At 40.0% G+C, this 144179-nt stretch overlaps 2 protein-coding genes across 15 annotated transcripts; one reads left to right on the top strand and one right to left on the bottom strand.

Moving 5' to 3' along the window:
- Window positions 1–16751: 16751 nt before the first annotated feature.
- CMPK1 (cytidine/uridine monophosphate kinase 1) lies at window positions 16752–55604 on the bottom strand. 2 transcript variants are annotated; one of them, XR_015254680.1, is made up of 7 exons: window positions 55331–55604; window positions 28918–29064; window positions 23159–23311; window positions 21585–21661; window positions 21244–21340; window positions 20390–20506; window positions 16752–17353 (listed from the first exon to the last, which is right to left on the bottom strand). XR_015254680.1 is itself a non-coding variant. In XM_086716912.1 (6 exons), the coding sequence occupies exons 1-6, from the start codon at window positions 55499–55501 to the stop codon at window positions 20465–20467; spliced, it is 687 nt and encodes a 228-aa protein (XP_086573038.1). In that variant the 5' UTR covers window positions 55502–55604; the 3' UTR covers window positions 19408–20464. The 2 variants fall into 2 exon arrangements, 1 of the variants encoding a protein (XP_086573038.1); XM_086716912.1 differs by lacking the exon at window positions 16752–17353 and having other exon boundaries at window positions 19408–20506.
- Window positions 55605–68915: 13311 nt separating this feature from the next.
- Window positions 68916–138401, top strand: STIL (STIL centriolar assembly protein). Of its 13 annotated transcripts, none has more exons than XM_086716903.1 (19): window positions 68918–69097; window positions 70841–70929; window positions 71683–71769; window positions 76291–76398; window positions 78752–78864; window positions 79182–79369; window positions 80952–81199; window positions 84483–84566; window positions 85870–85956; window positions 89734–89884; window positions 94656–94765; window positions 99014–99128; window positions 101110–102048; window positions 107596–107761; window positions 110887–111118; window positions 113542–113613; window positions 125442–125652; window positions 127371–127621; window positions 136900–138401. In XM_086716903.1, the coding sequence occupies exons 3-19, from the start codon at window positions 71726–71728 to the stop codon at window positions 137684–137686; spliced, it is 3906 nt and encodes a 1301-aa protein (XP_086573029.1). In that variant the 5' UTR covers window positions 68918–69097; window positions 70841–70929; window positions 71683–71725; the 3' UTR covers window positions 137687–138401. The 13 variants fall into 13 exon arrangements, with proteins under 13 accessions (XP_086573036.1, XP_086573034.1, XP_086573029.1 ...); XM_086716904.1 differs by lacking the exons at window positions 68918–69097; window positions 70841–70929 and adding exons at window positions 69312–69413; window positions 69504–69633; XM_086716908.1 differs by lacking the exon at window positions 70841–70929 and having other exon boundaries at window positions 68917–69097; window positions 99014–99116.
- Window positions 138402–144179: the final 5778 nt, after the last annotated feature.

Here is a 144179-nt window from a genome sequence, read left to right as displayed (position 1 = left end):
ACAAACGGCTCTCCAGATGTCCGTAGCCTGGCCCCGCTGGGCCACAGTCAGATTACCCTCGTCACAGCTGCCCCTTTCTTTCCAGCATCGAGTCCTGTGGGTGACGGTGTTCCTGATGTCTGCCTCTGCCATTGGGCTATAAGTTTCACGAGGGGAGGGGCTTTCTCTTTGTCACCGCTCTATCCCCATTTGTTACTCACTCAACAAGAATCTATTGAGCACCATTCTGTGACAGCCATTGTACTAGGTGTTTGGGATTCAATAGTGAAAAAAAAAGATAAAATTCCCTGTCTTTTGGAACTTCCCTCCAAGCATAGACAATCAGCAAATCTTATAGTGTATTACGTCTTAGAAGGTATTAAGCACGATGGACAGAAATAAAATAGCGGGGGTAATAGAAAGAGTAGGGGTGCAATTTTATGCAGGGAGGGGAGGAAGGGCCTGGAAGGAGGTAAGGACAGAGCCCTTTGAATATATGAGGGAAGGGCATTCCGGACAGTGGGAACAGCAAGTTACCAAAGTGCTGAGATGCGGTCGGGTGGGGTCCCTGGCATTTTCCAGGAACAACAGCAAGGCTGGAGCAAAGTGGCCAAGGGCAGGGCATGAGAGCAGTGCAGATACCATAAAGTCTTCCCCTTCCCTTTGAGTTGGGAAGCCACTGGAGATTGACAGACAAGTCAGTTGATCTGACTTAGGTTTTAAAAGGACAACTGTGGGGGCGCCTGGGTGGCTCAGTCGATTAAGCATCTGACTCTTGATTACATCTCAGGTCATGATCTTGTGGTTTGTGAGTTCAGGCCCTACATTGGGCTCTTTGCTGACAGTGGGGAGCCTGCCTGGGATTCTCTCTCTCTCTCTTGCCCTCCCTCTAAAAATAAATAAATAAACATTAAAAAATATATTTAAAAGGACCACTCTGGCTACCTTGGTAAGAACTGATAGTTTCAAGGCCCCTCAGGGATCAAATAGGTATTTTTGATTGAGCAGAGAGTGAGAAGGAAGAAAGAAAGAATTGCTATCAAAGGAAGAAGCTGGAGAGGCAAACCCAGAGGACGCTTCTAACCTTGACGCTCAGTGCTTCTGAGCCCAGTTATAAAAACGTGAAAGGGAACAAATATCCACTTAGCAGAGTGTGAACCTTCCTTCTGGCAGGATATCTTAGTAAATGTCCCAGGAGGTCATAAGAATGCCTTGTCACGGGAGATATGCAAGTCGGGCCCGGTGGCCTCAGGAGAACTAGAAGCTGTGGCTTTCATGGGTGAGGGACAGCCTATGTGTCCCTCGGCTCCTGTCCTCTAGCTCTAGCTGCAAGTGGGTGCAGCAAGGGTCCTGTCTCCTCCTCCAGGACCTTCATCTGACCCTCGGGGCTGTCGAGCCTTCCGGGTACATGTGGTTCCTGCCTTGGGTGGTACAAGTGACAGCTGAGGCTGCAGGAGACACTGGCAGCAGAGCGTTTGGAGTGATGTTTGGCTGGGACCAGGAGGCTGTCCAGAGTGGCAGGCTCTCTATGGGCAGAGTCCTGGATTCCCAGCGAGCTGAGGCCAAGGCAGGCCAGGAATTCCTTGCCTTAATTTTTGCCTCTAATTCCTCCCAGAAATGAGGCGTGTCAGTCTTTAAATTCTCGGGTTTTTATGAGGCGATTATGGTGATTACTATAAATCTCCCGTGTGTTGTTTTCAAAGGGGCAATTAAGTGGAGGAACCAGGCACCATTTTCGTTTCTCATTAAGTGATTAGGGTTTGTTTGGCAAATCCCAACATCTGTGGCCAGAGCCAGGCTCTGCTGAGCTTGGCTTGGGCAGCGCGTTAGCCTCCACACACGTGAAGCATCCAACACTTCCCTTCTGGCCTGGCTTCTCCTAGTCGGAAGGAGTTGGAGGGAAACCTTGCAGTGTATAGATGAGGAAACTGAGGCACAGAATGGGGAACCAACCCACCAATCCTGCACCACTAGCAAGCAGTAGAGCCAGGTTCTGCCTTCCAGAGTAAAACTCTAGCCATTACACCAGGCTTTCCATCTGAAGAAAGCGTTTTTTTTTAAAATTTTTTTTTCAACGTTTATTTATTTTTGGGACAGAGAGAGACAGAGCATGAACGGGGGAGGGGCAGAGAGAGAGGGAGACACAGAATCGGAAACAGGCTCCAGGCTCTGAGCCATCAGCCCAGAGCCCGACGCGGGGCTCGAACTCACAGACCGAGAGATCGTGACCTGGCTGAAGTCAGACGCTTAACCGACTGCGCCATCCAGGCGCCCCAAGAAAGCATTTTTAGTAAACCTGTTCCCACTGGCAGCTTTGCTTCTAGGAGGAGCAGTGAAGGCTCCTTCTTTAGCACGGGCTCACTTTTTCCACCTGACTCTTCTTTCTCTTTGAACAACCACCAGTGTCAACAAGTATGGCAGACACTGTTGGTGTCCACCCAACAGTCATTCCCAGCCTCCTTTTCCTTCACCTACCTCCCACTAACAAGGCTTTGCAAAACCTCTCTAGTGGTTAGGAGAGACTACATGACCCAGTTCTGGCTGATGGGATAAGTGGGGGATTTTGCTGGGGGACTTCTGGTAGATTTCCTTACGCCTTCAAGTCACTTAAGAAGAATGCCTTTGCTCCATACTTACTCCCTCACTTCTGCTTTTAGCTGTGGGTGTTTGTAGCAATGTTTGGAGCTGAGGCAACTATCTTTTAACTTGAGGCAACAAACTAGAAGAAGAGAACTAACTGCTCCAGTCATCTACTGCTGCATAACAAATCACCCCAAAATTCAGTATCTTAAAGGATCAATCCATTATTATCTTTCACCATTTTATATGTTGACTGGACTCAACTAGATGGCTCTTACTTGAGGTCTCTTATGTGGTTGCAGTCTGATAGAGATGGGGGTTGGATGTCCTGGTGGCTCACTCACATAGCTGGCAGTTGATGCTGGATGTCCAGTGGGAGCTTAGCTAGGGCTGTTGACCAGGACACCTGCACAGAGATTCTCCATGTGGCTTGGGTGTCCCACACCATGGCTGTTGGTTTCTTTTTTAAAAAATTTTTAATGTTGGGGCGCCTGGGTGGCGCAGTCGGTTAAGCGTCCGACTTCAGCCAGGTCACGATCTCGCGGTCCGTGAGTTCGAGCCCCGCGTCGGGCTCTGGGCTGATGGCTCAGAGCCTGGAGCCTGTTTCTGATTCTGTGTCTCCCTCTCTCTCTGCCCCTCCCCCGTTCATGCTCTGTCTCTCTCTGTCCCAAAAAAATAAATAAACGTTAAAAAAAAAAAATTTTAATGTTTATTATTTTTGAAAAAGAGAGAGAGAGCACGAGCATGAGTAGGGGAAGGGCAGGGAGAGAGGAAGACACAGAATCCAAAGCAGGCTCCAGGCTCTGAGCTGTCAGCACAGAGCCCAACATGGGGTTCAAACTCACAGACCACGAGATCATGACTTGAGCTGATGTCAATGCTTAACTGACTGAGCCACCCAGGCGCCCCAGGCTGCTTGCTGGTTTCTGAGGGCAAGTGTTCAAGCACTAATCATTTTAAGAGGCTCAGACAGATGCTGCAAGGCTTATGATGTAACCTTGAAAGTTCAAAATGTTATTTCCACCATGTTCTATTGGTTAAGCAAATTTTTTAAAATAATTTTTTTAATGTTTATTCATTTTTGAGAGACAGAGCATGAGCTGGGGAGGGGCAGAGAGAGAGGGAGACACAGAATCCGAAGTGGGCTCCAGGCTCTGAGCTGTCAGCACAGAGCCCGATGCAGGGCTCGAACCCATGAACTGTGGGATCATGACCTGAGCCAAATTTGGATGCTCAACCAACTGAGCCACCCAGGTGCCCCAGGTTAAGCGCATTATTAAGGCCAGCTTAGATTCAAGGGAGAAGAGAACTAGACTCTATCTCTAGGTGAGCGAATGACAAGGTGACATTGCAGAAAAGCAGGCAGTATGGGAGATACTGCTCTGTCCATCTTTGGAAAATGCAGTCTACCATCCCCACACCCTGAAGACCATGATGTGGTTAGCTGGAAAGAGTTATGGTACTTGTTACCTATAAGCCACTGTGCCAGCCCAGTACCGTTTCTGTACTTCCCAAGTAAACAAATAATGTCCTAAAAGTTTAAGCCATCGTGAGCTGGATTTTCTGTCCAAATGTGGAGCAGGAGGCAAACATGACCAGGGAAGACTTCCTAAGAGAAGATGGACTTAAACTGGATATTTTAAGACCATCTCAAGTTCTTACTCTTTGGCATCAGATACTCCTGGGTTTGAGTTCTATTTCTGCAATTACTACTAGCTGTGTGAGTCTGACCAAGTTAACCTCTCCGAGCTTCAACTTCCTCATCTGTAAAATAGGAATAATAACATTTGCCTCTAAGGCCATTCTGAGAACTCAATGATATGATACATAGTAAGAGCTTAGCATGAGACCACAGAATAAGTGGTCTTTAATCATGACTACTTTATCAAATTATTCATTGAGAGGCAGAAAAGTAACCCACTTGGTTTTGTGTGGTTCCGAATGTTGTTGCTGAGACCGCTGAGGGGGAAGTATCAGGAAAGCATTTTCTGGCGGACATGGCTGCCTCTGGCTGTGACCCTTCCATGTCTGGGGGCAAAAGCAGAGCTGCGGGGCCCTGTGAGGGAGACCGAGGAGGGGCTCCTGGCCTGGGAGAAGCTGGACTGTCCTGTGCAGCTCAGTGATGGGGAAGAGGTGGCAGTGGTCTGTAATTTGGGAGCTGGTGAGAGGACACTAGCTGGGATCCCCAAACAATTGCTTACAGCGGTCTGTGAGGCCCCAAACATTTCTCTATGGAAGTCTGAGGTTGGGACAGGGAACAGTCCTCTGCAGGTAGGGTGACCAGTTTTAACTAGTTTGTCCAGGACTTTCTGGTTTTAGCACTGGACCTTTCACATCCTGAGAGGCCCTTCAGTACAGGGCAAACCAGGATGGCTGGTGGGATCCTGTTTGCAGGGAATCATCTAGGTGGAAGCTTCTGGGACTCAGGGAGTCCTGTGTCCCAGTATAAGGGATAACATCCTGGCTAAATAGTCTGTCCCATGGAGACCCAGGGTGCAGAGCCACCTCCAGGCAACCAGCCTTATAGGTCAGGGACAGCAATGGCCCTCAGGACCACAAAGTGCACTTCCAGGTCTGGAGACAGAGGATGTAGTGTGGAGTAGCAGCAACCTCTCTGCAGCCACAGTCAGCCTGTCTCAGCCCTTTGGGACATTCACACTTGTGCTGTCATCACCAGGGAGAAATATGAGATCATTTTAGGGGCTCAAGACCTATAAAAACCGTGCTTATGCCTGAGATATAGCTTTCCCAAACCAAGTTCTAGAACTGAAATACCACCATTCACTCTTCATTTGTTAGGTGAGAACCAATAAGAACTATGTTCCCAGAAGCTCTCACCTGACATGCACACTCAGAGTAAAGAGGTTTACAGTCCTTCCCGGTGGAGGAAAGAGCCTGGAAAGGTGAAGAAGAGGTGTCTGAAGCTTGGAGATGAAGGAGCGAGCACAGGAGTCCTCAAACACACCTCGAGGACCTCACAATTGGGCCAGTGTGGTAATAAGATAATCCCATAAAATAACGTTGTACCCATAAAATAAGACCTTGGGCTGACATGTCACTGGGGATGTTAAATTGATGGCTTGTTTTATTCCCCTTTCTCTTGAGAGCCTTCTAAAATGATTGTTAAGAAATAAAAAGGATATAAACCCACAACAATAAAAATAATGGGTGAGGCATCATCAGTAGGGGAGATACTCAACAAATGTCAGGACAACAGAAAGCAGATGGAAGGGTGGTAACTAATGCAGTAGGACAGAGAAAGCCTTGGCACAGAGCATGCAGAGAAGATACAGCCACGGAAAGAGGCAGCACCAGCCTCTTGGCAGCCACAGCAAAACACAGAGCTTAAATCAGCAGATTAAATGAAAATCTGTACACTGGACAGTGCCTCCTCACACCTGGGCACAGACCACCAAGAGGTCAGGGTCTACTCTCCAAGTGGGAGTGGGCAGTTTCTGGAGAAATCTAATGTCCCCAGACGAAGGACCCTCACGTTCTGGGATTGGGGTGGGAGTGGGGGGAGGAAGTGCTCTGCTGTAGTGACTGACTGACTGGCTGCCTAGTCAACGAAGACACGCCAGCTAATCAGCAAGCTTTTCAGTTCTTCATTCTTAAATATGAATGGACAGCCAAAGATTACCACACATTTGAGGAAAACCTCCAAACTGAGCACAAGAGAAACAAATAAAATGACCTCAGAGGAAATGGAAATAATGCAAGGAACAGAGAACTAAAAAAAAAGTTTACACTCTATTAAGATCCTCACATAGATTCAAGGACATGTTGTACCCATAAAATAAAAACTGGATGGTATGAAGGAAAAAGAACCAAAGAGAACTTTTGAAAAAAATATATTTATGTATATGTTAATTATATAAATAACTTATATAATATCATGTAAATTAAGTTATATATGTAATTTTTATATAATATAAATATATATAATGGGAATAGACAAAGGACATTTTTCAGAGAGTGAAACAAAAAGATGAGGAGGTAGAAAATATGAGAGAATGGGGAGCCTGGCTGGCTCAGTCAGAGGAGCATGGGACTCTCGATCTTGGGGTTGTGAGTTCAAGCCCCACACTGGATATAGAGATTACTAAGAAAAATAAATGAACCTTAAAAAAAAGAAGAAAATATGAGAGAAAATATAAGCAACATAAAGGATCAATCCAAGAAGTTAAAAATCCAACAAATGGGGAATTTTAGCACAGATACAAATGGAGAAGAGGAATCATTTAAAAGTTACATAAGATGGAAAAAGATATTTGCAAATGACATATCAGACAAAGGGCTGGTATCCAAAATCTATAAAGAACTCACCAAACTCCACACCCGAAAAATAAATAATCCAGTGAAGAAACAGAAGTCACTAATGGATACTTTTTCAAAGAAGATACTCAGATGGCCAACAGGCACATGAAAAGATGCTCAACATCACTCCCCAGCAGGGAAATACAAATCAAAACCACACTGAGATACCACCTCATGCTAGTCAGAGTGGCCAAAATGAAAAATCAGGAGACTATAGGTGCTGGAGAGGATGTGGAGAAACGGGAACCCTCTTGCACTGTTGGTGGGAATGCAAACTGGTGCAGCCACTCTGGAAAACAGTGTGGAGGTTCCTCAAAAAATTAAAAATAGATCTACCCTATGACCCAGCAATAGCACTGCTGGGAATTTACCCAAGGGATACAGGAGTGCTGATACATAGGGGCGCTTGTACCCCAATGTTTATAGCAGCACTTTCAACAATCGCCAAATTATGGAAAGGGCCTAAATGTCCATCAACTGATGAATGGATAAAGAAATCGTGAAATGGGTATTGAGGAGGGCACCTTTTGGGATGACCACTGGGTGTTGTATGGAAACCAATTTGACAATAAATTTCATATATTGAAAAAAATTGTGGTTTATATACACAATGGAATACTACTTGGCAATGAGAAAGAATGAAATATGGCCTTTTGTAGCAACATGGGGAGTGTTATGCTAAGTGAGATAAGTCATACAGAGAAAGACAGATACCATATGTTTTCACTCTTATGTGGATCCTAAGAAACTTAACAGAAGACCATGGGGGAGGGGAAGGGAAAAAGAGTTAGAGAGGGAGGGAGGCAAACCATAAGAGACTCTTAAAAACTGAGAATAAACTGAGGGTTGATGGGGTTGGGGAGAGGGAAAAGTGGGTGATGGGCATTGAGGAGGGCACCTGTTGGGATGAGCACTGGGTGTTGTATGGAAACCAATTTGACAACAAATTTCATATTAAAAAGCAAAAATAAATAAAAGTTACATAAGAAAATGTCCCATAAACAAAAGTCATAAAGTCTCCACATTAAAAGAGCTCAATATGTGCCCCCAAAATGAAGGACAAAGTGACCCACACTCAAGTCCGTTATCCTGACATTTTTTAACAACAGGGATGAGAGAGATCTAAGAGCTTTCAGAGGGGAGCAAAATGAAAATAAAGAAAAAAAAGGTCACAAAGGAACGATAATCAGAATGACCTCAGAATTCTCAGCGGCAACATGGGATGCTAGCAGTCAATGGAGAAATGCTTCCAAATGCTGGGAGAACAGAGTTTTCAATCTAGAGCTCTAGCTAGGCTGAACCGTCCATTATTGGGCTGTAATAAATACATATAGAGACATATATGGAGTCAGAACATTTATGTCCTATGTACCCTTAGGTGATTACTTGGAGGGTTTTCTCCACACATGGAAATAAACCATGAAAGAAGACTGAGCTCCAGAAAAGACTGGCCTCGTGCAGAAAGCTAGGAAAGGAAGTGAGACTGATGGATGTCCAACAGGTTTGGACACTCGCAGACCAGACTGGAGTGCGAGAATAGGGGGCCCTGAAAGGTCTCCGGGGAGAAAAAGAGACTGGGGAAACATGAGGGAAAGATAAAGGCCATTAGGAAAAGAGGAAAAGAAAAAGTGGTGTAAGAAATAAAATGCAACCTGGTAACCACCGGGTCTGCAGTGAATGTGATACTAACACAGCTACACGAAAGACAGTGTCTTAGCTTCGCAGTTTGGGATGCATCTATAAACAAAGCATGAAAGCCTTGATTGCCCAGCTGGCGACAGAAGAGGAAATCAGAGATGTGAAGCATGTCAAAGATTCCATCTGCCTTTGTTGTCTGGAAAATGGAAGGGGCGAGTGGAAGGGACCTGAGGCTTGCCTCTAGTGCCAGGAGCGCCCCATGACCAATAGTCAGCAAGGAAACAGGCACCTCAATCTTACAACCGCAAGGAACTGGATTCTGCCAACAGTGAGTATAAGCTTGGACGTAGATTCTTTCCTGAGCCTCCAGATGAGAGGCCTGCCCAGCTGGTTTCTTGATCTCAGCTTTGTGATACTGTGAGCAGAGAACCCAGACTTCTGAGCAACTGTGAGGGAACAGGGGAGCGTTGCTTCAAATTGCCAAGTTTGTGATGATTTGTTACGGAGTCATAGAGAACTAATCTACCTGGGATGTCTGCCCCCAAACACTTATTTTGTTACAAGAGCTGTTTTGGGTTGAGTGGTTAAACTCTCAGACTGCAGACAGGCTGACCTGGCTTAGAATTTTTCCTCTCTGAGGACTAGCAGTCACAAACACAGTAAACATTCAACAAACAGAACCGTAACCATTGTTCTTATTCACTCTGTCTCTGTTCGGCTCTCACCCCCTCTGTAAATGTTCCCTGACTCCCCGCCTCGCTCCTCTGGAAAGTTCACCCCACCCTCCCCTGCACTTTGTACTTGCTGCACTACTGCAGGTCTCATGCTGTGCTGGTCAAATGCCCTTCCCAGACTATTAGTTTCTGGAAGGGCAGAAATCCTGTCTGTTCAGAACCTGCCACAGCCCGTCATGAAGGCGGAGCTCTGGGAATGTTTGTGGAGAAGGAACGTAGAGACACTTTCGAGAAGTGTGAACTACCCAGTGAGGACAACTGTTCAGGTTGGGGTGAGTAATCTGTTACTAGGGTAGCCACCTGTCAGGGATGCTGAAAGAGATAAACTTCAGGACATATTGGGTCTTTCTACCCTAGCTTATGTTTTGAAGCCAGTATTTGTTTCATAGAACCACAAGGGGTGGGGGGGTGGGGGCTGCGAGAGGCAGGTGCTGAGAGTGGAAGACCTCTTCAGCCAGGGCAGATGGGGAAGTTGAGTTGGGCATTAATTCGTTCAATTATTTTACCATGCACTGTTAACTTTTGGCAGTCCTGCACTGGGAGATGCTATCTCACACCTTGAAAAAGAGATGAGATTTTGACAATTGCTTCTGGGGGAGAAGCTTTTGGTAGAGGCCACATTATGATTAAGACCTGACAGATCCAGGGGCGCCAGGGTGGCTCAGTTGGTTGAGCGTCCGACTTCAGCTCAGGTCATGATCTCACAGCTTTTGGTTTCGAGCCCCGCATCGGGCTCTGTGCTGACAGCTCAGAGCCTGGAGCCTGCTTCGGATTCTGTGTCTTCCTCTCTCTCTGCCCCTAACCCACTCGCGTTCTGTCTCTGTCTCTCTCAAAAATAAGTAAACATTAAAAAAAAAAAAGACCTGACAGATCCAGCCCCCAAGGAGCAATCTCAGGACTGAGAAGGGGGCTCTGAAGTATGGTGTGTGTTCAGCTAGGAGGAAGCAGAGGAGGGGTTGTGGCTGTTTCAGTGGTTTGGAAGAGGGAAAAGGTGAGAATGAGTACAGTGGATCCTAGAAGGTTGGGGCTGGAGGCAAGGAGCCTCCCAGCTGTGTGTGCAGGGAGGCGGAACAGGAAGGTGCAGGTTTGTGGGTACAGAAACAATTGACGGGTTGGCAGGAGCGGAAGGTGGATGCACGATGGCTGACGGGTGCCCCTCGGTGGCCACACTGAATAACTACACCTGATACCACCCAGACACAGCCAGTGCCCAACTGACTGACTTACTTCAGGGCTAGAAGGGCCCACTGACCTACAAAAGAGGACCACACGCTGCAATAAAAACGGTTTGCGTGAATGCATCTGTACTCGGGGCAGTGCGTCTGTGTGCCTGTGTTGGGTAGGAGCGTCCCTGATATGAATTTAGGCATGCTTATTCGTGTATGTGTCTGAGTACGTGTATCAGTGCAAGTGATCGGGCATATGTGCAGGTTGTGTGTGCATGTGTGTACGTGTTAGTATGCAAGCCCTGTGAGCACTGGAGCCAGGATGTGCATCTGTATGTTTGTATGTATGTGTATCTGTTGGTAAGACTGCTTGTGTCTGAGTGGATGTGTGTTAATGTAACTTTTGGGGCCTTGGCTTTCTTTTCTGTTACACATTGAAATAGTTAAGCTCCATAATCTTATTGTTTGTTTAAAGTTTGCTCTTGGATGCAGGCCTGTTCCAGAATAACTAGCAGATGCGAAAAGCATCCATTATGTATTTTTGCAATTAGCCGAAAACCCAGAAACTTTTCTTAAATAACAGACACAATTCTGTGGGTTGCTTATTGCTAGGAGCCGCCTCCTCTCCCCGGCTCAGGCAGGCCGGCCCTGGGCCCAGCCCTAACCCAGGCCAAGCCAGGGAGGGTTTGCAAACTGTCCCTAGTGAGATGGGAAAACCATTAAGGGTTCAGAATAGAACTCAAGGGACAGCTTACAGCAAGGAGGAGAAAGAGTAGAAAAAGAGGAGGGGTTGAGGAGTAGAGCAGCCTCCAAAATCTGAGAGGACTTTGTCAAATTTCCCCGTCCGGCCTAGCAGTTACCCAGCATTCTCGTCTGGACTCAGCTAAACAGACACAGGGTAAGCCCGCATTCTTCTACCCACCTTTATGGTTTGTCCATTACATTTCCCTGCCTTGTCTTTGCATGCCCCTATCTCCTATCGTTTGGCACATGGACCCCCACCCTGTCCAGCCACCCATCCTGGCTGTTATGCTTTTGCTAGCGCGGTTTCTCTCCCAGAATATGCTGTTCCTCTCCCCTGAGGCAAAGCAGGCACCTCCTGACCACCAGCAGCATTACCATCAGCAAACTTTGCTGAATACCTATCGCAGGCATGGCGGAGGGCACCCAGGAAGTAGAAACAGAAGCTTAAGGAAATTTCTCAATATTTGGGTTCCTATGGGAAGGCACAGACTCCCATGATGTTCCTTAGCCTTTCCTCCCTGCCCGTATGGACAGGGAGCTGTTCTGCATCCCGAGTTTCAGGAGGGCCCAAAGAATGTGGCTGGGGTTCCAGATGGACCTCAGACTTAGATAGCTACAACTTGAACAGGATGTGACCATGGAACCTAAGGGCTGGAAGATTCTAAAACATCCTGCTGGTTACACACTTCCAGTGATGGGGAACTCATGTCCTAAATTATCCCAATTCAGTGCTGGGTGGCTCTAACTTTACAAGGTCTTCTTTAGGGGCGCCCGGGTGGCTCAGGCGGTTAAGCTTCTGACTCTTGATTTTGGTTCAGGTCTTGATCTCAGTCCTAAGATCGAGCCCCTAGTTGGGCTCAGCACTGGGCATGGAGCCTAAGACTGCCCCTCTGCCCCTCGTGTGGCAACTTCAGTTGCTTCAGTTGCTTCCAGGGCCCTAGCTCTGCCCTCAAACCCATCTCCCCTCAGAAGTCTGGACAGTGACAGCAGCCCCAGGGCTCTCCTCACCTTTTATGACAATGGCAGTTGTGAAGTGAGCTGAAAGCCACCCTATGTCAAATTAGTACCCATCTGACAACTTCTTTAGAGAGAGAACATTTGTGATCTTCTCCTAGTCCTTCTACCCCTCCCCTCCTCAACCCAGGAACTTCAGGGATGGTAGACTAGGGAACTGTCTGATTTGTGAGCTCTCAACCAGGGTTATCAATTTGTCATTTATCCAGCACTAAGTACCTCCTCTATGTTAGGCACTGTGGACATAAAGACCAAGAAGCTGGTCCCTTGTCCACAAAGATGCAAGGCTAGGAGTTTCCAATATCAGCTCTGGTTCCTATTTAGTACACTGGTTCTCAAAATATCACTATCACCTGGAATTTTATAAGAAATGCAAATTTGTGGACCCCACCCCATATCTACTACCCCTAGACTGGGTTTAATAAGCCCTTCAAATGATTCTGATACACTTGAAAGTTTCAGAATCATTGGTTTAGATTCACCTGGGGCGTCTTTAAAATGAAATTAGAATTTCTGGGAGTGATGCCTGAGACATTGGTTTAAAAACATGGTTTATGTTTTTTTAATTTTATTTTTGAGATAGAGAATGAGCGAGCATGAGTGGGGGTGGGGCAGAGAGAGAGGGAGACACAGAATCCAAAGCAGGCTCCAGGCTTCATGGTGTCAGCAGAGTCCCACGCGGGGCTCGAACCCACAGAACCGTGAGATCATGACCTAAGCTGAAGTCGGACGCTTAACCAACTGAGCCACCCAGGTGCCCCTAAAAAAAAAAAAAAATGGTTTAAAGGACATTCAACAAATGTTTGGCACACTGAATGAAATCCTATTAAATAGAAGTGACTCTCAAGCATCACAAGTTATAACTTTGCCTTTCCAGGTTTTTGTTAGGAATGACGGTGGATTAAAGCATGTTGGTGTTAAGGAATGAGGGCTGGGAAAAAGGGGACCTGGGTTCTAGGCTTAGTTCTGCTACTATCTGGAGGGCTTTGAGGAAGACACATCTTTCAATATTCAAGAGAATGTATTAAGAATACCTTAAGAATAATGTGTAGGGGGTGCCTGAGTGGCCCAGTTGGTTAAGTGTCTGACTCTTCATTTTGGTTCAGGTCATGATTTCAGGGTTCATGAGATGAAGCCCCATGTCGGGTTCCATGCTGCTTGGGGTTCTCTTGCTCTCTGCCCTTCCCCCACTCATGCCTGCACTCTCAAAATAAACGTTAAAAAAATTAAAATGTATTAAGAATTGACTCTGTGCCAGGTCACTAAGAGAATACAGAAATACAGCTAAAGACCTCTAAAATCTCTTTCCCAAAGACACCATGCATCAAGAACTACAATGCATTACCCACTGAGGAGAAAGTAGGTGGAAACCTCATTCTGTTCTTTCCCAATCCAGTAAATGTCAGTGAAAGTGCTGAGGAGACACCGTAGTCTTACAAGGCTTCGAGTAGAAATTTATACTAAAGAGTTTCAGATCAGGAACAGGAACTGGAAACTATCAAGTCTTCATAAAGCAAAAAATTTTCTAAGTCATAACACAGTAACATGACAATGGAGGTATAATAAGTCAAAAATCTTTCAACTAGATTGAATTATGAGTGGGTGGGTGAGATTTTCGCCAAAACTATTATTTTCTGGCCCTAGTCTCTCCTGGTTTTCCTATCAAGACAGCCAATCACATGGTCTTCTCTGAGCTGTGAGCTACAAGTAGAGGGAGGCTGATGAGGTGAAAGATTCATCTCCCCTCCTATCCCCTGTACTCCATGGTTATCCGATTCCAGGCTCTGGGAGAGATGAAAACAGAATCCTAAGGAAACTGCAGGTGGACCCAGTTAGGATCCAAAGTTCAGTGATGCAACTGGCAGCTATAGCGAGTCAAAAATAACTTTTTCATTTTGCTTTTTCAAGAAGTATTTACTGGGTGCCTACTATGTGCAGACACTAGGAAACAGAGATGAAAACGTATTTTTGCTCTCCTGACACAATCTAGCAGGGGAGTCGCCAATAAGTAAACAAAGTAACTTCACAAATTGCAGATACGTGCAATAGTGAAAACAAATGAGGGGCGCCTGGGTGGCTCAGTCAGATAAGCATCTGACTCTTGATTTCAGCTCAGGTCAAGATCTCATGGTTTGTGACTTTGAGCCCCGCATCTGGCTTTGGGCTGACAGTGCAGAGACTGCTTGGGATTCTTTCTCTCTCCCCCTTTCTACCCCTCCCCTGCTCTCAAAATAAACTTAAAAAAATATATAAAATAAACGAGGGTGGGGTGCCTGGGTGGCTCAGTTGGTTAAGCATCTGACTTCAGCTAAGATCATCTCACAGTTCATGAATTCAAGCCCTGCATCAGGGTCTGTGCTAACAGCTCAGAGCCTGGAGCCTGCTTTGGATTCTGTGTCTCCCTCTCTCTCTGCCCCTCCCCTGCTCCCGCTCTCTCAAAAATAAACAAACATTAAAATAAACAACAGTAACGGGGTAGTGATGAGGAAGCATGATGGCATATTAGTGGTTACACTTCAAAATCAGGCTTTATTACAAGTAGGCAACATGGGCTACTGGAAGACAGGAGGCAGATCTGGTAAGACCCAAAGGTCTGGGGTCCAATTCCAGACTCACAACTATCTAGCTGTAAGTATTGTTGGGCAATTGACTTGGGCTCCTTCAGCTTCAGTTTAATCATTCACAAAACAGGAAAACCGTCATCCCACCCTGAATGGTTGGGAAAACAAGATGAGAACAGAGGTAAAAGTGTGCTTGCATTAAAGCACTATACAAAAACACAATACAGTTAAGAAACTGCTAGATTTGAGCTTAACTTGTGAGCCTGTTGAAGGCAGGGACTACGTATTACTGCTTGTGGTATCCTTAATAAATGTGTCTCAAACATATTTTGAATGAATGGTCAGCCAACGTTTTTTAAAATATTTACTTATTTTTGAGAGACAGACAGTGTGTGAACAGTGGAGGGACAAAGAGAGAGGGAGACACAGAACCCAAAGTAGGCTCCAGGCTATGTGCTGTCAGCGCAGAGTCTGATGCAGGGCTTGAACCCATGAACCATGAGATCACGACCTGAGCCAAAGTTGGACAGTTACTGACAGAGCCACCCAGGCGTCCTGCCACCAAACTCTTTGTAATGTCACCATTTTAGTGCTCATCATCTCCTGGTCTGATGACAGACACACTGCCTAATTAAGGAAGATGTAGATTTCCTGTAACAAATTCTCTGATCTCAATCCTAAAAGCTAGTATCTCTGCCAGGTAGCTTGCTAACACAACCAGTTAGCTCAATTAAGATGGCAGATCCATGAATGTGATTGCAGACTGTAATAATGCCTCCTGTATCAATCTAGTTATTATTTCAGCAATTGGCCAGTCTGAGTATTGTCATATGAAACAACGATTTAGCTGACTATAAATACTTAAAGTCATATACACAAGCTAAACTCACAAATATCCATAAAACTACTGAAACCATAAGTTAAGGATAAATGAAGATAGATAGTATCAAGGGAGTCTCATTCTTGAAGCCCATTTTCATCAACAAAATAATCCTGGAGAGTAGTGGGAATGTGGTCTATGATCATGAAGACTGGACAGATTAAGAAATGGTGTTTGGTAGGAGTGATTATGGGTAGAGTAAGTCTCCTACAAGGACCATCATGGCCAAAGAACTGGAATGAACCAACTCCTGCTTCTCTACACAAACGGTTTTACTCTCCCTGCCCTCATCCCATCCCATCCATCCCCTCCATTTCTGACTCTTCCATTAGCACAACAGCAGCAGCCTCAAGTCCAGTAGTGCACCTACCTTCTCTCAAGAGCACTTAGCCAGACCTAAGCAGGAAAGGCCCTAGGCAGAGGAATGGTCTCTGCTCAATCATGTTTGATACTGGATGTGACAAGGACATTCTGACACAGTCCTTGACATCAGGGGGATTTTGATGTAGCTGTTTTAAACTGGTCATTTTGATGTGATTATTTTGACCCAACATGAAAGTTGACCATTAAACTTTAGCATTTCTCCCTCAAATAATGTAAATGACGTGTCTATGGTGGTCTAAACCACCACCCCAATCCAGGACAGGATAATGGTAGTGCCTATTGTGCTCTACCTGGTAATTAAAAGGAAAAAAAGGTTTCCATTTTGACAAGGCTATTTTGATGCAGCCTTGTCACAATCATACTCTGGCCAAATTCTGGCAGCTGGTTTGGAACCACTTGTGAGAATGCTTCTCTGTAAAACTAAGGACCAACCAACCTGGGGTGAGCCATGCACAACAGCTTTATGCTTTTAAGTACTAACTGCTGAGCTGATTCAATATCTTCTCCCTCTGGTTCTGGAAGCCTTTGGAGCCAGGTGGTCATAAGAGGGCCAGTTCTACCCCAAGTCCTCAGAGGGCCGCAAGCATTTACAAACTGGCAAGGAATCTCAGCCAATTCAGGGGGTTTCTTGGAAGTCCATCTCGAGTCCACTGTATCAGTTTTCCCCCTTAATTTCAGAGAAGCAGTTACCAAGAATATACTTCTTCTAGGAAGCCTTCTAAAGGGTAGAATACAAATATTCCCAAAGCTCACATACATGTTTTTTGAATTTTATTTTCTCTTTTTAGATGTGGTTACTCAACCAAATGAGAATGCATCTGCTATTTATGCAAAATGCTGCTTAACTGCTCAACTGCTCGATTCTACAGTGTAGAAGACAATTTTCAAAGTTTGTCTGGATTATCTACATCAGGGCTGGGATGAGGTAACCCACCTCTACAGATGCTTTTCCTTTGGTTGGTTAGGGCATTGAAGGCCAGTGTTAAGAAGGTAACACTTTGTGCGTTACTTCAAAATGTATCATAAATAAAAAACAACTTTCTGTGGCTGAAAGAACCTCACTTAGAGAAATGTTGATTTATTACCGTCATCTCTCCCTGAATAGGCCAAAATAATTAAGCCCTCTTCTCTTATGGCTAGGTCTTAGGAGGACAAAATCATGAAAGAGCCTTTTTGAAGAAGATGGACTCCAGAAAACCAGGTTCTGCTCTGATGAGCAGGGACAGCAGGGATCTCACAAAAATCTGAGCCCTGGTGATGGCCTGGAGGTGGCAGGGCTGACAAAGGGTATACAGCGTGATAGCCAGAAATTCAACTTCGTCCTTTAGCTGTCCCAAGGACAGGAAAGCTGGTGACCTGCGGAGCACAAATGAGGCCCAGAATTAACACCACAGTCACAATAACCACACCTATTCAACGGAAAGCAAACCTGGATCCAACAGAATACTTAAACTGGGGTCAGGGGTGAGGAAATAAAGGGATAGGTGATTAGGACCATTTTTACCTTTTTCCTTGGTACACAACAAATGAGCTTACTTTCTTCATTAAAAGAAAAATGCTTAGGATTAAGGAGTGCTTAATTTAGTTGAAACATGCGGGCAGGCTAGGGAGAAGTGAAATAAGCTATATAATAATGATCATTACCCATCAAAAGACATGTGAAGGTCTACCCACATCAGGGTGTTAGTTTCAGATAGAAAACTCTTGGAAGGCAGAGTATGTGTTTGTAGCACCTACAGCTTGTGCAATTATTATGAGTTTGAAGAAGGACCAAACCTCCAGGGGAAAAAAAAAGCTGACCTACTCGGGCCAATACTTTCAGTCACTATTATCTCCAGAGTGTCAGGCAACTACTTAATTACATGACAAAGACACAAGCCCCCCAAGGCATCTTGAGACATAGCCTGATGCCAATTTCCCCCTCAAAGAGACAAGCAATTGCTGCTGTAGGTAGGTAATGAAATAGGCTATACTTGTGCCTCGATCCAGATTACTTCTTGAAGGAATGGGATAAAGTCATGCTTTCTATTTAATTCAAGATGTGCAAACATAATACAGAGCAGAAAATTCTCCTGGATCCTGAACTCTGCTTTTGCTGTAAACCCACATGTTAAATACAGGATATTTCTCAGTCTTCAATATGCTTGAGAGAATGGAAATCTGAAACAGCAAACGCCATAGCACAAAATTTATTAGAATTATTTACCAAGTAATTTCATATACATCCAACATCAGGAAATGTCAGTTAATTTAAAAAAAAAAGAAAGAAAGAAAAGCAAAAAAAAAGCAAAGCTTCCACTAAGGTCTTTCAAAACAGTGAAAACCTCCTTGGTGACTTTAACAAACGGAATGACTAAACTAATGAAGTCCGATGTATCTCAGTCAAATCCTAAACACAATATTGCCAACATGTTTTTCTACTCAAAAGCAAACTAGCAAAGGCTCATAATTTCGTAATTACGATGTTTCTTGATTTGTGTTCTCAAATGCCACAAAAGGCTGTGTGATGAAAGGAAGCAAAGTGCCTCGTCTCAGCAGTCTTCTTAAAAACCTCACGTTTGCTTCCCAAAATCAGTATAAACATTTAGATTCCCCCATCTGATGAATTTCTTCACTTATTTGAGCAGGAATGCTCTCAAAACCTTATAGTCTTTACTCTTGCTTCATACTGCAGCTTTTTGATTAAACCACCAGCAAAATCCCTCTGTTATCTGCTGAACTAAATCACCAGACAAGAATTTGTTATAGTCTCTTCCAGGAAACCAAGATAATCTCAATACAAATTTTGGTGGCTAATATGATCCATCCCTTATATTTTGTTTCCTAATGGCAAGTATGTTGAAAAATATATCATTAATAAGTGAATTTCATAACACACAGAAATAAATGAACCTATTATACTGTAAGAACATCCACAAGTTGTCCTCACTATTCCCAATGACTTTATACTTCTAATTCTTCTTTTTCTTTTTTAAGTAAACTCTACGCCCAATGTGGGGCTTGAACTCAAACCATGAGATCAAAAATCACATACTTTACACCACTGAGTCAGCCAGGCGCTCCTATTCCCAATGACTTTAAATATAAAATCTAATTAAACAAAAACAAAATTCCTTACCCTATTTAACCCTGTATACCAAACAGTATAAGGGCTAAAAATGAGAAACATTTTAATAAATCTCACATTAAGAACCTTGGAAATAACTCTTCATTAGTAATGGCAGAAAAAGATAAGAAAGGGGAACACAAATTTCTCAGAGATTTTTTAAAGGAAGAATGGATTTAAGGGAAAATTCCTTTGGACTCAATAGCCTTTTTAAAATGGCCTTTTTAAAATTCTGTACCTTTCAATGCTTCAACATGATGCCAAAAAAGAATTTACTAAATAAAAGTAGCCAGGAAGGAAATCAAACATTTATAAGATATATTTATTATTTTTCTGACCAAAGTGCAATGATTTTTAAATGTCCTTAAATAACTGAAAAAAAAAGTATTCAAGAAAATAAACACAAATGGGAAATTTAACCATTAGATTTTTTTTACTTCATACCAACCCTACATTTAATCTAGAAAACAAATAAAAACAAAAAACAAAAAACTCTGAATGAAAGGTTATTAAAATGCTAACCAAATCATTTTACCATAAACCCAGTACATGCATTTCAAGGTTCCCCTGCTAGGAATTTTGTTAAGATCCGTTTAATCATTAATAATAATAACACTATATAATGGAGCACAGGAACACATGTCATTTGATGTGATCCTGCCCCTTACCCTCAGATTTATGTCAGAATAAAGCTGACAATTCTCCCAGGCTCTGAACCCCCAGCGACCCCATCCCAATCCCTGGAAGCAAAGAAGATGCCTTGTCATACAACTTTGTATAAGTTGTAATAAAACAAAGCCTTAAGTTTTCTTATCTTTCTGTAGGAAATGGTCACTTATTTGATAAATACTAAAACACTTCTAGGAATTCATTTTATGAGTTTGTTTACCAAACACATTTTGCAAGAACTGACTACACAAAAAGTTCCTTTGGAATTTGGTCCACAAATTCGCTTAACAGGTTGGAAATGTAAAACCTACAAGAAAACAAAGAAGTGGGGAATCCCTTATCTTAACATGTTGTAATTACTAAAGGGATATACACACAGACTACAGAGTTTTGCTCACAGAAGGCACAAACTATAAAAGGGATATGCTTTTTGAGGAAAAACAAAGAACTAGCTGATATCCTTCTTTGTTTTGTGAGCACCATAGCTAAGATGAAGTTAGACCCGAATTCACTGTCTACTCCTGTAACCAGAAAAATTGAAGATAAAAAATTTAATTTGTCTTACTACATACTTTCCAGCCATTCATTGAGATGTAATTATGAAAGATTAAAATTGCCTTAAAAAGGGGTTGTAATAGCAGCTATCAAAGCAATATTCAAGCATGATTTCAAGGATGCTTTCAGGTTTAGAGTTAGCCTTCTTTGTCAAAAATCTTCACAACTTCATCAAAAACCTGTAAAGGACAAAGAGCAGTAATTTAAAAAGGAAGTATTATTAAAATACTATATGGCTAAGTTCCTGTTTAGAAGTCCATTTTTTTTATTAATTTTCAAGATGTATCATTTAAAAAAATACATTAATTCCTTGGTTTCATCTATTTTCCTTTGGACCTCTCCCCAGCTCGTGCTTTGTCTGTCTGTCTCTCTCTCTCTCTCAAAAATAAAAAAACATTTAAAAAATAAAAAATAAAGATAGAGAGACACTAGAAAAGAGCTGCTGGGCACTGAGGGCTTGCACAGCAGTTTAGAGATCAGGATTTTTACAGAGTGGGAGGGAAGGGCTGGGCGCGGAAGCCCTGCGCCCCTGGGGCTCTGTGCTCTGTGACGAAGAGATGGAAGCTGCCTGGGGCCCTTGCTCTAGAAGACTCGCCATTCACTTAGAGATTTTAAAAGATGAATGTGGTCCAAATCACAGTTCTCAAAATGCCAATTTTCCAGTGCTTGAGAAAAGAGGTTTGGAATTAATAAACCACCCACTTCTTATGAAGAACAAGTCTGAAGTTGTAAAATCTATTTTAGACTCTATTCAAAAAAGGAGAAAAAAAAAATCTCATTTTTCACTAAGTCTCCCAGGTCTTGAAAAGCAAACAAACTAATCTGTCTTCTTCTTTTTCTCCTGCCTACCTACCCCTTGTCCCCCAAATCACATTTTTACTGGACTTTTCTTTTAAGGCAAGCTAGGGATACTCACTTCATCAACAGACTTAGAGGCATCTATTTTCTTGACTTTCCCCATTTCTTCATATAAGTCAATAATTGGCTTTGTTGACTGAAGATAGGTCTGAATTCTGCAAAAGCAGCACATATTGCAAGGTTCTAAGTATCCACCCGCTCTCCCCCACGTTATGGAACAGCTCAGAGCACAACCCAGACCCAACCCAACCGACTCCCTTACCATCTCCTTAGACCACACACTTTACATATTTAAGCATGCCAGTTTCTTTTTCTGGACCAAAATGAGGCAGGTATTTAATCTGTGACTCAAGTTCCAAAATGAGCCCAAGGTGGTGATGTGTAAAGTCTGCAAAGTACCTCTTTTCCAAGCTCTCTCTGTTGTCATCACTTCTACCACTACTCTTTCCCCTCTCAAGACACCGTTCAATACAGATCTAGAAAGAGAAATAAATAGTACAAAAAAAAAAAAAAGATGTGAATTTCACATTTGCCATTCTTTTAACCTGAATGAGAACAAAGTTTGAAGAGATCACAAAATAACCCTACATTAAAACAAATTTGTCTAATTCATTAATCAACATGCAAAGTCCTTTTAAATTTAAACATGTGGTTCAATTTATATAAACTAGGTTAAATAAGCACAGAGCATAATAAGAATTCATTCATGACTCAGTTTTTCCTGTGTACTTTTTTTTAAACCGCAATAAAAAGAAGATCTGTATGTGTATGCTTCCATCCAGGATATATTATTAACTTATTAGGTATGAATTACATGCCTCAAACTTTGTTCCATTTTGCTTACTTTTTGATAATTCCATAAATATCCAAATATTTAAGAGTCAACATATTTGCATTTGAATAAAGTATCCCTTGTTAATCGTGAATAAACATTCCTTAGTTATAAAGCTGTGGTAACATTCTAAAGTCAACTTTGAAGAATAAGTGAAAACATATTTTTGGGGGTTGGAAAAAGAGAGTTACATTTTAAAACAACTCAAAGGCTGCAGCAAGCCTCTCCACCAGAGGCACATTTGCAATTCAGCCCAAGAATAGCCAACTTCCTTCAAGGCAGTTCTTTAGATTCTTATTCTTCCAGGCTGTTGGCATTAATTTAATGAAGTTCTACTGCAGCTGTCAAACAGTCAGGCCTTTTAATTAAATGACTCTGAGAAATTTGGTTATTCAAAGGTATGTCTGGGTATGTTATTAGAAGTGCCAGAAAGAAAAAGAACGCTTTCCTGCTTTTTGCAAGATCATTTCAGTCTTAGAAGGCAAATCAAGCTATCTTGTATGTTTCTTTAAAAATAGTAAGTTTTGGGGCGCCTGGGTGGCGCAGTCGGTTGGGCGTCCGACTTCAGCCAGGTCACGATCTCACGGTCCGTGAGTTCGAGCCCCACATCAGGCTCTGGGCTGATGGCTCGGAGCCTGGAGCCTGTTTCCGATTCTGTGTCTCCTTCTCTCTCTGCCCCTCCCCCGTTCATGCTCTGTCTCTCTCTGTCCCAAAAATAAATAAAAACGTTGGAAAAAAAAAAATTAAAAAAATAAATAAATAAATAAAAATAGTAAGTTTTCCCAACTTCCGAAAAATGTTGCCCTAACGTCCTAAGGCAAGATACTCTCTGATAAGAGTGCATACCTACAAGGTAACACTGCAGTTTCATTACCTAACATTATTGTACAAGTCAATTCTTAAAACAAACACAGTACTGCTATTTTGAAAATAAAGCAAATTTTAGGTCCACAAGGTTGCTGATGCCAAATAGTTTCTAATAGTCCAACAGCAATACGGTGCTGTTCCATCCAACCAATTTACCAGTTCAAAGCAATACTGCTGCTGACATAAAATATAAGTAAAAAATCACTTTGTTTTTCTCTAATAGTTGACCATCAGTTGGTTAAACCCCATGTGGGCAGATGAAGGTCTTCATTACCTCATTATTACAGTCAAAAAACAGAACAAAAGACACTTCTGCCTTCCCATCCATGGTCTTATTCCAACCTTGAAGGTTGTCTTGATTTCTTGGAAACCCATCAATCAAGAATTTATTCTTCTGAGCATTGGCAGCCATTGTCTGATCCATTTCCTAAAAGAAAAGGAAGATTTAGGTTCAATATAACATTAACAAAATACAACTTCTTTTTTTTTTTTTTAATTTTTTTTTTTTCAACATTTATTTATTTTTGGGACACAGAGAGACAGAGCATGAATGGGGGAGGGGCAGAGAGAGAGGGAGACACAGAATCGGAAGCAGGCTCCAGGCTCTGAGCCATCAGCCCAGAGCCTGACGCGGGGCTCGAACTCACGGACCGCGAGATCGTGACCCGGCTGAAGTCGGACGCTTAACCGACTGCGCCACCCAGGCGCCCCAGCAAAATACAACTTCTTAAGGAAGGGGGGGGATATATGAGTGTTTGCTTTGTTATTATTATTCTTCAAATCATGAGTAGAGTGGAGGGTGCATGAGGAAAAAAAACAACAACAAGACTTAAAGGAGATGATCAGGCAGGGCCCCTGGGTGGCTCAGTCGGTGAAGCGTCCGACTTTGGCTCCAGTCATAATCTGGCAGTTCATGAGTTTGAGCCCTGCATTGGGCTCTGTGCTGACAGCTCGGATTCTGTGTCTCCCTCACTCTCTGCCCCTTCCCCACTTGCATTCTTTCTCTCAAAAATAAATAAACATTAAAAAAATTTTGGAAGGGGGGGTGGCGCCTGGGTGGCTCCGTCAGTTAAGCATCCGACTTCAGCTCAGGTCATGATCTCACAGCTTGTGGGTTCGAGCCCCACGTCGGGCTCTGTGCTGACAGCTCAGAGCCTGGAGTGTGCTTTGCATTCTGTGCCTCCCTCTCTCTCTGACCTTCCCCCACTCACGCTGTCTCTCTCTCTCTCAAAAATAAATGAAGTGTTAAAAAAATTTTTCTTTAATTTTTTTAGGTTATAAATTAAAATTTAAAAAAAAAAAAGAAAAAAAAAAGATGATCCAGTGTAGTAACACAGTCACCTCAAGTTGGTGGAGTTATGGTATATACCCCTTCCCCATTTATACATATTAATAGACATACACACAGTTTCTTTTTTGTGCAGTTTCTGAATTTTCTACAGTAAGCATATATTACTTTCACATATAGATTCACAAAGTTATAAACAGCAAAAAGAAAATAGGCATTAACCAGTATCTTTGCTTAGCCACCAGAGACCCTATTCCTTCCTCTCCCCTCTCCCAAGTCATTTTTGCTGTGCTAAGAAGAATGCTACTTCTTCAGGTATTAAGACTCTCTGCAATAATTCAAGTCCAATTGCAAAAAATCCTTGGACAAATATAAAGAGACTGCCAGCATTAATTATTAGTATAAAGTTAATAGTTTTTTCAACTAAAGCTAATTGAGCTACCCAAAACACAGGTAGCAGAGGAAAGAACAGACTCAAGAAAGATAGCAAGAGCAGCACGTTTCGCCATCCTGTGCCAGTGTGAATTTGGGCACAATGTGACAATATGTGACAGGAGATGCAGATCTCTAGTCTCCAAATCCTCACCACTGCCAGCCCCCATTGGGTACACACTGACACATGACTTTGACCAACTCCAGAGCAGCCTCTATTCCAGACACCAACATCTAGTCTCCTCAGTGCTCAAACTGTTTCCTAGTTCTTCAAAAAGAGCAAGGGCTGTCAGGCCCCCTAATTCCTTTCTTTGTCTGAGGGTTGGCTTTGTCCCATCATCTAGCTTTTCCAATATTCTCCAATAATACAAAACTATCACAGAATGTTTTTGGGCCCCTGCTATAGCATTTCTACCCCAATTATGGTAGCGGAAGATACCTGAAGAGGTGCATCAATATTCCACCATCACATACATTTACTCAAGGCCTATAACCAGGGAACATGAAGAGCAAAGTCATGGCTCCTGGGGGCTCATAGTTCAGCAGGTAACAAATATGTGTAAGTAAATGTGCTAAGTCCTATGATGAGGTATGAAAGGATGCTATGATAAAACAAAGAAATTAAGCACAAACTACCTGGGAAACTGCTAGAGAGAGCTTTACCAGGGAGGTGGCCATGGAGTCCTAAATAATGCAGTGGCAAGCAGACAGGGATCAAGGTACTCCAAAGAGTGTAAACTGGATAGATAAAGGCTCAGAAATGAGAAAGCATAACAGCTTTGATGAATCTGAAGTAAGCTGAGACAGTTGAATATTAGGACACATGTAGAGAGTAGTGGGAGATAGGACTAGAAAGTAGGTAGGGGCAAGATTAATGAAGAACTTATTATGTCACACTAAGGAACTGGTTTTTATCCTGGAAGCAACAGAGGACCACTAAGGAATTTTAAGCAGAAGAATATGCTTACATCACCTTCTGGAAAAAAATCACCTTGACTGTACCATGAAGGACGAGCTCGAAGGGGACAAGCATGGATTAAAGGCAAAAGACTCATGAGGAGGCTCCAATAATGGTCCAGGTAAGAAAAAGAGGATCTGAACTAAGGTGACAGTAGTAATAGAGAAAACAGACTAAGTCAAAGAGGGTTAAGAGGAAGATAATCGGGGTGCCTGGATGGCTCAGTCAGTTAAGCATCTGACTCTTGGTTTCGGCTCAAGTCATGATTACGGTTCATGAGTTCAAGCCCCGCATCAGGCCCTGCGCTGACGGTGCAGCATGGAGCCTGTTTGGGATTCTGTATCTCCCTATCTCAGCTCCTTCACCACTTGCACTCTCTCTTGCTCTCTCAAAATAAATAAATAAACTTAAAAAAAGGAAAGTCACTGGAAGATCTGCTCACTGAATGGATTTGGGAAAGTGAAGAAGAGGTGGAAAATACAGGATGGCCCCAGGTTTCTGGCTTGGGCAGCTGCACAGATGGCAGAACCATTGACCAGGACAAGAAATAAAAGGTGATCACATTCTAGAGGTTATGCTGATAACGCTGAGATACTTGTCAAATATTCAGATGGATGTCTAGTAGTCAGAAATATAGGTCTGGAGTTCAGAAAAAAAAGATGTGTGCCAGCGCTGTAGGTTTTAGCATTTATTAGCACAGTGAAAGCCTTGGGCATGGCTAAAACCATCCATCACGAAATATATAAAAGGAGAGGAGAACCAAGGATAAAACCCTGAGAAGCATCATGGTTTAGAAACTTGCAGAAGATGAGCTATCAAAGGAAACATAAGAAACAACAGCCACTGAAGTAGGAAAGAATAAAAAAAATGGTATCACAGAGAACAAAGAAGGTTTGAGAAGATATGAATAGAGTTAACTGCTATGAGAAAAACGACGACAAATATCCCCTAGATTTGATAAGGAAGAACATTGGTAACAACAGCAAGAATCGTTTCAATGAAGATGGAAACAGTACCTGACTCCAAAGGGTTGAAGAGTAGGAAGTAAAAAAGTGAAAAATGCATGGCACAAAAACAGACACATAGACCAATGGAATAGAATAGAAACCCCAGAACTAGACCCACAAACGTATGGCCAACTCATCTTTGACAAAGCAGGAAAGAACATCCAATGGAAAAAAGACAGTCTCTTTAACAAATGGTGCTGGGAGAACTGGACAGCAACATGCAGAAGGTTGAAACTAGACCACTTTCTCACACCATTCACAAAAATAAACTCAAAATGGATAAAGGACCTGAATGTGAGACAGGAAACCATCAAAACCTTAGAGGAGAAAGCAGGAAAAGACCTCTCTGACCTCAGCCGTAGCAATCTCTTACTCGACACATCCCCAAAGGCAAGGGAATTAAAAGCAAAAGTGAATTCCTGGGACCTTATGAAGATAAAAAGCTTCTGCACAGCAAAGGAAACAACCAACAAAACTAAAAGGCAACCAACGGAATGGGAAAAGATATTTGCAAATGACATATCGGACAAAGGGCTAGTATCCAAAATCTATAAAGAGCTCACCAAACTCCACACCCGAAAAGCAAATAACCCAGTGAAGAAATGGGCAGAAAACATGAATAGACACTTCTCTAAAGAAGACATCCGGATGGCCAACAGGCACATGAAAAGATGTTCAGCGTCGCTCCTTATCAGGGAAATACAAATCAAAACCACACTCAGGTATCACCTCACGCCAGTCAGAGTGGCCAAAATGAACAAATCAGGAGACTATAGATGCTGGAGAGGATGTGGAGAAACGGGAACCCTCTTGCACTGTTGGTGGGAATGCAAATTGGTGCAGCCGCTCTGGAAAGCAGTGTGGAGGTTCCTCAGAAAATTAAAAATAGACCTACCCTATGACCCAGCAATAGCACTGCTAGGAATTTATCCAAGGGACACAGGAGTACTGATGCATAGGGGCACTTGTACCCCAATGTTCATAGCAGCACTCTCAACAATAGCCAAATTATGGAAAGAGCCTAAATGTCCATCAACTGATGAATGGATAAAGAAATTGTGGTTTATATACACAATGGAATACTACGTGGCAATGAGAAAAAATGAAATATGGCCTTTTGTAGCAACGTGGATGAACTGGAGAGTGTGATGCTAAGTGAAATAAGCCATACAGAGAAAGACAGATACCATATGGTTTCACTCTTATGTGGATCCTGAGAAAATTAACAGGAACCCATGGGGGAGGGGAAGGGAAAAAAAAAAAAAAAAAGAGGTTAGAGTGGGAGAGAGCCAAAGCATAAGAGACTGTTGAGAACTGAGAACAAACTAAGGGTTGATGGGGGGTGGGAGGGAGGAGACGGTGGGTGATGGGTATTGAGGAGGGCACCTTTTGGGATGAGCACTGGGTGTTGTATGGAAACCAATTTGACAATAAATTTCATATATAAAAAAAAAAAAAAAAAAGGTGAAAAATGCAGACCACTTTTTCACAGTGCTTAGTGATAAAGTGGAGAAAAAGGCATTAAATCCAGAGAATAGGGGAGGATACACTCTGGAGTGGAAGCAGGTTACTCCCATCTCTGAAACAAAAGGTAAGAATGTGTGTAAATGAGCCACTACTCCTCATCCTCAAGGTTCTGTGGTTCTGTCCTGGTGCTCAGATATCTCTTTTCCATTGGGCTTCAACTATTTCTTACTGTTCTCACTCTTGCATTTCTCCTTCACTATTTCTTATATATGAAAAAACCTGTTAATAAATAGTCTTAGAAATCTATAGTGGAGAGTTACCATGTAAATCCAAGATCTCTGTTTTTAAGATGGGACATATTATAATTCCATAGCTATTAATCTTGGCATTTCACACCGAAGATGGTGACACATTGACCAGAAAAGGAAACATCGAAATTGAGAGACGGGCAACAATGAGAGGGTCATGGGAAGCAGGAAAAAAAGGAAGGGGGAGAATGAAGGAAGGAAGAAAGAAGGCTTACAAGAAAACAGAAAAGGGAAAGGACGTGGGGAAGGAAGAAGAGGAGGGGAAGGAAAAAAGGAAGAAGACAGAAATGGAAGTGAGACAATTTCTGCACATTGGGGAAGGATCAAGTACACACATACGGATGTTAAGTTCAGCTGTAGCTGATCCTAGTTCTAGGCAGAGAATGCTTGCTACTGTCCAATTTCTTCCCAGGTGAAAAGTAGAATTTCTAGTTCTGCCATTCTCAAACACCGTGACCACCTACCACAAGCAAGAAACTTAGTACTCTCATTTTTTTTTCATTACTCAAAGGAAAGGTAGATTTACTTTCTCATTTCCTTGCTGGTTTGAACTGGTTGGCATTCACTCCTTACCCTCTTTAACAAACTGATGGTTATCTCAACTGGCACAATCTTTCCATCTTTAATGTACTTTTCAATGAGTTCACCATACTGTGAATCTGGGTTCTTCCTTTCATCACGAAGGAGTTCTCCTGCAGAAAGGTGTGTGTAGCCATATTTCTGAAAGGAACAACACAAAGGGAAAAAAATTAGAATATATTCAACCCAATGATAGGACTATCAATTTTTTTCCTTCATGTTAATTTCTATGTTCTAATTTTTCTACAATAAATAAGCTTTGCTTGTACATTAAACAAATAATTGTTAAAAATTTAAAGAGATTTCATACAATCAAATTTGCTTAAAAAATACTCTTAACCTGGTAGGGCACGGTGGCTACAATGTTCACACACCACAAAATCATCCAGGAATTTGTGTAACTATTCAAGGCATTAACATTTCATTATAATCCCTCACAAAACACAAAGTTTAAATGTCATTAATAATGTTCAAAAATGCATAACAAAAACCTATACAATTCAAGGCAAAAAAAAAATAAAAATAAAAAATCCTACCAGTGTTGGCTGTATCCACCTTCTACAAAGTCTCTACTTCCGTTCCTTAAACTCAACACACCTAAACTGAACTCATCAGCATTTACACTAACCCCATTCTTCTGGTCTGTTCCCTTTCTCAGTAAATAGCAGAAGTCCTACCTCCTACACAAAATTAGCTTCGAGAGTGGTCACATTAATCAAATAGAGCCTTCTCTACCTATCACTGTATCACTGTCTCTCTACCTAGACCAGTACCTTCCTTACCTTTCTTCAAAGTCCACTGCCTCTTCCTCCTCTAGTTGCAACTAGAGGTCTCATCTGTAAATTGGGAATACACATAGCTATTTTATAAGTTATGGCTAAATAAGATAATGTATATACATTGCCTACCAAAAAGCCTGCACATAGCAGGGGATAAAAGTCACCAATTACTTCATTGCTATTATGAAGATACTTATCTTAAATAAGCTAGAAGCATTTTTTCTATTATATATACACCATTTTATATGTGTGTACACAAACACCCACACATGCATATGTACTCATTTTGATGTTTGTTTTTTTTTTTAATTTTTTTTTTCAACGTTTATTTATTTTTGGGACAGAGAGAGACAGAGCATGAACGGGGGAGGGGCAGAGAGAGAGGGAGACACAGAATCGGAAACAGGCTCCAGGCTCTGAGCCATCAGCCCAGAGCCTGACGCGGGGCTCGAACTCACGGACCGCGAGATCGTGACCTGGCTGAAGTCGGACGCTTAACCGACTGCGCCACCCAGGCGCCCCATTGATGGTTTTTATAGAAAGACCAATCAAGAGGCTTAACTGAGGTAATAGCTATGAATAGCCAACGAAAAGTCAGTAGTATAATTATGACTGTGACGATCATTATTATGTAGGACTTACAAATGATGCACTGGGTGCAGGGTACAAGGTAGTAGTTGAATTAAGTCATATAAAATGCTACAGTATTGTGGGCGCCTGGGCGGTTCAGTCAGTTAAGTGTCCGACTCTTGGTTTCGGCTCAGGTCAGGTCATGACCTCGCAGTTCATGAGTTCAAGCCCCGCATCAGGCTTCAGGCTCTGCCCTAACAGCACGGAGACTGCCTGGGATTCTCTCTCTGCCCCTCCTCTGCTCTATCTCTCAAAATAAATAAACAAAAAAACCAAAAAACAACAACAAAAAAGGTACAGTATTGCTCTGCCGTTTCCCCATGACTGGAATGAGAAAACAATGCTGATCTAAGAGACCATTCTGAATAATGAAAAGCTTCTTCCTCTACATGAACATATACATTCCCTTTTATTAAGTCAAAAGAACTATAGAATCTTTTTTTTTTTTTAGTTTTTATTTATTTATTTTGAGAGAGAGAGAGACCATGTGAGTGGAAGGAGGGGCAGGGAGAGGAGGAGAGAGAGAATCCCAAGCAGGCTCCACAGTCAGCGCAGAGCCCAACACGGAGCTCCATCCCACAAACCCATGAGATCATAACCTGAGCAGAAATCAAGAGTCAGACGCTTACTGGGCCACCCAGGTACCCCTAAAATCTATTTTTACAACATTTTTACTCTCAAATATCAGGGCATTCAGAACTATATTCAATTTTTGGTTACAAAAATCATCTCTCCCCAAATTCTTAAGACTCCCTAAATGAGACTTTATCTCATGCATACTTAAGTGTGCAATAAACGTTTAAGATCTTAAATTTATCTTTAATTCCAACATTAAGATTTGAGGAAGCCTACAATCCCACCTCCTACTTTTAAAGTACAATGTTTTGGGGCGCCTAGGTGGCTCAGTCGGTTAAGGTCTGACTTCAGCTCAGGTCATGATCTCGCTGGGTTTGTGAGTTCGAGCCCCGTGTCGGGCTCGGTGCTAACACCTCAGAGCCTGGAGCCTCCTTCAGATTCTGTGTCTCCTCCTCTCTCTGCCCCTCCCATGCTCATGCTCTGTCTCTATCTCTCAATAATAAATAAACGCTAAAAAAATAAAAAATAAATAAAGTACAATGTTTCAATTGCACTCATAAAAACTCTCTCAATTACCCAGGTTATGGTGAGTCTTCTTTTTTTGGATTACAGAAGCCTTACATTCTTTACCCCTTTTCTATTTCCAAACATTGTTGGCTAAACTTATTCTTGCCGAACTAGTTCTAAGCTAGCAGTAAGGTAGTCAGCAAAGGAAAACAAACTCTAAATAGTTTATTTGCTGACTAAAATTGGGCATAAAGTTGGAGGAGAATAAACAAAACCGCAGTGTCACTCATGTCTCTTAGTCATACAGTCCCTACCATTAGAATAATCAAAAGTGTATTTAGTTGTTATAATAGGGCTTAAAGAAAAAAAACCCCTCCCATCGTTTACAGAAAATGGAAATACAAAATGTTTAATTATTTAAACTGTTATTTTAAAATTATTTCCACACACCATTTTTAAATGCCTACTTTGATCACCAAGCATAAGCAAACTTCTGAAAATGGGTGTTGTAGAAAAGGCCTTATAAAAAAAATGAGGCGTGACCCACTTTCCCACTCACTATTACAATTTTCAAAAAGCAGTTTGCAACTAGTGTCCATAAAATTTTATAGCAGTCCCATTTCCTACAGTTTACTTTGTTTTCTGCTTGGAAGTCTATGCTTGCTGGATGTTCTCATCTGGTCTAGAGATTATAGCATATGGTAATATTGAATAAATGCAGAGACAAACAGTACTAAACAATGGCAAATGCTTAGTGAAACACAAACCACACAGATCGCTCTGTAGAGATTGCCTCTGCTGCATGAACAACATACATTTAGAAGCCCAGCTAGCAATTTAGAAATTAGTATATACAGTGTTTATTTCCTGACACTGGAGCACTCAAATTTGTAAGCTCTATATTGCATTAAAGTAGGTTTTGGCATATCACTTTTTTAAAAGAGAAACTAGTTGTAAACTGAAGTATACAAATGATATTTTTAAAAAAAAATCACACACAGTTGGTCAAAAACAGAGAAAACAACCTTATCTGCAAAGTCTAAGGAAACAAGGAATTTAAATTAGAACGATGTCAAATCTATACATGTGTCTTCCTACTGTTCATTCACATTCCATCTTTAAAAATCCTCTATTTACCACTTTTTTATACTATATTTTTCTTAAGGATTTTGCTGAAGCTTTCCTCTTACCACAGAGTTTCTACAACAAAAAGCAACTATCACTTACACACTAGCTATTATGGTATTTTAATAACAGCTAGACTTTAAAGAGCATGTTTTTAAAGCATTCTGTTGTCATTAAGTAGTCACTGATGCCAATTCTGAGGAAAGCAAGAATGGCTTTTTCTCAGGCTTAACCAAAACTCTTTCACATTCTCTGAATTTCCTAGCAATTAAAACCTAGTGGGTCACTAACTGCAGTCTTAAGAACAACATTCAAAACCACAGCAGGTTATAAATACTATAAACTACAATAAATACAATTACAAGCTACTATTCAACTAAAAATAGTCTTCTAGTGACAAATATATAAACTCAATTCATTTAGAGTAACGGTCTAAATTTTTTACTTTCATTTTCTCCTTTAAGAAACTGAAAACTCAATAAATTTTTATAAACCATATACTAAGACTTGGAAGGAGAGGGAAAAAAGCACCATGTTCTCAATAAGGACAGAATGGCACTCTGTGTAATTATAACTAGGTGAAGGTTGACAATTTATGCTATCAAATCTCCAATCAACTTGATGGACTTCTCTCCCTTCTTAGCAATCATCTTTCCTTCTTTCTAAATTTAGGTAATGTGGTGTTATGTGAACAAAGACAACGATAAAAACAATAAAAAACAAAACCACAACAAAAAAAAGAGTTCAAGGTAAAAATGATGCATAAATGGCAAGTCCTTGGAAGCAAGAAGAGATCCAGATGCCAGACACCTCCTCCTGTTAGTGTGGCAATTAGAAAGTACCACAGACTGTGACTGAGCCTCACAAGAGAGGGAACATAGCAGATACATTAGCTACAAATATACATATACAGATATATACATATATGTATATATATACATATACATATGCGTATATATACATATACATATATATATCTTTTTAATTTTTTTAAATATTTTTAATTTTTTTTAATATTTATTTTTGAGAAACAGAGTGAGACAAAGCGTGAGCAGGGGAGGGGCAGAGAGAAGGAGACACAGAATCTGAAGCAGGCTCCAGGCTCCAAGCAAGCGGTCAGCACTGTGAGATCATGACCTGAGTCGAAGTCGGACGCTCAACGGACTGAGCCACCCAGGTGCTCTGCTACAAATATATTTTTAATGCAACTGTGTGAGTTAAAATTACTGGGTATCCTTTAAATAGTGGATGCATCTTTAAAGCATTTAAGACTACGTTTACTTTGCATTCCGTATAAGATTAGTGACCCTTAAAATCTAAATTTTGGTTCTGTACTGTCAATAATGTACCTTCAGCAGCACACCCAGAAATGCTGCAAGGACTATCCCAAGCCATCCAGACTCACTAGTCTGGTGCCTGCTGCAAACAATAGCTTTAGAGCCTACAGCCTCCCAGCAACACTTTATGTAAGGCTCTCATTTATTTCAAAGGCATTTCCAATAGAACTTTTTCCAATTACTCTAAATGAGATGTCTGATAAGGACCTTCCAAGAACAGAATCTGCCAGTCTTGGGGAACTTACTTTACTTGGAATGTAAAAACTGCTGCACAGTGCCCAGATGCTTAAAACTGGTCAAACGTTTAAGGTTCCTTCCAGTTTTACCTATAGAGGGTTAGAGAAAGGGTCTTTCCTATAATCACCATTAAAGAAAGGTTAGCATTAAAAGAAAGGAAAAAAAACAACTGTTCAGTGCAAGAAACGCTGAGCGTAATAGTTGATTTAAATTGCTAGTAGATTTCCAATCTCATTTTTAGTCTGCCCTTGCTGTATTTCCAAATGCATGAATTGCACTTCACCATGCCTATTTAATTGCAAATCTACATATTAACTATAAACTACAGAAATTATAAACTGAGCTAAATCTTTTCTTAAACAAAAAGCTTTAGCAGACAGATTTTTTTAAATTTTTTTTTTTCAACGTTTTATTTATTTTTGGGACAGAGAGAGACAGAGCATGAACGGGGGAGGAGCAGAGAGAGAGGGAGACACAGAATCGGAAACAGGCTCCAGGCTCTGAGCCATCAGCCCAGAGCCCGACGCGGGGCTCAAACTCACGGACCGTGAGATCGCGACCTGGCTGAAGTCGGACGCTTAACCGACTGCGCCACCCAGGCGCCCCATAGCAGACAGATTTTAAATTAACATGAAGCATACTTCTTTTTCTAATTAAAGAGTGATATTTTAAAAGCTTATACCCTGAAAAGAGGGATATAATCCATTCAACTGCACACAATTACAACACTATTCATTTTCCTCAATGTTTTGCTCTTCCTAGAAGACAACCTTAATTCAGGCAATACTTGGAACTTAATTTAAATCCATAAATATTTATTGAGTGCCTATGAAGTGCCAGGCAATGTGCTGATTTCAGGGGAAGTAAATAGGATGCAATAGTGACTTGTACATTAAAGTGACTTGAGCTGTATGATTAACTAATAAGACAATTCTACATCTTGCATAGCTTTCCCTAAGGAATTCAGTCTTTACCAGCACTGTCTGCTGGGGGAAGAAGTTGATTCTTCAGAGGCAGTGCAAGAAGACAGAACAATAAACAAAACTCAGAGCAAAGGTGAGTTAGAAGCCACCCAATACTGTTTCCCCATTTCTGTAAGCCTGCATATTCCTCTAACAGTTTCCAAAAATCCTCAGATAACTGAGGATTTGGGTACCTGATTTATATACCAAATGGTCCCTATAGCAACTGTGAATTGGAATTTTCACACTCCAATTTCATTCCAGTTGGTCATTTACAGTATTTTTCTTTTAATTCATCTCATTCATTCTGAATCAATCTGTCTTCCCTACATTAGAAGGGCATGGAAAATGGTCAAAGATGAAGACCAGGCCCAGAAACCTCATGGGATTCCAGGAGCTCAGGGGCAGTAATTTGAAAACTTCCAACATTAATGGATAGGTACAGATGTCTTGTTAATCTTAGAAAACACTCTCTGGGGGCGCCTGGGTGGCTCAGTCGGTTGAGCGTCCGACTTCGGCCCAGGTCATGATCTCACAGTTCGTGAGTTCGAGCCCCGCATCAGGCTCTGGGCTGACAGCTTAGAGCCTGGAGCCCACTTCGGATTCTGTGTCTCCCTCTGTCTGCCCCTCCGCTGCTTGCACTCTGTCTCCCACATTGTCTCAAAAATAAACCTTAAGAAGAAAAATTTAAAAAAAAAAGAAAATACTCTCTGATCTTATTAACTGAATGATCAATTCTTATAGTCACTGTAGAGCCTACAAGCTACACACTCATATCACTAAAACCCAAATATTGTTGCAGGTGGCCTAAGAGCCTAGAGTTCAGTTAATTCATTTCCTGTGAGAACACTTGGAGGACATAAATGAAACCACTTACATGAAGCCCTTGCCTCTCTATTTCACCTTAGGAAAGAGAGTTTTTAAAATATTAAGCAGGCCTAATTGTATTTCTTATTTTTAAAAAATAAATAACATTAAAATCAGAATATCATTTACCTGGGGAATACCAAAAGTAATAAAGCCACCCTAAGAGATACTTGAGAATGCAATTTGTAAAAAGACTCAAAATAACCACAACATTTTGGGGCGCCTGAGTGCTCAGATGGTTAAGCGTCCAACTTCAGCTCAGGTCATGATCTCATGGCTCATGAGTTTGAGCCCCACATTGGGCTCTGTGCTGACAGCTCAGAGCCTGGAGCCTGCTTCAGATTCTGTGTCTCCCTCTCTCTCTCTCTCTGCCCCTCCCCGGCTGACACTCTGTGTCTCTCTCTCTCAAAAATAAATAAAAAACATTATGGGGCACCTGAGTGGCTCAGTCGGTTAAGCATCTGACTTCAGCTCAGGTCATGATCTTGCAATTTGAGAGTTCGAACCCTGCATCGGGTTCTGTGTTGACAGCTCAGAGCCTAGAGCCAGCTCCAGATTCTGTGCCTCCCTCTCTCTCTGCTCCTCTCCACCTTGCACTCTGTCTCTCACTCTCTCAAAAGTAAATAAACATTAAAAAATTAAAAATAAATAAATAAATAACATTAAAAAAAGTTTTTAAATAACCACATTTTAATAGCTCAGGTTCTCCTTAAGGGCTAGAATTTATCTGGATTTACGAATCAACTTGAGTAAAATGTGCAAAGGATAACAAACTCTGAATTCAATAATATATGCAAACATAGCATTTGAGCATCTGCAAAATTACCATACTAATGGCAAAATGCAGCTACAGAAATACAGAATCCAGCAACAACCACAAGAAAAGAACCTTGCATGAAGTCACGTACTCAGAACACCGAACTGAAAGTTAAGGGATCAAGTCTTAAAATTAAACACTCACAACCCTGTGTGACACTGGAAAATTTATGTAACCTTAGAGCTCAGTTTCTTCATCTGTAAAACAGAATTATTATTTATATTACCAGAAATAATACCTACACTACACTATCAGCTGCAGCATAGTATCATTAGCTATTATAACTAGAGGTGTCTCCTAAAGAACATACTCCTAAAAACATTGCTAGATTCAAGACCTACTATGAGAGCGCAAACTCCCAGATCCCATTCCAGTTATTCCAAAGTCCACAATAATCAGTGGCTACCCTAACAAATTACATACCAACAAAGGAAAATACTACCAAACTGGCTCAACAGCATACGAAATGTACACAGGAAAGGAACAAAAGCAATAATAATAACTAAGTATAGAACAAGTATAGTATGATAAATGACAGTCCAATCCACTATGCAAATAGCCTCAAATACAGAGTCTCCAACAAATGGTAACAGTGATATATTTGAGTACATTTAAAAATTTATGAGAACCAACAAGAATTTATCTTGCTTACTATCTTCTTATAAACAAACAGATCAATTTCAAACCCACTAGCAATGACTAATTCGAAAATACACATTTTAAAAAAGATCCTATTCAAAACAGCAATAGAAACATAAATTTAGGATTAAGCCTACAACTAATGTGTAAAAATTATATAAAGAAATTAGAAACCCTTGAAACTATTATTATCAAAAGATGGTATGGGGCGCTGCCTCGCTGGCTCAGCCAGAAGCAAAGAGCATGTGACCCTTGATCTTGGGGTTGTGAGTTTGAGCCTCATGTTGGGCAAAAAACTGACTTAAAAAAATAAATCTTTTTAATAAATAAATAAACAAACAAGGCATTCTTTGCTTCTGTGTTCCTGAACAAAAAGATGCAATACTGTATTTTAAAATTCCACAAATTAATCTATGAATTTATTGCAACCTCAATCAAAATTCAACTGGAATTGATTTTTTAATGAAACCTAATGAACGGATTCTCAAGTTTATCAGAGTAAATGTGAGAAGAGAATGGCCAAAACTGAAAATAATTTTAACAACTACAAGTGGGACTTGTCCCACCACGTGGCATAAAATATTATAAAACTACAGTAATTAAAACAGTATACTAGTATAAAAATAGGCAAACAGAACAATGAAAGTGAACAGTCCAGGAACAGAGCCAAGTAAGTGTAAATGGGTATTCAATAAATGACAGACTTAGCATCTAAAATTCAAGGAGCGGGGGCGCCTGGCTGGCTCAGTTGGTACAGTATGCAACTCTTGATCTTGGGGCTGTGAGTTTGAGCCCCATATTGGCATAGAGTAAAACTCAACACAGAAAAGAACTATTTAATAAATGATACTTGTGCAACTAGGTACCCTGGGAAAAAATTAAATTAGATACCCACATCATACCATATGCAAAATTAAAACAACACAAGCAAAAAAACTCTATGACACTACTGGAGGAAAATAATCCTGAGATAGAAAAAGGCATTCTAAAACAAGAACCAAGTCAGTTAAGGTTTATGTTTGACAACATAAATAATAAACACTTAATGAACAAAGAAAGATATCATAAATATAATCAAATAACAGGCTAGAGCATGGAAGAAAATGTTTTCACCATACAAAGGTGACAAGGTAATATACACTGTACATAAAGAGATCATACTCAGGCACCTGCGTAGCTCAGTCAGTTAAGCATCTGAATCTTGATTTAGGCTCAGGTCATGATCTCATGGATTGTGAGATTGAGCCCCAAGTCAGGGTGTCCTGACAGCGTGGAGCCTGCTTGGGATTCTCTCTCTCCCTCTCTTTCTCTGCCCCTCCCTAACTCGCGCACATGCACACATGTGTCTCTCTCAAAATAAATAAATAAACTTTAAAAAATCACACTAACAAATAAAGAAAAAAATACAGGAATGGGCAAAGGATAAGAATAAACAATTCACAGAAAAGAAGAAAAGAACAGATGTTCAACCTCACTGGTAATCACGAAAATTTAAATTAAAACAATGTGATTCATTTTCCACCCATCAGATTGGTTAAAATAAAAAGGCTGTTATATCTGGCTTTTGCAAGAATGGAGGTGGGGGTGGGGAGGAACCATACTTTGCAGAAGTGTAAACTAGTTCAGCCTTTTTTGAGAGCAATTTAGCAGAATCTATCAAAATTTAAGTCTGCATACCCTCTGGTCCATTTCTAGGAGTTGTGCTACTGAAATAGTTGTACATGTACACAAAGACATTACATAAATGAATGTTCACATAAGCATCATCTGTAAACAGAAAATCAAAATGTTTACCAATATATGAATATACCACTAAATATACCACTGTATATATTATGAATGAAGTAGAGCTATCTATAAGTTCTGATATGGAAAGCTATCCAAGATACACTGTTAGGGAAAAAAATGCAAGTCAAAAACAATAGGCAATGTGTGTGCACGTATGTGCACATGCATTGTATCTGTGTATAGATACATCAAAAAAGGAAAAGAAAGGCACACACAAAAAAATTGATGTGATTACATAATCTGAGGTTAAGGAGAACTTTCACTTTTACTTTACGTACTTTCAAATGTTTGACTCTTTTATAATGTACATATATATGTATAAACTTTTTAAAGTTTTAATTTAATATATATATACATATGCTTTTACATAAAGCATATATACTAACCACCCATTTCTAAATGGCAAATATCACAAAGAAAAATTCATAACTTAAATGTTTATTAATATAAAATCCTAACAAAACAGCAAAATGAAATTCAAAGTAGCCTCACATCAAAGATAAAAATCCCTATGTTAAAAAAAAAAAATCTAATTTCAAGAAAAAAGAGAAACAGGACTTGTGCAATCAAAAACTTACTTAAAATTTAAAACTAAATCATTGTAGAGAATAGCAAAAATCAATTCAACTGTTTGAACAAAAATTTCCCTGGAAAGGGACCCATTTCTTAAACAAAGGAGAAACAAAAGTATAATATAGCAACACAAAAACGTACTGCATGGGCATGAAGTCAAGAGTTATAGGAGACAGAAAACAGTCCAGTTTTATAGCCTAGAAACAGATGGAAATTTAGAGACAACACTCAGTTAAGAATCCAAAAAGCACATCAGCAAAGGTTTAAAAGGAAACGTTTTAATGAAGCCCTACTCTAGACACTAGGGTTCAAAACTATAAGCAAGTTGTTCTGGGAAGGACACCTTCATGGCAAAGACAACATACTCACACTACTTCTAGTCTCCAGGGCACTTTCAGACTGTTACTGTGCCAAGCAATATCTCTCAATTGATTCCTTATACATAATTAATCTTGCTTAGACAACAAAGAACCATCTTCATTTTGATATACCAATCTGTGTTAATAGAAGAAAGTGCAAGCAAAACCACTATTAGGCTTGAAAAGGTAGTGCATGTTTTTAAAACTCGAGGGTATAAAGTTCAGTTTATTACATTTTGCTCAATATTAAATTAAAGTCAGCAAAACAAATGAATAAACAAAGCAAAAGAAGAATCTGATCTCCAGATACAGAAAATAAACTGATGACTGCCAGAGGGAAGGAGGATGGGCAAAATGGGTGAAGGGAAGTAGGAGACACAGGCTTCCAGTTATGGAACAAATAAGTTATGAGGATAAAAGATAAAGCATAGGGAACATAGTCAATAATATTGTAATAGCACTGAATAGTGACAGATGGTGGCTATACTTGTGGTGAGCATAGCATAACCTATAGATGCTGAATCACTATGCTGGACACCTGAAACTAATGTAACATCATTGTGCACCAACAATCAATCAATTAATCAATAAAAGTCAGTCTAAGAATATACTTTTTTTAGTTTATTTATTTTAAGACAAAGAGAGGGTGCACGTGCACAGGCGGGAGAGGGGCAGACAGAGAGAGAGAGAGAATCCCAAGCAGGCTCCGCACTATCAGTGCTCAAACTCAAGAACCCTGAGATCATGACATGAGCCGAAATCAAGAGTCAGACACTTAACCGACTGAGCCACCCAGGCACCCCTAAGAATACACATTTTTTATGGCATAGCCATCAAATCTTAGCCCAGCCTGGAATTTAATGCTGGCCACAGACACCTGTATCCATTTTATAATATAGAGCAGAATATAAAAGACCCTCCGTTCTTGATCAGAGACTAACTTCTTCATAGAAGGGGAACAGTAGTAAGCCTATGGGAAATTTTATGGCAAATTTTCTTTCCTGCCATCACTATACAACAGGAAGAAAGCTGGAAACCATTCTATAGAATGAGCAACTTCTCTCACCCACCCCACTAGTCTGACTTAACTTGGACACAATCATGCCTAGAATCAGTCAAGGAAGTAATAACAATTTGTTATTCCCACTCTTCTTTTCCATCCACCACTATCCCTTCTTCTCCTTCATCCCCAACTCTCAGTCCCAGGTACAAGACATACACTTACCAGTTATCTTCTTTTTTAGTTTTTAACTTACTTATCAGTCTTTTGATCTCTGCATCATAGGCAATAGAAAGCAGACTGTATGTTCTAATGTGCAGGGTGTAAGGCCTCATCAAAATTAAGAACTACTGTGTTTCCAAGGATACTATCAAGAAAATTAAAAGACAACCCATAGGATGGGAGAAATATCTGCAAATCATTTATCTGGGTAAGGGACTTCTATCTAAAATGCATAAGCAACTTTATAACTCAATAATAAAAAGATGGGGCACCTGGGTGGCTCAGCTGGCTGAGCACCCAACTCTTGATTTGGGCACAGGTTGTGATCCCAGGGCCGTGGTATCAAGCCCCATGATGAGCATGGAGCCAGCTTAAGATTCTCTCTCCCTCTCTCTGCCCCTACCTGCACCTTAAATGCACACTCTCTTTCTCTCTCTCAAAATAATAAAATAAACTTTTCGGGTGCCTGGATGGCTCAGTCGGTTTAGTTTCCAACTGGTGATTTCGGCTCAGGTCATGATCCCAGGGTCGTGGGATTGAGCCCCAAGTCAGGCTCCGCTCCGGGTGTGGAGCCTGCTTGGGATTCATTCTCTCTCTCTCTCTCTCCCCTTCTCTCTGCCCCTCTCCCCTGCTCATGCTCTTTCTAAAAAAAAAAAAAAAAAAATTCAATAAATAAACTTAAAAAAAATAAAATTAACTAAAAATGGGTCAAGGACTTGAATAGACATTTCTCCAAAAATATACAAATAACCAAAAAGTCCATGAAAGATGCCCACGTTAGTCATTAGGGAAATGCAAATCAAAACCACAATGAGATACCACTTCACACCAGTAGGATAGTTATAATTAAACAAACAAAAAATGATTAAGTGGTTGGTAAGGGTATAAAGAAACTAGAACCCTTATACATTGCTAATGGGAATATAAAATGGTACAGCCACTGGGGAAAACAGTTTGGCAGTTCCTCAACAAGTTAAACAGAATTATCATATGACCCAGCAATTACACTCCTAACTATATGCCCAAAAAAACTAAAAACAGAGACTCAAACAGATGTTTGTATGCCAATGTTCACTGCAGCATTATTCACAAGGACCAAAAGTCGGAAGCAGCCCTTGTCCCACAATAGCTAAATGGATAAATAAAATATGACATATACATACTATGAAAACATTAGCCATAAAAAGGAATAAAATTCTGACACATGCTAGTATGGATGAACCCTGAAAACATTATGATAAGTGAAAAAGCCAGACACAAAACGACAAATAATATGATTCCTCTTGTATGAAGAACCTAAAATAGGGAAATTCATAAAGGGAGGAGAAAGCGGATTAGAGGTAAAGGGAGGAATGGGGAATTATGACTAAGTGGTACAATATCTGTTCGGTGTATCAAAAAAGTTTTAGGAAAGTGATGACGGCTCCACGACATTGCAAATGCAATTAATGCCACTCAATTATACATTTTAAATGGCTAAAATGAGAAATTTTAGTTTATATTTTACCACAATTAAAAAAAATTAACAATGTAATTACCAAAACCATTGAATTACACACTTTAAATGGGTGAATTGTTTGGTACGTAAATTATATCTCAATGAAGTTATTTTTTTAAAAAACACAGAATTTCTGAAAAATCAAAAAATTTCCAAAACAGGGAATTAATTAATTATGTAATGTATCTAATCTATACAGTATGATATAATTATATAGGTTATATGGTAAAAGTACATTCATTAAGATGGAAATATGTTTGTGATATGACAAGTGAAATGCCGGTTTCCAGATAGCATGAGCCTACTTAAAAAAAAAAAAAAAAAAAAGTCTGGAAGAATACGCCCCAAAATATTGATTGATGGTAGCTTTCTCTGGATGGTAAGATTACTGGTAATTTTTATACTCTTCTTTTTATATACCTGTATTTTCTAAATTTTGTGTAATGTGTCTATACTACTTGTATAATAAAAAAGTATCCAGAAAAAAAAAGGTAATCAAAATAAAAAGTGTGCTCATCCTTAATAAGACAGTTAAAGTATATATACAGTATTAGCTTACAATACTTAACCCATCAATAGGACATTTGCTCCATTTGGCAACTAATATCCTATTTTGAATATAAACAGCATTTGTGCTGTAAACTTCCTTAAAACTATGTGCCCTTTCTAGGATTTTTCAATGTAAGCTAACTCTAAATATTTTCTCTAAGTACAAAAATAGTTCATATTCAATAGACTCTAAAATACCATACCAGATTTCCTAAAATCTATAAACTGATTAGTATAATCATTCCCTATGTTAGAGTAAACAATGAGAATATAATGCTTCCCCAAACTACTTTTATCCAAATTACTCTTCGATCTCTTTCCTAAACATCTTTTTTAAAATAATGTTACCATTTACACATTGTCATGTACTGTGCTAAATACTGTAGAAGCATAATTTCATCTTTGTAACAACCCAGTTAAGTTGGCATTATCATCGCTTTACAAATGAAGATACAGAATCAGAAAAGTTAGCGAATGTAGCTGTAGGTGGTAGGCTGAGATTCAAACTAACACCTGACCTCAAAGTCTACATTCTTTCTAATAGTATGCTAGAGTGTAAGAAAGTTAGTCCTAATATCCCATTTCTTACATATTTAAAAATTTTTAAATGCATACAAAATTCTATTTCAGAAAGCTATTCTTTTTCCCAACTTCACACATTCTTTGTTACCAGTCTGAAGCTCTATGTAAACAGGAAATCCAGCAGGAATTTATTAAATACAATTCCTTGGTGCTCACATTCATAAAGCACAGAATAGCAAAGAAGGTATACATATTTGTAGTGACTGGATAATTTGCCTCTGATTGTACTATACTGGATTACATGCTAACACTGAAGTCTCAGGATACAGATTTGTTTTAAGGTTGGCAAAACTGCCTACTTCTACACTCCTCCTTTCACAGGAGGGAAAACTGAGATAAACAGACTTGCCAGTTAGTGGAGAGGAAACTGGCACTTGAACCCAAGTCTCCTATCAATCCACAGTGGGCATCTGAAGCAATTCCTAGGTGACAGACACGGAGACAGTCTTTTGCCTTGAAGGTACTTACAGCCTTTAAATAACAGAATCTGCTGGCAGAAATTAAAAAGGAAACTCAAAGTTGATGTACTTTATAATTTTGTTGTATCCTAGCACGGAGATGAGATCAGAACTTCATCCATACCAAACAGCCAGGCATGTCTGACCTACCATCCAGCCAGATTCTAACCATCTTTCCTTCATTTGCTTCATTCTTGTCTTTATGATCCCACTACCACTCTGACACCATTACCGTTTCCACTTTCCACTTGCCTCACCCAATAATCACTAAGTGCCAGATACAATTTTCCACTATTTAAAAACCTAAATTAGCTAATAAGTCAGTTCCCAATCACATAATCCAAACATCTGGGCTGTCTCTTTACTCCCTGTAGACACCAAGAAAATATTAATTCATGTTATTATCTACCTAAATCATACATAATTATAAAGGTAAATCTTGTAGGGTAAACTAATGGCATACACCCATGACAAACACACTAGGGAAGTTCCAAACAGAAAGTGGGCAGGGAAGCAGTATTTTGTATAGCCCCAAGTTAAGCCTATTTGTTTGTTGATATAACATATGTTCTAATGATGAATAAAACCAACTCATGGGTCTTCTGGAGAAGACTGATGGAAACCAGGCATGGAACATGATTCATGGGACCCAGTCCCTCAAAATGAAAGTTTCTGACAATGGTAGGTAACAACTGGTGCTTTTTCCTTTACCAAAGTAATGTTTTGTTAGATTTACCAGGCAGCATAAAAAATGTCAGCAAACAGTATGTACAATCACACCTGTTCTCTATTAAATTCTAAGTGCTCTTATCACATGTTTAGTCTGTAAAAATGTTCTTGATTTGCCAGGTTAAAGCAATAGAAATGTCAGAGTAAATACATTTTCATAGGCAACTGGGCTAAAAGTATTAGCTTTAAGGTTAACAAGAGTCAGTGTGATCAGGCCAACATGACACAAAGAATGAGACAGTTATCCCCCATCTCCACCCTTTCTCTCTTACCTGATCTAAAACTCCCACTACTAGGGGCACGTGGGTGGCTCAGTCAGTTAAGCGTCTGACTTCGGCTCAGGTCTTGATCTCATGGTTCCTGAGTTCGAACCCGCATGGGGCTCTGTGCTGACAGCTCAGAGCCTGGAGCCCGCTTCACATTCTGTGTCTCCCTCTCTCTCTGCCCCTCCCCCACTCACACTCTGTCTCTCTCTCTCTCTCTCTCTCTCTCTCTCACCCAAATAAATAAACGTTAAAAAATTAAAAATAAATAAACAAAACTCCCACTACTGGAGCAACTTCTCTGAAACTCTCTTAATTTAAATTCCGAAGGATAACTGTTGAAATTGTGACTGAGAGGTCTTCGGGGACTACAGTCCTCTCCTCCTTGGTGTCTTAACTGAAACGTGGTGTTTAGATTAACCCATTATTGTCACTGACACTTTAACCCAAAGGGTACATACACATCAAGCAGACTTTAAAAGAATAAGGATAAGGGAAAGAACTGATACTGAAGAGACACTTTGAGTTAAGACTTAGGTAGAGGAATCTAATTTTTGTGGGGGTGGACTATATACATACATTCAGAGAAATCCCCCCTGCATAGAAAACCCATGTAGTTGGATATATGTATGTGTGTGTGTGTGTGTATATATATATATGTATATATATATGTATATATATACACACACACACACACATACATATATCCTATATATATATATTATGTATATATGTATGTATATATACATATATATATACACACACACACATATACATATATCCAACTAGTTGGGTATACATATAATACATTTATATATATACACACCCATATATGTATATATATCCAACTACATGGGTATATAAACGTATATATATGTATATATATTCTTTTATTTTTAAGATTTTATTTTTAAGTAATCTCTATACCCAACATGCGCCTCAAATTCATAACCCTGAGATCAAGAGCCCATGCTCCACCAATTAAGCCAGCCAAACATCCCAAATGGAGTATTTTTTAATAACATTTTTCCTTTATTTTCTTAAATAATCTCTACACCCAACATGGGGCTCGAACTCACGACCTCAAGGTCAAGAGTTGCATCCTCTACCTACTGAGCCAGCCAAGCATCATTCATATATTCTTTTTTTAATGTTTATTTATTTTTGAGAGAGAGAGAGAGAAAGAGCATGACCAGAAGAGGGGCAGAGAGAGAAGGAGACACAGAATCCAAAGCAGGCTCCAGGCTCTGAGCTGTCAGCCCAAAGTCCCACGCAGGGCTCGAACTCATGAACCTCAAGATCATGACCTGAGCCAAAGTCAGACACTTAACCAAGACTAAGCCACCCAGATGCCCCACAAATTCTTTTTTAATGCATAACTGAGCTGGCAGAAAATTAAAGGAGTAACTCAGATTTAGAAAAATCAAGAAAGCACAAATCCAGAGTGAGTGAGTGAGTGAGTGCTGGAGTTGTGTCTGCCAGACACAATGGGATTTAAAGGCCCACAAACTGGTGAACAGAGACAGAGACTGAGGCCTAAATAGGACTGGAGATCAGATCAAAGAGCTCCATGTAAAGAATGTCCTAAAGGATGACACCCTCAGTGGCTGAACTAGAAAAGAGAACCCACTATGCAGAGAAAACAGCAAAAATTCCTAACCATAAGCTCATATAAAGAAACTTTTAAAGGATATACTTTAAAAAGGAAAATTATCTCTGAAGGAAGTTCTGAGGTACAAAAATAATTGGTGAATAGAGAAGCTGGTATACATGTGAGTTATTCTACACAAACATTACATCATTGCTATAAAATGTTAACAAGTCATTTGTAGGGATTAAAAAAATCAATATACAATTTGAATCCTGGAAAACAGAAGAGGATGGAAAATAGAGTTATGTATTCTAAGGTGTTTCTATTGTTTAGAGGGAGGAGAGTAAAAATATTAATCAATATTAGACTTAAGTTAAATAACATGTATGCTTAAAGTTTCTAGGGCAAACACTAAAAACAGACTGTATAGCTACAAAAGTAGGAGGGAATAAATGGGGCAGGAGGCAGGATCTCAATCAAGTTCAAGAAAGTAGATGGGAGGAGGCGGACAGGTAAAATTAACACATAAAAAGATGATAGTACAAACAGCTAACATTTATATATGATTTACCATGTGCCAGGCACTGCTCTAAGAACTTTACATATATTAGCTCATTACCTCCACAACACCCCTATGAGGTAGACACTATGTATCATTATTCCCATTTTACAGATGAGGAAATTTAAGCATAGAGAGATTAAATGACTTGGCTGAGGTCACACACACAGTAGGTGTTAGGTGAAAATCAAACCCGGGCAGTCTGACTCTAGAACCTAAGCTCTACATACTTCATAGGTATGACACTTTGATATATATATTTTTAATGTTTATCTATTTTTGAGAAAGACAGAAACAGAGACACATACACACACACACACACACACACACACACACACACACACACACACACACACACACACGGAGACAGTGCCAGCACTAGCAGGGGAGAGGCAGAAAGAGAGGGAGACACAGAATCCGAAGCAGGCTTCAGGCTCTGAGCTGTCAGCACAGAGCCCGATGCAGGGCTGGATCTCAGGAACCTTGAGATCATCACTTTGATACTTATTCATATCCTTTCAATTAAATTTTTCTTCAGTCTAAATGACTCAGAATGCCTCCCAAAATGTTGCTACTTACACTGCTCAAGACATTTGCTTCATTGACTATTTATGGATACAGAATAGGCAAAGAGGGAGGGGTGCTAACATATATGAAGTAATAATACGTATTAGGCAGTCTGCCAGACATTACACAGGTTCTTTTGATTAATCTCCACAATCACCCTGAAAAGTAGATTAACATCCCATTTTTCAGTGGAAGAAACTTTTTAAAAAGCCAAAAATTTAAGTAACTCACCAAGGGGCAGGAACCCAGGTCTGAATGGCTTCAAGATTTACTTACATGTTCAATTTGTGCCAGATGTTGTGCTGGGCACTAAAGATATGAGAGTAAACCAGAAAGTCAGGGTTCTCACCCTTATGGAGTTTAATGGTCTAATGGGGGAGTCTGTGGGGTTCCTGGACCCAATTCTAACTTAAGGAGTAGGTTCCCTTACACAACAAACAACACAGCAGAGTGTTCTCAATTCTCAAGTATCGCACTATCTACCCAGAGATATTGTCATCTTCCACAGGTTAAAGGGTCAGTCCGAGGGGGTTGCCCCCCCAACCACCACTTCAGACACCAGCTGCAGTCAAAGGTATTGCCTGTACTTCTGACCAACTGACTATAAATTAGAGGGCCCACGGTCCCCTCTTTGGGCTTGATTAATTTGCTAGAATAACTCACAAAACTCAGAGAAACACTTTACTTACTAGATCATCAGTTCACTGTAGAGGGAGCAACTCAGGAACAGCCAGAGAGATGCAGCACAAGGGCATAGAGCTTCCCTGCCCTCTCCAGGTGAATGTCTCCCCCTGGATCTCCACGTGTTCACCAACCCAGAAGCTCTCTAAAACCAGACCTTGGGGTTTTTTTGGAAGCCTCTTGCATAGCCATGTTTGATTAAATCACTGGTGACTGGCAAGTGATTAAACATCCAGGCTCACTCCTCTCCCTGGAGGGGAGAGGGAGGGGCGAGACTGAAAGTTCCAACCCTCTGATGACTTGGTTGGTTTTCCTGGCAACCAGCTCCAACCCTTAGGTGGGGTCCAAAAGTCACTTAACACAACAAGAAACATTTCTGTAATGCTCAACACTTGGGAAATTCCAAGGGTTTGTGGGAGCCGTGAGTCAGGAACTATGGACCACAAATTGTTAGAAAATACCTGAGTATTGTTCAGATCTAATTACTTAACAAACACAACTATTAGATATTTCTTTTGGACCAGGTTAGGTTTGAAAAAATTACTGAGACACTAAGGGCACCATGAACTGAGGACATCTGGGAATCTCTGTATAAGCTAAGATCTGAAGGATAAGCAGGTATTTCAAACGCCTTGCAGGAGGAGTAAAAGACCAGGTCCCCACTGTTTAAAACATTACAATACAGTTAAGGTAAAACTAAAAGATAAACAATTTTAAAACAATTTAATGTTAAACTTTAATATCTGCAAAAGTTTTTCATATCTTTTCTCGTAAAACTCTGTTAGTGTGTGTCTATCTCCACTAAATTGAAAGCCCCTAGAAGCCTATATCCCCATAGACAGAACACACAGTCTACATTCAGGAAATGTATTCTGGGTCAGTCTCACATAGGTTTACTCTCCTTAGGCTTTTCTCAAAAATGAAACCTCAAATTACCTTATTCAAGGGCTTTAAGTACTCTCTACTCCCCCACATCTCCTAGCTGCTTCTTTCCTACGGCCCTTCAGAATTGAGTTCAGGATGGAAACCAATTTGACAATAAATTTAAAAAAAAAAAAAAAAAGAATTGAGTTCAGAGCTATCACCTCTCCTGGGAAGACTTCCCTGACCCACTGGGAAGTCACTGGACTGAAATTGAAATGTCCCTTATTTAATGGTATATTTAGTTTATTTCTATCATAGGACTTACCACTCTATTCTGTAGTAGTCACCAATTAACTTCCTTGACTCCACTCTAAACTGTAAACTTCCCTCAACAGCAGGATCTAAGCCTTATTCATTTCAGCAACAATCAGAGTACCTACCTCTCAAAAAAAACAAAAAAACAAAAAACTGTTTTTGGAATGAATGACAAGGGAAATTTTTCAAATTATGCCTTTTCTTCTTTATGGACATCTTGAAAAAAATAAGGAATTTACTCAGAAAAACTTTAGAAAGGAGATTTACAAATTTGCAAAAATTAAATTGATAACTATCCAGTGCTAATAAAGAATCATACACTGCTAATGGAATTGTAATAACTATGTTTTTGAAAAGAATTCTGATAATGAATTATCAATTAAAATTAAAAATGCATATATCCTCTGACTCAGCAATCCTTTTAGGGAACTAACTTACAAAAATAATAGTATCCATATGCAATGTTATATTTACAAGGAAGTTTGTTTTTGCTGTCGTTTTTACAAGGAAGTTTTCTGAAGTACTCTTTGCAATAGTAAAACAATTCCTACAGACTATCCTGAATGTCCATCAGTAGGGGAATGGTACAATTATGCTATAGAACATGTATTTTATGGAATATTCTACAGCTACTAATAAGAATGGGTTAAATCTATATGTAAAGACCTGAAAGGTATGTAAAGACCTGAAATGTATCCATGATACATTCAGCAGAAAATAGAAAAATCCCATCTAGAGGTAAAAAACATATATTGGTATTTTTATTTCTAAGAATATTGAGAGAGATGGGGAAGCAGTTAATACTAGACAGCTAATATGAGTGACATCAGAATTAGAGGAGATTTAACTCTTCCCATCCAAGTAAGTATTGTCTTTATAACTGAAAACCAAAGCAGGAGGAAAAAAGGAAGTTTTGAAAAGTAATGACAGTAATATCTCAATATATTCTCCCCTCCTCCAAGTTCTTATTAAAAAAAAAAAAAAATTCTGAGTTACAACCACCTTTAATAAAAAGGTGGTACTTCAGAAGAGTCAAGAATACTGTGGAGTATGTCTTTTATAGATGATTTAAACTTTCTTTAAAAAAAAAAAAACAGAAAAACAAAAAACCTATCTCTTACTCTACCCTATCCCACCAAAAGGAGAGAAAGGCCTATTCTTAAACAAGCTTAATGTCCAGTGGATCATCCTATCATCATTCTTCTATGAGAGGTAATCTTTGGGGATTTGGAATTAGGAGCCTGGATATTTTAGAATACTCAGCAGATTTTCACAACCATACCATTTATTCACTGAGAGTAAGCAGAAGTGTTACATAAGAAATATTTATATGACAGGGTTAGGTCTCACTCAAGCACTTCTAACCTGAAATTGGGAGAGCTAACTGCTACTTGGGCGCCCTCTAAAGACCAAATTCTTAAAACTTTTTACATCTTAGGACAAATTAGTGTCCTCTAAAAGGGATTCAAAAAACATTCCCCCCGCCCCCCCCCCCAAATACTTATTAAGCCCTTACTAAGTGCCAAGCACAATGTTCCACACTGGAAACACAAAGATAAATAAAATCGACTTTCTGATTTCTACATGTTTAAATTTAATACCGTCCCCAAATTTCTAAGTATAGTAGGTAAGAGGACCATACAAAGTATAAGTTCCCCCATACAGGTCAGGAGAAAGTTATAAAACAGAAAATGATAAGAATCCTTTTAGGGTACTAGAGAAAGCAATTTGGCATGGAGATAAGCTTTAGCATAATTTGTTTATGTAAGCAAAATGTCCACCACCTTTAAAAGAGAGGTTAAAATATCCCTTCCGGCTAACACATGCAAAATTGGGGTTATTTTGAAAGACAAATTTAGGTTATGGCATCATAATTTTTCTTGGGTCAAAGCAATATAAGTAAAGCTTAATTTTAAAAATTAAAAAAGGAGAAGTATCCCTGAAAGGATTGCATGATTTAGAAAACAGCCAATTTTCAAAAACAAATAGAGTACAAGAGGACACAGAGTTAGAAACAATTAGAAAATCAAACAGGGATGCCTGGATGGCTCAGTCAGTTAAGTGTCAGCACAACACAAAACCTGCTTGGGATTCTCTCTCTCTCCCTGCCCCTCCCCTGCTCACACATGCGCTCTCTCTCTCAAAAATAAATAAATAAACTTAAATAAAAAACAAATAAATAAATAAAACTGACGAAGACCAGTACAAATAAATGGGCAAAGTCAACCCCTAAATCTCCCTCAGATCATTCCTTCTCAGTTCAGAACACTTTCAGATGATACTGTATCAGATTTGCCTTTTCTTCCCTCAAGGTCTGGGAGCATAAGTAGTAGAGATAGAATTCACCTCAAGGAAGGAAGGAAGGAAGTTTGGAAAAAAGGAAGGAAAGAAGAGAAGAAAGGAAGAGGGGGAGGAAAGGAGGTAGAAAAGAAAGAGACAGATAGGTAATAAATAAATTATACATACATACATACATACATACATATATACCAGCTTCCCTCCAGTTACAGCCTTGATCACTAATTGTGATGCCCCAGGACACTGGAGGGCCAGATATTCTGATTCTGCAGCCAGACCTAAAAAGGTACTTCTGGCAGCCTGAGTTGGAAATCAACATAATTACTCACCCCCTCAAATTGTATTTCAGCCACATTTCAGGTACCCTGTGAGCTAAATTAGCACTGGCATCACAGATAGAGAATTTAACCTTGACTTGTATAATCTTTCCTTACAGAAAAAACTTAGTCCCCAAAATTACAATTGTTTAGGATTCAGCTTATGTTTGCCTATGAAATAAAATATTGGGTCAAAATACAAAAGACAAAGAGGAAAAGAAAAGCCCTCTGCCTTAATTCTCATTAGACATTCCATTGTTTAATTTAGTCAGCTAGGAGACAGCAATTGCTAAATTATAAACTATTTGGAATTTGCAGAAATCAGCTTAATTGTTTACGGCAACTGGAATCAATGGCAACTATTTTCATGAAAGAAGATGACAATTTAAAACAATTTAAGCTCATATAATTGCCAAAATATTAAAAAATAATATATTATGAAACATTTAATTATGAAAATTTATAGTTGATAATTAATAGGTTTAAAATATTATTAGCCATTACTGAACAGAGTAAAGAATAAATACCAGTTACAGAATGTGTAGATTATTTTTAAAGCAGTGGAGTAATTTGACTATTATTAGCTTGGATGTGGATGTTTAAAGCCACGTTATGATTCAGAAACAAAATATTTAAACGCATTCAAATATAGCAGCCGTAAGCCAATTTTTAAAGTAATACTATTTCAAAGTAAAAATAACCAATCTCATAAATTACAAACGGGAAGTCAAAATGTAGAAAAAAATTATTTACATCTATGTGTGCCAGATATTTTACCTCATTTAATATCTGGAAATACCATACCAGATATGTATTATTCCTCTCTATTCACAGAGGAGGGCCAGCCAAAAGTAACAACTTCCGGCGGGGGGGGGGGGAGGGGGGGACCCCTGGCTGCTGGCTCAGTTGGTAAAGCAGACAGAGCAGGCAACTCCTGATCTCTGGGTTGTGAGAGTTCGAGTTCTGCGTGGGGTGTAGACATTACTTAAAAATCTTGAAAGAGAAGAGAAGAAATAGTAAATGACAAAGGGTTTGAAACCATATGTGTCTGGTTCTGAAGTCTTTTCTCCTTCCCCTATCATGCTATATACATGTAAGAATCATTTCATATATTTAAAAAACAAAAAACCCAAACCTGAAATCATCCAATCGCCACTAGTCTTAAAAAGTTAAAAGAACCAACAAAAATAGGGAGGGAGCACTTAGGTGGCTCAGTCCATTAAGCATGGGACAGGATTTCAGCTCAGGTCATGATTTCATGATTTGTGGGATCAGGCCCTGCCTGAGGCTCTGTGCTCACACCACCAAAACTGCTTGGAAGTCTCTCTCTGCCCCTCCCCCACTCACGTGTCTTCTCTCCCTCTCAAAAAAAAAAAAAAATCTTAAAAAAAAAAAGGAGAAAATATGTTTTTGGTTGAAATAGTTCCACCTTTATTTCTAAAAATGATCAATAATTATAAAGACAGCTGTAAAACATAATGAAGTAGATGTTACCATTCGATCTTCTTTAGAGATGTTCTTTAGAGAATAAAATATAGGACAGGAGTGGATTGTATGAACACAGAGGAGAGAAGTGAACGCCCAAAGCTAATATAAGCCATATTCTGGAAAAGAGGAGGGAAATATTTTAGAAGTTCTGGGTCAAAACTTTTGTGGTCACCGAGGTTCACAGGGATTGTTTGGGTGTTTTACAGCTCTGCCGGTCGTCTCTTGTTTCTAGATACCCTCTGTTTTTCTTCACTCCCAACATCATTCCCCAGATTCTTCAATAAGCCTTACTCCTCACAGTGTCACTAACCACGTTATCTATTCGAAAATTAACAGAACTGAACCGGTAATCTTAACACGCCGTGAAGCAACAACAAAAAAAGTAACAGAATTTTAGAGTTGGGAGGTATTTTACATTGAGTTTAAATCTGGGTGCACAGCCTCCTATGGTCTAGGGCGCAACTGAGACTCGGAGAGAGAAGTGACTTGGCCAAGGACAAAGCCTGAGTTGGCAGCGAGACCAGACGTTGAAGCTTGAACTCAGACTCGGCTCCTCGGCTTTTCCGACCACACGAATCTGGGCTGAGCCTCAGAGCCGGTACTGCCATTGACAGAGCGGGAAAATGCTCCGGGCAGATCACAGATTATTACCTCAAGCAACACCCTGTCCCCCGAGGTTCCTTTCCAGGGTTAAGACCACGGTAAGGTTAGTTGAGATGTTGGCGTTTCTAGAGGGCTTGCGGGCAGGAGCCAAGTAGACAAACCGGTCTCCCTTCCACACAGCTGCGAGCGCACACCGCCTCTAACCTAAATCCACGCTCCCGCCGCCTTCACCCACCCCATAACCGGTGACACACTGAACTCGGCGCGCCGGAGGTCCCCGAAGGCTGATCCTCCCGGATCCCCTCCCAGCCCACTCTCCGGATGAAATTGGTCCCCAAAACGTTAAGGAGAGAGGGGTGCAGGAACAAAGCGACCCCAAGCGGTCCCCCTCCCTTCTGGGCACCCCCCCCCCCGCGGCGAGGGGACGTGGACTACGAGTCCCGACAGGCAGCGCACCGCAGAACCCTCGATCACCGCCACGCGGACGACGCGATGGTCGCCGGGACTAGTAGTCCGCTGAGTCCGCGGCTGCCGGGGGGGGAGGCGCGCGGACCGCCCGACGCTGCGGGACAAGCCGACCCGGCGTCCGGTCAAGCCCAGGGAGCGCGCCAGCTACCCGGGCCTCACCTCGACGATGCGGGCGCACTGGGTCCCCTTGCCGGCCCCGGGACCGCCGAGGACGAACACGACCAGCGGTTTCATGAGGCGGTGAGGCCAGAGGAAAAGCGGCCGGCAGGTCAGCAGCGGGAAGCTAAGGCCCAGGACGTGCAGCAGCCTCCGGCCGCAGCGACTCAGCATACACCGCGTCTCAGCCGCGTCTTGGCCGTCTTGGTCGCTGAGGGAGCTGACAGCGGCCGGGCCGGCAGCGGCGGCGCGGGGCGGGGCGGGGGGAAGGGGGCGGGCCGCCGCGGCCCCGCCGCCGTGGCTGCCGAGGCGTCCGCGCCGCGGCCGGAAGGGGCGGTGCCTCTGCTGCGTTCTAGGCGGCTGCGCTCCGGCGCCGCCCGTGCGGGTCCGCGCCCCTACTAGTCCCCGCCCCTCAGCCGGCTCATTCATCCCTCCGCAGGCAGTTCGTCCTGTGCGCAGGTCCCCATCGCGCGCCTTGTCTGACAGGCCTGTGCTGGAGTGTGCGACGCGACACACGACAGAGAAAACCTATTGTCTGTTTGCGAGGAGTTTAAGTTGCAGTGGGGAGGCAGCCGACCTGAACAAGCCAAGGGAAGAATAGATAGATGACAGAAAAGAAGGGAGAAAGAAATAGCGATACAGGCTTTGAAGGAAAAAAGCGGAAGAATAACAAAGGATGGATACAATTTGGGGGCGGTAGTCACGTAACATTTAAGCCAAGACATAGGGCATAGGAAAGAGCGAAAGCAGGTAAAGACTGGGATAGTTCCCACAAGAAGAACATGTGCAAAAAACCCTAAAATGGCTTGTGTTGGAAAAAGCCAGAGAGACCTGAGTTGTAGGAATGAGGCACAGGATGGAAAGTGGGGGGGTCAGGCCCAGGCAGGTCGTTCAGGCCCTTTGGTTATGGAAAGGAGTTGGGGTTACATTCTAACTGCAGTGGGAAGCCCTTTAATTGTAACTCCAGTTCTCGCCTGCCTGCGTGAGAGAAAAACCTTAAGAGAGAAGAAAAGGCGTCCAAGGAATGAACCACATGTGGCGATTTAAATTAATTATATTAAAAACAAAATTCAGTTTTTCGTTCACACTAAATTTCAAGTGCTCAAAGGTCACATGGGGTAGTGGCAATTGAATTGGACAGTGAACATACAGAATGTAGCCACTACAAAAGGTTCTAGGGGTGCCTGGGTGGCTCAGTCTGTCAAATGCCTGACTCTTGATTTCAGTTCAGGTCACGATCTCACAGTTGGTGAGTTGGAGCGCTTCATCCGGCTCTGCGCCAACAATGTGGAGCCTGCTTGAGATACTCTCTCTCGCTGTCTCTGCCCTCCTTTGTTCTCTCTCTCTCTCTCTCTCTCTCTCTCTCTCTCTCTCTCCCCCCTCTGTCTCTCCAAAGTAAATAAGGGGCACGTGGGTGCCTCTGTTGGTTGAGTGCCCGACTTCAGACTTCGGCTCAGTTCATGATCTCACATTTTGTGAGTTCGAGCCCCACACCGGACTCACTGCTGTCACCTCTCTCTCTCTTTGCCACCCCCTCAAAAAATTAAATAAAACATTTAAGTATATAATAGGGACGCCTGGGGGCTCAGTTGGTTAAGCATCCGACTTTGGCTCAGGTCATGATCTCATGGTTCATGAGTTCAAGCCCCATATCGGGCTCTGTGTTGACAGCTCACAATCTGGAACCTGCTTCAGATTCTGTGTCTCCCTCTTCCTCTGCCCCTCCCCTGCTCGTGCTCTGGCTCTCTCAAAAATAAATAAACATTTTAAAAAATTAAAATAAATAAACTTTAAAAGAAAAAAGGTTCTATTGGGCAGTGCTATACTAGACCTTGTATTTAAGTTCCTGGGAATGGTTTGATAGAAAGGGAGAGAGGTAACCCCTTGAGAAGAAAAATCAGATGGGTTCCAAGGGGCACATGGAGGGCCTTAGATGACTTAGAAGATCTTAAGAAACAAACACATAAATTGGCAATAGGAATTGCAAGAAGGGCACAGTTTCAGGAAAGTTTGAAGGTAGGAAGAGTTCCTGTCTGAAAATTTTATTTTCTCAGTAAAGAAAAGGCAACATTAGATGAAGGTAAAGATTTTGAAGTAGGATGTTTGAGGAGAGAAGATATGAAATAGACACTTTTTTGAGAATGGAAAAGTTGGTTTTCTAAAGAAAACCAATCAGTATGACTTCTGAGTGATATTAAAAGCTCACTTGGTATTTGAGATCATGGATTTTATTATTTTTTTAAGTTTATTTATTTTTGAGAGAGAGAGACACACACACAGAGCATGAGTGGGGAGGGTCAGCGTGAGAGGGAGACGCAGAATCTGAAGCAGGCTCCAGGCTCTGAGCTGTCAGCACAGAGCCTGATGTAGGGCTCAAACCCACGAGCCGTGAGATCCTGACCTGAGCTGAAGTCAGATGCTTAACAGACTGAGCCACCCAGAGGCCCTGGTTTATTTATTTATTTTGAAAAAGAGACAGAGAGAAAGAGAGAGCATCCCAAGCAGGCTCCGCATTGTTGGTGCGGAGCCTGACACGGGGCTCAAAACCCACAAACCATGAGATCACGACCTGAGCAGAAACTGAGAGTCAGGCACTCAACTGACTGAGCCACCCAGGCGCCCCGAGATCATGGATTTTAAATCATTGAAGGTGTTTGTTCAGGTGCAGGCAGAGAGAAGACAGATTCTTGAGGTCATCCAGGGTTGAATTTTTGCCAAGCAAGTATAACAGAGGGAGAGAGGACCAAGATGGTATTTTCAAGAGAATGTTTGTGATGATGTATATGGAATCAAAAACATAGAAAGCCAATTATGGCATATTAGGGCTGCTAGTGGGGACGTGGAGGAGAGTGAGGAGGGGGCCAAGGCATTAGAAGCACTGATGTTGAAGAATGGCTGCAGCGGGGTACTTGAGCAAGTGAACTGGCAGTACAGATGCTGGTGGTCTGAGTGGGATATTTGGAATTGGCCAAGTTGATATTTGGATTGGAAATTGTAAGTTTTTGATGATGTTGAAATCCAGGATGAGCCCAAACAAGGTGAGACCATGAGAATGGAAGGTTGAAGCAGAAAGCATGCCCTGTGGTTAGAACTGGGTGGCCAAAGTGTTAGATTTGTCATCCAAGCAGTCTGCATGAATTAGCATTAGAGTAAACAGAGAAACTATGAAAGAGGAACTAAGTTGTTGAAGACAGAATGACCAGAGGGTTGGAAAATGATAGCAAACAGGAGGGAAAGAAGCCTCTGTTTGGCTGCCCCCCAGCCTCTTTCCTCTCTACTGCTCCTTTCCTCTTCCCTCACCCAGTATTTCCAGCCTCTTCCCCATCTCATTCTACGTTCACTCCCTCCTCTCTCACCTTTTTTTTTTTTTAACTTATTCCTATCTCTCTTCCCCTTCTTTCCCCATTTCTAATTTCCTACCATTCTCCCCAATTATTTCTGTTTTTCTGTCCTTCTCCCCACCCTGTTCTTTTTCTTTTGCTCTCTGATCCCATCTCCTTTTGGTTCCTACTTCCTTCTTTGCCATGATTTCTTTTTTTTTTAATTTTTAATTTTATTATTATTTTTTTTTACATTCACATCCAAATTATTTAGCATATAGTGCAACACTGATTTCAGGAGTAGATTCCTTAGTGCCCCTTACCCATTTAGCCCATCCTCCTCCCACACCCCCTCCCATAACCCTCAGTTTGTTCTCCATATTTAAGAGTCTCTTATGTTTTGTCCCCCTCCTTGTTTTTATATTATTTTTGTTTCCCTTCCCTTATGTTCATCTGTTTGGTCTCTTAAAGTCCTCATATGAGTGAAGTCATATGATTTTTGGCTTTTTCTGACTGACTAATTTCACTTAGCATAATACCCTCCAGTTCCATCCACGTAGTTGCAAATGCCAAGATTTCATTCTTTTTGATTGCCGAGTAATACTCCATTGTATATATATATACCACATCTTCTTTACCCATTCATCCATCGATGGACGTTTGGGCTCTTTCCATACTTTGGCGATTGTTGATAGTGCTGCTATAAACATTGGGTGCATGTGTCCTTCGAAACAGCACACCTGTATCCCTTGGATAAATACCTGGTAGTGCAATTGCTGGGTCATAGGGTAGTTCTATTTTTAGTTTTTTGAGGAACCTCCATACTGTTTTCCAGAGTGGCTGCACCTGCTTGCATTCCTACCTTGCCATCACTTCTACCTTTTCCTTCCCACCATGGAAGAGGGAATGGGATATCTCAGATTATCGCAGCTAAAGAAACGTTATGATTAATAGCTTACTCCTATGCCTTCACAATATTCCTTTTTTTTGTTTGTTTGAGCCCCTCCACCCCCTGGGGAAGAGGAGCTAGGAGATAAGTCCGCTGAAAATAAGAACACTTGGTCATAATACTGAGAGTAGGAGTGCAAAAAGGGCCATACTGTAAGCAAATGTGCCTTCTTTTCCTTGGTGCGTGTTCTCTTAGGTGTCTTTTCTGTCTCTCTCCTGGCAATTAAAGTTGAAAGATGTTCAAGATATGGGGTCTGTGGGAAAGGGATTAGGAAGCTATTCACAAGCTTTTAGTGAAGGCATTAGGCCATAGACAAAAAAGTAGCCTTTCTTGATTCCAAGAGAGAGTCCACCAGAATAAGGAATCCACACAGGAGTTTGGGTCCAAAATGTCATTGAATACCTATATATAGCAAGATGTGGTGACTTTTCTAAGTCGCCCTGGAGAACTATAACCACCATAGATTGAGTACTTATTGTCTTGTACCTTGCCCAGTTCTTTGTGCCAACCATGCAAGGCAACTAAGGAAAATACTGGTATGGAAATAAATAAAAAAGTGAAACCCATATACCTATCTCTGCCAAGGGTTTTCCAGGGAATTATTTTCAGGAAGAACAAGCCTAGGCCGAAGAACAATTTCTTATTTGTTGGCACTTTAGGCCTGTTCTGGTTATCTATTGCTACATAACAAACCTACCCCAAAACTTAATGGCTCACAACGTAAAATGCTTAGTGTGGGAACCCCGCCCTCTCTTCTCCCTTTCCCCCTTTCCCCCACATCGTTGACCTGGAGTGTTCAGTGTGAGTAGTGCTATGAGTAGAAAGAGGACAAACATGGAGGAGTTTTTCCAAACATGGATGTTACCACACCAGGCAGTCCCATGGAGCCAAGCCAAGGATTCATAAAAGACACCTTGCTACTCTAACAATTTAACATTTAACCCTTCTACTTGTTCACTGTGAAAGGTCTAACTCTTAGCACCTTGGTCCTAATTTGTCCCCAAAGAAATCTTTTTTTTTTTTTTTTTTTAGCCTTAGATCAGTGTTCCCACTCCTTGGAGGTGGCAGAGAAAAGAATGAATTCCACCTACATGCAAACAACCAGATATTCAATGAAAATATGCCTTAGTAATTATATACTGAATAAAAGGATGTCACCCAGTAGAGGGTCATTTCCTAGCTAAACACATAGATTGAACTCATAGATTAAATAAATTTGATGAATATCTATTGAATATCCACTAAGTACCAGGCATTTGACTTACATTGCCTATTTTTTGGATGATATTCAAACTTTTAATAATCAGTACAATCAGGATATCTGTAGGTATTTTTGTGCCAAGATTGCTCTGCTAGGCATCAGCCCTCTAATTGCTGGATCATGGGGAGGTCCTTGGTGTTCCAGGAGAAGGATGGAGGGCTCTCAAAGTGCTCAGGGGAGTAGTTATATACCAACTCATATGAAAATAATGCACTATTTTAACCACCAATATGGTCTTACCAGTTGTGTGTTGGTTACATATCAGCCTTGCCTTGTAGAATAACCATAATGCTATGACATTAGCACTGTCATTTTGCAGCTGGAGAAACAGCCAGGAAGTGGAAGTAGTTTGTTCAAGACCACGTAAGAAGTAGATAGCAAAGTTAAATACAAACTCCATGTGGATGGCTTTAAATCTGCATTCTTTCTATACAGTAGAAACCCCTTTATAAGATAAAAAGTTCCATACTCATAAAATCCCTTCCAACTTAGTTCTCATTACAGATGAGAAGACTGATCTCAGAAAAATGTATAATAAGAGGTGTCCTCAAAACTAACTCCAACCCATATGTGTTTATTTATCAAGTACATTAGGTCTTTTGGGCATATATTCAGTGCATGCCTACTATTTCCAGGGTATGGCTATGTTCTAGGGAATTCTATAGGATCTTAAGAAATAGAGTCTTGTCACCATGTATCTGTCCTATTTATCATAATTGCCCTTTAGAGAGAAATCATCTATTCCCACACTTTCGTTTTCCCATTCTTGACCATGCCTCTTTGCTGGTACGTACCATTCATTTTTCAGGATTCCCCTCAGATTTTATTTCCTCCAGGAAGCTCTCCAAATTCCCAAGACTGGGTTGGGTGCCCCCCTTTTGTGCTTCTACACACACCACCACCAGCAGCACCCATACACACCTATTCCTTCCCTCCTTTACTTCTGTTGTAGTATATTGTGTATCTCCATACTAGATTTAAAACTCCTGGAAGGAGGGGCACCTGGGTGGCTCAGTCAGTTAAGCGTCTGACCTTGGCTCAGGTCATGATCTCACAGTCTGTGAGTTCGAGCCCTACATCAGGCTCTGTGCTGGCAGCTTGGAGCCTGCTTCAGATTCTGTGTTCCCTCTCTCTGTCCCTCCCCCACTCATGCTCTCTCTCTCTCTCTCTCTCTCAAAAAAAATAAACATTAAAAAAAAAAAAAAAAAACTCCTGAAAGGAAGAGACCATGTCTGATTACTCTTTGTGCAGCATGACAACCTGCTCTTTTTACAATATGATTCACTCTCTTAAGGGTACTACTCCAAGGTCCTTGGAAGATTTTGACTAATTTGGTTGCTGCCACTCAAGTTCTACTTGTGATGGTCTTTGGCAGCTACTTCCCTGTAATTCCAAAAATACCTTTCTTGCCTATATGTAGGAACTGGTTTGTAGGATCAGGCTGGGTGATGAAACAAAGACCTGGTGTGTGGAGGCATAGAAGGGTGAATGACAGGCCATATGTTTTGCATTCAGGCCTTCATTGCCACCTATTATATTGTTATCTATTTCCTGGCAGACGCTTAGTGTGTTACATAACCCGATGCTTCATGGAGTTTCTAAAATGAAGATTCCTGTTACTTAGATTTGCATTTTTTGCAGATATGGTTCTTGCTGTAATGCTTTCTCAAAGGACCTTTTTATCAAAGATTCTGAGAACATTAGTTAAAGGAAATATGGCCTTTAAAAAGCTGATGTGTCAAACCTAACAACAAACAATATGCCTAACCTCTCAGGAGTGTGTCAGCTGAGCTCAGTCAGGTCTATACTGTAAAATGGCAGGCTGAGCAGTGAAGGGAGATTGTCTTGGCAGGTCCTACAGTGTCTTTGCTGATTAACTCTGAAACTATAGGTAGGGTGATTACACCTATAGTTTCCTTGCCTGCAAAATCAGGATGATTTTACATTGACTCAGTTAAGCAAATAATTGTAGAGAAGTTAACTGTGTGTGTTGTTTGATCATTTCTGTCTTAATTCCAAGCAATCCAAGTTAAAAAAAAAAAAAAAGTAAAATAAGGTGCACTTGGCTGGCTCAGTCAGCAGAACATGTGACTGTTGATCTCGGGGTCATTAGTTCAAGCCCCAAGTTGAGTGTAGAGATTATTATTATTTTTTTTTTTAATTTTTTTTTTCAACGTTTATTTATTTTTGGGACAGAGAGAGACAGCATGAACGGAGGAGGGGCAGAGAGAGAGGGAGACACAGAATCGGAAACAGGCTCCAGGCTCTGAGCCATCAGCCCAGAGCCTGACGCGGGGCTCGAACTCACGGACCGCAAGATCGTGACCTGGCTGAAGTCGGACGCTTAACCGACTGCGCCACCCAGGCGCCCCGAGATTATTATTTTTTTATAAATTTTTAAATGTTTTATTTATATTTGAGTGAGAAAGACAGTGCATGAATTGGGTAGGGGCAGAGAAAGAGGGATACACAGAATCCAAAGCAGACTCCAGGCTCCCAGCTGTCAGCACAGAGCATGACACGGGACTCGAACTCATGAGCCGTGTGATCATAACCTGAGCCAAAGGTGGACGCTCAATCAACTGAGCCACCCAGATGCCCCACACAAAGATTATTTATTATTTTTATTTATTTTTTAAATTAAAAAAAAAATGAACGTTTATTCATTTTGAGAGACAGAACAGAGCATGAGCGGGGGAGGGGCAGCGAGAGGGGGAGACAGAATCCAGAGCAGGCTCCAGGCTCTGAGCTGTCCGCACAGAGCCCTGACGAGGGGCTTGAACTCACAGACCACGTGATCATGACCTGAGCTGAAGTCAGACATTCAACCGACTGAGCCACCCAGGTGCCCCTATTTTTTAAAAAATAAGTAAAATAAGTCAACTTGGGTCTTGATCTTAAGATCATGAGACAAGCCTGGCATTGGGCCCCATGCTGCACATTAAAAAAAAAAAAAAAAAAGCAAAGCTATAGTTATTTTTAAAGAGCAGTAGTCTAGCTTAGCTCAGAAGTGTAAATAGAGAAAGGGAAAATTGGTGTTTGGAGAAATTGAGTAACAGAACTGATAACTGATTCCAACTTCCCTGTTCCTGGTGATAACAATTGCTCTTTAATTCTCTCAGACTTCTAGCAGGCACGCCAGGGTTTATGACACTGAATATGTACCCAGTTGATTACACTTTATGTAATCATAAAGACTATGTCATGTGGACAGTGACTGAAAGGGAATAAGGTAAAGTAAAAACAACTGATGTGTTAGGATGTAGAATTTTGGATGAACTTTGCCCTTTACAATTTTTTTTCCTGTTTTAGCATTGTCAACAACTCATACATTTTTTTTAAAAAGTATGAAATACTAGAAATGATTCTCTGTGAAGCAAATTAAAGCACTTGCAAATTTGAAAATTATGGCCTGTAGCTTTTCTCTGTGGGGACCTATAACCAGAGCAATTCCATACAGTCTTGAAATGGCATAAATATATAAAAATGGGGATTAAAGAATAGCATAGTATATATTCAGTCTATTCAAACTGGCCTGAAATCTAATAATGATTTATATTTGCTTTGGATAATTACCTCTTATTACCCCACCTTTAAAATTGTGCCTTCCTGGGGCGCCTGGGTGGCGCAGTCGGTTAAGCGTCCGACTTCAGCCAGGTCACGATCTCGCGGTCCGTGAGTTCGAGCCCCGCGTCGGGCTCTGGGCTGATGGCTCAGAGCCTGGAGCCTGTTTCCGATTCTGTGTCTCCCTCTCTCTCTGCCCCTCCCCCGTTCATGCTCTGTCTCTCTCTGTCCCAAAAATAAATAAAACGTTGAAAAAAAAATTTTTTTAAAATAAAATTGTGCCTTCCTTGGGGGGCCTTGGTGGCTCAGTTGGTTAAGCGTCCAACTTTGGCTCGGGTCATCATCTCATGATTCATGAGTTCAAGCCCCATGTCGGGCTCTCCATTGTCAGGATAGAGCCAGCTTTGGATCCTCTGTCTCCCTCTCTCTCTGCCCATCCCCTGCTTGCTCTCTCTCTCTCATTGTCTCTCAAAAATAAATAAACATTAACAAAAATAGAATTGTGCCTTCCTTGTTCTATGTTTGTCATATCCTTCCAATTCCCTATGCCATTGCATAGTAGATCCTTGGAATGGCATTTGTAGATTTTATTTCCCTAAGCTTATTCTCTAATTTACAATTACAAATTTGTAATTCTCTAATTTACAAATACAAATCAATTCCCTTAATCTCTATGAATGTGTTGCTCATTTATTAACACTGTCCGTGGTGAATATAACTGGACAAATAATAATATATGGGTATTCTTTTAATTAACTTTAATTAACTTTCACACTCATTAACTCTTTTTTATGATGATGTACAATGTGCAAATGAGGAAAGTCAATCTTAGAGAGATTAAATGGCAGAATTGAGGCCAGATCCCCAAAGCCAGTGCTTGTTACATTATAACAAAATTCAAATTTTTTTTAATATCTGGGGCAGTAGGTCCTTTAGGCAGGCACCTCTAAGCTGTCCTAAATATAAGGCTGAGTCATTCCAATCCTAAAATAAATAATTACTTTTCTCATCATTTAATTTGAAAAATATCTACTTTATGTATATCATTAAATGTATATCCTGCTTAAAAATCCAGTGGTAATAAAATGTTCAATTGAAGTTTTATTAGTATTTGAGTTATTAAGCAAAAAATACTTTTTATTTTATTGTTGTTGCTCAAAAAATTAGCATATGCTTCAACTCTCCTATTGCCCTTCCTTTTATATTTTTCTCTTAATTTTTTTTAAAGTTTATTTCTTTATTTTGAGAGAGAGAGAGCAGGGGAGGGGCAGAGAGAGGGGGAGAGAGAGAATCCCAAGCAGGTCCTGCACTGTCAGCTTAGAGCCCGATGTGGGGCTCAAATTCACAAACTGCAAGATCATGACCTGAGCCAAGATCAAGAGTCAGATGCTTAACCGACTGAGCCACCCAGGTGTCCCTTCCTTTTTTCTTTTTAGTAGACTTTATTTCCTAGAACAGTTTTAGATTTACAGAAAAATTAAGAATATAGTACAGAGTTCTCATATATGCCACACACAGTTTCCCCTTATTATTAACATCTTATATTTAGTATGGTACATTTGTTACAATTAATGAATCAATATTGGTACATTATTATGAATTAAAGTCCACATTTCATCCAGATTTTCATAGTTTTTAACTTAGTGTCATTTTTCTGTTCCACGATTCCATCCATGAGACTACATTACATTTAGTTGTCATATCTCTTTAGGCTCCTCTTGGCTGGTTTCTCAGACTTTCCCTATTTTTGACAACCTTGATGGTTTTGAAAAGTACAGGTCAGGTATTTTATAGGATTCCCCACTATTAGAATTTGTCCAGTGTTTTTCTCAGAATACGACTGGGTCCATAGGTGACTGAAAGGAGGACCACAAAGGTAAGAGCTGTTTTCAACACAGCGTATCCAGTGGACATACTATCAACATGACGTATGACGGTAAATGTTGGCGTTAATCACCTGGCTGAAGTAGCTTTGGTTGTTTTTCCACTGTAAAGTTACTCTTTCCTTCCATCCTTTCTATACTGTACACTTTGGAAGGATTTCACTATGCCAAGCACACACCTAAGGAGTAGGGAATTATGTGTTACACTCATCCTTTCCTTTGTGTCTGATTCATATCAGCTCATCTTACATTTCTCTTTCAGATATCTTAAAGTAGTTCTAAAGAAAACCATAGATCATGAGGGCCCCACGCAAAGTCCCTTTCTTTTACATCCTAAATTCAATCTGTAATCAAATCCTGTTGATTTTACCTTCAAACCATATCCAGAATCCAACAACCTCTCACCACCACCAATGCTACCATTCTGGTTCAAGCCACCATCATTGTCTCCCCTTGGTCGTTCCAACAGCTTTCTAACTGGTCTCCTTGCTTCCCCTTGCTCCCTACAGTTTATTCTCAAAGTAGCAACCACAGTAGTCCTTCCAAAACCTAAAATCAGATCATGTCAGCCCCCTTTCTAAAATATTCCAGTAGGGGTACCTGGGTGGTTCGGTCAGTTAAGTGCCCAACTCTTGATCTAGGCTCAGGTCATGATCTCATGGTTCATGGGATCGAGCCCTGCGTCAGGTTCTGCGCTGACACTGCTGAGCCTGCTTGGGATTCTCTCTTGCCCTCTCTCTGCCCCTCCCCCTTTTCTTTCTCAAAATAAATAAACTTTAAAAAATAAAACAAAATACTCCAGAGGCTTCCTATCTAACTCAAAAGTGCAGCCAAATCCTTATCATGGCCTCTAAGGCCCTGTGTGGTTTACCAACATCGTCTCCCCCTTCAACCCTTAATATTCTTCTCCTCAGTCACTTTGCTAAGGACATACTAGCCTACTTGGCCTTCCTTGAAAGATGCCAGGAAGATCCCACCCCAGGGACTTTGCACTTAACATAACTCATGACAGCCATCAAGGCGTGTCACTTGGATTTCTCTCCAGAAAGAGCATGCCAATCACATGCAGAGTATACACTTAGCTATCAGCCTCTTGCTGTGCCCTTCTGAATCTGCCTTGGTGCTTGCTTTCTCTGGGAAGGCCCAGGCAATGACTGAACGCAGCAAGGATTCTAGCCATTTATGCCTAATGTGGGTCTCCTCTAATGGACAATCTTTGCTCCAAAGTTCCCTATTGGGTTTGCCAACACTTTGTCAGACATGCATCACTGGCTCTTCCTACTCTCACACTGAGGAACTCACCATCGTTTCTCTTAAAATGTATGCCTTAGATTCTAGGAATTTTTCCAGGAAAGCAGAGAATGACATTCTATATAGCATCTATTTCTTGGCTAGTGTGATACATTTTTCAGGAGAGTGTCTTCACTCCCTCAAAAGGGTGAGCTCCTTCAGAACAATACAGCTTACAAACACATCTCGACTTTGACGCTCCCATATTGTTCAGGAAACTAACAGAAATGGAATGTAGAAGAAAGTTAAGTGGCATTTGGAATCCTGACTCTGCACTAATTAGCTGTGTCATCTTTTACATTTCTTCCTTTGTTGAATAGGGATACTAATACCTACTTCGGTTGTTGCAGGACAACCATATAAAAAATGACAGAAAAGGCCCAATTACCAACATTAGTTGTAGACACTAAATATAAATGGTTTATAAATTTAAGTCACGTTATTTTTTTCCTCAATAGCAAGGAATTTATTTATTGGCGGGGTCGGGGGGAGAGGGGTGACGATAGGCACAGGCACATGTTTGAGGGAGAAACAGAGGGAGAGGGAGGGAGAGAACCTTAAGCAGGCTCCACACTCAGGGCAGAGCCCGACAAGGGGTTCCACCTCAGTATCTGAGATCATGACCTGAGCCGAAATCAAGAATTGGACACTCAATCAACTGAGCCATCCAGGAGCCCCTCAACGGTAAGACACTTAAAAGAAAATTTTTGTTGTTATTCAGAGAGGATTCTTCTTAGGAAAGAAACTAGAGGGGCGCCTAGGTGGCTCAGTCATTTGAGCATCTGACTCTTGACTTCGGCTCAGGTCACGATCTCGCGATTCAGGAGATGGAGCCCGGGCTCCGTGCTAACAGTGCAGAGCCTGCTCGGGACTCTCTCTCCCTGTCTCTTTACCTTCCTCCCCCACTCGCAAGCACGCTCTCTCCAAATAAAATAAACATTTAAAAAAAAAAGAGGAAAGAAACTAAAAGAAATCTAACTCCTCTCTTTTGTTCCTTCAAGCAAACGGTTTGATTCGCTTCTAACCTCCCACAAACAATCAGCACAACAAGCACTTCCGGCTTCCTCTGCCACCCTCACTACATCGGGTTAAGTTCTTCATTGCGCCTGCGCAATGTCCCCCTGCCCGGAACTTAACCGTTGACCAAAATGAAGTGTTTAAATCCTCCGGATCCTGATCGTGGAGAGCCGATGGCGCCCCTATTTCTCCAGTGAGGCTTGGGATTGGTCAAGCACCCGAACGGCGCAGAGAGCTGATTGGTTAGCGTACTAGCACGCCTCGGCGACCGTGCGCGTTGCCTCTAGCCCCGCCCCTGTCTCTGAAGGGTTGGGTTTCTGACCAGTCAGTAGGCGCGGCGCGGACTTCGGTTTGCCGAGCTTGTGTTTGCCGCCTTGGTTCCCGCGACCCCAACGTCCTAGAGGCGGGGCGGAAGCGGCAGCGGCGCTCCTTGGAGCCGACCTCTGTTCGGGCCCAACAAACAGACCCCGCTGGGCGGCGGTGGCGGTGAGTGGGGCGTTGTGTCGCGGATTCTCCCGAAGGGCGGCAGCGGAGCACGGAGAAGGACGGTGGGCTACATTCAGGGCCTTGTGGTGGCTTCTCAGTGCTCCTGGAGCCTGGGGCTGATGACGTGAAGGGGAACTAGGGGAAGAAATAAACTAAGCGGACCGTGAATTTCCTATGAATCGTTTGTCCTTAGGTATGTGAAAGAGGTTTGCAGTCGATAACGTGCCATTTAAAGGTGTTTTTACTATGAAAATTTGTGGACTGAAGCCCTGCATGTTCGTTCCTGTGTTTCTCATCTAATTCAGATGGCTTCTTGGTAAGGGATCAGTTAGTGTTTGCAGTTCGCGGTCTACTGGGAGTAATGTGTGAACAATAAAGTGTGAAAATGCTATATGTGTGAACACAGGCTGTGTTTAGGAGATGGTTTTCCAGAGGAAGTGACATTCGATTTGGATTGTGAAGGATGAGGGGGATTTACCAAGACGTTTAAAGTTAAAGGGACAGCCTGTGCAAAAGACACCCAAACTCGGGGGATTGTAAGTAGTTCAATTTGATTGGAATGTAGGATGAGTGGATGAGGGATAAGGTTGGAATAATAGAGTGGGGCCAGATCGTGGAGGTGTTTTGTTCTGTATTTAAACAAGAGCCATCAGCTTTTAAAGCAGGGGCAGTAATTTGGTCAGATATGCATAAATACCCTTCTAGGAGCACTGTGGGGACTTTTCAGTAAATCTGGTGAGAGTTGATGTAGTCAGGAACTACCGTGGTAGAGATGGAAAGGCAGAATTTATATGGGAAAGAGGGAGGAAGAAGAGGTAAGGATGACTTCAGGGTTTCCATTTTGATAAACCGTGATTCATGCCATTATCCGAGGGGAATATATTTTGCTAGGTATAGGTGTTGTGTGGTTTCAGTTTCACTAGCTTTCACTGCTTACGTGATACTGTAAAACTAAACTCATGTATTGTTTTAATATGAGAAATAGGTCAACATTATTTTTTTATCCTAATACATAAAGGAAGAAGAGACAAGTTTAAGATTCTTGTTCATTGAAAAAAGATGGCACTTTATATATTTCCTACAGTTAGTTATCAAACTGAATACTGTTATCCGTAACAACCAAGTGGTGTAGAAGGGCTTTCAAGTTTAAAGCCTTCATTCTTTTTTTTTTATTTTAAATATTTTTTTTTCTACGTTTTTGTTTATTTTTGGGACAGAGAGAGACAGAGCATGAACGGGGGAGGAGCAGAGAGAGAGGGAGACACAGAATCGGAAACAGGCTCCAGGCTCGAGCCATCAGCCCAGAGCCTGACGCGGGGCTCGAACTCACGGCCCGCGAGATCGTGACCTAAGCCTTCATTCTATAGAAGACACATGAAGTCCAGATGTCTCCAAGAGAGACTTTTTATCAACCTTACAAGAGCACTTTGAATAAGATTTTATTATAGTAAATAATTTCAGCCTCTGGCTTTGTCTGAAAAATCTCTTCTGCACCTGCATTTATAACTCTCCTCTCTTATCTTGCTTCAGACGATTCCTTCTTGCTAAAATTGAAGTGAAATGTACAGAGCCTAAAGAACTCTAAGACCTAATAAAAGAGTATAGGAAATACTGAACTGTAAAGAAAGGACTAGCCCTGTATTTTGCTTTGATAATATTTAAATGAAGATACCCAGCGGGCAATTAGAAATACGGTTTTGAAACTTAGAAGAGAGATGGAAGCTGAAAGTTTGCTATGTACAGGTGGGTGTGGAAGCAATGGCAGTGGAAAAGAAGTACCCAGAGAGGGCATGTGCAGCCAAACAAAGACCACTGATTTTTCACGGGAACAAGTCAGTTTGTGGGGATGTAATATTTGTCTTCCATCTCCATGAGATTTAACATTTGTTAACCTCATTACAGATCCAGTAAATATCTAGTTCAAGTTGTTCCTGTGTCCTGTTTTGTGGTTTTCTGAATATTATGACACTTTTGGTCAAAATTTCATGTATTAAGTATTGCCTGCCCTACTATACCTAGCTTACTAAATGGTTATGAGGATCTTGTGAACAGAATCTGTGCTTTTCTTTCATTCTTTTTTCTTCTTCTTTTTTTTTTTAAGAATCTGTGCTTTTCTTTATTTTTTTATAATGTTTATGTATCATTGAGAGAATGTGAGTGGGCAAGGGGCGGGGTGGGGGGGTGCTGAGGGGACAGAGGATCTGAAGCAGGCTCTGCACTGACAGCAGAGAGCCTGATGCAGGGCTCGAACTCACAGACCTTGAGATCATGACCTGAGCTGAAGTTGGGCACTTAACTGACTGAGCCACCCAGGCAACCCAGAATCTGTGCTTTCCTTAATGAATAGATACATTGGTAGGTATTGCTGCCTAGAATAAATGTTAATATTAATGTATAGGCAAAATGACTATAAAGTATGAAAATGTTCAGAATCCATGAGCATTTTATCTTACTATTCTATAGATGAAAGTACTTAATATAAGTTACCTAATTTTGCGTACACTTCTGTTAATATGTGGTTAAATCGTATTTCTTTTTTTTTTTTTTTTTGTCACTCATTAGCAACATTCTCTTTACTTCTTTAGGATACTGAGCATTTGATATTGAATACATCATTCACCAACTATCATGGAGCCTAGATATCCTCTTACAGGGCCCCAGATGAATACCAGGTATAGAAATCGTTTCACAAAATGTTTTTTTAACTGCTTCTCATACGTTGGAAAGATAGGTTGGAATAGGAAAAAAACACAAACTTTCCAATTGGGAAAATCTGGTTCCATATCCTAGCTCTACCACTTGGTAGGTGGGTGACCTTGATCAAGTTAATTAATTCTCTAAGCCTCAATTTCCTCATCTGTAAATGGGGGATGGTAATCTCTATGTAACACAAGATTATTGTGAAGGATTAAATAAGAACACTAAAATAAAGGGTCTGGTACATAGTAGGCACTTAGTAAATATCAGTTTCATTCCTACCTCCTTTTTTTTTGGTTTCACAGAGCATCTTTATTGATGGGAAACAGAACCTGAGTTCTTGGGGCTAAAAATCACGTACATACTTATTTACATCCTAGACAAATGAGAAAGTGGTTAGGTTCCTTCCCTTGTTTAAACCCTAATCCTTGATGGGAAAAATTGCACATTGGATGTCCCAAGTTTCTTTAAATGTTCCTAAGCCTTTCCCCACTCATGTGGAATAGGAAGGAGGAGCTTGCCACCTGTCCCCTAATTTTCGCAGTCTGTCAATACTATGGGGACAAGGCAAATTGGCTTGTGTTATGCGGCTGTTTGGATCATTCATTATTCTTTTTTTCCCCTAGGGAGGAACAATTAACGGTGACATGTGAATTTTTTTCTTCTAAACTATAACTACATCCATGAGTTACCTTCATTCTCCATATTTTTCTTTTGTGCCAGGTGTTTTTGAAGACAATGGGAAACATAACCCAAAGAGGCTATCATAATCCTTTTGCTTAATTTTGACCCTTCTGTTTTATCCTACTGCCACCTGTTATTTGAAAATCTGTCAACTTCTGTTCTTTGGAAGAACTTGTTGTGTTTGCAACAAGTCAATACGTTCCCTTTTTTATTTATTATTGAGTCAAATTCATTTCTTATTTTCCAGGTAAGATAATATTATTGAGTCAGATTCATGCCTTACATTCTAGGTAACTACACATTTTGCCTGGGGCACCTGGCTGGCTCAATCTGTAGGTTATGCAACTCTTGATGTTGGGGTCATGAGTTTGAGCCCCACACATAGTGTAGGGATTACTTAAAAAATTTTTAAAAATAAACTGATTATTCCTAAAATACTCAACTCTTGTTTTTTTTAACTTAATGACCTCTGATTTTCAGTAATCTCTGGGCTTTAAAGCAGCAGTTCTGAGTTAATTTGGGGTTACAGACTCCTTTGAATATCTGATAACATGAATCCCCTTCCTTAAGAAAAAACTCTTATATGCATACATGTAAAATGTTGTACCACAAAATTTTGTTATCAAAAATTTTGTTTGTGCCTCTAAAGTCTACCTGCATACCTTAGATTAAGAAAAGGACTAATAGCAGCATTTCTTGAAATTTTGCTATGTGCCAGGTACTGTGCTAAGCACCCTGCACTATTCTTATTTAATCCTCACAACAAATCTATGAGGTGTAGGTACTGTTATTATCCAATCCCCCCCCCCCGCCTTTTTTTTAAATGAGGAAACTATAGTGTAGAGAGATTAACCAACCCAAAGTTATCCAGTTGGTAAGTGTTATAGCCAGGATTTAAACCTTATGTGACTTCTACTCTAAACCCTTTACATATTTTGACTCATTTAATATTCAGTGTAACTACCAGGAGATACCAGTATTATTCTGTTCAGCAGATAAGGAAACTGAGGCACGGAGACATTAAGTAATGTGATTGAGGTCACACAGCTAGCAGATTTTGGAACAAGTTTTCAGACCTAAACAATTGACTTCCACCACATTTTGCTTTCACCCACCACATCATACTGCTTCTCAATTAATAAGTGATAAATATATTAGATATAGAAACATAGATAAACTGTTACTTACTAGCTTTGTGACCTTGAACACATTTCTCAATTTCAGACTATGGCCTCATTTCAAAAAAAGGAGATTAAAAATCCTTCTCATAGATATTATGAATTCAAATTAGACGTGGATTTGAAAACATACAGCTAGCAATGTGGTAGAGCGAGAATTTGAACCCAGGTTCTTTTTTTTTTTTTTTTTTTTTAATTTTTTTTTTTTCAACGTTTTTTATTTATTTTTGGGACAGAGAGAGACAAAGCATGAACGGGGGAGGGGCAGAGAGAGAGGGGGACACAGAATCGGAAACAGGCTCCAGGCTCCGAGCCATCAGCCCAGAGCCCGACGCGGGGCTTGAACTCACGGACCGCGAGATCGTGACCTGGCTGAAGTCGGACGCTTAACCGACTGCGCCACCCAGGCGCCCCTGAACCCAGGTTCTAAAGCACTATACCATTCAGCTTTTAGAAGTATAAACTCCAAATTAGCCACACTTAGATTCAGATCCCAGCTTTGCTACTTAATTGTTGTACGAAGTTAGGAAAGTTACAGTTTTTTATCTATAAAATGGATAATAAAGTGTTTCTAGAATAGTTTTAGTGAAACATACTGTGTACATAAAGTGCTCAGTAGGATGCCTGTGTACGTAAAGTGCTCAGTAGTAGGTAATCAGTAAAATGGGGCTAGTATTTTAGTTGAGAAGCTTCATCAGTTGATAATGTAAAAGTAAGGTCTAGAGTCTAGTATAAGGTATCCTTAATACATGATACACTGTCAGAACTTTCCTGATTTTTTTTACTTCTTTTTGAAGATTTTATTAATTTTTTAAATAAAACAAAAAAATTTTTTTGAGAGAGTGCACTTGGGTGGGAAAGGGGCAGGGTGGGGGGGAGAGAGGGAGGAGACAGAGAGAGAGAGAAGGAGGGAGAAAACGAACCTTAAGCAGGCTCCGTGCTGGGCATGGATGCCAACGTGGGGCTCAGTCTCAGAACTGAAACCATGACCTGAGCCGAAGTCGAGTCAGATGCCTCACTGACTGAGCTGCCCAGGTGCCCCTTAAAGATTTTATTTTTAAGTAATCTCTACACCTATGTGGGGCTTGAACTTATGACTCCAAGATCAAGAATCACATGCTCTTCTGACTGAGCCTGGCAGGCGTCCCTTTCTTGCTTTAATTATGTGTGACTGGCTATTTTTTCCCCAGTCCTTTCTTTCCATTGTTTTTTCTTATTGTGGTGTTCTCATGTCACTCACTTATGTAAAATAAACTTTGTGATGGCACTCTGTATGATTTAACATTGAAGCCTTGCTTTACACTGCCTCTAGAGTCTTTGCTAAGGAATTACAATGATGTCCTTTTGATGCTTCAGTAATTAAACTTAAGTGATAGGACCCCAGATACCAAGTTTGGAACCACTGAAAAATAAAGACTATATTAAGTTTTTGTGCTTTTCATAATTTTATTAGATACTATCTAGAAATTAATTCAGAAGGATAGCATTTTAATTTTAAATTTAATTTTTTTTAATGTTTATTTATTTGAGAGAGAGAGAGAGAGAGACAGGGCACAAGCAGGGGAGGGACAGAGAGAGTGAGGGAGACACAGAATCCGAAGCAGGCTCCAGGCTCTAAGCTGTCAGCACAGAGCCTGACTCAGGGCTAACCCACGAGCTGTGAGATCATCACCTGAGCCAAAGTTGGGCGCCAACTGACTGAGCCACCCAGGTGCCTCTAATTTTAAATTTAAATGTAAATTCATGGTTTATACTTATTTCTCTGTTATTTAAAAAGGATATATAGAATGGATGCTACCAATTGCTTTTTTTTTTTTTTTTTTTTTTTTTTTTTTTTTTTTTAAGTAGGCACCATGCCCAATGTGGGGCTTGAACTCTGACCCTGAGATCAAGAGTTGCATGCTCTACTGACAACCAGCCAGGCACCCCTCCTGGCTTTTTTTTTTTTTAAACATATGGTATGCATAGGAGAAAAAGGATAGGGTAAAGCTATACCTAAATTTTGAATACTTATTCTCTTGAAATAAAGTTACTTTTTTTTTTTTTTTACTTTTAAAAAATATTTTTAAGCTCTTTTAAAATTATAAAAATGGTCACCTGGGTGGCTCAGTCGGTTAAGCATCTGACTTTGGCTCGGGTCATGGTCTCACGGTCTGCGAGTTCGAGCCCCTCTGTGCTGTGCTCTGTGCTGACAGCTTGGAGCTCGGAGCCTGGAGCTTGCTTCGGATTCTGTGTCTGCCTCTCTCTCTGCCCTCTCCCCATTCATACTCTGTCTCTGTCTGTCTCAAAAATAAATAAACATTAAAAAAATTTAAATTACAAAAGTAGTTTGATAAGCCTCATCATTTAACTCTGTTTTTTTTTAGTGTTTATTTATTTTGAGAGAGTGAGTGCATATGAGCACACTGGGTGAGCAGGGGAGAGTCAGAGAGAGAGAATCCCAAGCAGGCCCCATGCTCAGCACAGAGTGCAATATGGGACTTGATCTCATGACCATGAGATCATGACCTAGCCAGAATCAGGAGTCAGACACTTAACCCAGTGCCCCCTCATCATTTAACTTTAAACTCTTTCTTATAAAATTTCTGCCAAGTTTGCTTTTCATTGTGCTTTGATTTAAATTTCTTTTTAAAGGTTTCCTACAAGCAGAATGGTACCTTTCTACTTTCCTCCATCAAAATGTGCACTTTGGAACCCGATGCCAATAGGAGATTTCATCTATTTACACCTCAATTACTACAGGTATAAGATGTGTCTCTTTTCAGATCAAACCAGTATAAACCAGGAGTCGAAAGGATGTGTAAGGCGAAGTTGATTACTATGACTAATTCATTTTTTTTTTTAACTTTTCCATTCAAAAGCTCCTCTCAAACAAATTATCCCTTCTGCTACTTCTTAAATCCGTTTCTTTTCTTTAAAAAAAAAAAGTTTTTTTTAATGTTGGTTCATTCTTTGAGAGAGAGAGATTGAGAGAGATTGAGATAGCGTGAGCAGGGGAAGGGTAGAGAGTGAGGGAGACACAGAATCTGAAGTAGGCTCCAGGCTCTGAGTTGTCAACACAGAGCCCAACGCGGGGCTCGAACTCATGAATCACAAGATCATGACCTGAGCCAAAGTCCGTTTCTTAACCCACTGAGCCACCCAGGACCCCTAAATCTATTTCTTATGCTTTTGAGGAGTAATATTAATTTCACAGTTAAAATATTCGCAGATCTAAAGTTCTAAGTCTAGGAATTCAAAAGACAAAATATGATAAATACCTTTGTAGAGCATTGAGAAGATTGAACTGATTTTGAGTGGATAGATCATGTTAGAAGGACTGTAAAATATGGTTATAACCAGGATCTTGAAAGAAAGACATAACAGCTTAGGCTTAAACTAATAGAAGATAGAGATTCACTGCGATTTTGTATGTAAGGGAGTTATTTGTTAATAGCAGAATTCTAAGAAGGATGGGTCATAGTGGGGAAAGCCTAGAGTTAGCCTGGCTATGAGATGATTTTTTGTAATCTAAGCAACATAGATTTATGCCACAGTGGTTTGTTTAAGGTGCCGTAACTGGAGTCAGACTGCCTAGAGGGTCAAATCCTGATTCTACCACTTATGTATGCAACCTCAGTAAAGTAGGCAAGGATCAGTTTCCTTATTTATAAAATGGGAATAATGATATCTGTTTCATAGCACTCTTGTAAGGATTAAATGAGACAGACTCTGTAAAGCAGCAGTTGGCATGGTGCCTGGAACATAGGAAGTATTCAATAAACGGGAGCTATTATAAGGGTTTAGAGCAGCGTAGCAGTACTGAGATCAAAAGGAAAGAATGAAACCGGTATTTTGAGAAAATAGCTTGTAGCATTTGATGATGGATTCAGTCGAATAAAGGAGAGATACAAGTCACAAAGTATTTAAGTTCTAGACCAGATGGCACAGAAGGATAGTATCATTGATAAAAAACAATCTTGTGAAAGTTCAATTAAATATTTCTTAGACTTGTTCATTCTTAATGTCTCTTGACCTATCTTTTATATTTTTTGTTATTTGTCTTTGCTACAATGTTTTTGTCTTCAACTGCTAATTTTCTCTTTAAGTGTACTTTGTTACCATTTAACCTGTTCATTTAGGTTTTTTAAATGTGGAAGTATACTATATATATGATTGTTTATAATATTTATGCAGAGTTTATAAAATAATAATAAAAATTCATGTACCTATCCCCAGTTCATTATATTGAGTCTTTAATTGATTATATTTTTATTTCTGCAGGTCCTTTGTGGTTCTTTTTTAAATTTGCCTAGTTTTGTTTGTTTGTTTGTTTGTTTGTTTTTGAGTAGGCTTTATGACCATAGATCCCAATGTGGGGCTTGAACTCAAGACCCTGAGATCAAGACTTGAGTTAAAATTTGAAAGCTTAACCAATTGAGCCATCCAGGTGCCCCCGCCTAGTCTTTTTTGATAGTATCTTCTTCCTTGACCGTATTTTAGAGTCCCTTTTATATGCTTTTACACATTTGAATTGTATTTTTGTATATTTTGGATTCAATAATGCTAGTATCTGAAGTCCATAGACAATATGTAAACAAATGGATGTGATATTTTAATCAAACCTTATTTCTAAAAACAGGAGCCTGGCCTCATAGTTTCTTGATCCTTGCTCTGGTTCATAAAATTAAGCAAAGACTCAGAGAACAACGATATCTTCAGTGTCTGTTTGTTACAATCCTGGTTTCCAGGCAGCTCTCTCTACCCACTCCCCACCTCCTGCCCATTTTTGACCCTAGGATTTCTCAACAATGATTTTTCTTTTTTTTTTTTTTAAGTTTATGTATTTTGAGAGAGAGAGGGAAGGAGAGAATGCCAAACAAGCTCTGTGCTGAAGCATGGAGCCCCATGTAGGACCCAGTCTCACAGTGAGATTGTGACCTGAGCAGAAATCAAGAGTTGGATGCTTAACTGACTGATCCACCCAGGCACCCCAACAATGATTTTTCTGTACATATTAAAAGATGTGTGTTATATTTTAGGCATTATCATGGCAGGAGGGTTTTCTTGGATATCAGATCTATCACATTCATAAAAGACTTCTGTTATTTTTCAGAAATCCAAAGCTTGTGGTAACTGAAAAGACCATCCGACTTGCTTATCGTCATGCTAAGCAGAATAAAAAAAACCTGCCATGCTTTTTACTTGGTTCTCTCATAGTAGATGAAGGTAATATATTTAAAAAAATATTTTTATAACTATAATAGAATTTGTCTTTTGAATTCAGCCAATTATTATAATATTCTTCATGCTTATTTTCTTTGCTGTATACCAAGGTTACAAAGGTAAGTAAAACTTGACACTGCCCATCACAGACTTCATAGTCTGGTAACGTGGAAGAATGTATATGCAAGTCGTTTTTTAAAATAAGAGTTTAGTGTACTATTGCGATGAACAAAATGCTTTGCTGTAGTTGTAGGCTGGCTTGGTTGATTTCAAATTTTTATTGTCATGCTATAATAATAACTGCTATTTTTGTTCTTCAGATGAAGAAAGTGTGACATTGACAGTAGATCGTTTTGATCCTGGTCGAGAAGTACCTGAATGTTTAGAAAGAACCCCTACTGCTGCTCTTCCTGGGGACTTTGTGATTCCTTGCAAAATTTATACTCATGGACTTTGCTCAAAAGAAGTAATAGTTCATGATGCAGATGACTTCAGTTCAGCTTTTAAGGTGGGATTTGTTGATAACTTGATTATTCTTAGTTCAACACAAGTATCAAATTATGTGTCCTGTGTTGTATTTCAATAAACCCATACTTAACAAGTATTCATAATAATTTCTGATTGAATGTTGTTAAAATACAGTTAAATGTGGTTTCTGAGGGTAGAAATTCTGGGGAGGTAATATGGGTAGCATTCCAGAAGGGGAAGCAATATGGCCAAGATAACAAAGTGCAGGATGTGCTCAGGGTCATATTAAGGATGTAGATTTTTGCTGTGTTTGTGGGCAATCAGATTGGACTATGAGCTTGGCTAGATTATAGAGAGCCTTATCTGCCAGGCTGAGGAATTTGACGTTTGTTATATGGGCCATGTAGAGTCATTGAAAGTTTCTGAAAAGAGGAGATAATATGAAATCAAGGATAGTTTATTTGATACAGCAGCCTGACTGAAGTCAGAGAGAGTAGGTCAGCCATTGCAATAGTCAGATGTGTATTAGGGTGTAATTAGCCTCTAGAGTGGTGGCCAAGTCTAGGAAGGACACAGTGGGCATGAGCAACTATGCGGGAAGAACTGACCTGACACTTTAGGGCAATAAGAAAATAATCAAAGAATGGACTTTAGGTTTTCTGAATTGAGTCAGAATTAGTTTAACATTCATTTTTTTCATGTGATGAATGTTTATTGGAAGTGACATTCTCTGATAAGAATTTGAAATGCTGCTGGCACATCTGGCAATAGATGATGGAGCTTGGTACAGTAATTCTTACTTGCTTTGACATAATTATGCATGTAGCTTTTTGGTCACATGGAAGAAATGAGAGAATTGAAATATCACAAATCAGAAATTGTTTAATTTTGTTAATCCAAGGTATATATGTGTATACATGCACCAGTATGAAATAAAACCTTTAGAGATGTGGACAAATTTCAAAGTTATATTTTTTTATTTTTTTAATTAAAAAAAGTTTTTTTAATGTTTATTTTTGAGACAGTGTGAGTTGGGGAGGGGCAGAGAGAGGGAGATAGAGGATCTGAAGTGGGCTCTGTGCTGTCCTCAGCGAGCCAGACGTGGGGCTCGAACTCACGAACCATGAGATCATAACTTGAGCTGAAGTTGGGTGCTCAGCTAACTAAGCCCCCCAGGCGCCCCTCAAAGTTTTATTTTTCAATAGAGCACCTGGGTGGCTTAGTTGGTTAAGCGTCCAACTCTTGATCTCAGCTCAGGTCTTGATGTCAAGGTGGTGAGTTCAAGCCCTGTGTTGGGCTCCATACTGGGTGTGGAGCCTACTTAAAAAAAAAAAAAAGTTGGGGCGCCTGGGTGGCGCAGTCGGTTAAGCGTCCGACTTCAGCCAGGTCACGATCTCGCGGTCCGTGGGTTCGAGCCCCGCGTCGGGCTCTGGGCTGATGGCTCGGAGCCTGGAGCCTGTTTCCGATTCTGTGTCTCCCTCTCTCTCTGCCCCTCCCCCGTTCATGCTCTGTCTCTCTCTGTCCCAAAAAAATAAATAAACGTTGAAAAAAAAAAAAAAATTTTATTTTTTATTTCCCTCCCCTCACAGTTTTAAAATAATTGTATAATATTGATTCTTCAGGCTCTGCAGCACCATGTATGTAGCAAAGATTCCTTGGATTGTGGTAAACTACTTTCCCTAAGAGCTCATATCACTTCCAGGGAAAGTTTGGACAATGTGGATTTGGACTTGCATTGGGCAGCAGTAACTCTAGCGCATACTTTTAAATGCACACCTGTGAAGCCCATCCCCATTATTCCAACAGCCCTGGCAAGAAACTTGAGCAGTAATCTGAATATTTCTCAAGTTCAAGGTACCTATAAATATGGGTAAGTAAGAGAGAAATTAATTTTAAATATTGGTCACATTAGTATATTTTCATGTGAAATATTTGTGCATTCAGTTTACATATCAGAGATCTGTGGTGGCTAGATAAATAACCAAAGAAGGTTAAAATGTGATGTTAAATTTTGTTGAATGTAGTTCAGAGTTGTGCCTATCACCCCAAGAAAAATTACCGGTAAAATTTATATTAAAAATTGGTTGTATTTTGTAATTTAAAAATAGGAGAGATTATCCTCCATGTCATTTTACCCTTTGTATTTTGCCGAGTTTTGGGTTATCATCTTTTTGTCTTTGTCTTTTTCTTTTTTAAGCTGTAATCTGACTATGAGTCTAATAGAGGCTGAATTTTTTTTTTAAATAACTTGCAGTATTAATTGTGAATAATAGTGAGCACTGCAGAGAGAGAAAGGAGATTGCTAAATCAAACTTCGTAGTACTCTTGCTTGCCAAATTGTCAGCCACTGGAGGGTGAAGTTTCCCCACAGAGCTAGAGCAGCATTCTCTCCAGCTTCCTATCACCACTCTTAGTTTTTGAGGGACCGAAAGCCAAATTGCATGCTTTCTGACCCTCAGCAGGGATACTTCCCTGGATCCTCATCCACTTTCTTTATCCGTTGTTTCCTGAGTTAGGTTAGACAATGTAAGCACCCTCTGCTTTAAAGTCTAAGCAGTTCGCTTCTGGCTTCCTTTGCCAGTGACTCCACCCTAGTTCCTGTTAGGTCTCTAGAGCCAAAAGTGTTTGCCAAGATACACTCCACTCTAAGTCCAATCTAAAAATGCCTCTTCAAAAGAGGAAAAGAAAAAGAGAGGGTTTTCTTTTCAGAGGGTCCCTGGAATAGCAAGAAAAGTCCTATATTTGAGTCCCAAAGGCTGACCAGAGTGCCTTTCTGGCTGGAGTGGTCCAAAGGAAAAAGTGTGTGTTCCAAAGTCATGGTATGGTCAGAGGTGATAGTGATAAAAGGTGTATGAATTTAGTGAAACATTTGATTCTCTTGGAATAATAAAGTGCTTCTCAGTTGGGATATGGGAATTTGTGCTAAAATTAGCCAGAAAAATGAACTTGTTTTTCATAGTCCCCATGACCATCTACTAGTGAAGCAATGAATTTCTGTTTCTTTGAATTTTCTTTCTGTGACCCCTTGACATGCTAGTAGTAACCCAGGATATTCACTATTCTGTCTAATCACCTAGTTCCCTTAGCCCCTTCCTACTTAGATTTATTTAATTTGTGACGTTTGTCCTTTCCCTTGACCACATTCATTTATTTACCCTGATATTTATTAGGATCCATTATGGAATAGTATTGTGTTAGACACTAGAATTAAGTAGGTAAAAACCATATTTATTGTCTGTTAAGTATATTCTTGCGTAAACATGATGCAGGTAAACATAATAGGGGCTTATATATAGGGCAGGGAAAGCAGGAATGTGTGTCCAAACTAAAGAATAGAAAGTTATCAGATGGTGAAGGCAGAAGAGCTTTCAAAGCAGGTTTGTCATTTTTTTATTTAAGATTTTATTTTTAAGTAATCTCTTTGCCCAGCATGGGGCTTGCACCTACAACCCCAAGATCGAGAGTCACATGCTCCACTGACTGTGCCAGCCAGGCACTCCTAAGTGTCATTATTGATCCATAAATCTCCCTGCCAACTCAGGCTTAATCATCTTGTCACATGGCCCGATAAAACTCATTATCTTTGTGTTTTAAGGTTATTGTAGCAATAAAATATGTCCTCAGTGGTACTACCAAGACTAATGGTATTTTTATTTTTGTGTTTTAAAGCCATAGTGATAGGGGTACCTGGGTGGCTCAGCTGGTTGAGCGTCCAACTTGTGATTTCGGCTCATGATCCCAGGGTCCTGGGATCGAGTCCTGCGTTGGGCTCTGCACTGAGCTTGGAGCCTGCTTAAGATTCTTTTCTCTCTGCCTCTGCCCCTTTCCCCAGCTTGAACGTACACACATTCATGCTCGCTCTGTCTCTCAAATTAAAAAAAAAAAAATAACAATGAAATTAATTCTTGACAATTCTATCGTTATTCATGCCCTTAAAACTTACTGTCAGTAATAGGAGCACCTGGCTGGCTTGGTTGTTGGAGCGTGTGACTTTAGATCTTGGGGTCTTGAGTTCAAGCCCCACATTGGGTGTAGAGATTACTGTAAAAAAAAAAAACAACCTTACTGTAAATAATAAAACAATAACAGAGTATAAATGTGGTATAATGTCCTTTTAGGAAAAAGTGAATTTTGAGGTTCTATCATGTTGGTTCTAATGTTCTCTGATAATGGTTGGAGGAATGTAGTGCATGGAAGGTTGAGCATAACTCACCTAATTCAGCTACCTTCAGTGAGAAGTCACATCTGCTGCATTCTTGTGAAGTCACCTGGGTGCTTGAGCACTTCTAGTAATAGGAAATCCACTTCTCCTTGGGAGACCTCTTTGAATCTGAAATTGTCAGCCTTGATTTTACTACTCCCAATTAAAATAAGCGGACACTTTTAGAGCACAATTTTTTAAAAAGAGTGGACACTTTTATGGGGCGCCTGGGTGGCGCAGTCGGTTAAGCGTCCGACTTCAGCCAGGTCACGATCTCGCGGTCTCGCGGTCCGTGAGTTCGAGCCCCGCGTCAGGCTCTGGGCTGATGGCTCAGAGCCTGGAGCCTGTTTCCGATTCTGTGTCTCCCTCTCTCTCTGCCCCTCCCCCATTCATGCTGTCTCTCTGTCCCAAAAATAAATAAACGTTGAAAAAAAAAAAATAAAAAATAAATAAAAAGAGTGGACACTTTTAGAGCACAATTTTTTAAAAAAATAGGGGCGCCTGGGTGGCGCAGTCGGTTAAGCGGCCGACTTCAGCCAGGTCACGATCTCACGGTCTGTGAGTTCGAGCCCCGCGTCAGGCTCTGGGCTGATGGCTCAGAGCCTGGAGCCTGTTTCCGATTCTGTGTCTCCCTCTCTCTCTGCCCCTCCCCCGTTCACGCTCTGTCTCTCTCTGTCCCAAAAATAAATAAACGTTGAAAAAAAAAAATTAAAAAAAAAAAGTGTGATCTTCAATGACCATTTGAATAGAAATTTAAGATGTTAAATCTCTTTCATCTCTATTACTGAATTCTTTTTTCTACATTTTGAACTATTTTCTGTGTGGGGTAGGGGGGACATTCATTTGAATCATCTTCTCTGCCTAAAATATGCTTCTTCAAGTATTTAGGTTATCTCTTTTAGGTAGAAAATACAAACTCTTAATTGTTTTTACATGAATTTCTTCTGTTTAGATATCTTACCATGGATGAAACACGCAAATTATTACTTTTGCTGGAATCAGATCCCAAGATTTGCTCTCTACCATTAGTGGGAATGTAAGTGTTGTATTATTATGACAGCCTTTTTAGCCACATATGTATTCAAATGTATATGATAAGCATGTTCATCTGTTGTACTATGAATATAAACTTAATACTTAAGTCACCTTATAAAGCCACAGGGGCCAATGATTCTTAAGTTTTCTTATTTTCATAGCAGAATCAGTTAAAACCATATTTTGCCCAATCTTAGGAAGAACTCCAATAAATAAAACACATAAAGTCAAATTCTTCTGGTTGAAGTTGAAGCCTTCGAACCCTGCTTCTTTAATCTTCATTACTACCCCCTTTCCTTCAAGGCACCTTGAAGAACCCAGGGCTCAGAATAACACTTTAAAATTCACTGCCAGGCAGTTTTTGCAGAAATTCCCTTTAGTATGAATGGCGTTTTCTTTAGAGTTTGTGGTTAATAACATTTAGACAGATTATTCAGTCAGAAATGTATGTTCTTTGAGTATTTATTGAGTGCTTACCCTATGCATAGTACTATTAGTACTATGTTGGGATTTAAAGCTCTCCAAGGAATTTTATAATAAAGGGCAATAAAATATGCAAGTAGAAATAGAAAAATAGTAAGGAAGTATATGATTTATTATGAAATGAGCAATCTAGACAGTGCGTGTTATTAGTATTTATTAGAGAGATGACAGGGACATTTTCTTAAAGAAGGCAAATTTGAGCTGGACCTTGAAGAGTTTGGATAATAGAAGGGAGGACTGTTGGTATGTGCAGAGTTAAAAAATGAGAAGGCACAAATGTTCTGTAGACTACGAAATGTACAGTGTTTGCTATGGATTATTGATACCAAGTGAATGCCTAGTAAGAGCCTTGGGTGTATTGGGCAATTTATGTATGTTACAGCATTTAATCCTCTCAATACCTATAGTTTGCTAACTATATTCTCCTGCTCACTTCATTCTCCCCTAATTCAGCCCATTCTTTCTAGTCTAGGATAATTGATTCTAATTGATTCCTACTTTCTATTGTTAACCATTTTGTCTCCCACCATTTTCTTGTCCTCTCAGGGAGAAGAGGGCAGAGAGGAAACTCTCTTTGTCTATGACTATATCTATGTCTACGTCTATATCTATACCTATACCTATATCTATATCTCTGTATTCCTTTTAATTATTAGTGAGATCTAGTGTTTATAGATTTCATATTTATGAGCCATTAAATGTATTGCTGCTGAATACCAAGAATTTCTGCCATATTATTACCTTGAGAAGAAGGTAATCTAAAGCACACTAAGTGTTAATTTGGAAATTACTAAGCTTTTAATTTCTATTTTTTCTTTTAGTTGGCTGTCTGGAATTATACATATTTATAGTCCTCAGGTGTGGGCTTGCTGCTTACGATACATGTTCAGTTCTTCTATTCAAGAAAGGCAAGTGATATTTTATTTTGTAGTTATTTTATTTTGACCTTCTCCCCTGTTCATATTTTACTGGTCTCATTTAAAATTCATGCAATGCCTTAATACTTTTATAACATTTACATACCAGAAGACATTTATAATACTTAAAAACTGTAAGACTAAGAAAGCACACTAAAAAAAAACAAATCTTACATGAAATGGGAATAAAACCAGACCAAAAAAGTGAGGTTGCAGGATACTTAGAAATGTGAAGGAATTCACTTGTCTAACCACAGGACTGTAACATAGACAATACATTTTTTAGGTGTGGGGAAAAAAACCCTAGAAATCCTCTCTTCTAGCATCTTATTTTAAAAATAAAGAGATCAGTTTTCAATGAAATGATTGAAAATGAGTTTGAGTTTGTTGCCTTATTGTGTTTTATTAAATTACACAGTGCTACTACTAGTACCCTAAGAAATATTTGAGATGAAATGTTTAGTTTTCTTCTGGAGCTGAAGCACAAGCATTGGAACTAACAAAGAAAAATTTTTTTTTTTAAACGTTTATTTATTTTTGAGACAGAGAGAGACAGAGCATGAACGGGGGAGGGTCAGAGAGAGGGAGACACAGAATCTGAAACAGGCTCCAGGCTCTGAGCTGTCAGCACAGAGCCCGACGTGGGGCTCGAACTCACGGACCGTGAGATCATGACCTGAGCCAAAGTCGGACGCTTAACCGACTGAGCCACCCAGGCGCCCCTAACAAAGAAATTTTCTAACCTCAACTCCTCATTTAATTTTTTAATGTTTTTTTTTATTTATTTTTGAGAGAGTGCAAGTTGGGGAGGGGCAGAAAGAGAGGGGGACAGAGGATCCAAAGCAGGCTCCTCGCTGAGAGCACCAAGCCCAATGTAGGGCTCGAACTCACAAATCATGAGATCATGGTCAGACACTCAACCAACTGAGCCACCCAGGCGCCCCTCAATTCCTCATTTAATTTTTTATTTTGTATGTGATACCACATTTGCCTCTTAGCTTTCTCATCTATTAAAAATTTCCAGGTCGGTTTGTGTCTACCTTGAGTAGCTATAATATACTTTTAAAAATACTTTATTTCTTTATTTTGAGAGAGAAAGAGAGAAAGCATGAGTGGGGTAGGGGTAGAGAGAGAGGGAGAGAGAATTCCAAGCAGGCTCCAAGCTGAAACGGCGCAAAGCCCAACACAGGGCTTGAACTCCCAAATCATGAGATCATGACCTGAGCTGAAATCAAGGGTCCAAGAGTCAGGTGCTTAACCATCTGAGCCACCCAGGCGCCCCAGGCAATTTCTTTGATACCTGAACTCCTTAATTTCTGCCAGCCCTTTGAACCAGAGAATAGTTAGCACTACTTAGCATAGCTTAGGTTGGTACTTTACAACATTCTGAACAGTGGTCTTGTCTGACCCAAGAGAGAGGAATTGAGCAGAATACACATTCTGCCTCTACAGCACTCACTTCTTGTTTTTAAATTAAGGGTGTAATGTATCCCCACTTATTTTTCATTCAGTGTTTTACCAAGGAGAGACAACTACTTAAAAGTGTTTTTATTCGTTTATTATTTTCTAAAAGTATTTTTAACTATAGGCTGTCATCTCATTCCCGCCCTCCCACCCCCCACCATTTGAAAGAGCAGAGCGTTCTATGAAACCTTGCTTAAGTTGAAATGATGTAAAGCAAAGATTACCATTAATATATATGGGAAAATTTTTGAGCGTTCCCAGACCTAGAAAATAAATAACCTCTCTGGCTTTTCTGACACCTTAGGTCATGTCTTGCTAATGGATGCACAAAATAAATTGAAATAAAACACAATACTCACAGATAGAGTTCAAAGCTATGACTGCTCGATACTGAGCTACTGAATGTGGTTCCTGGGAAGGAGCCTGGTGGGGCCCTTCTCATGCAGTGTGTGTTGTCTCTATAATGGCTCATGCAAAACAGATGCTGCACGTTATTTTCGGTTTTGCCTTTGTATTGTAAAAGCAAAAATCTTCAGATTTCTTTTTGTTAGTAAAAACAGGTTCTCCTAATGTAGTCTCCTATAAAAGTGAAGTGGCCTAATGTGAACTTTTGAAAAGAGGGGATATCTGCACTGGTTTTAAGGATTCATGATGACTTCATAAATATTTTTGTTGAGTCATAGAGTGAATAATAAAATGAATGTTTTTTATCAAGTGTTTATAATCATGAAATGTTTAAATAATTAAAATACCCACTTAGAAGTTAAAAATGATACAACTATAAATTGTAATACTGGCTAGTCACTAAAAAAGAATAAAGAGGTCTGAGGTATAATATAGAATAGTGACATGGGAAGAAATCCAAGATAGTCAAATAAAAAAATAGCAATTGCAGGGGTGCCTGGGTGGCTCAGTCTGTTAAGTGACCGACTTCGTGGTTCACAGGTTTGAGCACTCTGTCAGGTTCTGTGCTGACAGCTCAGAGCCTGGAGCCTGCTTCAGGTTCTGTGCCTCTCTCTCTGTCCCTCCCCCACTTGTGCTCTGTCTCTCAAAAATAAATAAACACTAAAAAAAAAGTTTTAAAAATAGCAATTGCGAATACAATTGACCTTTGAACAATGCAGGTTCAAAGATCTGCATATAGGGGCGCCTGGCTGGCTCAGTCAGTAGAGCATGTGACTCTTGATTTCTGGGTCATAAGTTCAAGCCCCACATTAGGTGTAGAGTTTATTTAAAAAAAGAAAACAAAAAACAAAAAAACAAAACTGGGGGCACCTAGGTGGCTTAGTCAGTTAAGCCTCTGACTTTTGATCTCAGCTTAGGTCTTGATCTCAGGGTCGTGAGTTCAAGCCCTGCATTGGGCTCTGCGCTGGGTGTGAAGCCTACTTAAAAACAACAACAACAAAAAACTGCATAAAACTTGATTCCCCAGAAACTTATACTAATAGCTAGCTCACCGTTGACCAGAGCTTTATAGATAACCTAGTTAGTTATCACATATTTTTTTGTGTTCTATGTATTATATACTTTACGTGTTCTGACAGTATTACAAGTATTTTTCAATACAGCAATCTGGAGGAAAGTTCTTAAGAAAATCATAAGAGTAAATACATTTATAGTACTGTGCTATATTGGCAAAAATTCATATTTAAGTGGGTCTGTGCAGTTCAAACCTATGTTCAAAGGTCAACTGTAGTATGTATGGTATGGTCTATTTTTGTTAGATTGTATAAGATGTTTTCGCATGCCTGGGAGAAAATTATATACATTAAACCATAAAGTGAGTTGGTTTTCTATTTTATATATCCCTATTTTGCTTAAAGTTTTTACAAGGAATATGTACTTTATAATAAAGTGTATTTTAAAAATTAAAAATCAGGGCGCCTGGGTGGCGCAGTCGGTTAAGCGTCCGACTTCAGCTAGGTCACGATCTCGCGGTCCGTGAGTTCGAGCCCCGCGTCGGGCTCTGGGCTGATGGCTCAGAGCCTGGAGCCTGTTTCCGATTCTGTGTCTCCCTCTCTCTCTGCCCCTCCCCCGTTCATGCTCTGTCTCTCTCTGTCCCAAAAATAAATAAACGTTGAAAAAATAAATAAATAAATAAATAAAAAATAAAAAAAAATAAAATAAAAATTAAAAATCAGTAACACTAAAAAAGTAAGCATAAATTTGCTCCCCAGTTTTCTTCCCAAAATTGGACTGTTTAAGTAGTTTATTAATTAGGTTGAGAGACTCTTGTAGGAGTTCTTAAAAGTGTACTTTCATTATCCTCAGTAAATTTTAACTTAATGGCATTTTTTTGTCCAGGGTTTTTTCAGAATCTGGAAATTTCATTATAGTTCTCTATTCTGTGACACATAAGGATCCTGAGTTTTATGAATGCCTCCCCTGTGATGGCAGGTCATCTGACCTTCAGTTCCAGCTACTAACCAGCAAGGAAACATTACATCTTTTCAAAGTAAGTGATTTGATTACCTAGCACTTTTTTTTTTTTTTTTGAGACAGTGAGAAACAGCAAGCGGGGGAAGGGCAGAGAGAGAGAGAATCCCAAGCAGGCTCTGTGCTGTAAATGCGGAGCCTGACACGGGGCTCAGTCTCACGAACCATGAGATCATGACCTGAACTGAAACCAAGAGTCGGACACTTAACCAGCTGAGCCACCCAGGTGCCCCTGATTCCTAACATGTAATCACTAGTTAGGGTTGCCTGTTGACAGTTTAAACCCAATGATTTTTACCCTTTAAAATAAATAGTAACTCAGACTATTAGGCTTTGTTTATAATTATTCTTATTAAATATTAACTTCATTTATGGTTAATATCGTTTTATAAATTTAAATTTTAGACCATGTCTCCAGAACCAAACTGTAATACAAGATCAGAGCTTTTCCGCAGAATAGCTTACCCAATTTTTTCTGAAACCTTTGAAGAGTATCAAGAAATTTATATATCATTTTATGATATTGAGAGTTAGTTTGTGATCTTTGCATTTTGTGTGCCCTGTTATTTTTTAAATGTGTAGATATAACAAATGGCTTCTCACATTTGAAAGTCAGTGTTTAGGGGCACCTGAGTAGCTCAGTCATTTGAGCATCCAACTCTTGGTTTCAGCTCAGGTCATGATCCCAGGGTCATGGGATTGACCCCCACACTGGGCTCTGCACAGATTACGGAGCCTGTTTAAGATTCTCTCTCCCCCTCCCTCTGCCCCTCTCCCTGACTTGTGTGCTGTCGCTTTCTGTCTTCCTCTCTCTGTCTCTAAAATTAAAGAAAGTCAGTGTTTATATATAATCCTAGGAATCAGAATAGATTGTTGCTATAGCTCATAAAACACATAAAAATACATCTAGGTGATGGTCACAGAAAAAGTAGATCTTTGAAACCATAAGTGTCATGATGTAAAAACATTCAAAGACCACTTTTCAGTAAAATGATTGATTGTCCTAGGTCAAACCAGTAATAAAAAAAATTCTGGGAGCACCTGTCTGGCTTAGAAGAGCATGCCACTCTTGATCTTGGGGTTGTGAGCTCAAGCCCCATGTTGGGTGTAGAGATTACTTAAATAAAACTTTTTTTTTAATTCTGTATTTTATAACAAAAATATTGAATATATTTAAATAATCATGTGTTTTCGCTCTGATATTATTTTGTGCCTTATTTATTTTTTTAAATGTTTGTTTATTTATTTTTGAGAGAGGGAGGGTTAGAGAAGAGGATACAGAGAATCCAAGTAGGCTCTCTGCTGTCAGTGCAGAACCCACGAACCATGAGATCATGACCTGAGCCAAAATCAAGAGTCAGATGCTTAACTGACTGAGTCACCCAGGCACCCTTTGTGCCTTCTTTAATTTCATTTATAGGCTATCAGTTCATGAATCAAGTTTTTGTATTTTAATTATAAATACAATTATTTTAAGTGAGGTCTAATAATTTACTTCCATTTTAGAGACATATATCATTTACTCATTCTTTATGTTATATCCTCAGTTCAGTTATTATTTTCACTGAGTCCCTGATTATTAAGTTACATAATACAGGTAATTAAGTTCTCGCTTTCATTTATGTAGCAGGGAAATGGACAGTTTAAAAAGGTTACATAAAAATAGAACTAACATATTTAAGGAATTACACTTCTGGATATTTATCCAAAGGAAATGAAAACACAAACTTGAAAAGGTATTTGCACCCCCATATTCAGTGCAATACTATTTTACAGTAGCCAAGACATGGAAGCAACCTAAGTATCGTATCCATTGATGGATGAATGGATAAAGAAAATGTGTGTATACACACACACACACACACACACACACACACACACACACACGGTGGAGTGTTATTCAGCCATAAAAAAGAAATACTGTCATTTGTGACAACATGGTATTATGCTAAGTGAAAAAAAATGATCAAACTGTACTCATAGATACAGAAAACATATTGTTGCAGTATGGTTTGGGGTGGGCATAATGGGTGAAGGGAGTCAAAAGGTACAAACTTTCGGGGTGCCTGGGTGGCTTGGTCGGTTAAGCATCCGACTTCGGCTCAGGTCATGATCTCATGGTCCGTGAGTTCGAGCCCCGCGTCAGGCTCTGTGCTGACCGCTCAGAGCCTGGAGCCTGTTTCAGATTCTGTGTCTCCCTCTCTCTCTGCCCTCCCCTGTTCATGCTCTGTCTCTCTCTGTCTCAAAAATAAATTAAAAAAACGTTAAAAAAAAAATTAAAAAAAAAAGGTACAAACTTTCAGTTCTAAAATAAGACATGAGGATCTAACATACAGCATGTTGACTATATTTAATAATATATATTTGAGAGTTGCTAAGACAGTAGATCTTAAAAGTTCTCAGCAGGGCACAAAAACAGACACATAGACCAATGGAATAGAATAGAAACCCCAGAACTAGACCCACAAACGTATGGCCAACTAATCTTTGACAAAGCAGGAAAGAACATCCAATGGAAAAAAGACAGTCTCTTTAACAAATGGTGCTGGGAGAACTGGACAACAACATGCAGAAGGTTGAAACTAGACCACTTTCTCACACCATTCACAAAAATAAACTCAAAATGGATAAAGGACCTGAATGTGAGACAGGAAACCATCAAAACCTTAGAGGAGAAAGCAGGAAAAGACCTCTCTGACCTCAGCCGTAGCAATCTCTTACTCGACACATCCCCAAAGGCAAGGGAATTAAAAGCAAAAGTGAATTCCTGGGACCTTATGAAGATAAAAAGCTTCTGCACAGCAAAGGAAACAACCAACAAAACTAAAAGGCAACCAACGGAATGGGAAAAGATATTTGCAAATGACATATCGGACAAAGGGCTAGTATCCAAAATCTATAAAGAGCTCACCAAACTCCACACCCGAAAAGCAAATAACCCAGTGAAGAAATGGGCAGAAAACATGAATAGACACTTCTCTAAAGAAGACATCCGGATGGCCAACAGGCACATGAAAGATGTTCAGCGTCGCTCCTTATCAGGGAAATACAAATCAAAACCACACTCAGGTATCACCTCACGCCAGTCAGAGTGGCCAAAATGAACAAATCAGGAGACTATAGATGCTGGAGAGGATGTGGAGAAACGGGAACCCTCTTGCACTGTTGGTGGGAATGCAAATTGGTGCAGCCGCTCTGGAAAGCAGTGTGGAGGTTCCTCAGAAAATTAAAAATAGACCTACCCTATGACCCAGCAATAGCACTGCTAGGAATTTATCCAAGGGACACAGGAGTACTGATGCATAGGGGCACTTGTACCCCAATGTTCATAGCAGCACTCTCAACAATAGCCAAATGATGGAAAGAGCCTAAATGTCCATCAACTGATGAATGGATAAAGAAATTGTGGTTTATATACACAATGGAGTACTACGTGGCAATGAGAAAAAATGAAATATGGCCTTTTGTAGCAACGTGGATGGAACTGGAGAGTGTGATGCTAAGTGAAATAAGCCATACAGAGAAAGACAGATACCATATGGTTTCACTCTTATGTGGATCCTGAGAAACTTAAGAAAAACCCATGGGGGAGGGGAACAAAAAAAAAAAAAAAGAGTGGGAGAGAGCCAAAGCATAAGAGACTGTTGAGAACTGAGAACAAACTAAGGGTTGATGGGGGGTGGGAGGGAGGAGAGGGTGGGTGATGGGTATTGAGGAGGGCACCTTTTGGGATGAGCACTGGGTGTTGTATGGAAACCAATTTGACAATAAATTTCATATATAAATAAAAAAAAAAAAAAGTTCTCAGCAAAAGCGGGACACCTGGGTGGCTCAGTTGGTTAAGCGTCCGACTTTGGCTCAGGTCATGATCTCACAGTTTGTGAGTTTGAACCCTGCACTAGACTCTGTGCTGTCAGCACAGAGCCTGCTTCAGATCCTTTGTCTCCCTCTCTGCCCCTTGCACACACTCTTTCTTTCTCTCTCTCTCAAAAATAAACACTTAAAAAAAAGAAAGTTCTCAGCACAAGGAAAAAGAATTATAACTTTGTACGGTAATGGATGTTAACTAGACTTATTGTGAGCATTTTGCAGTATATACAAATATCAAATCATGTTGTATGCCTGAAACTAATGTGACGTGTCTGTTATATCTCAATTTTAAAAACAATTTTTTTAAAAAGGTTACAGTATGGGGCACCTGGGTGGCTCAGTCGGTTAAGCATCCGACTTCAGCTCAGGTCACGATCTCACGGTCCGTGAGTTCGAGCCCCGCGTCGGGCTCTGGGCTGATGGCTCAGAGCCTGGAGCCTGCTTCCGGTTCTGTGTCTCCCTCTCTCTCTGCCCCTCCCCCGTTCATGCTCTGTCTCTCTCTGTCTCAAAAATAAATAAACGTTAAAAAAAATTAAAAAAAAATACATTTAAAAAAAAAAGGTTACAGTAATAGAAATAAGTCTCCTACTTCCCGTTGTTTCAGAGCTACTTTTCATTCATTCATTCATTCATTCATTCATTTTGAGAAAGCAAGTGAGCATAAAAGTAGGAGTGGGGGAGGGACAGAGAGAGAGAGAGAGAGAGAGAGAGAGAGAGAGAGAATCCCAAGAAGGCTCTGTGCCATCAGCACAGAGCCTGACTCAGGGCTTGAACCCACGAACCATGACCTGAGCTGAAATCAAGTCAGAGGCTTAGCCGACAGCCACCCAGGTGCCCCTCAGAGCTACTTTTCATCTAAATAGAATTCTCTGTTGTTTCTATTTAAGTCAGCTCTCCAAGTATGCCCTTCTTTATTTCAGAATGTTGAACCTTCTGATAAAAAGTCAATCCATTTTGAACTGACTGCTGAAAGCCAAAATGCAGAAACAGAGTTTTTCAACAAAGTTTCCAAGAATCTTTCAATTAAAAGGTAAAAGATACTATTTTCATGTGTACTTTTTTTTATTATATTCATTAGCTTTAATGAGTAATGAAAGTAACTCCCTAATCTGATGAAACTGATTGTATTATCTTCTATCATAAGATGTCCATGCATTACTTCATACTCGGATGAAGTGACAACTTTAATGTAGTTGTCATTTGAGTTGCTTTATTACATAGGGGCAGGAAGTGTCAAGAAATTATCTTGCTTAGGAAGAAGCTTCTGTTTTTGTGTAGTTTGCCTTCTGTTTGTTCTTCTCTGACTTGTAGTTTTAAACTTGGGTCTATCCGAGAAACTGTGGTAAAAAAACTTCTCTACCTAAAAAAGAAAATGCTCTTGGGGAGTATTAAGTGAATACTGGCTGTGATTTTTTGGGTCAGTATATACTTGTCCCGGTAAAAAAAAAGATACTCCATTGTATTAGGGTTCTCCAGAAAAAACCAACAGGATGGAGAGAGAGAGAGAGAGAGAGGGAGGGAGAGAGAGAGAGAAAGCTTTGTTTTATGGAATTGGTTCCTGCAGTTGTAGAGGCTGAGAAGAGTTGCATTTAGAGTCCAAATCTGCCAGCAGAATTCCCTCTTCTTGCAGGGGGTCGTTCTTTGTTCTATTAAAGCCATCAGCTGACTGGATGAGGCCTGTCTACATTTTGGAGGATCATTTGCTTTACTTGGAGTCTACTGACTTTAATGTTAATCTCGTCTAAAAGTAACTTCACACAAACATCTATAATAACGATTGACCAAATATCTGGTTATTGCGGCCTAGCCAAGTTGACACATAAAATTAACCCTTCATATCCCTATCCCAGCTTTCTTATGTATTCTCCTGTATGCCAGGTAATGTGCTAAAGACTAGAGACATGGTGGTATTAAAAACAGATACAGACATGATTTCTTCCCTCGTGAAATTTATAGTCCAGTGATGAAGTGTTGAATGTTCTCCATATTACTGGAGTCACATGCTCTACTGACTGAGCCAGCCAGAGACTCCTACAAATGTTATTTTAACTTGCCCTAGTGGTTAATTTGTCCTTTTCTCAACGTTTTGAATATAACCTTAACCTGTCTTTGGGTCCCTTTATAATACTGTTTAGTATCTTGCATGCAAAACAGGAGGTGTAAGGTTCATTATAGGTTATTGCGGTGATTGAGAAAATGGCTTGATTTTTTTTATAGGATTCATTTATCACTTGATTCTGTAGGTGGAAATTAACTATGATATGATTTTAAAATAAATGCCAACTATACCAATTATTTATAGAGGTCACAACATAATAGTTGTGAGCTCAGTTTATGGTATAAGACATCTGCATTCAAGTCCTGGTTCTATACATCATTATTCCATCTGTAAAATGGGAATTATGACTGAACTGTATTAGTTTCTGTTTGCTGCTGTAAGAAATTACCACAAACTTCCAACTTAAAAACAATACAGATTTATTATTTTCCAGTTTGGAAGGTCACAAGTCTGAAATGGTCTTTGAGGCTAAAGTCAAAGTGGTGAGAGGGCTGCATTCCTTCTGGAAGCTTTAGTAGAGAATCCATCTTATTCCCTTTTCCACCTTCTAGAGGCCATGTGCATCACTTGTCTGGTGGCCCCTTACTCTGTCTTCAAAGTTAGCAGTATAGCATCTTCAGATCTCTGTCTGACTTATTCTATCCTCACATCTTCTTCTCTGACTCTGACCCATTTGCCTCCATTGTATAAGGGCCCTTGTGATTACATTGAGCCTACCTGGGTAATCTAGGATAATCTCCATATCTCAAGATCCTTAACTTAATCACATCTGCAAACTTCCTTTTCCCAAGTGCGGTAAACATAGTTACAGGTTTTGAAGATTAGACAGATACCCGAGGTGTGCTCTCTCCGTCTTTGGGCATTTTAACTTATCCTGGGAATAGGTTAGATCACCGGAAACCTATGTTCCTACAGGTTTTCAGGAATACCATCACTGTCTTTTGAAGTCTTTATTCAAGATTTTATGGATTATTTATGGAAGAAAAAGCCAAATTTAGGAGACACTTATAATTTCTTTTTTTTTTTTCTTCATTTTTTTCTTAAAATTATTTACTTACTTTTGAAAGAGAGATTGACAGCATAAGTGGGGGAGGGACACACAGAGAGGGGGAGACAGAATCTGAAGCAGGCTTCAGGGTCTGAGCTGTCGGAGCAGAGCCCCATGCGGGGCTCAAATTCACAAACCATGAGATCGTGACTGGAGCTGAAGTCGGACACTTAACAGACTGAGCCACCCCAGTGCCCCAATTTCTTTAACATTGTTTTTGAAAATGTTGCCAGTTTTCAACTCTGATCAGAGCTTTAGGAATGATCATTTTTAGATTTTAGGAAAATGTTCATCTCACCTAAAGAACTGATGTTATAGTTATACAACATAAAGTTTTTTCTTTTTGCCTTGGGTCCTACAAAAGCTCAGAAATGGATTTTATTGCTGAATGTCAGAAATTTTATGTGTGTTTACATGTTTGTGTTACCACAAGTAAATATGTAGCAAATATTAATTCCTTGCCACAAACTCAGGTGTTCAAAAAATGTTAACTTTTTTCTTTTTAAAAGTAATTGAACTTAATTTCTAATTTGACCACCCAATTGGTTATAGAAACCAAATTTCAGTAATTCAAGTTCTGTTTGTCTTCTTTCCTCTGAGGTTATATGCAATTTGGAGGAATTAATGCTGTGCCAGTAGTAGTGTCCTGGGGTGACATGATTATCATCCATCCAAGCTGCCATCTGCTGAGATGTTTTCATTTGCGTCTGGTCTTTGGCAGTAGGTTTGTGCAGGCTTCTGCTGTGACCTCCTTACTCTAGTCAGGTCGTTGGTTGTCTGTCATGTCTGTGCTACCCTGAAGCACAGGGGATACAATAATATTCTCCATGTCCTTCTTGGGTGTAGGGGGAGAACTTTATGGGACTGAGTGCAGACCCTACTGCTTAAACACACCATGCAGACATTCGGATTGTTTCATTGCAGCACCTTGGTGCAGAAAGAACTCTGTGTTTGCTTCTCCAGACCACCAGGGTTTAGGCAAAGGTCTCTTCTGCTGTCACACCTCCTACCTGGGAGCTTCTTTGTGCTCCCTGACCAGAGAGACAGGATGTAGGACACTTTCTAGGGATTCCATCAATGTCTATGCTCTTTTAGCTTCCTTCTGGCTTTTCTCTTCCCTGAACTCATCCTATTGAGACTTTATCTAGGATGCAAAAAAATCTGATGCATATAGTCTTCCAAATTTAATTTTAAACTCTAATTTTGGCTTTTGAAACTCAGTACTCAAAATCGTGTCTGTGTTCTATTGGAGCAGGCAGCTGTGACCCAATGACTACAACTGACTCAGTAGGAGGAGGCACCTCAGTTAATGTCTCCAAGCTCTCCCATCACAGCTATCAGTGCACAGGAAAGTGTAGTAGTTCTCTCTTAAGTTCCCTTTTTAACACAGTGTTTAATGCAGTGAATGTATAGCTCTGTCACCAGATTATAATTCTTTTTTAAATTTGAGAGAGAGACTGTGCACACGTGCACAGGAGAAGGACAAAGAATTTCAAGCAGGTGCCACACTCAGCACCGAGCCTGACAAGGGGCTCAGTCCCACGACCCTGAGATCATGACCTGAATCAAAACCAAGAATCAGATGCTCAACCAATTGAGCCACCCAGGCACCCCTAAAGTTTTGCTATGGCAAGCCCTATGCCTTATTTATAACTACATTCCTCAAAGTGTTAATCGGAAGATGCTCAGTAACTGTTGATACATATATATTTTTAAAAATTTTTTAATGTTTATTTATTTTTGAGAGAGACAGAGTGCCAGCAGGGGAGGGGCAGAGAGAGAGGGAGACACAGAATCCAAAGCAGGCTCCAGGCTCTGAGCTGTCCGCACAGAGCCCTACACGGGGCTCAAACTCACAGACTGTGAGATCATGACCTGAGCTGAAGTCGGATGTGTAACTGACTGAGCCACCCAGGTGCCCCTGATATTTTGTAAACTTCCCGCGATCAGGCAAAGAGAGGTAGTTTATTAAGCATGAATCTGACTGCACCAGCTTTCCTAGGCAGCTAACACTGGCCCGAAAAAAAATAATTTATGGTTGTCAAATACTAAATTAAATGATCCAGATACTACTCTGGTTTATTAAAGGACTTTATTCACTTTCAAAAAGAAAGAACAAATGAACAAATAAGATTACTGAAGACTTTTCTTTATTCCCTTCTATTTTTTAGGTCTTCCCAAAAGTTATCTCCAGGGAAAATGCCAATAAATGATCATGACTCTGGTGTTGAAGATGAAGATTTTTCTCCAAGACCAATTCCTAGTCCTCATCCTGTGAGTCAGAAGGTATCACTGATCTTATAAAGAACCCACCTATTGTTTAGAAACCGAAAATCTCTTCATGTTAAAGCATTCAATAATATTACCTGAAGCTTATTCAATTTTTATTCTAAGATGTATCTAGCTATATATCAATGTGGCTATATCTATATATATAGATACAGATATTTCTCACAAGTATATGTAATTATTGTATGCGATATATATACATATGTGTGTACATATTGTAATAAGTACTTTTTATTACTACTTCCAGAGAATACTGAGGCACAGATTGGTTAAGTACCTGCCCAGTATTAAACAACTAGTAAGTAGTAAAATTGGAATTCAGTAAAGCTAGTAGTTCAGGAGGTTTGGTTTCAGAACCTGGTGCTTTTAAAAAAACCCATGTAGACTCAACATTCTGTACTACCACCAGAACTTGACAGTGATTCTTATTAACCAAATCTGAGAAAACATGATACTTGATTTTGGAGATTGCTAATCTGTCATAATTTTTTGATTGTAGAATTGTTGTGCCTTAATTGGACTAATTACTTACTAGAAGAAAGTAGGTGAGGGACAGAAAGAAAGGGAGAGAGAGAATCCCAAGCAGGCCCTGCACTATCAGTGCAGAGCCCGACGTAGGGCTGGATCCCATGAACTCTGTGATCTTGACCTGAGGCGAAAAAAAGTCGGGAGCGCCAGGATGGGCTCAATCAGTTAAGACACTGACTTTGGCTCAGGTTATGATCTCATGGTTCGTTAGTTCAAGCCCCATGTGGGACTCTGTGTGGACAGCTCAGAACCTGGAGCCTGCTTTGGATTCTGTGTCTCCCTCTCTCCCTGCCCTCCCCTGCTCATGCGTGCGCTCTCTCTCTCTCTCTCTCTCTCTTTATAAAAAATAAATAAACATTAGGGGCGCCTGGGTGGCTCAGTCAGTTAAACATCCGACTTTGGCTTGGATCATGATCTCATGGTTTGTGGGCTCGAGCCCCGCATCAGGCTCTGCACTGACAGGTTGGAGCCTGGAGCCTGCTTCACATTCTGTGTCTCCCTCTCTCTCTGACCCTCTCCACCTTGTGCACTCTGTCTCTTTCTCTCAAGAACAAATAAATGAACATGATTTTAAGAATAATAAATAGGGGCGCCTGGGTGGCTCAGTCGGTTAAGCGGCCGACTTCGGCTCAGGTCATGATCTCGCAGTCTGTGAGTTCGAGCCCCACGTCGGGCTCTGTGCTGACAGCTCAGAGCCTGGAACCTGTTTCAGATTCTGTCTCCCTCTCTCTGGCCCTTCCCCGTTCATGCTCTGTCTCTGTCTCAAAAATAAACATTAAAAAAAATCATTAAAAAATAATAATAATAAATAACTAAACATTCAAACATTAAAAAAAAAGAGAGAGAGTTGGACACTTAACCAACAGCCATCCAGGTGCCCCAGGAATGGGAAAGATTTTTAAAAATTACTATCAAATTATAACCAAATTTACCACAGCGAGTATTGTTTACTTTTTTCTGCTCTTCCAATTACTAGTTGGTATTGATAAAAAGAAGAACAGTGAATAATTTTACTTAGTAGAAAAATATTCTGAAATATTTATTGAAAGATCTTTTATTACCTAAGATACAGAAACATTATTTGCTACTAGATCTATTAAAGCATTCTGCCAGCGATAATTTTTTTTACGGGGAGAGGGTAAAAAAAAGTCTATTATAAAACAGTTTCCCATATTGTGTTATGTGATTTAAGCAACAATAATCAGTGTTCCAATAAAAGGAATTCCATTGTTAAGTAAGTTTGTTAGGGCAGGGACCTTGTTTATTTTCCTCACAGTTACATTCCTAGTGCTGGCACGTAGAAGATGCCCAGAAAATATGTGTCAACTGTCTAAATAAAGAATAAACACTTTTTAATAAGTAACTGGATATAATTTGGAAAATATTAGTGTGAAGAAAGTGAGGCATCCTAAAAAATACTTTCCCTCTTTCATTTCTTTCCCATTTATAGGTTTCTAAGATCCAACCATCAGTTCCTGAACTTTCGCTTGTGTTGGATGGCAATTTCTTAGAATCAAATCCTCTCCCTAAGCCATTGGAAATGGTGAATAATGAAAACCCTTCTTTGTTGATTAACCACTCTGAACACTTGGATCCATTGCAACCCCAGCTTTACGATGACGAACACAGCCTAGAAGCTAAAGCTGGAGAGCCTTCCTTGAGAGGGTTACCAAATCAGTTAACCCAGAGCACTGTTCCTTTAAGACATGGCAAAGTAAGACAATCATCTACCTGTAAAAAAGGGAACCCCCATAACAGGAACAGTGGTAAACCATCTTCTCTTAATGGGCCATCTCCTGATACAAATTTACACAAAGAAGAATATCTTATAGGATCCTCCACATGTAATTCCAAGCAGTCTTCTCTTGCCTCACAGTCCCACCCACACAATTTTGTTTTTTCATCCTGTAATTCAGGAAGACCAATGGAACTTCAGATACCTACTCCACCACCACCATCTTACTACTCTACAAATGTCTGCAGTTGTTGTCAGCATCATGGCCATATTCAGTATAGTCCAGTAAATTCTTGGCAAGGAATGAATACAGTAGGGTCCATTCAAGACCTCCAGTCTGAAGCCCTTCACAAACATTCGTTATTTCACCCAGGTGGATATCCAGTTCTGTACTCTAATGCATTCTGTGCTTCAAGTAGTCCTATAGCCTCGAGACCCCAGGGAAGCACGGGTGGTTGCCCTCCCCACAGCACTGTAGAACCATCGCCTGTGGCAAGACTGCCTTCACACGTGGACGCATGTAACTCACGGCCCTGTGCAGTGTGCACACACACACCCAAGACCGGGCCAGATAATGGAATGATGGGACTGTCTCCGGATGCATATAGGTTCCTCACAGAACAGGACAGACAGCTGAGACTGCTTCAGGCACAGGTTTGCAAGCTTTCTTACTTCTTCTAAGTTCTTGGTATTAATATTTTTACTTAAAAATAACTGGCAATTCTTCAGTAATTACATTTTATGGAGTAAAACTGTAGAATATCAGGGGTGTCCAGGTGGCTCCATTGGTTGAGTGTCTGACTCTTGATTTCTGCTCAGGTCAGTCTCCTGATTCGTAACTAACTTAGAGCCCCCCATTGGGGTCTGTGCTGATGGCTCAGAGCCTGCTTGAAATTCTCTTTCTTCTCTCTCTTTGCCCCTCCCCTGCTTGCTCTCTCTGTCTTTCAAAATAAATAAACATTAAAAAAAATTGTAGAATATCAGAACTAGAAGGAAACTTGGAAAGTGGATTCTAGTTCTTGTTGTTTTACAGATAAATGCAAAAGGGATTAGAGAGAGTATACTTTAGCCAATGACACATTGCTAGTTAGGAGTAGAACCAGGAGTAGAAAGCAGGCCTTTCTTCTCTGCCTGGTGTGTATCCTAACCTGCAATATAACTGCATTTTTCTTTTCATTTGTTGCCTCTAACAGAAAGTCTATGTAATTTACTAGACCTTGGTATACCACTAGATATAAAGCCTGCATAATGGATTCTGATGCGTCTCTAACTTGTCAACCCTGTAGTATGTTTAATAAGTTTCAGCCAGTGTACCTTTTAAGAGTAGTTCCGGAACATCTTCTGTGTATCTATACTAGATGGATTTCATTCATTATATTATGAAATGCTTCCTTTCTTCAGGCATTTATGGCAGTTTTTAGTCTTTTAATTATATTCTACACCATTCAGTCTTGTGCTGTTTTTTTTTTTTTTCCTTTCCTTACTGGCACCTTTCTTCCACATACGTACCCCAAATCCCCTACCATCTTCCTTCCCGTTCCCATGAGTATGAATGAAAACAACCTGAAATATATTCTTCTATACTTCTTCCATCATCCTATAACTGTGCAAATATATGTATAATCGGCATTATATGCATGTATGATTTTTTAACATCTTTGTTTTGTAAAGTTGTTTTGCATTTTGCAAAAATAAAAAAAGGTAATGATATATAAAAAATTCTGCTTAAGGATACCTGGCTAACTCAGTCAGAAGAGCATGGGACTCTTGATTTCAGGGTCATGAGTTCATGCCCCACATTGGGTGTAGAGATTACTTAGATAAGTAAACTTAAAAATAAATATATAAATAGGGGTGTCTGGGTGGCTGAGCTGGTTAAAAGACTCTTGATTTTGGCTCAGTTCATGATCTTTCATTTCTGAGGCCAAGCCCTGTGTTGGGCTCCATTCTGGCAGTGTGGAGCCTGCTTGGGGTTCGTTCTCTCTTCTCTCTCTCTCTCTCTCTCTCTCTCTCTCTCTCTCTCTCTCTCTCTCTCTCCTTTCCCCCCCTTGCATGCTTGTGCGTGTGCTCTCTCTCTCTCAAAGTATTTAAAATAAATAAAATATAAATAAATAAAAATGCTGCTTAAAAATGGTATAGATGAGACACTTGAGAAAAATGTAGTTTTGCTGTTTTTTAAACCTAGGTAAATTCTCTGAAATTGTAGAATATAAGCTTGATTTTTATAAACCCTTACAGATATTTGGCAGAAATTTTAATGTAGCTAAATGTTTCAGCTTGAGATTCTCCCTTTCTCTGTTTCTTTCTCTCTTTTCACCCCTTTCCCCTGCTCGCACGCTCTCTCTTAAATAAAAAATGAGTATCAGTCATAAGTAGAAATTGTTTTAATTTGCACTATATTATTATAATCAAGATTGATCATTTTATTATTTATTGGCTATTTTTTCTTTGTATAAAGTCTGTCATTTACCCATTTTAGGTTTTTTTCTAATTAAATTTTAAAGAGCTCATTGTATATTGAGGAAATTGATTTTTTATCATATGTATGTGGTAAGCATTTCTTACAGTTTATGTTAAATGTTTTGTGTTTTAACCATTTGTTTGTACAGAATATTCCAGTTTAGATATAATTAGATTTATCATTTTCTTTTTGGGTGTTAATTATGTTTAGAAAGCCCTTTTCTCTTCCAGATTGTAAAAACTATATTCTTCATCTTCTCTCCCCCTTCAGAATTATATTTTTTGCTTTATTTTGATATGTGAGATAAGAGGTTTTTCCCTTTTTAATAATCAGATAACTGGCCTCATATATTTATTGAATAATGGATCTTTTGTTAATGATTGGAGATATATTTTTTTTATAATAGAAGTACCATGTATTTGTATCTATTTCTGTACCATATTCTCCATTGATTTGCCTGTCTATTCCAGCACCAGTACTATTTAGTTAATCACTATAGCTTTATTATCAAGTGTTTCTTGTGTGATTTCTCTAAACCTCACTCTTCTCATCTGTGAATTGGGAGCAGTGATTGCTATTACATGTAGATTTGATGGTTAAATGAGTTTATGTGTGTGTATGTGTGTATGTACGTGTATCAAGTGGTTAGTGTAGGACCTGACTGTAGTCAGCAATCAAAAAGTTACAACTATTTTATTTGTCTCTTAATCCTTACGACTACTTTAGCTTTAGGTGATATTGAAGCTCATAGTGGTTAAATAGCTTATCCAAAAGGTAGCAGAGTAGGATTTAAACTTACATCATGACACCAAAGTCCATGCTACAAACCACTATAAGTACATAGGCTATTTTGTATTATTAATGCAGGCTGTATTTCTACCTATCTTGATAATTTGTGGATAACGTATATTTTCTTATATTAGTAAAGTTAATTTGCTGAAATAAGTGAGACGAATTAAACACATTAGTGTAATTTACAGGGAAGTAGAAAATCACAGTGTTTAAAAAGTGAGGCTCTTCCACTCCTAAGTATATACCCAAGAGAAATGAAAAAATATGAGCACATAAAATCTTATATACAAATGTTCATAGTAACATTATAATAGCTAAAAGTGAAAGCAACTCAATGCCCATCAACTGATGAATGGATAAACACACTGTGACATATCCACACACAGAATATTATTCAGCCACAAAGTATTGGTAGATACAACAACATGGATGAACTTTGAAAATGTTATACTAAGTAAAAGAAGCAAAATACAAGGCCACATATTATGTGGTTTCATTTATATCAAATGTTTAGAATAGGCAAATATGTGGAGACAGAAAGTAAATTAGTGGTTGCCAGAGGCTAGGGATGGGCAATAGAGAGTGACTGCTAATGGTTACAGAGTTAGAATTAGATGGTGGTGATGGTTGCAAACTTGTGGTGGCTTTACTAAAAAATACTGAATTGTATACTTTAAAGGGATGAGTTTTAAATGGTATGTGAATTCTATTTCAGTTTTAAAAAGAGTAAAGAAAACTTGGTGTTTGAACCTTAGCATTGCTACTTATTAGTTACATGTTCTGGGCAAGTGACTTTATTTTTAATTTCTCAAGTTTTCTTATCTGTAAAGTGTGTTTAATAGTAGCACGTTCTTGAGATGCATGGGTGGCTCAGTTAAGCATCCGACTCTTGGTTTCGGCCCAGGTTGTGATCTCACAGTTTTGTGGGTTTGAGCCCTGTGTCAGGCTTGTCTCTCTGCCTCTCCCCAACTTGTGCTGTCTTTGTCTCTCTCAAAATAAGTAAACTTAAAATAGTAGTACGTTCTTGGGGCACCTGGGTGGCTCAGTCAGTTAAGTGTCCAACTCTTGGTTTCAGCTCAAGTCATGATCTCATGGTTCGAGAATTCGAGCCCTGTGTTGGGTTCTGTGCTGACAGTGTGGAGCCTCTTTGGGATTCTCTTTTTCCTTTTCTCTCTGCCCTTCCCCTGCTCATGTGAGCACTCTCTCTCTCAAAATAAATAAACTTAAAAAAAAAATGTCATTTAAAAAATAGTACACTCTTCATGGGATGGTTGTATTAATTGTACATAAACACTCTTCATACAGTATCTTGTAAACAGGGAACAGTAAGTATTCACTACTGTTATTAATAATTTCAGTTGTGAGGTGCTTGAGTGGCTCAGTCTGTTGAGCCTCCAACTTTGGCTCAGGTCATGGTCTCGCAGTTCATGGGTTCGAGCCCCGCGTTGGGCTTGCTGTTGGCAGTGCACAGCCTGCTTTGGATCCTCTGTTCCCTCTCTTTCTGCCTCTTCCCCCTTGCACTCTCTCAAAAATAAATAAACATTAAAAAAAACTAATAATTCCAGCTTAGCACAGCCAAACATGGGCTATTCTGGTTAACCTTTATAAGAAGAACCTTGTGTAAAAATGTTGAATATTTGGTTAAGTGTAGCTCTTATCTTACTTTTGATTTGTAGGTGGAATGGGAATGAAATTTTTATTATTTATTTATTTAAATGTTTATTTTTGAGATAGTGAAAGAGTGGGGGAGGGGCAGAGAGAGAGGGAGACCCAGAATCCGAAGCAGGCTCCAGGCTACGAGCTGTCAGCACAGAGCCTGATGCAGGACTTGAACTCATGAACCATGAGATCACGACCTGAGCCGAAGCTGGACCCTCAATTGACTAAGCGAACCAGGCACTCTTGAAATATTTATTTGAAGTGCTAACATTTAGGCTTTTTTACACAAGTTTAAAGTTATGAATGTCAATCTAAATACCTTCATGTTTTTACTTTTTTTGGTTTATTAATTTTTTTTTTTTTTTTTTTTAAGTAATCTCTGCACCCAGCATGGGGCTTGAACTCACAACCCCGAGATCAAGAGACACATGCTCTTCCGACTGAGCCAGCCAGGTGCCCCTGTGTTTCACTTTTAAATTTATGCTTAGCCATGGGACACCTGGCTGGCTCAGTCAGTAGAGCATGCAACTCTTGATCTTGGGGTTATAAGTTTAAGCCCCACATTGGGCCTGGAGTTTACTTTAAAAGAAATAATAAAAGTGTGCCTGAGTGGCTCAGTTGGTTGAGTGTCCAACCCTTGATTTTGGGTCAAGGCATGATCCTCATGGTCATGAGATCGAGCCCCATGTTGGGCTCCTCGCTAGGAGTGGGGCCTGCTTAAGATTCTCTCCTGTTCCTTCTGCCCCTGCCCTGCTTGCTCACACTCACTCTCAAAAACTAAAATAGGGGCGCCTGGGTGGCGCAGTCGGTTGAGCGTCCGACTTCAGCCAGGTCATGATCTCGCGGTCCGTGAGTTCGAGCCCCGCGTCGGGCTCTGGGATGATGGCTCGGAGCCTGGAGCCTGTTTCCGATTCTGTGTCTCCCTCTCTCTCTGCCCCTCCCCCGTTCATGCTCTGTCTCTCTCTGTCCCAAAAATAAATAAACGTTGAAAAAAAAAAATTAAAAAAAAAAAAAAAGAAAAAACTAAAATAAATAAATAAATAAATAAATAAATAAATAGTAAAATAAAATAAAATTTACATTTAGCCCACTTAAGTGGGTCTTAATAATGAAGGATAGTGATTTCTGCATTGAATAAGTTTTATGGTATGATCTGACTGAAATGTGAAAAAATCTAGTTAAAAGCCACCTATTTGTAATTGGGACACTTTGTAATTCATTTTTAAACTCCACTGCAATTTGGTGATTCCTTCCATGGCCAGTTTAAAATATGTTGTTAATTGATACAGATTCAGCGTTTATTGGAGGCACAGTCTCTGCAGCCCTGTTCCCCTAAGACAACCTCTGTTGAAAACACGGCACAAGCAGCAAGACAGATGGAGCTGGTTTCCATGGAAGCACAGTCTTCTCCTGGCTTGCACATGAGAAAAAGTGTGAGCATTGCTGTGAGCACAGGTAATTGTTTTTTTTATTTGGAAGGAATTTTAAAAAATGCTTTTCATATCTACTTTTAAAATTTTGATGTTGAAATTGGTGCATGGTACAAATAGAACCAAAACCAGGGTGATGAGAGTATCACTTGTTTAAGTCTTTGTGTAATTTTACTCTTCATGAAAGAGAACTGTATTTGAAAACAAATGTGAAACCACATGACATCATACATAGTATTTGATACATTCCTAGGCTGGACCCAATTCTTGTAAGAAAAATCATCTGTGGTTTGAGGGATCAGGGAAAGTTTTTTTCATCTATGCGGTGTTACTGACTCTGGGCCTTGAAGGGTATGTAGGATTTTAGTAGGTGGAATTGAGAGATGGCAGAATAGGGTGGGTAGAGAAAATAGTATGGGCACAGTGAGAAAACACAGGCTCTGAATTGTCTAGTACTGTAATATTTTATGGAGAGCCTTTATTACATCTTTTAAAAAGGAAAGTCTCCTTTATTTGGTATGCATCATTGAAGGTCTTTTTAAAAAATCAATTAATAATGTAAATGATGTATATTTGTTTGCTTGCATGTTTGCTCATCACCAGACCCTTTGAGATCTTTAAGAATGTCTTCAAGAATGTCCCCAAGATCTAGCAAGATGCCTATTAGTACATAGAGTGATGGTGACAATAATGAAGAGAAAGAGTTGTGCAGGGTGTTAATAAGATTTGGTAACTAATTGGATGTGGCAGTTGGAGGAGGTGTAGGATTCAAAAGTACTCCTGCTAATTGCAGTGTAATACCCTGGTTTGGATCCTGGAACAGAAAAAGGACATTAGTGGAAAAATTGGTGAAATTCAAATAAAATCTGGAGATTTTTGTCATGCATCAACGTTGGTTTCTTGATTTTGAAAAGTGTGCCATAAGATGGCACAGGGGAAACTGGGTGAGGAGAGTGTACAGGAACTCTGTATTATCATCTCTATCAATCTAGACCTATTCTAACATTGAAAGTTTATTAAAGATGAAAATAAAAGTTATCCTAGGATTTTCAGCCTAGATGACCTAGGGAAGCAGGGAAGAGAGGATGAGTTCAGTGTAAATATCTGTTGCATTTGAGCAGCTTTTGGAAATGAAGATGGTGATACTCAAACATCAGAAGAGTGGAGGTGAGCTGATGACCTAAGACTTGGAAAAGTAGCAGATGGAGATTTGAGCTGGAAAGTAAAGATTTGAGAGGGAGAAAAAAGAAAGAAGGCAGATTTCTGTATTCTATTTCTGAACCCATTTGTTAACTATCCACGTGGAGGGGAGCACGGAGGGAGGGGAGCAAGAACCTCATGTACAGTAAGTCAATTATTACTGAATATTAGTCAAGATTCTTTGGCTGCAAGTAATATAAACCACTTTGAAATAATTTAAGCAAGGAAGGGGAATTTACTGGAAGGATATGAGGATGTTTCATGAAAACCAAGGCCAAGAATGGGGCTGGACTTCAGGAAAAAACTAGAACTGGAAACTGGAATACCATTAGGACTGTTCAACTATTGTGCGTGGCTGATTTACTCATTCTTTCTTCACTGCTTTGCATCTTAAAATACAGCTCACCCAAAGCTCCAAAGGGTATGTGTTACACAAACCAGGTTACTGTCTTCAGTCTTGTTTCAAATTGCAGAGAACCTGAATGGCCTAGTTTGGATTAGGGTTTAATTCCTGGTTCAGCGGTAAGGGGGGGTGAGAAGCACATAATAGGAACATGTCTTTTGGAGTCCTACCTTTGTTAATTGCAGGGGTGGTAGTCCCCAGAGAAAGTGTGTGTGTGTGTGTAATGTAGAGGGGTGGTGGACAAGGAGCTGCGGGTATCGTGAGCCAACCAAACGTACATAGATAGCAAACATCTATGTTTGCTCCTATAAAACTCTCTATTTACTATATTACAGTTGCTTCTCATCCGTAAGCTTTGGTGATCTGAAACACTACCTTATTCACTATTGTATCTCATTAGTTAACATGATGCCTGAATCATGTGTGCTGAATAAAAGATCATTGAATGAAGTCATTTACATGTTTAAACTTACATTCTGAAATTATTTTGAAACTGCATAGATTCATATTCAGTAATTCAGCTTGGATGGTCTAGGGTGGTTATTACTTATATGCAGAAAAATGCGTTATTAATAATCATTAGAATAAGTGACTTTTAGAAACATGTTTCTTCTACAATGATACTTAGTTTCCTGAAGGTATATATTGATAAATATTCCAGAAGAGTAGCAGCACTCATGTAACTTTTTTATAATTGTCCTTTCTTAATGCAGGTTTTAATGTTTCATGAATACAAAATTAAATCATTCATTTATTAATTTATTTTTTTTTAATCACCCAGGTTGACCCTCAAAGTAGAAACCATTTTGACTTGGATGTACTTGTTGATTTTAACTATTTCTTTAAGTCATTATGCATAGCAGTATTTCCCAAGTTGTGGAATGCATACCACTCAGATTCAAAAGATAATTTGGGATGGTTTAAAGATGAATGTTTTATATTTTGTAGATACATTTATTCTTATGAGTATTGGAAAAATACAGCATATCAAATCTGTGGTTTCACAGAAATGGTAAAGCTAGGTAAAAATAAAGTGAGTTGGTTTAAAGAAAAACAGTAAGCCAATAAGAGTAAATGTAAATAGTTCTGCAAATAATTGTGCAAATGCTCCATAAAGTTTGGGAAACATTTGATTCTTAATACTTGCCTGATATGCCCCTGAGTAGTCTCATAAATACCGTGTTTAAGGATAAAAATCACAGAGCCTAGGAATTTGTATTTATATTATTTTCCCTTGTTTTTCATAACAGCAGTTTTCAGTACACATACATACACTCCAAATCATATTCAGAACCTTAATATGTAAAACACATCATTTGAGAGCCACATATCTTGAAGAGAGGGCCCAGAATGTCCCCTTTACCTTTGTGCACCAGTTTTCTGTTTTTTCACCTAATGTCTTTATGGCATTTCTGAAAAAAATATAATCTGAAGACATTTCTAGGTAATAGTGTTAAAATAATAGAGTTAGTCTTAGAGGTTTGTCAGAGGTTTATTTTTATAGTAAAATATTTGTTTCAGTATCTGGCTCATCATTTAACCTCTAGGTGCCAGCTTGTTTTGGAATGCAGCAGGCGATGGTCAAGAGCCTGAATCTCAGCTGAGGCAAGATGATACAAAGATTTCCAGTGAGGACATGAATTTTTCTGTTGATATTAATAATGGAGTCACAAGTCCTCCAGGTAGTTCATCTTCATTAAAAGCAGTTGATATTCCCAGCTTTGAAGAGAGCAACATTGCTGCGGAAGAAGAATTTAATCAGCCACATTCTGTATCCAAGTAAGGTGTCTTCGATTCAGTATTCATCCTCCTGTTTTTCTTTTTAAATTCTAATATTCTTTTGGTGTTCTAACTCAGAAACTTCGTTTTGTAAATGGTATTTTCAGCTGTAGTGACTCTGCTTAGATGGTTCTTATGTAATCGACAATTCTGACTCTTCTAGAACCATTCCCAGATGTCAATCTTTGGTTGTGTTACAGTCTGGCTGAATCAGAATATCTGAAGAAAATTTCAGGAATACATATGCCTACGCCTTACTGTAGATTCTGATAGCTAGATCCCAGATGGAGATGGGCCCTGAATTTTGTGAATTTTTAAAGATTCTGCATATTGCAAAAATTTATATATCTATGAATTTATTTTTGTAAGATACAGACTGGGTGTTTATATATGAAATGTTATCTGAGATTTACTTCAAAATAATCTGGTGGGAGATGAAATGGCTGAGGGGATAATTGGAATAAGATTGGTTGCAAGTAGGCAATTTTTAAAACTGTGTATAATAGTTTGTTATACTATTCTCTTGTGTTTGAAATTTTTCATTATGAATTTTTTTTTTTATTAAACAAGGATTTCAAAGTAACTTAAGATCCTCAGGAAATTAAGAAACAAATTCAAATATCTTTGAGCTTCTGATATGTGCTGCCATAGAACGAAGCCCTAGAGATGAGCAGTAGGTCAGGAAAAGCTGCTAACTTAATGGAATTTTCATGACTTAAAAGAGACAAACAATAACCATATAAGTAACACATAATTTAATGTCATATAATGATTACTGCTCTTCAGAGAATACTACTCTCTTCAGAGAATAAACCAGGGAGGCGCCTGGGTGGCTCAGTTGGTTGAGCATCTGACTCCTGTTTTCTGCTCAAGTCATGATCTCACAGTTCATGAGATCAAGCCCCGCATCAGCCTTTGTGCTGACAGAGCAGAGCTTACTTAGGATTCTCTCTCCCCTCTCTCTCTGCCCCTCCCCCTGCTCATGCACATGCTCGCTCTCTCTCTCTCTCAAAATAAATAAATAAACATTACAAAGAAAAAAAGAACCAGGATTATTAAGTGGAATGTGACTGGGATGGTGGCATGGGAGCGAGGGATATATTAAGTAGGGCATGGTGAAGGAAGCCTTCGCTGAGGGATAACATCTGAACAGTGACTAATATGATGAAAAGGAGCCAGCCATGAGAACATCTGAAGAGTGTTCCAGGTGGAGGAAATAGCAAGTGTAGACCTTGAGGTATGCATGAGCTTGACCGTTCAAGAAACAATTAGGAAAGCCGTTGTGGCTATGATGGGGTTCTCGAGCAAACGGCTAAGAAAGAATTCTTGAGGCCTCTTTGGTGCAAAGGGGTGATTTAACTATAGCAGCAGGACAGAACCTGTGGGCAGAAAGAGCTGCACTGGGGTTGTGAGGAGTGACTGATTATATACTTTTAAGTTAGTGGGGTTAGGGATAGTGTAGTTTCTAAGGAATTTGAAACCAAGGCTTTCAGGACCTTGAGGGGCTAGCTACTGTTAAGACAAGGCTACTCTTATTTTTAGTCTTTAATAACACAAAAACATTAAGGAAGTAAGGCAGCCATGAGTTGCTTGAGGAAGGTCACACTCTGCAGGTTTCAGGTGTCTATCAGGGGGCTGCAAGCTGTAAAGAGATTTAACTTATGTTACATTTCTCTTGCCTTTGTTTCTCTCATCAGCAGATATGGTGACTGAGGGAGAGAGAGCTTAGGAACTGTGGTCAGAGATACAGGCAGGAACCAAATTATGTGGGGGCTTTACATTATGTAGAAAGGAGCTTTGAATTTACTCTATGCTTATTAAAGCCTGGGTGTATTTTAGACAATAGAGTAGTGTGATCTGATTTTTTTTTTTTTTTTTTTACCGTTTATTTATTTTTGAGAAACAGAGGGACAGAACATGAGCAGGAGAGGGACAGAGAGAGAGAGGGAGACACAGAATCTGAAGCAGGCTCCAGGCTCTGAGCTGTCAGCACAGAGCCCCATGCAGGACTTGAACCCACAAACTGCAAGATCATGATCTGAGCCGAAGTCGGATGCTTAACCGACTGAGCCACCCAGGCGCCCCTGATTTTTCATTTTTTAAATAGCTGTTTTGTGTCAAATGAACTAAAGGGGTTTAGAATGGAAGTAGGGAAACCGGTTAGTATAGTCAAGGCCAGAGGAGGCGAAGGCACTTGGACTTGTGGAAGTGCCGGAAGGGATCAGGTGTAGAATACATAGAGTGCATCTTGACAGTAGAGGAATGATGTAGGTGTAACACACCACATGCAACAGCAGTTAAAAGAGGTGAATTTGGTGGTGGGATGGCGTGGGGCAGACAGTTGATTATTTTTTTAAATTATAAGCCTTGTGATAATATTTGACATTTTTAATTATTCTGATTACCATATTCTGTGTCTTTAGAACTCGACCTAGTGTATGGTTCCCCATGTTACCTACTTCATATGAGTTCTGTGATAGGAAGAGCAATTTAAGGTGAGCCCCGAGATAGATCCACATTTTATTTGGACTAATTATAGAAACAGAACAAAGGAATGAACTATGGTTATCCTTATTTCTCCTTCTGGACTTCTGTAAACTGCAGACTTCTTTCTAACATTATGGGTGTCTTCCCCCTGAAGTAGTTTCTAAGTCAGAACTTTAAACATCTCCAATCCGGGGCGCCTGGGTGGCGCAGTCGGTTAAGCGTCCGACTTCAGCCAGGTCACGATCTCACAGTCCGTGAGTTCGAGCCCCGCGTCAGGCTCTGGGCTGATGGCTCAGAGCCTGGAGCCTGTTTCCGATTCTGTGTCTCCCTCTCTCTCTGCCCCTCCCCCGTTCATGCTCTGTCTCTCTCTGTCCCAAAAATAAATAAATGTTGAAAAAAAAAAAATAAACATCTCCAATCCAATGTGGTTTTTAACTTTTGAAACATATCTCAGTTAATTGGTAGAATGTTAGTTAATTGCTTTTTCAGGGCAGTTAATCAGCTCTATTGATTCCAACACATAGCTAGATATGAATCTGATCTTTGTTCAGCAATAACGTATTGATTTGGATTAAATACTGTCTCCATTGTTGTCCATAGTGGCTTTGGTGCTTCTGTAGGATTCTTCCCAAACATGTGGTCTGATTCATGATGTGCTTCCCACTGCTAAGTGTTCATACATGGCACCTAGCCATCCGGGTTGCCTGTCCCCCTTCGATGTCTTCCTGGATCTCTCTTTCTGATGTTAAAGCAGTCTATGAGGGATAAATTTATTTGCCTTGAAGGAAAGTTGGTAATTAAAAGCTTTTTGCCGCTGAAGAGTAGTGGTATTTATAGGCTTTCATGTGAAACAAACCTTATTTTTCTTTTAGAAGTTATACTTCGGGGGCACCTGAGTGACTCAGTCAGTGGCACGTCCATCTTCAGCTCAGGTTGTAATCTCGCGGTTTGTGAGTTTGACCCTCACATCGGGCTCTGTGCTGTCAGTGCAGAGCCCACCTCGGATGTTCTGTCCCCCTCTCTCTGCCTCTCCCCCCCCCCCACTCGTACCCTCTCAAAAATAAATAGAACATTTTAAAAAATACTTTGGGTATACCACTTGCTGTATTATTAGAGTCATCTTTTATTTTTTATTTTTATTTTTGTTTTTTGGAGAGAGGACAAAAGTGAGCAAGGGGCAGAGAGAGAGAGAGGGAGAGAAACGGGGCTCACCTGGAGCTTGTGTTGTTGTTGTTGTTGTTGTTGTTGTTGTTGTTGTTTTTTCTTTTTTTTTTTTTAATTTTTTTTAACGTTTATTTATTTTTGAGACAGAGAGAGACAGAGCATGAACGGGGGAGGGGCAGAGAGAGAGGGAGACACAGAATCAGAAGCAGGCTCCAGGCTCTGAGCCATCAGCCCAGAGCCCGACGCAGGGCTCAAACTCACGGACCGCGAGATCGTGACCTGAGCTGAAGTCGGACACTTAACCGACTGAGCCACCCAGGCGCCCCTGTTGTTGTTTTAACGTTTATTTATTAGAGGCAGAGAGAGAGCATGAGCATGGGAGGGGCAGAGAGAGGAGGAGACACAGAATCTGAAGCAGGCTCCAGGCTCTGAGCTGTCAGCACGGAGCCTGATGTGGGGCTCAAACCCATGAACCACAAGATTGTGACCCAAGCTGAAGCCAGACACTTAACCGACTGAGCCACCCAGGTGCTCCTTTTTTTCCCCTAAACCTGGGGCTTGTGTTTTTACCGGAAGTGGGGCTTGTGCTCACCTGAAGCAGGGCTTGAGGTCACCCGATGTGGGGCTCAAGCTCATAAACTGTGAGATCATGACCTGAGCTGAAGTCAGATGCTTAATGCCTGAGCCACCCAGGTGCCCTAGAGTCATCTTGTAAAATTTTGATTTGAGGTGCCTCGCTATCTCAGTCGGTAGAGCATGTGATCTTGATCTCGGGGTTGTAAGCTGAAGGCCCACTTTGGGTGTAGAGATTACTTAAAAATAAAATCTTTTAGGGGTGCCTTGGAGGGCTCAGTCAGTTGAGCCTCCAACTCTTGATTTCGGCTCAGGTCATGATCCCAGGGTTGAGGGATTGAGCCCAGGGTTATGGGATCAAGCCTGGAGTTGGGCACCATACTGAGCATGGAGCCTGCTTAAGACTCTCTCACCCACTCTCTTTGCTCCTCTCTCCTGCTCTCTCTCTTCCTCTGCCTTTGCCCCTCTCCCCAACTTGTGCATGAGTGCTCTCTCTCTCTTAAAATTAAAAAAAAATTTTTTAGGGGCGCCTGGGTGGCGCAGTCGGTTAAGCGTCCGACTTCAGCCAGGTCACGATCTCGCGGTCCGGGAGTTCGAGCCCCGCGTCAGGCTCTGGGCTGATGGCTCAGAGCCTGGAGCCTGTTTCCGATTCTGTGTCTCCCTCTCTCTCTGCCCCTCCCCTGTTCATGCTCTGTCTCTCTCTGTCCCAAAAATAAATAAAAAAACATTGAAAAAAAAATTCAAAAAAAAAATTTTTTTTAATCTTTATTTTTAATGTTTTAGTTTCTTTACTTTGAGAGAGAGAAAGGGCACAAGTGGAGGAAAAACAGAGAGAGAGGGGGAGGGGGGGGAGAGAGAGAGAGAGAGAGAGAGAAAGAGAGAGAGAGAGAGAGAGAATATCCCAAGCAGGCTCTACACTGTCAGCACAGAACCCAAGGTGGGGCTTGAACTCATGAACCATGTGATCATGACTTGAGTTGAAATCAAGTCGGCTGCTTAACTGACTGAGCCACCCAGGTGCCCCAAAAACAAAACCTTAAAAAAAAAAGATAAATAAAATAAAATTTTGTTTTATTCTTAAATATTTTGAGGTTAAAATCTTTAATGTTTTGGTTCTTTTCTTTTTCTTTTGTTTTTGCTTGCTATGTTAAACACTAAGACAGATACGCATATGTATGTCTTTTTTTTTTTTTAATTTTAGGGAGAGGATGAATGAAGGAGAAGGGCGGAGGGAGGGAGGGAGAGAGAGAGAGAGAGAATGAATCTCAAGTAGGCTCAGTGTAGAGCCCAACACAGGGCTTGATCCCATGACCCTGGGATCATGACCTGAGCTGAAATCAAGAGTCCGATGTTCAACCGACTGAGCCACCCAGGTGCCCCTAAACAGATATTTTAAGATTCTTGAAAATGCAGTTTAGAAGAGTGATTATGATTAAGATCATGGGGTCAGGTGTCAGATTGCCTGGATTTGAATCACAGCAGTGTGACTGTAGGCAGGTTTCATAATTTATGGATGACTCAGTTTTCTCATCTGTAAATGGAGAGAATAAAAGCACCTATCTCATAGGGTTGTTGTAAGGATTAAATAAGTTAATATATGTAAAGCACTTAGAACAGTGCCTTAGTGCCTAATTACTTTTATCATCTAGCTAAAGATGGAGTAAGGCAAACTCAGTAACTGACATGGACTCTCCATAAAAATAAAGTGCTTTGCAACTGTTTGGATGATAAAAATCCTGCTCAGAACAAGTAATTTCCCAAAAAGCCATAAAATCTCTATAAAGACTAGATTTCTGCTTCTCCATTTAAGAGGTTTGGTGTTTTCACTAAAGTGAAATTAGTTAACATGGTTGAAGAAAAAGGTTCAATCTGATGTTTGGGGAATAAGGGGAAAGCAGCAAGAGATAAAGAGAACTAACACTTATGATTCACCCACTATGATTGTCTGGTACTGTGGTAGGCACTTTGTATCTCCTTTAATCCTGTGTCATTTTTTTCAACCCAGGGAAGTGGATATCATTTTTCCCTTTTCATGGATGAGGAAACCGAGGCCCGGATTAAAAAATTTGCCCAAAGTATGATGAACACACAGATGACTGTATCATAAATGAGAATATATATGACATAAAAGATAAAAGGAAGTGCTAATAGTGGCTAAAAGAAGCAAGAGAACATATCCAGTTAGGGTTTTATTTTTTTATTTATTTATTTTGTTTTTAACATTTATTTATTTTTGAGACAGAGAGAGAGAGAGCATGAACAGGGGAGGGTCAGAGAAAGAGGGAGACACAGAATCCGAAACAGGCTCCAGGCTCTGAGCTGTCAGCCCAGAGCCCGACGCGGGGCTTGAACCCACGGACCGCAAGATCGTGACCTGGCTGAAGTCGGACGCTTAACCGACTGATCCACCCAGGCGCCCCTCCAGTTAGGGTTTTAGAGGAAGCAGACTTTTAAAATGACCCTTCAAGAGTAGATAAGGGTTTGACAAGAGTGTGCCAACACAGATGCATTCAAGCACTAATTCTTGAGTCCATGGCATTTGAAAGTACAGATAGATATCTGGGCCCTTCACCAGTTCAGCGTCTCTGAAGGGTGCGGGCCAAACAGTTGTGTTTTTTAAAAACTTACTTATTTATTACTTAATACAAGTAATATTGCTGTGTTGCCAAGATTGAGAACTACTGCGCTGGGGACTTAAAATGTATGGGCTGAATTTAGAGTATTACTAGTTATCCATTTTGTTTAGAAGTAAAACAGGGGACATTGTGAGAAATTGGCTGAAAAGCCAAATTGGCTACCAAATTTTGGAGAGCTTTGATTGGCAGAATAAGAAATTGTATTTGTTTTAAGAAATCATTTAAGGTATTTGTTTGTTGTTTTGCTAAAAAATACGTTTACATAAAATTTACCATCTTAATGTTTAAAGGTACACTTGGGCAGTATTACGTATGTTTACATTGTTGTAAGACAGATCTCCAGACCTTTTCGTCTTGTAAAGCCAAAACTCTATATCCGTTAAAGAACAACTCCCCTTTCTCCCCCCGCCTCAGCCCCTGGTAGTCATCATCATTCTACTTTCTATTTCTCTGAATTTGACTACTTTAGATTCCTTGTATAGGTGGAATCATACAGCATCTGTCTTTTTATGAGTGCCTTATTTGACTTAGCATAATGTCCTCAAGTTTCACTTATGCTGTAGCATGTGACAGGATTTCCTTCTTTCTAAAACTGAGTGATATTCCATTGTATGTATATACCACATTGTGTTTATCCATTCACACATCGATGAACATTTGGGTTACTTCTACCTTTTGGCTATTGTGAATAATGCTGTTGTGAACATAGGTGTACAAATATCTCTTTGAGACCCTGTTTTTGATCCACTTGGATATATTCCCAAAAGTGAGATTGTCGGATCACGAGGTAGTTGTACTTTTAATTTTTTGAGGAACCTCCATACTGTTTCTCATTGTGGATGCAACCATTTTACAGACCTGTCAACAGTGCGAAGGGTTTGTTGGCCAACACTTGCACTTGTTATTTTCTGGAGTTTTTTTTTTATAGTGGTAGTCTTAATGGGTGTGAGGTAATATCTTATTGTTTTTCACTTGCACTTTTCTCTCATGATTACTGATGTTGAGCATCTCTTCATATACCTGTTGGCCATTTTATATCATCTTTGAGGAGAAATGCCCTTTGCCCATTTTAATTCGGTTGATTTTTTGTTGTTGAGTTAGAGTTCTTTATGTATTTTAGATATGAACCCCTCATCAGATGCATAATTTGCAAATAGTTCTCCCACTTAAGGTTTTTAAGCGTGCTTTTTTTCTGTGTATAAGATTTACCTGAAACTAATATACTGAAACTAATAATACATGAAACTAATATAACATTGTGTGTCAACTATACTAAAAAAAAAAATTTTTTTTAAGATTTAATTCTCGGTATTTAATTAATTACACCAAATTTGGATACTAAAGGAAATTATACAACATAATTACACCGAAGTTCTTTTAAGTTTAGGATAAATTCACTGGTGTCTTTACTGGTTTAAATGTACTTTCATCTTAAGGAAGGGATGGAGTGGGTGACTTGGAGAGCTCCTTCCTGGTTTTAAGAACAGTGTGTCTTTGTGTCTGAGAAGCCAAATGGTGATTATAATAATCTCTATTTGTAAATTTTATTATTTGTTAAAATATTTGTGCCTTGTATTTTTATTGTATTATTCCTTCTTTAGGATCTCAGACTTCTTTTAATTTATTTATTTGTTTTTTTTCAACGTTTTTATTTATTTTTGGGACAGAGAGAGACAGAGCATGAACGGGGGAGGGGCAGAGAGAGAGGGAGACACAGAATCGGAAACAGGCTCCAGGCTCTGAGCCATCATCCCAGAGCCCGACGCGGGGCTCGAACTCACGGACCGCGAGATCGTGACCTGGCTGAAGTCGGACGCTCAACCGACTGCGCCACCCAGGCGCCCCCGTAGGATCTCAGACTTCTTAATCAAATTATATTTGAGAAAAACAAACCAAATGTAGAATTGTGTCTTTTTTTTTTTAATTTTTTTTTTTAACGTTTATTTATTTTTGAGACAGAGAGAGACAGAGCATGAATGGGGGAGGGCCAGAGAGAGAGAGAGAGACACAGAATCTGAAATAGGCTCCAGGCTCTGAGCTGTCAGCACAGAGCCCGACGCAGGGCTCGAACTCACGGACCGCGAGATCATGACCTGAGCCGAAGTCGGCCGCTTAACCGACTGAGCCACCCAGGCGCCCCGAATTGTGTCTTGCTTTAAACATTTTTATTTATTTATTTATTTTTTAATTTTTTTTTTCAACGTTTATTTATTTTTAGGACAGAGAGAGACAGAGCATGAACGGGCGAGGGGCAGAGAGAGAGGGAGACACAGAATCAGAAACAGGCTCCAGGCTCTGAGCCATCAGCCCAGAGCCCGACGCGGGGCTCGAACTCACGGACCGCGAGATCGTGACCTGGATGAAGTCGGACGCTTAACCGACTGCGCCACCCAGGCGCCCCTAAACATTTTTATTTAAAAATCTTATATTTATAGAAAAGTTGGAAAAATCGTAGTTTACCCAGATTTCCATAATGTTAATACCTTATATCACCATAGTAACATGATCGAAACCAGGAAATTAACATTGGTATAATACTATACTAAATTGCAAATTCTAATTGTACCAGTTTTTCCAATAATGTCCTTTTCCAAGAAACCGTATAGGATTTCACATTGGTGTATTAATTACATCTCGTTAATCCAATCTGTGACAGATCCTGAGTCTTACCTTGTGTTTCATGACCTTGGCACTTTTGATGAGGACTGGTCAGTTATTTTGTAGAGTGTCTCTTAATTTGGGTTTGTCTGATACTTTCCCATGATCAAAATGAATTTTTGTATTTTTGGCAAGATTACCACAAAAGAGGTGTTATGGCCCTCTTGGTGCATCATATCAGCGGGTTACATGATGTCGCTTAGGTTATTAGCTTTGAACCCCCAGTTAAGGTGACATATGCTAGTTTTTATTGTTACAAAGTTAAAATTTTTCCCATTGTAGTTAATAAATAAGGAAAATACATTGAGACTCTAAATATTCACTTCTTGAGCTTTCTCCCTCTGATTTTAGCATCCATCTATGGATTTTGCCTGTAGCGATGATTACCATAGTATTTGCCTGCTGATGATTTTGTATTTTCCTCATTACATCTACATTTTTTTTAAATGTTTTTTAACGTTTATTCATTTTTGACAGAGAGAGGCAGAGTGAGAGCGGGGGAGGGGCAGAGAGAGAGGGAGACACAGAATCCAAAGCAGGCTCCAGGCTCCAAGTTCCGGGCTCCGGGCTGTCAGCACAGAGCCCGAGGCAGGGCTTGAACTCAAGGACCTTGAGATCATGACCTGAGCCGAAGTCGGAAGCCCAACCAAATGAGCCACCCAGGCGCCCCATTCCTTCTACATTTGTAAATTGGATTTCTTCTGTAAGGAAAAGCTGTTTTCCTTCTCTTCTTATGTGTTTATTCATTTGTTTATGTCAGTGTGTACTCCTGGGCATTACTTTTATTCTAAGAGTTATAATTCAAACTATTATTATTTATTTTTATTTGCTCAAATTGTTCCAGTTTAGGTTTTTGGAAACTCTTTTAGATGTTTTTTTTAAGTGTTTATTTTATTAATTTTGAGAGGGAGAGTGAGCATGTATGGCACAAGCAGGGAAGGGGCAGAGAGAGAGGGAGAGGGAATCCCAAGCAAGATATGGGGCTTGATCTCAACAAACCGTGGGAAATCATGACCTGAACTGAAATCAAGAGTCAGATGCTCAACCGACTGAGACACCCAGGCGCCCTGGTCTTTGGAAATTCTTTTAGATTGGCTTCTGTTACCTCTGGAAAAGCCCCCATCCTTTTTCACGTATGTTCTTATTTTTTGGCACCACAGGATGTTCCAGGCCCACCTTGTATTTTCCCTGCCCCAACCCTGGATTCAAACACAGAAACCAGGAGCAGTGGTACCAGAGAACATATTTAGAAGTCAAGATCTGGGCACTAGGTGTACTCATTGCTACTTTGTATCTGTGCTTCTAGGCCCTCCTATCTAGGATACACCCCCCCCCCATATTTATTTCTATATGTATCTATCTATATTTGAAAATCCTTGACTTCATACCAATCCTCTGATTCCAGTCCAACACATCCCTTTTTCTTATTTATACCTTCTTTTCCTAACAGTGAGAAACCTGGCTTTCATGTACACTATACTTATTTGTTTAGTTCTAGTGTACACATAAAGTAGTTTTGGAATTGCTTAAGAATTCTGAAATGGATTTACTAGAGTATGTTTCTTTATAATTCTTTTTACCTTTAACCCTACAGTATCCAATGAAAATACCTCTTTCCATAGTTATTTAGGTAGGTTATTTTCTTCCACACTTCTTTTTGTGGTTATTTGTTTGTAATATCATTAGGTTGATTCGTTACTGTTTGTTCCACTTGGGGGTCCCTCCGTATTCTGGTTGATTTTATTTGTGGTTTTTTTGGTACCTGAAACTTACTGTAGTTTTAACAGACCAAACTACATAAAAAGGCATATACTCAAAGGAGTGCTGCTCCCTTCTCATTCCTGCCACCCGGTTCCGAAATCTCCCTTTTTCCTACCCCCTTTCCCACTCATCTATCTCCTTTAGGTAACCAATCTCTTTAGTTACTGGCTTACCTTTCCTGTATTTTTTTTTTAAACGTTTATTTATTTTTGAGAGACATAAAGAGACAGAGCGCAAGCAGGGGAGGGGCAGAGAGAGAGTGGGGGAGACACAGAATCTGAAGCAGGCTCTAGGCTCCGAGCTGTCAGCACAGAGCCCGACGTGGGCCTCGAACTCACAAATTGTGAGGTCATGACCTGAGCCTAAGTCGGACACTCAACCAACCACCTGAGCCACCCAGGTTTCCTGTATTTCTTTTGCACAAACGAGCATGTATGTCTATGTTTTCTTTTTCTCTTTTTACTTTTTTCAAAGAGAGAGAGCATGTGTGTGAGCAGGGGAGGGACAGAGGGAGAGGGAGAGAGAGAATCTTATGCAGGCAGGCTCCATGCTCAGTGCAGAGCCCAATATGGGACTCGATCTCATGACCCTGAGACCATGACCTGAGCCAGAACCAAGAGTCAGATGCTTAACCAGCTAAGCCACCCAAGGCTCCCCTGTGTCTTTATTTTCTTATTATACTTCTTTCTTATGTGAAGTGTAGAAAGGTAGCGTACCATAGGTATTTTTTGAGCTTTTTTTCCTCTTAACAGTATATACTGGAAATTACTACAAATCAGTCCTAGCGATCTTCTTTTTTTATATAACTATATAGTACTCCACTATGTGGATGTACCATAGTTTAATAAACACCTACTTATGAACATTTTGACTGTTTCCAGTAATTTTTAGTTATAAGTATTGCTATAGTGATTACCTAGTGGTATGTGCATTTTTGAAGTGTTTTAGAAGTGGGATTTCTGCATCCACAGCTAAGTGCATATGTAATTTTGTTAAATATTACCATGTTTCCCTGCAGAAAATTGTACCAGTTTGTGGTCTCAACAGCAGTGTGTGAGACTACCTATTTTCCCAGAGCTGTGCCAACAAAATGTTGGCATATTTAAAACAAACTTTTTGCCAGTCTGATAGGTGATAAATGGTATATTGGTGGAGTTTTAATTTTCATTTTAAAAATTATAAATGAGTTGGATCACTTCCTCATGTCAAGATTTATTTTGATGACTTTGTGAATTGTAAGTTTACGTCTCTCACATATTTCCGCTAGAATCTCAGGTCCTTCACCCTTTACTTTTTAAGTGTTCTTCTACATTAGTGATGTTAGCTCTTTGTAGTATATGTTGTGCATGTTTTCTTCCAGTTTGTCAGTTGTCTTTTGATTTTGTTTGATGTTTTTTGCTATGTAAAAATTTTTATTTCATGTAGTCAAATTTATGGATTTTTTTCCTTAGAATTATGACTTAACTGGTATTTTACAAATATTCATTTCAGCTAATATTTACTGAGCTTTTCAAGTACCAAACGAGTACTAGGCACTTCATATCAAGTTAAAATTAAGTAATATGGGGAAAATTGGAAATAAGCTGAGTTTTAAAGAAGACTTGTGGTTAGAAGAATTATACTATATCTATAAAATAAAATACTGTGTAACAAAGCTTGTTTTCAAGAATATTTGGTGAAATGAAAAGATACTTATGTTGTTAAGTTTTAAGGTTTTTTTTTTAATGTTTGTTTATTTTTGGGAGAGAGAGAGATTGGGAGCGTGTGAGCAATATCAGGGGAGGGGCAGAGAGAGAGGGAAACACAGAATCCAAAGCGGGATCCAGGCTCTGAGCTGTCAGCACAGAGCCCGATGAGGGGCTCCAACTCATAGACTGCGAGATCATGACCCAAGCCAAAGTTGGACACTTAGCTGACTGAGCCACCCAGGCGCCCCTGATGTTAGGTTTTAAAAAGCTGCCTCCAAACTACCTTTGGTATGGTACAGTTTTTCAGAGAAAATACTACTTGTAAAAAAAATATATATATAAATGGAAGTACTCTAAAATGTGGTTATCTCTAGGCATTAAACTATGTATGAGTTTTATTTTCTTCATATTTGGTATAACTTTGGGCAGTTATCTAACCTCTCTGCCTTAATTTCCTCATCTTTCAAATGGGTATAATATGTAGTAACTATCTTATATGTGTTTTCGGTATATGGTAAGTATTTTACAAGGTAATGCACTTGAAACAGTGCCTGGCCTACAGTAAGCTTTCCCTGCTAGCTGATATTTTATTATTTCTCTACTTTAGCCACAGATTATTGTTCTTACAAGAAATGTTTTTTTAACATTGTGTTCCATAATAAATGTAAAGATATGTGTTTATATGCCAAGTTTGAAAGTAATAAATGCTCATTGTAGAAAATTTGAAAAATATAGAACAGCATGAAGAAGAAAAGAAGTACTACCAAATATATAATGTGATTATAAATGGCAGCTTATGAACTCTCCATTTGCCAGGAATCTTAACTATATTTTAATTCTTTTTTTAACGTTTGTTTTATTTTTGAGAGCACGAGCAGGGGATGGGCAGAGAGAGGGAGACACAGAATCTGAAGCAGGTTCCAGGCTTCTAGCTGTCAGCACAGAGCCTGACTCAGGGCTCAAACTCACAAACCATGAGAGCATGACCTGAGCCGAAGTCAGACTCTTGACCTATTGAATCACCCAGGCACCCCTTAACTATATTTTAAAACTTGAAGTGAAGAAATGATACATTTATAATTTTTAGATACTCTGAAAATTTCCTTTGTATCAAGTTCAGGAGAAATCAGCAGGTTGTTTGCCTTTTTAAAAAAAATTGTCTAAATATAAATAACACGACTTAAAAAGGTGTCATGATCTGGTTTATATACAGCCTTATCAAGATGAGATCTGAAAATACAAGCCAGAATGCTGCTTGAGTCTTATCCCTTTCTTTCAAAGTTACTGCACTTCAAATATATGTTAAAGGTGTCTTGATAACTAACGCTTACATTATTTATATATCCTTCCAAGCAGCTCTTCTCCAGGTGTGAGAAAAGAACCTGATGTGCCCGTGTTCCTTGCAAATTCTGTGCCAGCAGAGAGTATAAGCATGTGCTTACAGAGTGGACCAACAGAGGGTGCTAGTAACAACCCTGTAACATCAGGTGAACCCAAAACTGAGCAAGCGATACAACCCTTGCCTCCTCAACCATCAGACAGGCAGAAAATATACCAGGATTTATTGGTAAGAAATGTAATGCATTTCATTTTTTCTGAGATGATTATTTAGTTTAAAGTAGACTAGTTAAGACTTTCCTGTCTTTAAACTGATTGGGACTTTGATATAAAAAGATTTCCCCAAATTAATGATACATAATTTATTTCCTTTAGCTTTTCGTGATTATGATAACCTAAATTCAGTATAAGCATGCCAGTCATCAGATACTTAGATAGGTTGGGGGGGGGGGTGGAACCTGATTTTAAAACAGAAGTGTTGATATTATGCCAAATTCAAACTAAGCTAGTACCAGAAAAAACAAGCAACAATTTGCAGGAAGTTTGAAAGTTGAAAAGTAGGAGAATATTGATGATAATATTTACTGAGTTCAGGTAAGCAGATTTTTATAGAATATTTAGCTTAGTCTAAGAAATAAACTAAGTAAAGGGAATAATATAAAGATGAATGTGGTAGTCTCTGCTCGTGAGAATCTAGGGGAAATAGCACATGGATACTAGTAGCAAGCAATTATAGGACAGGCCGAGAAGTGCTATAAACAAAGGCAGCAGCATGGGGCGCCTGGGTGGCGCAGTCGGTTAAGCGTACGACTTCAGCCAGGTCACGATCTCGCCATCCGTGAGTTCGAGCCCCGCGTCAGGCTCTGGGCTGATGGCTCAGAGCCTGGAGCCTGCTTCCGATTCTGTGTCTCCCTCTCTCTCTGCCCCTCCCCCGTTCATGCTCTGTCTCTCTCTGTCCCAAAAATAAATAAACGTTGAAAAAAAAAAACAAAAAAAAAAAAAACAAAGGCAGCATGGACTAAAAAGGGATAATTCTGGTTGGAGGAAATAGTCACCTAGTCATCTTGGAAAAGTTGGAATATAAACTGAGACTTGAAGGTTGAATGACCCTGGCTGTCACTTCCATCCAAACTGTAGACTTTGGAACACTGGATGTCTCCATGCTTCATAGGGCCCTAAGTACCCATCAATGAACACATAATTGTTATTTGCCTGCGGGGTCCTGTACTGGTGCTAGCAGCTGTGGCTCAGCAAATGAAATGTACTCTAATGCCAGGAAGGCAGAGATAGTATCACAGGTCATTCTCATTCAAAGGGAGAAAGGAGAAGAGTCAGATTCTGAACATAAAGATCTAATTTATAACTCTGAAACATTACCATTTTCCTTTCTTGAGAGACAGAGTGTGTGTGTGCACAAGTGAGCGAGGGGCATAGAGAGTGGGGGGGAGGGAGAAGCAGGGCTTACCCGAAGTGGGGCTCGTGTTCACCCAAAGTGGGGCTTGAGCTCACCCAATGCAGGACTTGAACTCACAAACCGTGAGATCATGACGTGAGCCAAAATCAGATGTTTAACCAGCTGAACCATCCAGGTGCCCGAAACATTACCATTTTTCAAACGAAAGCATGATTTAGAACTTTAATTTATAGCTACTATAAACCCTTGAAAACACTTGAAATATTACTGAAATGATTTTAAATTTGGTTTTAAAATGAACAAGTTCTGAACAGACGTTCTAAATTTCCTCAGAGCCTGATGAAATCATTTGTTAAGATGGGCTTCCTTTATAAAAACCCCATAGTATAAAAAATTTCCAAATATATTTGCTTCTTTATAGAATTTGGCAAGATATTATTTCGCTTTTCCCTGGCCTTGCTTATGCTGCTATTTACACTTTTGTTTCCTAAGATTGTTAATAGTGATTTTTCAAATACATTTTTTTTCATCAGAGTCAAGTGAACCACCTACTGAATAGCTCCTCCAAAGAAACTGAGCAGCCGTCCACCAAAGCAGTAATTATCAGCCATGAATGTACCAGAACACAAAATGTTTACCATACAAAGAAAAAAAAACGTGATTCAGGGCCAGCAGACAAAGATTGTGTTCTTAATGCAACCCTTAAACAACTAAGAAACCTTGGAGTAAAAATTGATTCTCCCACTAAAGTGAATAAAAATGCACATAAAGTGGATCATGCCAGGTAACTTTAAAATTTGTTTTAAAAGATCAAACAAAATTGTGGATGTATTGCAGCAGTCTCATGAGAAAAAGTATAAGCTCGCCACTCCATTCAATTGATGCATCATGAATTCAGGGCCTACTATGTGTGTGATGACTAAGAGATCATCTCTACCCTTTAGGGTCTTCATTTTAGTAGGAGAGTAGGTTTTATATACATAAATCCCACCTGGGGGAAGATGCCAACAAAATGCTCTGGAAGGCTTGGAGAAAGAAATGGACTTTACTCATTGTTGGTGTCTAGAAGGCCTTCCTGGAGGTGCTAGGGTCTGCACCACCTACTGGACGTTCGGTTATGCAGTTGTATCGACTAAAAGGCAAAAACATTCCTTTCCCTAGAAATGGGTATTCAACAGTCTAGTCATACAAACCTTACTTATTGCTTACCGATTACAATTGGCCATATTTTTCTGTTCAGATTCTTCTTCATCAAAGATGATCTTTATCACATACTTATTTTTAAAAGGATAAAAATCTGAAAATTGTATTATTAAGGTTAGCCTGTTTTCTGTTCATTATTTTTGTTTCATAGTTGCAAAAGTAGCATGGTCTCATGTTTTAAGAAAATATTAAATAAAAAAGAGAAAATATTAAATAATACAAAGAATATCAGATAAAATGCAAAAGCTCCCACTCCCCAAATTCCTCAGTTTGACTCCTCTTAACTGTTTCTTTTGCGTTCTGCAAAAATGTTGTGCATATTCAGGTGTATATGTGTGTGAAGAGTGTTCCAATCTGTTTTTGTTTTGTTTGCTTAACATTATGTCTTAGATACTTTTCTTTATAGGTATATGTAGTTCTTTCTCATGCATTTAAACAGCTGCATAATACTCTGTTGTACACAGAATATAGTGAACCTGACCTCTGTTAATGGACTTAGACTGAATCTCTTATTTCTTATCTCAAACAATGCTAAGTAAACATCTTTCTACAGGAGCTGATACAAATATCTTTGTAGGATCAACTCTTAGAAGTAGGCAGGATCAGAGGATATACGCATTTAAAGTTTTGGTAGTTGTTGCCATTGCCCACCAAATGAGTTGTACCAGTTTATGGTCCTACCAACAGTATAAGAGAGTAAGGCTAGCATTTTTGAAGGTTTTATCTCAATACTGTGAGACAGAGGCTGTATAACGTCTGTTGGAATATACAAATTATCCTGCTATCTGTGGAACACTGTGTTTTGGTGTGGTGCCTTTGGGGAGTAGTTTTTAGGTAATTATTTCTTCGTACTGGTTACCCAATTTTAATGTCTTTACAGTAAAACAGTGGAATTAATAAATTTTCAGCATATAATGAACTTGATTTGTTTTTTAGATGCTTAGAATGAAATGGAAAGTAGAGCCTTTTGATTTACCATTGTGGGGTAGTCATTGTTTTATCAAGATTGTTCTGTTCTTCATTTACATAACAATTTACATTGTAAATCTATACTATGAAAATTATATATGCTCAGGGTTGGCATTTTAGAAAATGAAGAGAATGTCATTTGAACTAATAACATCCAAAGAAAATCAGTTTTTTAAGAAACAGTTTTAGGGGCACCTGGGTGGCCCAGCTGGTTGAGTGTCTGACTCTTGATTTCAGCTCAGGTCATGATCCCAGGGTTCAGAAGGTCAAGCCCCGTATCGGGCCCCACACTGAGCATGGAGCCTGCTTTAGATTCTCTCCCTCCCTCTCCTTCTGTTCCTCTCCTACTTGCACTCACTCACTCTCTTTCTCAAAAAATAAAAATTAGGGGGCTGGGAGGGAGGGGAGGGTGATGGGTATTGAGGAGGGCACCTTTCGGGATGAGCACTGGGTGTTGTATGGAAACCAATTTGACAATAAATGTCATATATTGAAAAATAAATAAATAAATAAATAAATAAATAAATAAATAAATAAATAAAGCATTTTCAGTATGATTCCAACGTTAAAAAAAATAAATAAAAATTAAATTAAAAAAAGAAATAGTTGCAATTTTACTATATATACAATTTTACCATTTTTCTTTATGAATTTTTTTTTTTAATTTTTTTTTTCAACGTTTATTTATTTTTGGGACAGAGAGAGACAGAGCATGAACGGGGGAGGGGCAGAGAGAGAGGGAGACACAGAATCGGAAACAGGCTCCAGGCTCTGAGCCATCAGCCCAGAGCCTGACGCGGGGCTCGAACTCACAGACCGCGAGATCGTGACCTGGCTGAAGTCGGACGCTTAACCGACTGCGCCACCCAGGCGCCCCTCTTTATGAATTTTAATACTGTGGGCTATGCCCATTTTTAAAATTTGATTACCAGTTGAAAAACTCATAGATATACGTTCATAGATAGGATTTTAATTTCATATAAGATAATTTTCTCAAGGAAGTGAAAGCCAATATGAAAAAAATTGTTTTTCAGTTCGAAACAATATGTTAAATTAGGTATTTCCATAGAGGGGTAAGTAACATAGTTATATCTTTATGTGAAAAAAATCTTTTAGATTTTATTATATGGTATAAGTTGTATAAAATATTGTAGAACTTTGGAAATAGAACTTGATATTTGTTTTCATTGTCAAAGTAATATAAACTTATTTTGTAAAATGTAGAAAAACCATATTCATCCCAATCAAACTCATTTATTATTAAAACTTTGCTTTTGTGTTTCCTTTTCTTTTTCTAAAATAATTTTTTAATTCTGGAGAATTTCTTTTTTTTTTTTTTTTAAATGTTACTTATTTTTGAGAGAGAAGAGAGAGTGTGTAAGCTGGGGAGGGGCAGAGAGAGAGGGAGATAGAATCTGAAGTGGGCTCCGTGCTGTCAGGACAGAGCCCGATGCAGGGCTCGAACTCACGAACTGTGAGATCATGACCTGAGCCAAAGTTGGACGCTCAACTGACTGAGGTACCACTCTAATTTTTCCCCCCTCTAAAATAATTTTTAACAGCAACCATTTATTGAGCTTTCATAGTGTGTCAGGAACTGTGCTGAATTTTTATGCAGTATTTTTCATTTAACCCTTAGTAATCTATATAGTAGACACTATTATTATTCCTGTTTTATAGATAAGGAAATTAAGTACCAATTTGATCAAGGCCCCCATACCTGTGATTTTAAACCTACTCTCTCTAATTCCAAAGTCCATAGTTTGTTTTTTGTTTTGTTTTATTACTGTTTTGCTCTCTTGCTCATTTAATTTTTTGGTGAGGTCTGATGGTGGTGTATAGTTTGCTACTTTGTGTTTTGACCGTGTTGTGTCTACCAAAAAAAAACCAAATTCTTTTTGGCTTTACACTGGGAAATAAGCATGTTTTCCAAATTGTTGTAACTCTTACTAACCATCATCTTTAATGGGGATATATCCTAATCCATTAAGTGGGATATATAGCATTTGTTTACCTAACCCTTCCCTTTTGTCAGAACAGAAAAGAACTTGTCAAGTTGGCTTCAATTTCTATTTTATTTTTTTTAATTTTAATTTAAAAAAAAAAAAGATTTTTATTTGGGGGGTGCCTGGGTGGCTGAGTCGGTTGAGTGTCCAACTTTGGCTCAGGTCATGACCTCGTGGTTCATGGGTTTGAGCCCCACATCGAGCTCTTCACTGTCAGCGCAGGAGCCCACTTCGGATCTTCTATCTTCCCCTGTCTATACCTCTCCCCTGCTTGCGCCCTCTCTCTAAAAAATAATCAGACATTTAACAAAAAAAAGATTTTTAAGTAATCTTGACACCTGACGTGAGGCTTGAATTTACAACCCTGAGATGAAAAGTCACAAGCTCTTCCAGCTAGCCAGTCAGGCGCCCCAATTTCTTACTACTTAATTTTTTAGTGTTTGTTTATTTTTGAGAGAGAGAGGAAGAGAGAGCTCAGGGAGGGGCAGAGAAAGGAAGACAGAGGATCCTAAGTGAGCTCCTGCTCAGCAGAGAGCCTGAGAGCCCAGTGCAGGGCTCAAACTCACAAACGGTGAGATCATGACCTGAGTCAAAGTCAGGCGCTTAACCCACTGAGCCACCCAGGTGCCCCTTTTGAAATGTTGCTGTAATGAACATCTTGTTGCAAAGATTGCATTTTTTTTTTTTTTTTTTTTTTTTTTAGTTTTAGGATTATTGCCTTACAGTCTCAGAAATGGAAAGACTAAGTCAAAAGGGTAGGAAAATTTTAAAGCTGTTGTGACATTGCTTTCTGAAAGAGAAGGTTTTATAGTCTTACCAGCTATATGTATTATTTCGCCAATACTTTCATTCATTTTACTTCAATAAATACGTATTGAGCTTCTATTTTGAGCCAGCTCTGAGAGACATCATGGTATACAAGATAACCTGTTGAAGACATCTTTACCCTCACAGAGCCCATTGTGCAGTGGAAAAGACACATAGTCAACTATGATATATTCTGTTACCGCCTATGAAGAGGAAGGATATATATAGTATGTTGTAGAAACACATAGGAGAGGTACCTAACATTAGCAGTATTTTCATACTGTATTATAATTACCCTATATTAAAATTGTCCTTTTGAACACGTGTGCTGATTTAGACCAAAAATATATTAAACTATTCTTTTTTTTTTTTTTAACGTTTATTTATTTTTGAGACAGAGAGAGACAGACCATGAACGGGGGAGGGGCAGAGAGAGAGGGAGACACAGAATTGGAAGCAGGCTCCAGGCTCCGAGCCATCAGCCCAGAGCCTGACGCGGGGCTCGAACTCACGGACCGTGAGATCGTGACCTGAGTCAAAGTCGGACGCTTAACCGACTGAGCCACCCACGCGCCCCTAAACTATTCAATTTATATTTTATTGATTATTAATGGCTTCTGCATATTATTATGATTAAAAATGAAACCACACTGAAACTGTTTCTCCAACACAAAGAAGTGAGATTTTGTTTGTCATTAATCTTAGGCTGAAAGAATCTAAAGCCTAATTAATTAATTCATATTGTTTTTTGTCTTAAACTGTTCTGTTTTTTAACAACTTTGTTGTTGTTTAATGTTTGTTTTTGAGAGAGAGAGAGCACAAGTAGGGGAGGGGCAGAGAGAGGGGGAGACACAGAATCTGAAGCAAGCTCCAGGTTCCCAACTGTCAGTATAGAGCCTGACTTGGGGCTCGAACTCCTGAACCATGAGATCATGACCTAAACCGAAGGACACTTAACCGACTGAGCCACCCAGGTGCCCCAAACTAATTTTTTTTAGTATAATCTCCTACCACTGTCTGCCAGCCTTCCAGCTTACCCACCATTGGGATTTGCAAGGTTCCTCACTGTTACTTTCACCTGGGATATTCTTTTTCACCTTTCTGCCTGCCAGAATCCTCTTATCCTTCAAGGCTGAACTCAGATGGCAGCTCCTTTGTCAAGCTTTCCTGGGCCCCTCACCAGAATATTGATGTTTTTACTCAGACTACCTTGTTCCTAATATATCCTATTCTATAGCCTATTCTTGTGATAGGTTTTCCAGCAAGATCATGAGTAGTATATATCTCTGAATCTTCATTGCTTCTATCACACTTGGTGGGTCTTCCATGAGTCATTTGCTGAATTAGTGAAATCCCATCTGTTTGGGTCATTATTGAAGCATACAGCGAATGCTTTATTTTTAGCACCTCTTCGGTACTTATTGTCCGTATTTGTGGCCTTGTTACCTTTTAACATCTATGAGTATAATATAACTGGTATGCTTAAAAGTTCATAAGGCAGGCGTTTAGAATTTAAGGTACATTTTCCTATGGAAATAGTGTTACAAATTATAGTTTAGTAATCCAGGAAAGTACTCTTTATAATTCTTACAATCTACACTGTTCCCCTAGTTTATAAACCACCTATTCTTTGTCATTGTACCTATGTGAGAACTCATTTCATGTACAGACTTCGGAATTAGATCCTCCCACCAGATGAGTAACTGAGACAAGGGAAGGAAGATTTCCTTTCTGCTTTCCAGGTTCAGAACTGCAGAGATTAGGAGGGTCCAAAGGCAGGAGAGCAATGAAAGAAGGTGCTAAACAAGTTTACCCCTAGAAATTGTAGGGAAGATGGAGATTGTGGTTTGAGGTCTGGCAGCAGCCTCTACAGGCATATTTCCAATTCCTTTCAAATTCAAAACAGATCTTAAGCAGTCTCTTTAGTCGCTTCCTTCCTTTCTACTTATTAGTTGAAAACCCAGTGTAGGATAAGTAGGAGTTTACTAATTGGTATTCAAACAGAACAATAAAGTCAAAGTTAGTTTTCATCTTTAAATAAGTTGGAATAATTTTTGTAATTTTGGAATAGTTGTTGGCCTGGGACTCTCCTATAGAAGCATAAGTGGACTCTCATCATCCTTCTGAGACTGTCCATCTAATGAGATGCTAACATAGTATATTTGTGCTCAAGGCTGTTAGGATTTGATTAGTGAGTGGCCTCCTGTTGTTTCTCATCTTTAATTACCCTAGTGTTTATATGCATTCGTTTTGAGCCTTATTGATCTGTTTTGTTTTCAAAGTAGTGTTGTTTCCCCTAACCCCTAATTGAAATTAGCTAGCTGTGTTACACAATGTAACTTGAAGAACCTTCTAAACTGATAGTGACTGGTTTGTGGATGTATATAGATTCTTTAGCTATTCTATAATAAAAGAAGATGTAACTCAAATTAGACCTACTTTTTCTAAATATTTAGCATTTTGAAATAGAAGTTTTAATTTATTTACATTAATATTATCTCTAGAGAGATATTTTTTTAACATGTACAGGTCTTCTGATTTAATATGCAAATTGCTTATAATTTTGAAGAAATAGGCAAAGAAAGTAGAAAAGATTCTATATTTAGAAAATATTATCACTGTGAACATTTCATAAAAGAATAATGTCTAGATATATTGGTGTCTCTTCCATCGTATTAAGTACCTAAGTACCAAGAAGATTAAGGGAAAATTATAAGGTGGTTTTAAAGACCAACATTATTGAGCACACTGTTTCATTGTTTGATGATGATATCATTGGTTTCAGGAATATTAACGGTTGAAAATAGCTTCTTCAAAATTTCAGATACTTCTCAGAATGAAAATACCTGCTCATTATTTGGGTTTTATGGGGGTAGGGATGCAGACAGTGGCTGGCACATACAAAACAACTGAATTTCTTCATCGGGTGATATGCAAAATTACAGTGTATTTGAGTAGAATATAATGTTTACCACAACAAACAGTACACAAAAGACTCTAATTTTTAGGGAACAGAAAAACTGATACCAAAATAATAGTGAAACACAGGGGTGGTAGAGCCCTAGAGAATAAGGCGACCTGGGCTCAGCTTTTCAATTCTTAGCTGTTCAGCTTAGGCAAATTAGTGAAAAAAAAAAAAAAAAAATCCCTATTCCTTAGTGTTTTCAGCTATAAAATAAAGATAATAGTACTTATTTCTTTAATTCATACAGTAAATATTCAGTAAGTGCCTACTATGTGCCAGACACTGTTTAGGCACCAAGGATATTGACATGAGGTGGTGGATTTAAAAATACCTGCCCTCGGGGCGCCTGGGTGGCGCAGTCGGTTAAGCGTCCAACTTCAGCCAGGTCACGATCTCGCGGTCCGTGAGTTCGAGCCCCGTGTCAGGCTCTGGGCTGATGGCTCGGAGCCTGGAGCCTGTTTCCGATTCTGTGTCTCCCTCTCTCTCTGCCCCTCCCCCGTTCATGCTCTGTCTCTCTCTGTCCCAAAAATAAATAAAAAACGTTGAAAAAAAAATTTAAAAAATAAAAAAAAAAAAAAAAATACCTGCCCTCATGGGCTTTCATGAAGGAGCTAGATGATAAATAAGAAATGTGAATTAGGGGCGCCTGGGTGGCTCAGTCCATTGAACGTCCAGGTCAGCTCAGGACATGATCTCACAGTTCGTGAGTTCGAGCCCCTCATTGGGCTCTCTGCTGTCAGTGCAGAGCCCACTTCAGATCCTCTGTGCCCCACCCACCTCTGCACCTCTCCCTCTCGTGTTCTCTCTTTCTCTCCCAAAAATAAACATTTAAAAAAAAAAAGGGGGGGCACCTGGGTGGCTCAGTTGGTCGAGTGACCAACCTCAGCTCAGGTCATGATCTCAGTTCATGAGTTCAAGCCCCGCGTCAGGCTTTGCACTGATAGCACAGACTGCTTCCGATTCTCTGCCTCTCTCTGCCTCTCACCCGCTCACGCTTGTGCGCTCTCAAATAAATAAACATTAAAAAGTTAAGAGAAAAAAAAGAAATGTGAGTTAAATATATGGAATGCCAATAAATGATGTAAATGTGAAGTGTTGTATAGAGTGTACAATGAGGTTGGAATATTTGAAAGGCAAGATACCTCTGAGAAAGGTTTCTGTGAGGATTAAATGAGATACTGAGTGTGCCTGGCACATAATCTGGCATCAGTAAAAATTAGCAGCTATTATTACTGTATTTATGATATAAAGGAAAAAGGCAAGTCAGTTAATATTAATGAGATGACACCAACCAAAAGTAAGTTGAGGATTATATCTAATGAAAGAAAATTAGTGTATACAGAGATACATACAGTAGCCCATATCCAGAGACTGGTTGATGTTTTTCACTCATTACAAATGGAGTCTCTTCAACTACAGACAATTTCATATTCTGAGCTACTCACCAAAGCTTGTAAATGTTACATTATCAGATATTTGCTCTGTTTGATTTTATTTATTTATTTATTTATTTATTTATTTATTTATTTTTACCAAAATTGAATGGCTTTTACATTTGGGGGCATTGTATTTGTTCTTAAAATCATGACTGATGGGGGCGCCTGGGTGGCGCAGTCGGTTAAGCGTCCGACTTCAGCCAGGTCACGATCTCGCGGTCCGTGAGTTCGAGCCCCGCGTCATGCTCTGGGCTGATGGCTCGGAGCCTGGAGCCTGTTTCCGATTCTGTGTCTCCCTCTCTCTCTGCCCCTCCCCCGTTCATGCTCTGTCTCTCTCTGTCCCAAAAATAAATAAAAAACATTGAAAAAAAAATTTAAAAAAAAAAAAAAAAAAAAAAAAAAAAAAAAATCATGACTGATGTATAAATTTAGGAGAACTAGTTTGTGGTCCACTTTTAGTCTTTGAATCATGGATTACCTTCTAGTTTACCATATTTATCTCTTGAATGTACCTGGATCATTAAGACTTAGATGTTTGCACACTCAGATAAAAAAGCACCGTGAATCTTGAAGCTGGAAACCTTTTGTTGCTTTCTTAGAATGGAACACATTTAGAATAACAGCATTTAATACTCAAAATAAGATAAATGATGGCCTGCTCCATTGTGTCTTTCAGTGTGTTGGCATGCATCAGCCCCGAAGCAGTGATTTCTGGATTAAACTACATGTCATTTGCTAATGTTGGTATGAGTGGCTTAAGCCCCAACGGCGTGGATTTGAGCATGGAGGCGAATGCTATAGCTCTGAAATATTTAAATGAAAATCAGCTGTCACAACTATCCCTCAGTCGATCAAACCAAAATAACTGTGACTCATCTTTTAGTCTTCTACATATTAATACAGACAGAAGCACAGTGGGGCTTAGTTTAATTTCACCAAACAACATGTCATTTGCAACCAAAAAATATATGAAGAGATATGGACTCATTCAAAGCAGTGACAACAGTGAAGATGAAGAGGAGCCTCCAAACCATACAGAGGGCAAGAGTGAACATTTACTGAATCAAAACCTTACATCCACACCTGAGCAACTAGACTGTCAGACAGAGCCGTCTAGGAACACCTGTGAAATAATTAATTGTCACAACTGTGAACCCGTGAGCACCCACACAGATATGCCAGTACTGAGAAATATTACAAATGAAGTTGTGCGGCCAAAAGCAATGCAGCAATTGAATGAAAACCCAGCTTTCTTATTAAAAAACTTTAAACCAAGTCCTGCAGTGAACCTCCGAACTGGAAAAGCAGAGTTTACCCAACATCCTGAGAAAGAAAATGAAAGGGACTCTCCAATTCTTCCTGAAAGTTTCAAACCTGAAACTTTAAAGCAGATGAACAGTATGAATTCAGTAGGCACCTTCTTAGATGTAAAGCGGCTCAGACAGTTGCCAAAACTATTTTGAACCTTAAACTCACCACCCTCCTGATGTGAGGATGGGGTGTCTCCCAAAGAGACTTAGGGAAGCCAGAGCCGCTTGGTGGTTTGGGGATCCCTAAGCATTCTCAGGGCCGCTCTGTTTCTTGGCAGCAGCTGATGGCAAAGAGCCGAACAAGCAACCTGATGGTCTGGGAGATGGCTGACTGGTGGGAGGTGAGGTTCTCTGTTCAAATAGAGCCGTTCAGCATCACTGCGACTTTTAAAAAAAAATCCCGAGACCAGTCATTTAAACAAATTTACGTACACAGGTAGTATCCAGCTCTAAATCTGAACTGTTCTTTGTGAAAAGTAAGTCCATTTTCCTAGTATGTTGCATCTCTGCGTCTACCCACTGTCACCTAAAAGAACATGAGATAGACTTATCATGACCCTCACTAAATTAACTAAACCCACCCTTATTGAATTTAAGGGGAAAGTTTTATTTTTAAAAATAACTTGAAGATGTTTTACACAACAAGTATATATGTTCTCTTAATTAGGATGCATATTTGTCGAATTCTGTGGAAGTAAAACTCTTGCAGTCTGGTAGGTTGATGTTATGTAACATTTTCAACATTATAGCACTAGCTATCACAAAATAAGAAAATTACTGAGTATGAGTGTGTTTTACAGACTTTGAGTATTTCATGTGTTTTAATATTTTTTAGTAGAACTTAATAAAAATGTTCAGATTTACTGTTTTCCTTTGTACTCTGCTATAACGTATCCTTCTTTCTACACTTGTTAAAAAAAAAAAAAACTTTTTAGACTCCCCCAAAATTATAAAAATAATAGCAGAGAATTCTGGTGTACCCTTTAGCCAGTGACCCCCCAATGATAGTATCTTACATAGCCATAGCAAATGATCAAAACCAAGAAATTGACATTGGGTACAATATTAGTAACTAAACCACAGACCTCTTGGGTTGCACAGGTTTCTACACGCACTCATTTATTTACTTTTTGGTGTATAACTCTATGAAATTTTGTCACTTGTTATAGATTTGATTCAGCACCACTACAATCAGCATACAAAACTGATTCATAACAGCAAAGAAACTCCATAGTGCTATGCTTTTAAAATATACCCGCCTCCAGCCCAGATCCTTGACAACCAGTGGTCTGTTCTCCATCGCTCCAGTGTTGTCATTTTGAGGATGTTAACATAAATGTGGCATCACGGTGTGTAACTTGATGAAATTAGTCTTCACTCAGCTTAATGTCCTTGAGATCCATCCAAGTTGTTAGGGTTGCTTCTTTTTTTCTCCCACCTTCTTAAAAATTAAGTTTAAAATTCGTATTTCTAAATCTAAAAGGAAAAAGCCCTCATTCACTTGAGAGATCAAGCTCTTCTGCTGAAGTTAACTTAGATGTCACTTTCTTCTATCAAAGTTTGATATGGAAGCTGGAAAGAAGGGGACTTTGTATCTCTAAATACTTTCCAGCTCGTTTGGGGTCTTCTGAGGTAATAATCTGATAAAAACAGTTTTTAGTTAGTTAGCAGCCTGCTTGCTCTGTGCTCTTCCCCACTGGAACAGGACCGGTCGGTGTCTGTTTCCCTGCAGCGCTGCTATTTGGGGTTAAAATCAAGATGTAGAAATGGCCATAATGATTCTGTGTTTCCCTTTGTTTCCATAGGCTACATTTGGGACTTTAGTTATTTTAATAAATAGCCTAAAAACCCACTTAAAGTCTTCACTAGAGTCAACTTTTAAGGAACGGAATTGTCAGTGCTACTTCAAGTGTGCTCCATTTAACATTAGCCTGCAATGTCTCACCCAAGAAGCGAGTGTGGGTATAATTTAGATTGCACATTATTGAAAAAACTGAGAATGCTAGTGAATTAACTGACAGCCTCATTAACTATACCATTATCACTGGGAACCCTGTAATTTTCACACCAAACAAGAAGCTCTCTGTCTGAACAATAAAAACTGAACCTGAGGCTTTTTAGGCAAAATCTAATTCCGTCCCCTCCGTTACCACATCTAATTTAAGGCCTCTGATAAGACACTTAAGCAGTTTCGGAGACTGAATTTAGACTGCAGACTAATTCAACCAAACATGTCTCTTTCTACTAAACACATGTCTAGAGAAGAGGGGCCATCACTGAAGCCTCCTCTGGAAAGTTGTCTAAGAACGTTTTACTGTGGGAAGTTAGTTGGTAAATTAGTTGCTAAGGTAGCTTTCAAGCATCTTTGGGGAAAGCATGAGTACTGGGAAAATTGGGTTAAAAGACTCTGGATATGATTGCCTCTCAAGTGACATTTGCCTGAAGTTTTCCCTTTCATCCAGTCCCACGGCATACCATTTATAGATACACGGGTGCTTCTTCAAATGGAATAATGAAACGATGGAGCTTCCATTACCCAGCTTCTGGGAAACAAACCCATTCGTCTAGGTCCTGGCCAGTTGGCACCCCTGCCTTCACCAAATGTCCCCTCTTTCAGCCTCTGAACCCCTTGCTGGCTAGTCTGTGCTCACTTGTCCTCTGCCTTACCTTACTGTGCTAAGGGGCACGGAAGTGGATGTGGGCAAGTTAGAGCTGAACCTTGCCTTTGCCAGCTGCAGAGACTCTAAGGAAAACAGATACACCCTGGAAACAGACCACAGTATGAGACTGTTGAAAAGTCAAAAGGAGTGATCCAGACTGCAAGGAGCCACAGAAGCATAATCCTGATCGCTTCCATCATTTTAGCACGTGCCCGTGCTCACTTCACATGCAGCGGTTCATTTAAGCCTCCTTGCTGACCCGAGCTGGTTGGTGATTGTCATTCTCTTAGATGAGGGGACAGCCTGAGGGGAATAATGTACCCAAGCAAATTGCTAGCAGAGGTGCAAGCTCAAGTAGAATTCCAGAGCCCAAGCTCTTATTAAGCCCCCCGAGAAATACAACTCCTCTTGAGGCCTGAGGAATCCTGGAAGAGCTTCCTACAACAAACATCTTGAGCTGAATGAAGGATTCCGAATACTGTAGTCAGTGCGGTTTCGCGTAGGTGCTGTCCTCCAAGGGGCCGTGCCTTACTTGTGCCGAAGAAGGAGTCCGCTCGCCCTTTAGCCGACACCAGAAGTTACCCTCTTCCCTCGTGTCCTGAAGTAGGCAGCCCCAGCTCTGTTAATGTTAAAGAGCTCACTTCAATGATTTTACATCCTGGGAATCTTCAACTGAGTCTACTGTAAGAGCTCCAGGAAATTAGAAGAACAAAAGTTTCTGTGCCTTTGTTTTCTAGATGTTACTAAGGGGGGGGGGGGGGGGGGGCGGGCAGAACCTTTCCTAGCCTCCTAGATTAACCGAGAGGGCTTTAAACTCGCAAAATAAACTTATTGGCAGTGTTTTAGGTTAGCAGACTGCTTCACACTTGTCCAAGTGCTTTCCAACTACTTCCTCGTGTAATCCTCCCATCCCGGACCAGACTGAAGTATGTGTGGCAGGCATCAGTAACCCCCTCTTAACACATAATGAGAAAGACAGATACGGTACAACTGGGCCAAGGCCACACATCTATAGTTAACAACCAGGACATCAACCTTGTGTTCTTCCATAGCATCTAGCCCCAGCAAAGGCCTCTTCCCCTTTCTTCCTTTCCTCGCCAGCACCTGTTTTCCTCCTCATCATTCAACAGGTATCCCTTGTTGATTCTGCTGGGCACTCTAGATGCTGAGCATAAGGTGATTCATGGGACAAATGCCCTGTCGGATCTCAATCTAACGGGGGAGAGACATGCAAACATTAGCAGGACAGTGAGGCCAGCCCTCATAGTAGAACTATATAGAATAGGGAAGGGGAAGAAGTGCCATTTCCAGCAGTGGGAACGGCTTGTTGGAAAGCAAGGAGAAATGAAGAGGCACAGCATTGGAGGATGGAGTTGGAGGCAGGAAACCAAAGATAGGGAGAAAATATGCTAGAAAGAACCCTGACGGAGCAACTGTTGGGTTCCTCTTGTTGCTCTGCCCCAAATTCTGTCCCTTTGGGCAAGTCACCTCTTGTCACTAGGCTTTAGTTTCCCCATTTTTGAGGTGAAGGGCCAGCCTGTTGATCTCCGGGATGCTGTGATTATGAAGCAGTGATGCAGAAATACGGGGTGTGAGGAGTGGTTTGTAAGTCCGGAGGAAGGAGAGGCTTCTGCAAGAGATAGCACTGGAGTTGGGCCGTGAAGGGTTTTGAAGGATTGCCACAGTCACAGGTGAGAAAAAAGAAATTTCCCCACTTTTTATAATGCTTAATGTATTTCACAACTTAAAAAAAAAGGGGGCGCCTGGATGGCTCACTTGGTTAAGCATCAGACTTCAGCTCAGGTCATGATCTCACAGTTCGTGGGTTCAAGCTCCTCGTCGGGCTCTGTGCTGACAGCTCAGAGCAAGCCTGGAGCCTGCTTCGGATTCTGTGTCTCTCTCTCTGCCCCTCCCCTGCTCACATTCCATCTCTGCCTCTTTCTAAAAATAAATAAACATTAAAAAGAATTAAAAAGAAAAAGAGAATTCAGTTTTCCCCCACCAAAATGTTGAGGAATATCTGTTCGAACCCATAGCAACATGTCTTTCTCCAGCTCTGAGTTATACATTCCCTGTTTTGAAGGAGCTCAAAGTCCAGTGTGGAAAGAAACCTCAAACCCACGAAAAGGGGTTTTTAGAGTTTGGAAGCATAGGTGATGTTTCCTATCTCCTCTCCATTCCCCAAACCGGAACTGTCGGTCACAGAGAACATCCTCAGAGGAAATCCTGTTTTCCACTTCCTGGTCAGAGGCTGAACTCCAGGAAAAGGATGGATTTAGGGAGAGCCCTGTGTCCTGCCTCTTCGTGGGTGGTCTGGGACCAGGAGGATGAGAGGGACTAATTAAAAACACAATGGAAAAGATGACATCAGGTATTCGAGGGTGTCAGAGCTTCAGGGTCCTCAGAAATCACTGGGTCCTCATTGTACAAATGAGGACACTGGGACCCCAAAAAGAGAAGGGACTTGTTCAAGTCTACACAGCTTAGTAAGCACAGAGCTGGGACTGGAATTCAGGAATCTAGACCGTCCTATCATAGGCCATGGTATCTGAGTAAGTTAGGTATCAAGCAATAACCTAGGCCCTTCCTTTTCTCCTTACACTATGAAGAAGAAAAAAAAAAAGGCAGTGTCTGTGCGCACACACATACTTCCCAGCTCATTTGCCTCTAAACCCGCCATGAGTTCAAACCCTGTGTGTATCCTTCAAACCCCCGCTTAAATTCTACTCTGTCCCACATCCCCTCCCCATCCTGCAGAAAACCTTCCCAGAATCCTGTTGTGGAAGCAACATTTTTCTCCTTTGACTTTACATAATCCTCCCTCCGGTTCTCTTTTTGTCCTCTTCCGGATTTATTACAGCCAACTTGTGTGTTGGTTATGTGTACCCATGGCTGGGAACTCCTTGAAGTCAGGGACCATGTACGATCCCCTTGTCCAGTGAAGAGTCACAGGCACAAGGTTTGCCGAACGTCCCTGCTATATCTTGTGCTAGACCCTGGGGAGCATAACAGAGGAAGAAAAGGCACCGTTAGACCCTGCTGTTGTAGAAATGCACTTGCGCGTGCACAGACACACATGTGCAAAATCATATTCGCCCATATTTATCCAAGTCCTACTCGAACCTCATTTAGACTTCACAATAGCCCTGTGAAGTGACAGAAGCAAACATGCGGGTTCACCTGCAAACACTCATAGAAGTTCTCAGTGAAGTAATAACAATAGTTCAGTGAGCACACCTGCTCTGTTCTAAGCCTGTTCTAACATTTGTTAACTTATTCTTCACAACAAATGTTAAGAGGTGTATACTTTTGTTACCCCCATTATGAGCTAGAAAGTAGGAACAGAGAGGTTAAGTAACTTTCCCTGAGGTCACACAGCCACTAGGAAGAACAAGGATTCAAATCTGGACAGTCTGGCTCCAGAGCCATTGCTCTTAACCTGAGCATTATGTCAGGATTCCCCCTGAGAGGAAATGGAGACTCCATGGTAAAGTGATGTGCCCAAGGTCACACAGGTGAAGTCAGGATTTGAACTCAGGCCTGTTTGGCTTCAGAGCCCGTGTTATCCTTTCCTTCTTTTTCTCCTCCTCCTTTCCCCTTGGCAGCAGCAGGGGCTTGAAGTAAGCATGTGTGTCAGTTTCATAAAGCTCAGTTCCTACCTTGATAAGATGCTGGTTGGAAGGGGGCAGATACAGGGACCATAGCGGAGTCACTCCTGGTAAGTGACTTGCTCCAAACCCCCAGAATCACCCGGAGGGCCCTGCACTGTGACTCTTGACTCTTGAAGCCCCCACCTGTGCTCTCCTCTCCACCCAGCACGGAGAGTATCTGTGGAGACCAGGTGTCCAGCAGCCTATCCCCGCGAGAGCCTGCACTTCCTGGGCTGCCCCGGGAAGGGGCTGCGACTCACAGCTTGTGTGCTTGTGGAACCACTCCTCTCTCCTGGTGAGGGCCACACAGGGTGCCCTTGCACCTTCTTGGTGGCT

The sequence above is a fragment of the Puma concolor genome, chromosome C1 (genome assembly GCF_028749965.1).
Source record: "Puma concolor isolate L17-30 chromosome C1, mPumCon1.1.hap2, whole genome shotgun sequence".
NCBI classification, from domain to species: Eukaryota; Metazoa; Chordata; class Mammalia; order Carnivora; family Felidae; genus Puma; species Puma concolor.
This window is presented reverse-complemented; position numbering and strand designations above follow the sequence as displayed.

Coding starts and splice junctions, on each gene's coding strand:
- CMPK1 (XM_086716912.1), bottom strand. CDS start 55,501: ATGCTGAGTCGCTGCGGCCGGAGGCTGCTGCACGTCCTGGGCCTTAGC. Junction 21,662..23,158: donor TTTTTGACTGTAATAATGAG/GTAATGAAGACC, acceptor TTCTCTTTCTAG/ATCTGTATTGAACGGTGTCT. Junction 21,341..21,584: donor AGAGAGAGCTTGGAAAAGAG/GTACTTTGCAGA, acceptor CTGCTTTTGCAG/AATTCAGACCTATCTTCAGT.
- STIL (XM_086716900.1), top strand. CDS start 71,726: ATGGAGCCTAGATATCCTCTTACAGGGCCCCAGATGAATACCAG. Junction 89,885..94,655: donor AAACATTACATCTTTTCAAA/GTAAGTGATTTG, acceptor TCTTTATTTCAG/AATGTTGAACCTTCTGATAA. Junction 125,653..127,370: donor AAATATACCAGGATTTATTG/GTAAGAAATGTA, acceptor TTTTTTCATCAG/AGTCAAGTGAACCACCTACT.